The following is a 144179-nucleotide window of genomic DNA, read 5'->3' as shown; positions in this document are numbered from 1 at the left end:
GTCTTTTCTTTTCAACCCATACTAACAGGCCCTCTTCCCAACCCTCACCCCAACTTTAGGGGCTAAAGCTGTGCTGGTTCAGCAGATGGTATTTGGATGATCGTCCGGAAGCCAATTCTGAATCAGCCGCTAGATCACTTGTGTGGATGCTGCGGCAACAAAAGGCACATATTTTTAGCCTCTCATTATGGGTCAAAACAATCTTCATAGGACTTCACAGATGGCACAAGTGGTTAAGAACACCTTTGTCAGTGCAGGAGACATCAGAGACATGGGTTTGATCCCTTGGTAGGGAAGAACCCCTGGAGGAGGGCATGGCAACCCACTCCAGTATTCTTGCCTGGAGAATCCCAGGAACAGAGGAGCCTGGCAGGCTACAGTCCATGGGGTCGAATAGAGTCTGGCATGACTGAAGTGACTCAGCACACAGGCGCACACATGATCTTCACAGCAGGTAATATATTTTATCTTTGACATGTCTCTTTCCAGTCACTGCAGGAACTGCATACAGAAATATATATGGGAACTTCCTTGGGAGTCCAGTGGCTAAGACTTTCCACTCCCAATGCAGGGGCTTGGGTTCTATCCCTTGTCAGGAAATTAGATCCCACATGCAGCAACTAAGACCCAGAGCAGCTAAATAAATAAATGAATAAATAATAGTTTTACTATCTTTTTCTCTAACAAAAGAACTAAACTTTATGAACTTAACTCTATGAAAACACATCATAGTCTCATAAATGTTTCCTAGGTAAGAAACTATTAGCAAAAAACTCCGCATCTAAATAGGAAAAACAAGTTGTCCTTGGTTGGGTTCACAAGAAACAGCCCTTGACACAACAGTTCATGAACAAATGATTTACTAGGGAAACCCTTCCAGAAGAAACCAGTGAGGGAGTGGGGGAAGCGGGCCAGGAATGTGGAAGATGCTGAGCAAGGACCTGATTTCAGACGCTGCTTCTGCTCACACCCGATCCCCAGGGGAGCTCAGATACGGTCATTATTCCTCAGAGTTTGTCTCCGTCAAAGCAGGGAAGGTGAACTTTTGTACTCCAGTGCACAGAATCACTGCCTTTGGGCCAGTTTATGGGGATGTAATAAACTCTGCACACTGTTGGCTCTCTGGGCTTCAGCAGAGCAAACCCTTGGGAGTCTGAAACTCTCTGAAGAAAGTCCCAGGTGTGAGATGCTAGATCAGAAGCAGGCAGAAGTGGAGGAGGGACACACAGACCCTGGACAAAGCATCCTGCTTGGAACAGCATTCAGTTGGGAAATCTGACTGCCTGGGAAGTCAGCACATTCTCTAGAAGGAGATGTGGATTTGCATCCCAACTTCATTTACAAGACATGCAACCAAGTCCTGCTAGACTTTGGTTCTTTCCTTCATGAAGTGGGAACAGTATCTTCTGGGGGAGGAGTAAAAATTCGAGGTATTTTATTTGAAGAATTATTTTGATGACTATAATAGACAGGTACTCAATACTTGCATGTAAGTATGCTCAGTCACTCAATCATGTCCGACTCTTTACGACCCCATGGACTGTAGCTCGCCAGGCTCTTCTATCCATGGGATTTCCCAGGCTAGAATACTGGAATGGGTTGCCATTTCCTTCTCCAGGGGGTCTTCCCAACTCAGGAATCGAACTCACATCTCTTATGGCTCCTGCATTGGCAGGTGGATTCTTTACCACTGTGCCACCTGGGATGTTCAGGTGCTCAATAAATTGCTGTTGTTGTTCAGTCGCTAAGTTGTGCCCAACTCTCGGTGGCCCCATGGACCACAGCACACCAGGCTTTCCTGTCCTTCACTATCTCCCAGAATTTGCTCAAACTCATGTCTGTGGAGTCAGTGATACCATCCACCTATCTCATCTTCTGTCATCCCCTTCTCCAGCTGCCTTCAATCTTTCTCAGCATCAGACTCATTTTCAATGAGTCAGCTCTTTGCATCAGGTGGCCAAAGTATTCGAGCTTCAGCTTCAGCATCAGTCCTTCCAGTGAATATTCAGGGTTGATTTCCTTTAGGATTGATGGGTTTGATCTCCTTGCTGTCCAAGGGACTCTCAAGAGTCTCAATAAATCAGTTCAGTTCAGATCAGTTCAGTTCAGTTCAGTTCAGTCGCTCAGTCGTGTCCAACTCTTTGCGATCCCATGAATCACAGCACGCCAGGCCTCCCTGTCCATCACCAACTCCCGGAGTTCACTCAGACTCATGTCCATCGAGTCAGTGATGCCATCCAGCCATCTCATCCTCAGTCGTCCCCTTCTCCTCCTGCCCCCAGATGGTAGTTTTTAATTCTGATTTAATATAAAGGTAATTTTTAAAATGTGTTCAGCCCAGCTGGATCATATACACAAAAATGTCCATTCTCACATCATGAAATGAGCATAGATTATATAAAGAGATGATATATTTTTGACACTACTTTACCTCTATAGACTACATCTTCCCTTAGAGAGAGTCATCAGTCAGGAAATCAAAATAAGCTTCTTTTAAACATGCAAGCAGGAAGAAAATTTATTCTTGCTCACCGATGCTTTTTATTTTTACTTTTTATGATAAAAATCTTTGAACAGACACAGAAAGGGAGAAGAGAGCATACTGAACCCCTGGAGAGCACAATATACCTAGTTTCAAAAATTATCAACTCACAGCCAATCTTCTTTTATCTGTAGCCTACCATTCCCCTCCCTCCCACATTATTTTCAAGCAAATTCCAGATACTGTATACTTCAATATGTATCTCTGAAAGGTAAAGGCTCTTTCTGAATTTTATTTTTTAAATGAACACGCAGCACAATTGCCTTTCTGCGGTGTGTATGTTTCCATGAATTTTGATGCATGTGTAGATTCATGTAACCATTATTACAATCATGATACAGAATAGTCTCATTACCCCAGAAGGCTTTTTATCTACAACCGCAATCTTACCACCACTTCTTTAAAAACAGTAATAAACAATTTTTTTTAAAGATAAACATGATCTTATTTATCTATAATCAAGACACAACACTCTAATTCACAATGTCCCAGAAATGTTCATATCTAGGCGTTCAAATGTACCATGAACAGAACATGTTCTAAGCATCCTTCACCCTTCTCTCCAACAAGTGGTCCTATCCAACATGATCCTTTTGTGACAATTCACTCATTCTCTCCTGCATACAATTACATTCCTTCCCAACACAGATCTCTTTCTTGACAGATATTTCATATCTATCATAGATATTTCAGTTCTCCCAGTTACATAATTATCTACCTTACCATGATTAACTCTTTTATAGAACTTACCATGATTAACTCATTCATAAAAGAGTGGAGTTGTCAGTTTTTATTGAATGATACAGCTTTATTTGAAATAATTCAACTACATTTCTCAAGAAAATAGTTTAGAAACTAAGACCTGGAAGAGAGTTCAAAAACCGTTCACTGGAATCCCTTCATTTCATGGATGAGAAAAAGCAGCTCAGAGATATTTTAAAACTTACCCAAAGCACACATCTGATTAGGAGAGGGGCTGGAGCCAGAACAAGGCGTCCTGATATTGAGGGCTCTTTCTATTACACCATATTGGTGGCCATCCTTTTTCCTTCATTTCACTGTCACCTGGGTGTGGGTTTCTTTACCATTTGTACATCCATATGTCATTTAATGAAATGTCCAGAAAAGGCAAATCTATAGAGACCAAAAAACAAACTAGTGATTGCCAAGAACTGTGGGTAAGAATGAAGATTGACTGTAGACAGGCGCAAGGAATCTTCTGGGGGTGATGGGAATGTTCTAAAGCTGGATTGTCGTAGCGGTTGCACAACTCTGTAAATTAACTAGAATAGTATGCTTAACATGGGTGAATTTTATGGTGCTGAAATTAATTACACCTTAATACAGCTGTTTATTAAAAAAAAAACAGCTGCCTACGGATATTTAATTATCTCTTATACTTGGATGTCTGAAGTAGGTGATTCTCAGCTTCATCCAGCAGCTTCACGATGTCATCAGACTCATGCTTACTGTGCTTTAAGTTTGCTGGCCTGATCTCATTGGCCTCTGATCCTCATGCTCATTGTTTCATGGCCCCAAAACGGCTGCCACAGCTCTGGAAACAAATCCATATATACAGCAAGAAGAAAAAAGGTGTCTGTAAGTTCTTAGCTCCCACCAGTCTCTTTTATAAGAGGATGTCCCCCAGTAGACTCCTCCTGGTCTCTCACTGAGCAGAACCAGGTCACATGCCACCCCCATGTGCAAAAAGAGGCTGAATATATGAGCACAGTGCGAATGGAGTGGAGTTACCAGGACTGGCTTAGTGCTTGGGCTGGCCACACCGCCTTGCTGGACTAAAGTGGGGTTCTGTTGGCAAGAGTCAAGGGTGCAGGAGGTTGTGGTGGATATTGAGTGGGCAGCTAAAAGTGTCTCCACACGAGAAAACTAAAAATGTGCTAAATATGTTATTCTTTGTTCAGAGGTTTTACAGCATATGGGTTAAAAGCACAGACTCTGGAGAAAGTCTGCTAGGCTTCAATCCCAGCTTTACCTAACTCACTGCGTGAACTTAGGGGACCTCAGTAATCAGCCTGTTGACTCTGCTGTAAACTAGAGATAATAATAACACCTATTCAGAGTTATGTGAGAACTGAATGAGTTTACAGGTAGAACATTCTTAGAACAATGCCTGGTATATAATAAGCACTTTATTTGATGTTGTTATTTAATCACTAAGTCATGTCTAACTCTTCTGCAACTCTTTAGACAGTAACCCACCAGGCTCCTCTGTCCATGGGATTTTCCAAGAATATTGGAGTGGGTTGCTATTTCCTTTTTTAGGGGATCTTCATGACCGAGGATTGAGCCCACGTCTCCTGCACTGGCAAGCGGATTCTTTACCGCAGAGCCACCTGCAAAGCTAAGCACAGTATGAGTGGTATTATGTGTGCAAATGCATGTAAATGGCACCCCACTCCAGTACTCTTGCCTGGAAAATCCCATGGACGGAGGAGCCTGGTAGGCTGCAGTCCATGGGGTCGCTAAGAGTTGGACACGACTGAGTGACTTCACTTTGACTTTTCACTTTCATGCATTGGAGAAGGACATGGCAACCCACTCCAGTATTCTTGCCTAGAGAATCCCAGGGATGGGGGAGCCTGGTGGGCTGCTGTCTATGGGGTCACACAGAGTCAGACACAACTGAAGCAACTTAGCAGCAGCAGCAGCACATCTTTTATTCAACAAATATTTATTGACTATTTGATATGTGCCAGGCAGTGAGCTAGACACTTGGATAAAACAAGATAGATTGCTCCTGAACTTGCTGAGCTTGGGTTCTGATGAAAGAAATCTATAATAAATATCAATAAATGCATAAGATTTTAGATTGTGATAATGCTATGAAGGAAATAAACAGAGTGAGGAGATAGAGACTAGAAGAAACAATTATCTTAGAGCAAGAAGGAGCAACTGAGCTGAGATCTGACCGGTGAGAATGAGGAGTCATACGAACATCCAAGAGAAGAACTTTCCAGCTAGTAAGAACACTTAGTGCCAGGTTCTGGGGAAGGAAATAATTTAGCTTGTTCTAAACTGGTTCATAGACCCAACATGTCTAGGACAAGATGAGCAAGGGTGATGGAGCTTAGGTGAGGCTGAAGAAGAGGCCAGGGCCCAGACCACATAGTGCCTTGTAGGCAGTAGAAGGTTCTTGAGCTTTAGTCTCAGTGCAGTGAGAAACCATTAAAGACAGAAATGGTTGGTATAATGTGGTGTTTTTGTAAACTTTTTAAAAATTAAAATATAGTTGATTTACAATTAGGTGTACAGCAAAGTGATTCAGCATTTCAGATTCTTTTCCATCATAGGTTATTAAAAGATATTAAATAGAGTTCCCTGTGCTATACAGTAGGTCCTTGCTGGTTATCTGTTTGAGACATGTGCTGTGCTCAGTTGCTCAGTCGTGTCTGACTCTTTGTGACCCCATGGACTGTAGCCTGCCAGGCTCCTCCGTCCATGGGATTCTTGACTCCAGTCACAAATACTGGAGTAGGGTGTTATCTCCTTCTCCAGGGGATCCTCCTGACTTCAGGAATCAAACCTGTGTCTCTTGCATCTCCTGCATTTGCAGGCAGATTCTTTACGACTAGCACCACCTGGGAAGTTTTATACAGAGTACTGCATATCCCAGATTCCTCATTTACCCCTCTCCATGCCTCCCCACCCCCGCCCTGCCCTGTCTGGGTAACCATAAGCTTGTTTTCTCTGTCTGTGATAATGTGTTTGTTTTTAATCACTCCAGCTGCTTTGTGGGTTGAAGGGAGACAACAGTAGCCTCAGGGAGACCAGTTGTAAACAATGATGATAGATTGAATGAGGATAGTGGCAAAGAAAACAGAGAAAAGTCCAGGGAACTGTTTGTGTAATAAGAACCACGTGTTCCACCATTATGCTGCCTCAGTGGAGGATTTCAAACTGTTCCAGATTTTCTCACCTGGGTCAGGGGTCGCTGACTGCCCTCTCAACCCACCATCCCTCCTTGACATATCCAGAGACCCACTTCACCTCTAAGTACTGCTTCCGGATGGCCAACAAAGGTCCAGGGCTATTGAACAGGGAGGGAGTTGTCCGCTTGAGGAGGTCAGAGAAGAGGCAAGCATCACTGGCTGAAAGATGGATGTGTGCGTGCTGATCACTGACAACTGGGGAAGCTCAGAGAAGACGGCCGGATGCTGACTTGGAAACCCACTGGCGCTGGTGAGCAATGAGGCTTCCTCTGGAAGAGGATTGATGTTTCTCAGACTTACAATCTTCTGTCCTCATTATCCTTGCCCCTCCTCCTCTTTTTCAGGGAGCCTTTATTTTTCACTGTGAAAATAAAGTGAAAGTGCTAGTCTCTCAGCTGTGTTCAAGTCTTTGCGATCCCATCAGCTGTAGCCTGCCAGGCTCCTCTCTCCGTGGGATTCTCCAGGCAAGAATACTGGAGTGAGTAACTATGCCCTCCTCCAGGGGACCTTCCTGACCCAGGGATCGAACCTGAGTCTCCCAGATTCTTTACTGTGTGAGCCACCAGTGAAGGCCCCAGGCCCACAGTAGTGATAGGAAATTTGCTGCACAAAGAGGCATTGGAATCTCTGTTTTACAAGTAGATTTAATAACTAAGTATTTGCAATCTTGGTTTGCTGTTTCAGAAGTCGTTGAACCCTGTCTCTACCCAGGGCAGGGACAGGCTCTCAGGGGCAAATGGGGAAGAATTCCATACCATGGGGAAGGCTGCATTAATTCTTTCAAACAGTAAGCAGACAAATATATACACATATGATAGGATGATGGCTAGAGCTTCTCTTTTCTTTTTAATATCTATTTATTTATTTTTGGCTGTGACGGCTCTCACTTGCAGCACACAGGATCTTTCACTGTGGTGCCCGGGCTCCAGAGCACATGGGCTCTGTAGTTATGGCCCAGGGGACCTCTAGTTGAGGCATGTGAACTCGGTAGCCCGACACATGGGATTTTAGTTCCCGGACTGGGGATCAAACCCAAGTCCCCTGCATTGGAAGGTGGATTCTTAACCACTGGACCAGGGAAATCCCAGGCCTGCTCTTATAAGTTCAGTTCAGTTCAGTTCAGTTCAGTTCAGTCGCTCAGTCGTGTCCGACTCTTTGTGACCCCATGAATCGCAGCACACTAAGCCTCCCTGTCCATCACCATCTCCCGGAGTTCACTCAGACTCACATCCATCGAGTCCGTGATGCCATCCAGCCATCTCATCCTCGGTCGTCCCCTTCTCTTCCTGGCCCCAATCCCGCCCAGCATCAGAGTCTTTTTCAATGAGTCAACTCTTCACATGAGGTGGCCAAAGTACTGGAGCTTCAGCTTTAGCATCATTCCTTCCAAAGAAATCCCAGGGCTGATCTCCTTCAGAATGGACTGGTTGGATCTCCTTGCAGTCCAAGGGACTCTCAAGAGTCTTCTCTAGACCACCACAGTTCAAAAGCATCAATTCTTCAGTACTCAGCCTTCTTCACAGTCCAACTCTCACATCCATACATGACCACAGGAAAAACCATAGCCTTGACTAGACGGACCTTAGTTGGCAAAGTAATGTCTCTGTTTTGAATATACTATCTAGGTTGGTCATAACTTTTCTTCCAAGGAGTAAGTGTCTTTTAATTTCATGGCTGCAGTCACCATCTGCAGTGATTTTGGAGCCCCAAAAATGAAGTCTGACACTGTTTCTACTGTTTCCCCATCTATTTACCATGAAGTGATGGGACCAGATGCCATGATCTCCGTTTTCTGAATGTTGAGCTTTAAGCCAACTTTTTCGCTCTCCTCTTTAACTTTCAAGAGGCTTTTTAGCTCCTCTTCACTTTCTGCCATAAGGGTGGTGTCATCTGCATATCTGAGGTTATTAAAATTTCTCCTGGCAGTCTTGATTCCAGCTTGTGTTTCTTCCAATCCAGCGTTTCTCATGATGTACTCTGCATAGAAGTTGAATAAGCAGGGTGACAATATACAGCCTTGACGTACTCCTTTTCCTATTTGGAACCAGTCTGTTGTTCCATGTCCAGTTCTAACTGTTGCTTCCTGACCTGCATACAGATTTAAATTAGTTCCATTGCTGTAGTCTGAAATCTTTGGGATTAGGGAGGAAGTAGGAGTGTCTCTACACTCCCAAGAGGATGGTTTGGGTGGAGCTCCACAGGATTCAAAGATAAGGAAGAAAGCCACAGAATGGCTCCACCAACTGTAGCTAAAAAAAGACCCAAGCCAGTCCCACCCCTCTGCCAAAAAGGATGTCTGATAGCCATCTGGTAACCATGATGCTCCCTCCCCTTTTAGCATTAGAAGCTTTAATTAATCACCCAAGTTGCTCTTGATGTTATTTCTAATCAAGTTCCATGTGTGTAAATCTATTAATGGGAAAGGACAAGGGATCCCAGAGTGACTTACCTCTGCTGCTGCTGCTGCTGAGTCGCATCAGTCGTGTCCGACTCTGTCCGACCCCAGAGACGGCAGCCCCAAGGCTTCCCCGCCCCTGGGATTCTCCCGGCAAGAACACTGGAGTGGGGTGCTATTTTCTTCTCCAGTGCATGAAAGTGAAAAGTGACATGCTCAGTGGTGTCTGACCCTCAGCAACCCCATGGACTGCAGTCTACCAGGCTCCTCCGTCCATGGGATTTTCCAGGCAAGAGTGCTGGAGTGGGGTGCCATTGCCTCTGCTCCATACCAAATGGGTGATGCTAATCTAAATAATAGAGAGCAGACTTGTGGTTGTTGAAAGGATGGGAAGTGGGAGGGAAGAACTGGGAGTCTGGGATTAACAGATACAAACGATTATACATAGGATGGATAGAAAAAACAAACTCCTACTGTATAGCACAGGGAACGATATTCAATATCCTGTTAAAAGGCATAATGGAAAAGAATATATATATCTATACCTCTGAGTCACTTTGCTATACAGCAGAAATTAACACAATATAGAAAATCAACTATACTTCAATAAAAATGTTTTATTGGACAGCAAGGAGATCAAACCAGTCAATCCTCAAGTAATCAACCCTGAATATTCACTGGAAGAACTGATGCTGAAGCTGAAGCTCCAATACTTTGGCCACCTGATATGAAATGCCAACTCATTGGAAAAGACCCAATGCTGGGAAAGATTGAGGGCAGGAGGAGAAGGGGACAACAGAGGATGAGATGGTTGGATGGTATCACTGACTCGATGGAACTGAGTTTGAGCAAACTCCAGGAGATAGTGATGGACAGGGAAACCTGGTGTGCTGCAGTTCATGGGGTCACAAAGAGTTGGACACAACTTAGCGACTGCACAACAACAACAAAAAATGTTTTAAATGAAACAAATAAAAATAAATACAATCATAGCCTATAAGACTTTAATTTTACAGTGAGGCCCAGAGAATTTAGCTGACTCAAGTTGACACAAATAGCTGATGGCCCGAGAACCATCTTAGACTAAGAGGTTGTTGGGTGGAGTTTAATCGAACTGGCTTGACTCCAGCTGGGACGTCCTTCTCACCAGGTACTGGGAGCCTGAAAGTGAAAGTGCTAGTTGCTCAGTTGTGTCTCACTCTTTGTGACCCCATGGACTGCAGCCTGCCAGACTCCTCTGTCCATGGAATTCTCCAGGCAAGAATACTGGAGTGGGTTGCCATTCCCTTCTCCAGGGGATCATGGCAACCCAGGGATCAAACTCAGGTCTCCCGCAGTGCAGGCAGACTCTTTACTGTTCGAGCCACCGGGGATGAGAACTCCCATACCTGTTTATAATGCAAAATGACCTTTTGCTAAGTTGTGCTCATGGAGAACTGAACTTAAACTTAGTCTCATTGACTTAAAAAGTAGCAGGAGAGCCAAAGGGAAGAATTTGTAGAAGATATTAGAACAAGGACAGTTCTGTTACTTCCAAGTACTGTGTCTATAGTGACAGAAACTGTTGACAACAACGGGCAGCCAAGGAGAGGTCCAGCCAGCACTCCTGGGGCAATGATCTGGCCAGCCTGCCTCTCCAAGGCTCTGAGCCCTCTGAGGGGAATCTGGAAGACTGGTGCTGTGGAAACAGGACCTGAGGAAGCCAGCAGCCAAGACTGCCAGAGGGCCGCATTGGATACCTAACTTTCAGTTAGCACATGTGCCATGCTTAGTCGCTCAGTCCTGTCTAACTCTGCGACTGCATGGAGCCTGCCCGGCTCCTTTGTCCATGGGGATTCTCCAGGCAAGAATACGGGTGTGGATAGCAGTTCTCTTCTCCAGGGGATCTTCCCAACCCAGGGATTGAACCCAGGTCTCCCTCATTGCAGGCAAATTCTTTACCGTCTGAGCCACCAGGGGAAGCCCAAGAATACTGGAGTGGGTAGCCTCTCCCTTTTCCAGGGCTGGGTAGCCTACCCCTTCTCCAGGGGAACTTCTTGACCCAGGTTCCAACTGGGGTCTCCTGCATTGCAGGTGGATTCTTTACCGTCTAAGCCACCAGGATCAGTTAGTATATATAAAGGAACAAAAGGTGAAGGAAGTAATTAGGTGTGTATTTGCAGAGCTGAGCTGCATATAAAAACCTTACAGATTCACATAGTGGTAGCTGTGGCCTGAGACAGCATGGTCTGGTTCTCAGGAAACTGTTCTCCAGAAAGGTACAGTCGAAGTTTTGACAGTAACTTCATCCTAGGAGATGGGCCCTGGTGAGTCTGGAATCCAGGATGGGTCAGATTCTGTGCGGACAGGCCCTGTTCAGCTTCTTCTACTGGTCATTGTGGTTCAAATGAAGGTAGAGGCAGCCTTCAGGAGAAAAGGGCAAGAAAAGATATTGGAGGGGACTTCCCTACTGGGAAGGCTTCCCTTGGTGGGAGTTCACTGGTGGTCCAGTGGCTAAGACTCTGTGCTCCCAATGCAGGTGGCCCAAGTTTGATCACTTGTCAGGAAATTAGCTACCACTTGCTGTAACTAAAGATCCCACATGCTGCAATGGAGATCAAAGATCTTGCATGCTGCAATGAAGACTCTGTGCAGCTAAATAAATAATTAAAATAAAATAAGAAAAAAAATGTTGGAGAAGGAAACAAATAGCCTGGAGATAAAATACGGCTTTATTAGCAAGAGACAGGCCCAGCTTTTTGAGGGGGAAGATAGAAGTGTTTTTGCAATTTGGAGAGCAATACCTGGGTGCTTGCTTCATATGTCAGGAGCTGTGCTGAAGCACTGGGGTGTACTGGGCTCCTGAGGTTAGTAAGGTGAACAAAGCAGAGGTCCCCCCTTCCACTGGCCCACACTCTACTCTGAACACGTGTGTCTGAGGCATACTTTCTCCTCTGTATCAACTGGTTCTACTCATCCTACTGCAATCGTCAACAGTCTGGGGCCTTCCACAGTCCCGAAAGGAAGAGGGGGAAGCTGTGATGGCAAATTATGGAATATTATAAGGCTGTCAAAAAAAACTTTGCTCAACTCTCTTTTTTTAAAAAATTTGATTATTTTATTACATTTCACAACTAATTTAGCACTGAGAGTTCACCATGGTGTCACAAGATTCAAAGTTTGGTGTTATTGAAACATGCTATTAGATGTGTTTAAGTGATTATATCAGATGATGAGAACTATCTCCTGGGAAAATATTTTAGGTCAATGGTTGTCTTTTTTAATTTTTAAAAAATTTATTTATTTTTAATTGGAAGATGATTGCTTCACAATATTGTGCTCGTTTCTGTCATATTCAGCTTACCTTTCTTGAGGCCAGATTATCCTAACATCAAAACCAGACAAAGACATCACAAGAAAAGAGTTGTCAGTGACCATACTTTGTTAAACGGTCCTATTCATTTCCTGTTTACTTGGCTTTTCTTTGCAGAGTTTTATCTTGGAATCAGTTCAGTTTAGTCGCTTAGTCGTGTCTGACTCTTTGCAACCCCATGAATCGCAGCACGCCAGGCCTCCCTGTCCATCACCAACTCCCAGAGTTCACTCAGACTCATGTCCATCGAGTCAGTGATGCCATCCAGCCATCTCATCCTTGGTCGTCCCCTTCTCTTCCTGCCCCCAATCCCGCCCATCATCAGAGTCTTTTCCAATGAGTCAACTCTTCGCATGAGGTGGCCAAAGTACTGGAGTTTTAGCTTTAGCATCATTCCTTCCAAAGAAATCCCAGGGTGGATCTCCTTCAGAATGGACTGGTTGGATCTCCTTGCAGTCCAAGGGACTCTCAAGAGTCTTCTCCAACACCACAGTTCAAAAGCATCAATTCTTTGGTGCTCAGCCTTCTTCACAATCCAACTCTCACATCCATACATGACCACAGGAAAAACCATAGCCTTGACTAGATGGATCTTAATCAGCAAAGTAATGTCTCTGTTTTTGAATATACTCTCTAGGTTGGTCATCACTTTACTTCCAAGGAGTAAGCGTCTTTTAATTTCATGGCTGCAGTCACCATCTGCAGTGATTTTGGAGCCCCAGAAAATAAAGTCTGACACTGTTTCCACTGTTTCTCCATCTATTTCCCATGAAGTGATGGGACCGGATACCATGATCTTAGTTTTCTGAATGTTGAGCTTTAAGCCAACTTTTTCACTCTCCTCTTTCACTTTCATCAGGAGGCTTTTGAGTTCCTCTTCACTTTCTGCCATAAGGGTGTGTCATCTGCATATCTGAGGTTACTGATATTTCTCCCAGCAATCTTGGTTCCAGCTTGTGTTTCTTCCAGTCCAGTGTTTCTCATGATGTACTCTGCACAGAAGTTAAATAAGCAGGGTGACAATATACAGCCTTGACGTACTCCTTTTCCTATAATTTTAGAGATCTAGAATCCATGTTTGTGTTAGTTAACATGGCCTTCAATGCCACTTTATTTAACAAATACTTATTCATCACTACCATGCATGAGGTTTACCGAAGGTGTCTACAAGAGTCTTCAGCACATTGTGTGAAAACCATCTGCATGTGAGTCTGAGCCCCACTCCACAAGGCCGCATTCATGTCTCAGGCCTGTGTCTCCAACACCTCACACGGGCCATCCCCATAGGATTAGACACTCAGTACATATTTGGAGACTGTATGTCAAAATGTGGAACACCTTTACTAGGAGGCTGAGCCAACAAAGGTGCCAATAGAGTGATGGGGAATGGGTGATAAATTCAAGATTTAGGTGGTGGGGGTTTGGGGGTGGAACAGCAGTAATGAGAAAGAAGCCTGGGAAGTGGGATAGGGTCAGATTGCAGTGAGACTGAAAGCCCATGCTAAAGAGATGGAATCTAGTTTTGTATCCAAGGGGAAAACTGAAGGGTTTGGGGATCAATAAAAGATCATTTTCATTTCAGTTTTTAAAAAGAAAATTCTTGTAAAGCCCATATGTGTATCAGTTAGGGGGCTTTCCATTGAGAGTAACAGAAAACCTGATTCTCGTGAACATTAAAAAAAAGGGAATTCAGTGGTTTATACGGCTGAAAATTCCAGAGGTAGGGCAGATTACAGGCACACTTTCATTAGACCCCAGTTTTATTTCCCTATGATTATCTTGGCCTTGTCCTCCTCCATGTGCTGGCATCATTATCAAACTAGTTTATCTTTATGCTTGCAAGACTGCTGCTACTAAGGCTAGTTGCTATTTCTCCCAGCATTTAGTGAAAAGTCCAAAGTTTCACTCTGATTAGACCAATACAGTTCTCATTCTTGCATAAGTGAATTCATGATGCAGAGCCAGAGAAACAGAATTAAACTGATGCCCTAGGACAACTGAGGCCACCCTCATGGCCAAGAGTGGATCAATCCATCCGAACTTCATGGCTGCGTCTCAGTAGGAGAGTGATGTTTGGAAAGCTGAGAAGGCAACCAACAATGTTCACTACAATATGACAAAATAAATGTCTAATTATGAGGACAGAATTTATGCAAAAGAAGACAGCAAGGAAGAATTTGCTTTACTTTATTAAAATGATCAAAAATAGAACGATGTTGGCACAAAGAATGCAGAAATAAATCCAAATTGGCTTTAAAATTAGTCCCATGACAAATGCTGCAATTTGATGGCAGCTTGTTTAATGAAAAGTATTGATATAATTATCAATTGAACTGGAAAGAGATCAAGTTAGATCCCTGGACATTGCAACATAAGTAAGAAATTCCAAGCATATCAGAAAGCCAACAGTAAGAAACAAAACAGTAAAAGCATTAGAAAAAAATTGGAAGGAGAAAATTCAATCAGCCACCAATGGCCAGTGATATAATCAATCACATCTATGTAATGAAGCTTAAAGAACAGTGTTCAGAAGCTCCATTTTCCTTCCCATACATCTTACTCTATGTGTCTCTTCCCTACGGCTATTCCTGAATTATATCCATCCCTGGTGGCTCACGGACCGGTTCAAAATTGGGAAAGGAGTATGTCAAGGCTGCATATTGTTATCCTGCTTATTTAACTTATATGCAGAGTACATATATGAAATGCCAGGCTGGATGAAGCACAAGCTGGAATCAAGATTGCCAGGAGAAATATCAACCTCAGATATGCAGATGACACCACCCTAATGGCAGAAAGTGAAGAGGAACTAAAGAGCCTCTTAATGAGAAAGAGGAGAGTGAAAAATCTGGCTTAAAACTCAACAATCAAAAATCTAAGATCATGGCATCTGGTCCCATCACTTCATGGCAAATAGATGGAGAAACAATGGAAACAGTGACAGACTTTATTTTCTTGGGCTCCAAAATCACTGCAGACAGTGACGGCAACCATGAAATTAAGATGCTTGCTCCTTGGAAGAAAAGTTATGATAAACCCAGACAGCATTTTAAGAAGTAGAGACACCACTTTGCCAACCGAGGTCCATCTAGTCAAAGCTATGGTTTTTCCAGTAGTCATGTATGGATGTGAGAGTTGAACCATAAAAAAGGCAGAGCACAAAAAAAATTGATGCTTTTGAACTGTGGTGCTAGAGAAGACTTTTGAGAGTCTCTTGGACAGCAAGGAGATCAAACCAGTCAATCCTAAAGGAAATCAACCCTGAATATTCGTTGGAAGGACTGATGCTGAAGCTCAAGCTCCAACACTTTGGCTACCTGATTCGGAGAGCTGAATCATTGGAAAAGATCCTGATGCTGGGAAAGATTGAGGGAGGAGGAGAAAGGGATGACAGAGGATGAGAAGGTTGGATGGCATCATCAACTCAATGGACATGAGCTTGAGCAAATTCAGATATAGTGAAGGACAGAGAGGCCTGGCTAGCTGCAATCTATGGGGTCGCAGAGTCGAACATGACTGAGGGACTGAACAACAACAATTGTTGGCTCAGATGGTGAAGAATATCCCTGCAATGTGGAAGACCTGGGTTCATTCTCTGGGTTAGGAAGATCTCCTGGAGCAAGGAATGGCTACCCACTCCAGTATCTTTGCCTGGAGAATCCTGTGGACAGAGAAGCCTGCGAGTCCATGGGGTTACAAATAATCAGACACAACTAATGCTTTCACTTTTTCATGATAACCAGTAATCTAGTAAGTAAACTCTTCTCCTAAGTTCAATGAGCAGCTCTAGCAAATTAACTGAACCTGAGGCAGGGGTCACTGGAATCTCCAATCTATAGTTTATTGGTCAGAAGCACTGATAATAACCTGGACTTGAGGTGGGCATCTGAAGTGGGGAGGGAGGACTTTCTTTTTTTTTTAATTAATTGTTATTAGTTTAGTTTCTTTACAATGTTGTGTTAGTTTCTGCTTATAGTAGAGTGAATCAGTTATATGTATGCATATATCCCCTCTCATTTTGGATTTCCTTCCCATTTAGGTCACCACAGAGTATTGAGTAAAATTCCCTCTGCTATACAGTAGGTTCTTAATTAATCATCTATTTTATACATAGTATCAATCATGTATATATGTCAGTCCCAATCTCCCAATTCATCTACACCCTTTCCTCCGTTGGTGTGTCCCCTGTACTCTCAATACTCTTCAGCACTATCACTTTTGATACCAGACATATGGGTTTTCCACACATTAAATAGTCCTCTGACACCAGTCTTATTAACTCTATTCTTACTCCTTGGAAGGAAAGTTATGACCAACCTAGACAGCATATTCAAAAGCAGACATTACTTTGTCAACAAAGGTCCGTCTAATCAAGGCTATGGTTTTTCCAACAGTCATGTATGGATATGAGAATTGGACTATAAAGAAAGCTGAGCGCTGAAGAATTGATGCTTTTGAACTGTAGTGTTGGAGAAGACTCTTGAGAGTCCCTTGGACTGCAAGGAGATCCAATCAGTCCATGCTAAAGGAAATCAGTCCTGGGTGTTCATTGGAAGGACTGATGTTGAGGCTGAAACTTCAATATTTTGGCTACCTGATGAGAAGAGCTGACTCATTTGAAAAGACCCTGATGCTGGGAAAGATTGAAGGCAAGAGGAGAAGGGGATGGCAGAGAATGAGATGGTTAGATGGCCTCACTGACTCAAAGGACATGAGTCTGGGTAAACTCCAGGAGTTGGTGATGGACAGGGAGGCCTGGCGTGCTGTGGTTCATGGAGCAAAAAGTCGGACACGACTCAGTGACTGAACTGAACTGAACTGAAAGATATACCTGGAGGTAGTGTTAGATCTCACACGTTAAGGGTTTAGTTCCACAAGAAAGTCCCCTCTCCATCTCTCTACAAATGACCCAGTTTGTAGAGACATGGATAGACCTAGAGACTATTATACAGAATAAAGTAAGTCAGAAAGAGAAAAGCAAATATTCTATATTACTATGTATATGTGGAATCTAGAAAAATAATATAGATCTTATTTGCCAGGCAAAAGCATAGATACAGACATAGAGATCAAACATGGACACCAACAGGGAAAGGGGGATGGATGAATTGGGAGATTGGGATTGACTTATATACACAATTGATACTATGTATAAAATAGATGATTAATTAAGAAATATTGCTACGACGGCAATATCCCCTCAACTGATCTATAGGTTCAATGCAATTGCTATTAAAATAGTGGCTGGGTGCAAGCTGAGAATCATTTTTACATATTTAAAATTTAAGCTAATTTTTATTTTAGATTGGAATGTGGTTGATTTACAATGCTGTATTGATCTTGGGTGTGCACCAAGATGGTTCAGTTGTACATATGTGCTTGCATGCTTAGTCACTTCAGTTGTGTCTGACTCTTTGCAACCCTATGAACTATAGGCCCCCCGAGGCTCCTCTGTCCATATGATTATCTCTGGAAGAATACTGGAGTGGGTTGCCAGTTCCTCCTCCAGGGGATCTTCCCGATCCAGAGATCGAACCCATGTTCCTCCATTGCAAGTGGATTCTTTATCACTGAACCACCTGGGAAGCCCATACATATACATGTATCTATTCTTTTTCGGTTTCTTTTCTCATATAGGTTATTTATGAATATTAATAGGAACACTGAGTGGTTTTTACAATTTTTTCAGCTTTATTATTACTTATTTTTGGATCTTTTTTAAAAACAAAAATTGTAGAGGGAGGTCCAAGAGGGAGGGGACATATGTGTATCTATAGCTGATTCATGTTGATGTATGGCAGAAACTACCACAATATTGTAAAGCAACTATTCTCCACTTCAGTTCAGTTCAGTTCAGTCTCTCAGTCATATCCGACTCTTTGTAACCCCATGAATCGCAGCACACTAAGCCTCCCTGTCCATCACCAACTCCCGGAGTTCACTCAAACTCACGTCCATCAAGTCGGTGATGCCATCCAGCCATCTCATCCTCTCTCATCCTCTTCTCCTCCTGCCCTCAATCCCTCCCAGCATCAGAGTCTTTTCCAACGAGTCAACTCTTCGCATGAGGTGGCCCAAGTACTGGAGTTTTAGCTTTAGCATCATTCCTTCCAAAGAACACCCAGGACTAATCTCCTTTAGAATGGATTGGTTGGATCTCCTCACAGTCCAAGGGACTCTCAAGAGTCTTCTCCAACAGCACAGTTCAAAAGCATCAATTCTTCGGTGCTCAGCTTTCTTCACAGTCCAACTCTCACATCCATACATGACCGCAGGAAAAACCATAGCCTTGACTAGATGGATCTTTGTTGGCAAAGTAATGTTTCTGCTTTTGAATATGCTGTCTAGGTTGGTCATAAATTTCCTTCCAAGGAGTAAATGTCTTTTAATTTCATGGCTGCAATCACCATCTGCAGTGATTTTGGAGCCAAAAAATAAAGTCTGACACTGTTTCCCCATCTATTTGCTATGAAATGAAGTGATGGGACCAGATGCCAAGATCTTCATTTTCTGAATGTTGAGCTTTAAGCCAACTTTTTCACTCTCCTCTTTCACTTTCATCAAGAGGCTTTTGAGTTCCTCTTCACTTTCTGTCATAAGGGTGGTGTCATCTGCATATCTGAGGTTATTGATATTTCTCCCAGCAATCTTGATTCCAGCTTGTACTTCTTCCAGCCCAGTGTTTCTCATGATGTACTCTGCATAGAAGTTAAATAAGCAGGGTGACAATATACAGCCTTGACGTACTCCTTTTCCTATTTGGAAGCAGTCTGTTGTTCCATGTTTCAATTAACAGTAAATAATAAATGTTTAAAACATTGTGCATATTTAATGTGAAGTATGTCCACATTGATAGATGAAGAGAACGAGCCATTTGAGAGGGAGAGGTTAGATACCCTTAAGAAAGTCTTGGAAGTAGAATAAAGAATAGCCAATGGTAGAGCTAGGCTTGGAAATAAAGTGAAGAATTTCCTTTTTAAGAGAAAATGACAAGGAGAAGAATTATAGAAAATAAAAAGATGTTTTTTGGTGGAGAGAAGTTGAACCTCCATCCCAGGGATGAAATTTTAAATACTTAACGATGACGGCAGGGTGGACCTCAAGTGTCCAGACACCACATGGAAGCCCTCTCCTCCATCTGCGTCAGCTCTTTAGTTACTGGGCAAAGCGAGGTCTCAGGGTGGAGGCCGGGGCAGCAGCCAAGGCAAGAACAGATCGCTGGGGCTGAAGCAACATCTCCTAGTTGGAAATCTAAAAGACTGAATACAAGTGATCAAAACCAGTCACTCGTGACAAAAAGAATATCGTACCATCGTATGATGAATATTTAGCTCTGTGACTGAGGAAGGGTTTTTTGGTTTGTTTTTTTAATCAAATAAATAATGGATGCCTTTCACAAACACAATGTGTGTTGGCAAATGGTCTAAAGAGAGAGGATGAATTGAAATAAAAATTGTTCACACTCTTTTGGCTGATTCTCTCATAGTGAAGGACAGTCTCATAGTTCAAATGGGGGAAATGGGGTGAATTTCAGGACGCAAAATCTGGTGTTTATTTGAGGTTCTTCCTCTGAACACCAGCCACAGACATTTTTGCAACTCCGCCTTCCCACTGGTGGAGGACAGCAAGATGATAATACCTCGCACTCTAGAGAATACAGGAACGTGCTCGGGGATTCCCAGATCACGGCTGCCAAGCGCGTGGTATGGAAACCATCGCCAAGGTAATCACGTCATCCTCAGCCACACGTTGATCTCCCTTCACTTGTCTGCATTTCAGAAATGTTTCTCCCTCCTTACTCCAAAGCATTGCGGTCCTCTAGCACAAGATATGCTGGCCTGAGGGCTGCTGGACTGGTAGAACAGGACCCAAAGAATTAATTTTTTAAAAAATATTTATTTTGCTGCATTGGGTCTTAGTTGGCGTGTACAGGCTTCTCTCTAGTTGTTGCGCCCAAATCTTAGTTCCCCCACAGCATGTGGGATTTCAGTTCCCCAACCAAGAGTTGACCTCGTCCCCTGCACTGGGGGAAAGGGGGGTTTTCTTAACCACTGGACCAATAAGAAAATCTCCTGAAGAGTTAATTGGTCCCTGATCTAGGGCATGCTGTATGTGGCCATAGCCTTTTCAAAACCCAGACTTTCCTGACTAAAAGGGACCTTTTATCGAACCCCAGGTCCCTCGAAGAGGAAACCACAGCGAAGGTTAAACCAACATTTAGATCCATTTGGATCTTTTAATCCAGTATCCTTAATTCTTTCTTGTTGGAAAGCTTAACTATAATTTATTATACATGAAGGGAATTTCTTGACACATATCAGTTATTTGTAATTCAGATAAGATGGCCACTTGAGACATTCCCAGAGGTTTTAAGACATAATAGGGAACACATTATATTTGAATACATAGCTGAAATATTGACCCAGTGGGACTCATGGTATAATCAGAAAACAGCCTGATACCCTTCTATCATGCCTGCTGAAACCTGCTCTGTCTGGGGCTAGTTGTTTTCCTGCCCCTTGTATAAATTAATGTGTAGGTCTGGTAACTTTGGGGTCACTCTCAATTAAAAAATAAATTTAAGGAAAAAGTCTCTGAAAAAGACAAATAATCATATGATATCACTCATATGTAGAACCTTTAAAAAATGATATAAAAAGACTTACTTATAAAACACAAAGAGACTCACAAACATAGAGAACAATCTCATGGTCACCAAAGGGGAAAGAGGGAGGAGAGGGATAAATTAGGAGTTTGGGATAAACATATACACACTGCTAAATATAACATAGATAACCAACAAGGATTACTGCATAGCACAGGGAACCATATTCATTAACTTATAACAACCTACAATGGAAAAGAATCTGGAAAATATTCATAAATATGTATAACTGAATTATTCTGCTGTACACCTGAAACATTGTAAATCAACCATGAGTGAGTGAGTGAAAGTCGCTCAGTCGTGTCCATCTCTTTGTGACCCCATGGACTATACAGTCCATGGAATTCTCCAGACCTGAATACTGGAGTGGGTAGCCGTTCCCTTCTCCAGGGGTCTTCCCAACCCAGGGATCGAACCCAGGTCTCCCACATTGCAAGCAGATTCTTTACCAGGTGAGCCACAAGGAAAGCCCAAGAATACTGGAGTGGGTAGCCTATCCCTTCTCCAACAGACCTTCCCGACCCAGGAATTGAACCAGGGTCTCCTGCAGGCGGATCCTTTACAAACTGAGCTATCAGGGAAAACAACCATGCTGCTGCTGGAAACCAACCATACTTCAATTAAAAAAACACACAAAACAAAAGGCCTCTCATTACTTATAGCCAAAAATAGGCTTATACCAGGACTTCCCTGGTGGTCCAGTGGTTAAGAATTTGCCTTCCAATGCAGAGAATGCAGGTTCTATCCCTGGTCGGGGAACTAAGTTCTGGGATCCATGTGGCACAACTAGGGAGTCCCGTGTGCTATAACTAAGATCCGAGGCAGCCAAATGAATACATATATTTTTTAAAAAGTCATTAGCTGCTAAAACAGATTGCATATGTTGTTTTAAAAAATAGTCTTATAACAGTAATTAATATGTCTGATATAGAGTAATGATAAAAACCCCACATTTTTTGTGGCCAAGGGGAGTAATGGTAGGCTCTATCTCTATTTCTCAAGCCTGGTTTCTCCCCTTCCTGCACCGGAGGGAGGCTGTCTGACTCCTCCAGGAGGAAAGCGGGGAAGAGAGAGAGCTAAGGAGGCAGAAAGCTGGCTCCAGGTGGGCAGAGCTTCCTCTGGACGCGGAGGTGACACTGCCTCTCATTCGTGCTTTCATGCGTTTGTGAGAACCAGACTCACCACCACCACCCTACTGGGCAGCCTCTCACCACTCATATCCTTGGCACGGGCAAGTTCATTTCGCTTCTGACTGGCTGCCTGAGATTCTTTCGCCTGGGCTGTGAACTTCCGGAGGCAAACCTCTAGCTTCTTTCTGCTGAGGTCTCTTTGCCCTTCCAGGCAGTCCTCTTGATCAAAGTCAAGCCCACACTGTCTGTCTCACTATCTTAGACTTATCTTCCGTGGGTGTAAATTACTTCCCCTACCAGAGTCCCTAACCTGTGTTCAGGCCACTTTTGCCAACGCTGGCCCTTTAGATTTCTCAGGCATGAGCCAGACAATGGTCCATGGCGTTCCCCAAATTGCAGGCATCACACCTCAAGCTCTCAGTTCCTCTCATCAGACTCAAGGTGAGAGAAGAGCCCTCTTCGTCCTCCCGCTGGCAGCTGCACAGGAGGGCTGCTTTGGACACTTAACAACTCCTTCCACAGAAACCCTTCTTCAGCAGCTTCCACCTCAACCCTTTTATACCTTCAAGGTGAGTGAGAACTTAAGGGAACACTCCTTCTAAGCCCTACTTGGTGGTTCTGCACCTTGTCTGGAATGTGAGAATGGTTGGCAACTATTATTTGGGGCCACTGTCAAAGTGGAAACAATAGCTTGCATTTAACATCCTGTCACCCAATGTTTTCTCATTTGCTTTCCAATTACCCCATGAGATTTTCTTTAATAGGTTGTTTTTGTTGTTCAGTCTCTTAGTCGTGTCCGACTCTTTGTGACCCATGGACTGAAGCTTCCCTGTCCTTCACTAGCTCCTGGAGTTTGCCCAAACTCATATCCATTGAGTCAACGATGCCATCCAACCATCTCATCCTCTGTTGCCCCGTTCTCCTCTTGCCCTCAATCTTTCCCAGCATCAGGGTCTTTTCCAATGAGTCAAGTCTTCCTATCTGGTGGCCAAAATAGATGTTGGTAAAGATCAAATACCATTTCGATGAACTTTGTATGGTGGTGTTTTTCACCAAAGATGACCTGAATGATCAGCGGCCAAATAAGGCTTGGCAATGATTTTGTTATACAGAGATTATTATTATAACAAGATTCACTGCAATTGAACCAGCAGCAGGATTCCCAGAATCCTGGGAGTGTTATTTATGAGTTGTGCTTCTCAAGTCTGTTTTGCCAACTGAATAAAGAAAATGATCTGAATCTTAAACAACAGTAAATTGGCTGATGAGAGAAAGGAAATGAGAATATAGAATTTTTTTTTTCCCCTAAATGTTCTGTAGTGGTTTCAGTTAGATAACAAGTTCTCTTATATCTGGAAAGTCACCACCCTACTCAGATGTAGGATGCCTGTGCTGTGAGTCAGGTCAGCGGACTGATAGAGCACCACGGGGTCAGAATCACAGGTGCCATGTGGTGGCCCTGGGATACGATCCTGTCCCTGAGTACCAATCACCATCTTACTCACCAAGTTTATGCCGGCCTCTAATTCCTGGGTCTTAAGCCCTGTTTGCTCTGTTGTCAACAGATTGTGTTAGAATACAGGACGGGACTACCCTGGTGGTACAGTGGATATGAATCTGCTTACCAATGCAGGAGGCACAAGTTTGGTCCCTGGTCTGGGAAGATTCCACGTGCCGCGGGCAACTAAAGCCTGTGTGCCATAACTCCTGAGCCCTCAGACTGCAGCTGCTGAAGTCCATGAGCCTAGAGCCTGCGCTCTGCCCAGAAGCCACCACAATGAGAAGCCTGTGTGAGGCAACAGCGTAGCTCCTGCTCACTGCAACCAGAAAAAGCACGCTCATAGCAACAAAGACCCAGCACAACCAAAATACATAAATAAAAATAAAATTAACTAATTAACAACTAAAGAAACTTTAAAAAAAAAAAAGGAATACAGGCTGGATTTTTTTTTTTTCCCCTAGCTGCACTGGGTCTTTGTTGTGGCATGTGACCTTCTCTTGCGTGGAGCATGGGCTTAATTGCCATGAGGCAACATGGGATTTTGGTTCCCCAACCAGGGATCAAACTCACGTTCTCTGAATTGGAAGGCAGATTCTTAACCACTGGACCAGAAGTCCCAAGAATGGATCTTTAAATACATTTTTTAAAAAGAGGACCAGCTCCAAGATAGATTTTTACTCGTATACCCACAGATGATTTAATATATCTAGATTATATTGAGTACATTGTGGATGAATTTTTCACAAGTGAGATACCAAGACCAATAAAAGAAAGATCAAAGCATGGATAAACTTCTATTTTGTTTGTCTTCGGTTCTCTTGAAGCTTCACTAGAACTCTCGTGACATTAATGGAATCTGCTTATAACAACCAACTCTCCTTCATAGCCAGCATCTTAACATAATATTTCAGCTGTCAATATCCCAGTCTGGAAGGTAATTTATTCCACTCGTTGAGTTAACATTTGGATGGACGTTTTAGAGATGAAACTGGCAATGATTTAGTGCTGCTGACAAATGGCACTGAGCCTGATGCCACAAATTCAAGTTTGTTTCTTAAGCACAAGTGGGCCTGGCTTTAAGTGAAAATGAAAATGTTCAAATAACTTTAACGTAGTGCAAGGGTTCTCAATCCTTCCATAAAGACAAAGAAAAGTCAGGACATTTTACAAATAGGGAATGCTTCAAAGAAAGGCAATAACTTAGTCTTGGGCATGTCAGAATCGCCTTTGGCTCTTTTTAAAAAACATAGCCTTGCTGAGTTTGCTCTTCTCTGTTCAACATTCCCCAACCCAGGTTCACACTTAGGGGGGAGTCTGAGGTAGATCAAGTGTTTCTGTTTCCACTGGTGATTCAAATGTGCAGACAGTGTTGAAAGGGACCACTAACTGTTTGGATGAATTCAGAAGTTTTCAAAGAAGGGACTGGAATCAAGTGTAACTAGAAGGTTCCTTCAGTTATCCCAGAGAGAAATGATTGGCATTAGGAGAGATGAAATTGGGGGAAGGTCCACCCTTCAGAGCTGGGGTTCATTTAGGAACTGGCCTCACGCCATTCTGAACTCTCGAAAGAGATCACTGAGGAGATGATGAAAGCTACAATCACTCTCCTCAGAAAAATGGGCAGACTAACCCTTACAAAATGCAGCAGAGGACTTCAAGTTTTTGGTTTGGCTGTTTTAACCAGATGTTTTAACCTTGCTGCTGCTGCTGCTGCTGCTAAGTCGCTTCAGTCCTGTCCGACTCTGTGCAACCCCATAGACGGCAGCCCACCAGGCTCCCCCGTCCCTGGGATTTTCCAGGCAGGAGTACTGGAGTGGGGTGCCATTGCCTTAAGGGAAGGAAAGAGAAGAGGCCAAGTTCCTGGCCTCAAGAAGCTCACAGTTTAGTAGCCAGGAGAAACCAGCAAAAACAAATCAATACACGGATAATGGTGTGTTGTCAGTGAGTAGTATATCATGGGTGAACGAACAGTTCTGGAAGGTTGAATTGGAGGATTTGAACTATGTGCTTTGAGAGGCAGCAGAGAAGAGGCAGGTGTGGTAGGGAACGCCTGGGGAGACCCCCTCCCCCCGCAAAAGAACGGAGGTCAGCCTACGGCAGGTTAATAAAGAGGGTTCTCTTGTGGGAGCACCGGAAGGATGCCTTTGGAAGAGAAGTTAACCCGTGGGCGTGTGATAAAAATAGTTGATCCACGCCGCTGCCAGAGGTCACCGACATGGTGCCCTGATAGGCTGCGATCCCGGGTGGGGAAAGCTATTCAAATACCGATGAAGACAGTTTTCAAAGAGATGAGACTCTGGGAGGAAGACAGCAAGCTGTCGCTGGGAGGACGGCCTTGGAGTGCCGCTCATCGCCAGGGTCAGAAGTTGGCCCTGTGTTTGTTCTTCCCGATGAAAGGAAACCGCGGGAGAGCGCCGAGCGGCGGCGAACTGCATTCAGCCGATGGGCACGAAAATGAATTTTAGCTGCTCTGTGCAAAAGCCCTAGGTGTGTGGACCGAAGGGAGCCGGCCAGAAGGTTACAACAGGTCAGGAATAAATAACCGCCAGGCGGAGAATCCCAGATTCCGTCCTTCCTTTTGTTGGGTGAGCGGCGAGCGCCAGGCGATCGCGTCCACAAAGGCGAAAGAAGCGGTCCCACCGGCGCCGCTCGGCTCCAGCCCCGGGTAACCACGCGGGGCCCCGCGGGGTGGTGGAGGTCTGAGACCCCGGGGTGGGGAGAGGCGGGCTGAGGTGGAGGGAGTCTCTCCCGGTGGCCTGGCAGCCGGGACCCCAGAATAAGTCGGGGGCGGGCCGCGGCGCGGCGCGGCGGGCGGGCGGGCAGATCCCACCCCTTCCTGAAGGAAGCGCCCTCCTCGCCGCGACTGCTGCTGCCGCCGCCGCAGGTCACGGCCCCGCCAGGCGACCGCGGCCTCGCCGCACCGGGAGCAGGTAGGCGCGGCGCCCCCTCCTCCGCGCGGGGCCGCCGGGCAGCCCGGGGTCATCGTGCTCGCCTCCGCGCCCAGCCCCGAGGCGGAGACCCCGGGGGCGGCGGGCGCCGCAGAGGAGCTCGGGCGGCGGGGTCCTCCCGGCCGCGGGGCCCTGCTCGGCTAAGCCCCCTCCCCGGAGCGCCTTGGGCGCGAGGCCGCCCCCCGACCCCCCGCGGGCGCACGCCCCGAGCGAGGCGCGGTGGCCGCCGGCGCTCCCGGTCCCCGCCGCCGCCGCCGCCGCAGTGCCGTCCCCCGGGCCCCGGCGCCGCCCGCCGGCTGCGGCTCGGGTCCGGTTCCTTTGACAGGTGTCCCCGCCCGCCGCCCCATCGGGTGCCCAGGCCTTCGGTGGTGGTCCGGGGCGCGCGGGTGGGAAGCGACCCCAAGTTCGGCCTCCCGGGTCTCCGCGCCGCGCGCCGTTCTTCACTTTCCCGTTCGCCGCGGCGGGCTGGCGCGGGGAGCCGGGCAGGGGCTCCAAGTTGCCTTGCCCTGTGCGCAGCCCTCCGCTCGAAAACCCACAGCCTCGCCGTCCTTCCCCGGGTGCGCCCTGAGAAAGAAATGGGATTTTCGGTTTCTCCGGCGAGACGCCGGTGAGTGGGTGACGACCGAGGCTCTGATCATTCGCTGCAATAAAAGAGTGATTAGCTGTGGATTATGGAGAGAGCCTTTGTGGAACGATTCTCTCCTCCTTAAACGAATCCAGCGGAGAACCAGCGGGTTTTTTTCCCATTCTAAATCCATATTCCTTTTCTCTACTCATCCCTCTCCTCCGTCCACCCCTAGCTCCACAGCACTTTATTATATTCCCGACACTTCCCCGATTTTTTTTTTTTTTTTTGGTCAGGTTTTTTTTTTTTTCCAACCAGGCTGTCTTTCCCGGTCGAGCCAGGATTGTGACTACAAATGTGAGAACACAGCCCAGTTGGGATGGAAACCCTTCTCCTGGAGTGAACCGGTTCCCACTTCCTGTGGGAGACCAGGAGAGGTCCTGTTAGGCAACCAAATATACTAATAATATGTTTTTTTTTTTAAGTTCTTGGATGAATTACAATAACACAGCCTAAACGGTAATATTAATTTCTGCTTCTCCGTTTCTGTGCTTGAATCAAAGGCAGGTTTTTTAATAATGCAGGGCTGTAACTCCATCCTGGGCTGCAGTTCATCAAAAGGATAGGCAAATGTGAATGTATAAACTCCATGGCAACAGTTAATAAGTTGACCTACTTAAAGTTTTCAAGGAAAAATTGTTAGTTTTCTTAATCATACAAAATATGATATTTGCAGATCAAAGAATTTTACAATTTCAGCTCTGGTGCATTAAATCCCAAACTTTTTCTTCTGTGTGTCCCAGAAACACCATGTTTCAAAGATTAACTATAGCTACCATCTCTTAATGAGCTAGAAATGTGAGTTTCATCTTCGAGGCATAAGCATAAGAATTTTAATGGTGGTTTTTATTTATACAGTATTTAATAAATATTTTGCAAGCTCCTAAAGTTGGAAGTTCATAAACTAGACATGGTAAATAAAAGGATAAAGAAGTTTTGCTAACAATAATGACAGTTGGTAGATGTTATGACATTGAACAAACATATTAAAGTATTTGGGAAACGCATGTTTATTATAACCTGCCATTTAGCTGAAGGCAATTTGTTTGGATTATTTAAATTGACCTTAAATTGTCTTTATAGCAGTTGCTTAACTCATGTATTTCTCATCAAATGCCTTTCACTAGTTGCTTTGTGGGGGAGATAGGTTACTCTGTGGAGTATTTTTTTTTTTTGGCATGAACATAGTAATGCCTTACATTTAGGCTTTGTTCTAGAACTACCATGGTCATGCTTACGATGACCTTGCAGGGTTTTCTTGTACTCACTTTATCTGCGTGTGATCATCAAGAGTGATGGCACCTGACTTGATACTCCGGTGTGCCTTTCTGCTTTGTTTTCCCTGTGACCTATGCGTACCTGTGCAGTACAGTGGCCAGATTAGCAGGGCAGCCTGGAGACATGAAGGACGAAAAGCTAGCTGGCCCCTGCAATCCTAGCCATTTGGTTTCAGCGTAATCTGGCCGCTTGGGATCAGTTCAGTAACTGACTAAGCAAGACAGACACTGACAAGATAATGCATGACCTCTGTTTTCCCCTTCAGGAGAAGAATCTACAACATTCAGAATCCACACTAGAGTGCTGATTAGGTGCTGTGAAGCTCAGATGATATATGAGCTAAAGTTCTCAACATGTGATGCAAAAAACAAATGTTACAGAATCTGAGTCTAAACTCATGAAAAGGCTAGAAACAGACCCATGTGTGTAATAAATATTTTCTTTATCCTAAGGGCATCCCTACTTGTTTTAACTATAAACTTTTATTCTGAGAGCTAATGGTGCCATGTATCTTTATGGTTTTATTTTTTTCCTTCATAATTTGCTCTTAGCACTAGCTCATAAATTAGTAGAACTTTAACAAGTTATTATTATCACCAAATATCATTTCCTGGCATGTATGAATTTTGCAAGATAACTTGTGGAAATGGAAAATCTTAATGCAAAGAGATATTTGGCCAATTGGAATGATACTTTGAAATAATAATGAAATCTTTGGCAGTAGCCTTCAGTCAACTTCACAGTATTTTAAGTCATGCCAGCACCATTAGGTAGCACTTGGAACTCTTTATGAAGGGAGAAATGAATAATTTTCTTTTTAACATCTGCGAATGGCCTTTCTCTAGATCAGTACTGTCCAATAAAACTTCCCACAATGATGGAAATGTTCTATAGTCTGCCCAACATGGTAGCCAAGAGCCCCATGTCGCTGTTGAATTCTTGAAATGTGTCTATTATAATTGAAGAACTGAATGTTAAAGTTTATTTCATTTAAATTAATTTGTGGCTACCATACTGGACCCTGCAGCTTTAAATTCTGCCCCCACCTCATTTCCTGCAGAGATAGTACTTAATGGCAATTACCCTTAATTAGAAGAAAGTAGAGATCAGCCTTAATAGAACCAGGAATTAAGACTTGACTCTAATCCTGTTGTTATGAAAAAATACTCACAGTTACCCCGAAGAAGGTGTGTCAAGCTGAAGTTCAACTCTATTCTAAAAGTAGTTTTTCTTTTTAAATTTCCATATGTCTACTGGCCACAAAAATAAGCATCACTCAGATTTGTTTAGATACTTGGCCCCATGTGTCTGAGTTCTTAAACTTGTTTTATTATTTGCTTATTTACCCATTATGGAATCATTCATTCTTAGAGTCACTTTCTATTCTTTTCAGTATTGCAAGGTGAAGGTTAAATAATTTTATTTATTGCTTTATTTTTGGCTGTGCTGCGTCTTCAATGTTTTGCGCTGGCTTTTCTCTAGTTGTGGAGAGTAGGGGTCTACTCTTGGGTGTGGGCTTCTCTTGTTGGGGAGCACGAACTCTAGGCATGGGGGCTTCAGTAGCTGCGGAACTGAGGTTCAGTAGTTGTGCCTACGGGCCTAATTGCTATGAAGCACGTGGAGTCTTTGAACCCCCATCCCCTGCATTGTCAGATGAACTACCATCCACTGCACTGTCAGGGAAGTCCAAGGGGAGGGGGATTTAGAGAGGCAGAAAGTTGCTGCCTCACCCAGCCTAGGCACCTGGAATACTTCTCCCCAGGCCAGAGCTCGAGGTCCTGGGTGCTCCCCTTCTCTGGAATAGCAATCAGTTATTTTAAAATGTGACACAAATGTTCATGCATAGAGATGGCGAATCCACCTGCCATGCAGGAGACGCGGGTTTGATCCCTGGATCGGGAAGATCTCCTGGAGGAGAGCATGGCAACCCACTCCAGTATTCTTGCCTGGAAAATCCCATGGGCAGAGGAGCCTGGCAGGCTACAGTCCAGGGGGTCACAGAGTCAGAAGAGACTGTGTGACTAAGAATGCACCAAATATAAAGTAAATTAACCCCCAATTTGTCCCTGCCCTTAAGGTCTTAACACTATAGGATAAAATTTCCCAAATTAGTGTCCATTCCACGAGAGGACAGAGATGCTCGAGTGAATTTAGGAACTGTTCCATATAATCCACCTCCTTTTTGGAGATTTTCAATGCACTACCTCATGTTAAGTTTTTAAGATGAGATGCCTATACTTATTTAACCTTTTTATTGTTGAGGTTTTTCAAAAAAATTTTCATATAGCACTTACCATAGTATTTTTCAAGCCACATGTTCTGAGTCTGATATAACAGGTTTGTATCAGCATTTAAAATATTTATTTATTTATTTGGTCAGGCCTTGGGCTTCCCTGGTGGCTCAGCTGGTAAAAAAAATCCGTCTGCAATTTGGAAGACCTGGGTTCAATCCCTGGTTTCAGAAGATCCCCTAGAGAAGGGAATGGCTATCCAAGACAGTATTCTGGCCTGAAGAATTCCTTGGACTGTAGGTTGCAAAGAGTCGGACATGACTGAGTGACTTTCAATTCACTTCACTTCCTGTCAGGTCTTAGTTTTGGGATACAGGATCTTCCCTTGTGGCTCAAAGGCTCTAGAGGACACAGGCTCAGTAGTTGCTGCGCTCGGGCTTAGTTGCTCCATGGTATGTGGGATCTTAGTTCTCTGACCAGGAGTCGAACTCACATCCCCTGTGTTGGAAGGCGGATTCTTAACCACTCAACCACCAGTGAATGAGATGGGATATATATTAGAATAGGAATTATCACTGTGCATCCCTCTTAGTGGGAGTTACTGGGGTTTGGTGAAGTGTTTGGTTTCCTCGTGTATGTAAGTGCAAGGCCATGAGACAATGGAGAGTAGTGGTCAAAAGCACTACAGAATCAAGGCCCCTGGGTTCCAATTCTGACTCTGTGTGCAGTAAGCACTGTGTAAACCTACTCATTGTTCACTGATTTATTTATTTTTGGCTGTACTGGGTCTTTGTTACTGCCAGTGGGCTTTCTCCAGTTGTGGCTACCAGGACCTACTCTTGGTTATGGCGCATGGTCTTCTCATTGCAGTAGCTTCTCGTGTTGTGGATCACGGACTCTTAAGCGTGGTCTCAGTAGATGTGATGCCCAGGTTTAGTTGCTCCTTGTCATATGGAATCTTCCACCATCAGGGATCAAACCCCTGTCCCTGCATTGCAGGATGGACTCTTAACCACTGCACCACCAGGGAAGCCTTGTGCATTTTATTATTAGGTAAATGTATGTATGTATACTGGATTGTGATGTAAAATACTGCCTCTGAAACTAGGCTTGAGACTCACTTTGGGAAACACCTGTCTAAGACAGGACTCCATGCGGAACGCTGAACCTGGGTGTCTGGTGACAGAGTCCATAAAGTTCAACTGTTTTGGCTCGCATGTTGCAATGCAGTAGGGAGAAACAGAGGCACGTCTGCAGACTTGTGAGACTCCAACATTGTACAGCATTGTACAAGCCTGGAAACGAGCTGACGGCAGTTGTTTTCTGTGTAAGACGAGGCCTGATGAGTGAGAGGGGAGTCGTACATTTTGGCTGGAAGAGAACTCACTGCTGCCAGCCTGTGGCCTCTAAAGTTGAATGCTCTTTAATGGACAGGCAGTCTGGGGCCCAAAGAAACCCAGACGTCCCAGAAGCTGAGGACTCAGTCTTCTTTCCCTCCTGATCACTTCCTCACTTCTACACACTACTTTGTAGCAAATAGTCACAACAGGTCTAAATATGTCCGTCCCATACACCCCCGACTTTTTTACTTGATTCTAAATTAATTCTTTTTCAAAATCACTTTCTGCCTGTAAGTGCTTCATGACCTATTTTTCAATATAATAAAAGGAGAACAATGTTGCTTTAAGAATTTCATATAAAAGGAGATGTCCTAAAACTGAGGCTAGGAATCTCCTTGTACCCTTCCTTGGCTCCAGAACAATCTGAAAAGTAAAACTAATTTCGCTTTAGAAGCAGAGTTCAGTTTTTCTTAAAGGTCGAACTAAATATGAGCAATCACTTGTTCATAGACTTTGTCAGGTCGAATAGAAAAGGCAACAGCTTGTCATCATGGTTACTTTTCTTCTTTAAAAACTACAGAGGCTGTGTCTAACATCCTAAAAACCCATAAGATACGCAGATTTTTTTCAGGGCTTCAGAACTGTCCATCTTTGAGGACAGTGATGCAGGCTCTATCTTTGGAATGCAAAGGAATGAGATGAAGTGTCTTTGAGAAGACACTGAAAGTCATGTAATATTTTTAGGCTAATGTAGACAAAGCTTAAGAAGTAATTGTGATTAACTATGGCAGTAGTGGAAATTAGCCTGTAGTTTAATTGGTGTTATTTAACTCTGAAGTAATTATAATGAATTATAATGGCTTTCAACTAAATGTAAACATAAATGTCTCCAAAAATAGCATAGCCTTAGCATTCATCAAGCATTTCATGTATTAACAAAGTAGATGTCTTCCTGATGACTTAGCTGCCAAAGAGATATTTTAAATGGTAATAACTGGAAGTTTTGAAACATAAATTAAAACTGACTGTACATAGCTAAAATGAGTGTTGTATTTTTTTTAACTGGGCTGGTTAATAAAATAGTGTTCAAATGATTTTTCATTCTATCGATTCATGAGTGAAAGGTGTTAATTAAGAGGTGCTGATACCATAGTAAAGCAAACCAAATAGAAATATGAATTTTTTCTTTTTTTTACTGAACTTGGAGTGTTTTGTTTGTGAATTATACTTAGAATTATGAAATGTAATTGTTCTGGAATTTCAATGGCAATCTATCTCCTGGAATTTGTAAGTTCTACTTTTCACTAAAATTTAAAGTATATTTACATAGAAACAATAGTATCTAAATTGTGTCAACTGTTATAACAGGAGTATTAACTTATGGATGACAGTTTTTCTTCTTTGTGGTATTATGTTCCCACATAGCCTAGACTTTAAAATTATGTCATTTTGAAAAATTTGCTGGTCTTGTCAACGACAGCACAGTGTTTACAAGAATCATATTTATCTCCCTATAATTTTTGCAGCTAATAGAATTGTTCTTGAGAAAGCTGATTATCTTTTCTGTGACATTTTGATTGGTGTTTTTCCATTTTAATTTTAGCTATATGTGACAGAAAAATTGACTCTATGAAAATTCCATAAAAATTCTATTTTGTATACCAAAATTTTCATTGTATGAATAAGAAAAATATCAAATAAACAACCTAGTCTACCATCTAAAAGAATTAGAAAAACAAGAACCAACAAAATTTTGATTGTATATGTATGCATGTAAGAATAAAGACAAAAATTTTCCAGTAAACTGATTTGGGGAAAAAATACCACTGTGATCAAATAGCGGCACACTGTGTGTGTGTGTGTGTGTGTGTGTGTGTGTGTGTGTGTGTGTGTGTGTGTGTGTGTGTGTGTGTGTGTGTGTGTGTTTAAAGATCAGGCCATGTGAGTGTTCACTCACTGAGCCATAAATTTTGGCAATTCAGAAATGGTATTCTTTATTAGTTACTGGGCCTTATTTGTGAAATCCTTAGAATGGTCCCTGGCCCAGACTACCATTTTTTTTTTTCACTGTTCAGTTCAGTTCAGTCGCTCAGTCATGTCTGACTCTTTGCAACCCCGTGAATTGCACCACACCAGGCCTCCCGGTCCATCACCAACTCCCGGAGTTCACTCAGACTCACGTCCATCGAGTCAGTGATGCCATCCAGCCGTCTCATCCTCCGTTGTCCCCTTCTCCTCCTGCCCCCAATCCCTTCCATCAGAGTCTTTTCCAATGAGTCAACTCTTTGCATGAGGTGGCCACAGTACTGGAGTTTCAGCTTTAGCATCATTCCTTCCAAAGAAATCCCAGGGTTGATCTCCTTTAGAACGGACTGGTTGGATCTCCTTGCAGTCCAAGGGACTCTCAAGAGTCTTCTCCAACACTACACTTCAAAAGCATCAATTCTTCGGCACTCAGCCTTCTTCACAGTCCAACTCTCACATCCATACATGACCGCTGGAAAAACCACAGCCTTGGCTAGATGGATGTTAGTCGGCAAAGTAATGTTACTTCCCCCTTATTTATAATATAGGTTTTCTAACTAATGTCATCACATGGAAAATTAAAGAGGATTGTTCTGGATGATAACTGCTCCCCTCTTGAGCATCTAAGAGCTAGAAAAAGCCTTTGGAAGTCACAGAATTCATTTCTTAGAGTCTTGGCATGACCACAGTCATCACAGAGAGGTGATGTGTAGATTTTGCATGTGTGCATACTCAGTTGCTCAGCGATTCTGACTCTTTGTGACCCTATGGACTGTAGGCCGCCAGGCTTCTCTGTCCTTGGGATTCTCCAGGCAAGAATACTGGAGTGGATTGCCAAGCCCTTCTGCAGAGGATCTTTGCAACACAGGAATGGAACCCGCAACTTTTATGTCTCCTGCATCGGCAGGCGGATTCTTTACCACTGAGCACCAGGGGAGCCCTTGTGTAGACTCTATTCTACTTTTAATCTGTGAATATTTTACATTAGTTCTTGACACACTGTTTATCCAGGGTGACTTAAGAGCACTCCAGCATAGAAGCCAGGCTCGCTTCCATTCCATATGACTCGTTTGCTTGCTTGTTGCTTATTTATCATCTTTTTCCAATTAAATCATTGTGTGTAGAAATTACTATGCAAATATTTTTGGTATCCCACTGAGCTGTCTGAGAACAGGAGTTAGCAAATTGCACTATTTTGAAAATAGCCACACCCATTGGTTATGAATTACCTGTGACTACTTCTGCACTTCCTCTACAGAGTTAAGTAGCAACTGAAACAGAATCCATCTGGCCCATAAAGCAGAAAATCTCTACTCCTTGGCCCTTTCATTTGATACTCCAAGACTTGTTCATTTGATACTCTTCCTATGGGATTCTGGAAGAAAAGATGAAAAAAAATAGCTTCTTACAAATTATATATAATGAATTCCTTTCTGTAGGGGCAAATTTCACAGCTGCATGACTGAATGAATGACATCGTTCTTCTCTCTTCCTGTTTCACTGTCAGTGGCTGCGAAAGAAGGTGTTATCAGCATACACTTAGATGTCAAGTTGACTTGTGTAACCTTAAATAAGCGACTTAATCCTTTTAAAATCATTGTTTCCTCATGTACAAAGTGGGGATAAGTACGGTACCTGCTGTTGGGAGACAGTTCTTGCGTCCCGTGCATTTCGACAGGACTTACAAAGTGAGGCACTGACTGCCCTTTTGGTCTAGATTGTCTTTACAAGGATGTTTATGTAGTAAACATTCTTGATGGTTGAATACTGTTGCCCTCAGAAGTGCAGAGCAGGCTTGCTAATATTCAGTATAATGGATTTGAGTTCTTGCAGCTCAGAGTTCCTCTCCAGTAAAGCTACTCACTGCATATGCAGGTGTTATGGCCCTCTTTGAATGCCCTGGGAATTGGAGCTGGGGAATTAGTGCAAGGAAATGCTGGTGCTTTAGCTACTGCTATTGCTATGGATGCTAAAGTCCTTTGTCTCCCCCCCGGGAGTCTTGTGTCTTCTGCTAACCTCTGCAAGTAAAATCTCAGCCCTTTCACAGTTCTTGGACAACTGTTCTATGGAGTTATTATGAGAATTGAACAATGAATATAGAACATTTAACACAGTGCCTGGCATATAGTAAGTGCCCAGTAAATGTTAGCTATTATTATCCAGCTGGCAGTGTGAAATTCAGTCCCAGTTTTGTGTGGAGCACTTATGTTTTAAGGTAGTAGTTTTTCAAAATACTGGCCACCAAAGCTATGAGAACAGTTCAGTTCAGTTCAGTCTCTCAGTCATGTCCAACTCTGTGACCCCATGAATCGCAGCATGCCAGGCCTCCCTGTCCATCACCAACTCCCGGAGTCCACTCAAACTCACGTCCATCGAGTCAGTGATGCCATCCAGCCATCTCATCCTCTGTCATCCCCTTTTCCTCCTGCCCCCAGTCCTTCCCAGCATCAGAGTCTTTTCCAATGAGTCAACTCTTCACATGAGGTGGCCAAAGTACTGGAGTTTCAGTTAAGTAGGTTTATTTTTTTTTAATAAAACAGAAAATAGAAAATAATAGAATAATAAAGTATCCAAGTGCAAAATATGTAGAAGTATAAATATTGATTTGTAAAACTTTTAATTTCTGTTATATATGTATATATCTGTATACAAGATTATGATGTGAAATATGTATTTTTTACTGTCACTTTCAGTCAAAAAAGTTGGAAAGCCATTGCTGCCCTAATACATAGGTGGAACTGTCCAGAAAAACTTTTGTTCAAGAGAGCATAGAACTTCTTTCTTTGTTCTTATTCTTGGAAAGGGGTGGACTTCCCTGGTGGTCCAGTGATTAATCCTCCACACTTCCACTGCAGGGGCCATGGGCTTCACCCCTAGTCCAGGAACTAAGTGCCCACAGGCCACATAGTGTGGCCAAAAAAAGAAAAAAAGGAAAGAAAATAGATAAAGGGCCACTGTCACTCATCTGAAAAGGAATGACCAGCGATTCAGTGTGTTCACACTCAGCCTATTGTGTGGCTCATTTTGCCCATGATTAGCAGAAGATGAATATAACCACATAGATCATTTTCTGAAGAAAGGAATATTTTTGTATCAGCATTTTCCAACAGAACTTTCTACAGTAATGGAAATGCTATGTTTCTGAACTATCCAGTACAGCAGCCACTAGCAATTGAGCACTTGACTGTGCAGCCGAGGAGCTGGACTTTTAATTAGAGCAATTTCAAATTTGTGTTAATTTAAATTTAAGTAGTCATGTGTGGTTATTGGATAGCCTAGTTTTAGTTTGAACACCCAACGGTGGCCTTCTCCAGCACAGCTAACTGTATAAATTTGGCTTGTGTTAAGTCCTGAGGTGCAGCACCCTCCTCTTGGGTTAGTCAAAAGACCACTGACCGTTGCCCATGGCTGCTTTGGGCAGACAGTGGGGTGAAGAAGCTCTTGGTGAACTGCTACCTTGGACAGCGCCACAAGCCAGGGGAAAATGGCAAAGAGCCAGAGGGTAATGGTTCTCAACTCTGGCTGTGCAATAGAATCATCTGAAAATCTGTAAAAATGCAGGCCGCACCCCAGGTCTGTTAAAGCAGACATTTTTACAAGGCTCACCAGGTGTTCTATCATACTCTTTCACTTGGGAAGCATCACAGATGAGCAAGGCAACCCATAGTATCACAGGGATGCCCAGAATCAGATAGAGAGGGGAACAGATGCATGAAAGACAGTGGAACTCCATCTCACCTTAAACAGAAAGGCTCCAGCTTACTTTTAGTGTTGGAAGTTGAGCTGTTTTCCCACCTGGATGCCCTGGCAACAAGGGCCCTCTTGTTCAGTGGTATCAAAGTATGAATTTGTGTGTGGCCGAGTTGAACTTCAAAGGAGGAAAAAGTACAGGCTTTTATTGACCAACTCACATGGCCAGTACTTTCCATTTGTATATTTGGCCCTCGTGTATGGAGTTCCTACTGAGTGTATGAGATTTTCTATCCTTGTTCAGTCTAGTGGGGGAGACCAACAGGTAAACAGTTATCATACAGGAGGGTAAGCACAGTAATAGAAGAATTATAGGGTGCCTTGAGAGCACCCAAGAGGAGACATCAGTGAGGGCTTCCCGGAGGAGGTGACACCAAACTGAGTCTTGGAGAATCAGAAGTAGTCACAAGAAGAGGAGATGGAGAAAAAAGAGCAGATAGAGTTTGGGAGCAGAGTTTGGCCAACATTTTCTGTCCCTTTAGGACTGAATACCATAAGATTGCTTCCTCCTGGCAGAAACCCTACCTGCTGTTTTAGCAAACCTCACGGGATATCCTTATCCTAACTGGCCTTTATCATTTATTTGTTAATAAGTGTGACTTATGGAGGCATTACTGTGTGCAGATATGACCTAAGTGCTGGTGAGGATGCAGTGAACAAAGCAGACAGCATTCCTGCCCTCAGGGAGCTTTATATGCTAATGGAGCAAGCTAGCTGGAAGTAAACAAGGAAATGGTATAGTATATGGCTGACGTGGTAGAGAGAAGAAATCAAACATGGTGAGGAACTTGGGGATTCTGGAGACTGTGCTCTGAGAACCAGAAGTCACATCACATTTCTCTATGAACTTAGTAGCAGCTTGCTCACTCGCTCTGTCTCTCTCTCTCTATGTATATATATATATACACACACACATATATATATGTAGAACCTATTGCTCAGTTGTATCTGACTCTTTGCAACCCCATAGACTGTGTAGCCTACCAGGCTCCTCCATCCATGGGTTTTTCCAGACAAGCGTACTGGAGTGGGTTGTCATTTCCTTCTCATATATATATATATATATATATGTATGTATATATATATATATGTATGTATATGTATATATTTGGCTGCACTGGGCCTTAGCTGTGGTATTAGAGATCTTTAGTTTTGGCATGGGGGATCTAGTTCTCAGACCAGGGCTTGAACCCAGGCCCCCTGCTCTACAGCATCTTAGCCATCGGGGAAGTCCGTTAGTAACAGTTCTTACCACTTTTCGGAGACTGGATTTGGGTTCCATAGTCATTTTCCCTCCTTTGCTCAAGCCTGGCCATCCACCTGTGTCCATAACCCTATGTGCTTCTGCAGGACCGTAACTTGTGCCAACACAAACCTCTCAAACCCACCTGCCCCCCCCCCCGCCACCATGCGTCATGTCTTATATTTTCACTGTCTCTTAGCATCAGCTCTTCTGTCCTCTGTTGATTTCCCTCCCTCGTGCTTTTCCTCTTTGCCCCTGGGTGAGTAAAGTTCTCGACCTTTTGGCTGATTGCTCTGTCACCCTCTTCCAGGGGTCACTGAATGAAAAGCCTTGTTATCCTCGACTTTGAGGCTAAATGTGGTCAATCACCTTTCACTGTTTCTCACCGCTACTCTCCATCCAGCTTCCAGTCACTTTCGTTTGTTGCCTGAAAAACTGAATACCTGGTCTTCCCGAACCTCCCTTTCCTGACTGGTCATAACCCTTGGGGACAGCACCATCCCAGGTGATCTAATTGTGAATCTGGCCTCAAAATCACTAGACCTGCTCAGTGAGTTCTCTGAGAACCTCAGCTACTCACTCCCAACCCTCCATCCAGATCCTTGTCCAGCTGGTAGTTTTTCACCTTCAGGAATTTTAACCTCAGTGTCTTATTTCTGAACATAGCCATGTATCCTTCCAACTCTTTCACGCCCTACTTCTCTACGTCTTTATCTTCATTAAGATGTCATCTCTTGACTTCTTCAGTTACCCAGACTTTTCTCTACACGTGCAAATATATTTGTGGTGGTGGTTTAGCCGCTAAGTCATGTCTGGCTCTTGCGACCCCATGGACAGTAGCCTGCCAGGCTCTTCTGTCCATGGGATTCTCTAGGCAGGAATACTGGAGTGGGTTGCCATTTCCTTCTCCAGGGGGTCTTCCCAACCCAGGAATCGAACCCAAATATATATTTTTGTACTCATCTTCATTTCCTTTCCTCAAGAGATGTGGTCCATTTTGACTCATGTTTAAGGTTGGCCCAATACTTGAACCCTGAATGCCATCTTTTCATGCTGTCTTTGTGGGGGTTTTTTGTTGTTGCTGTTGTTTCACTTTTGTTTTGTTTTTTTTTAATAAGCATGGTCTTTTTAAAAAAATTTATTTGGCTGTGCCAGGTCTTAGTTGTGGCACACAGGCTCCTAGTTGAGGCTGCAGGATCTAGTTCCTTGACCAGGGACAAACCTATGCCCCCTCGCACTGGGGGTGGGGAGTCTTAACCGCTGGACCCCCGGGGGAGTCCCCTCATGGTTTCTTTGGAACTTTTGCTCTATTAATATTCCTCTCTCTTCTGTGGTCTTGCATCTTTCTAAACTCTTTACTGGCTCCTTCCCATTGGCTATCGCGGCTCCTTCCTATCAACCAAGACTTTGCAGGTTTCATCCATCTTAAAAAGTAATTCTCCTGGGTTAAGTAAATTAAGGTAGATCTCTACACTAGAATTCAAGGCAGGAGGAGAAGGAAATGACAGAGGACGAGACGGTTGGATGGCATCACCGATTCAATGGACATGAGCTTGAGCAAGCTCTGGGAGATGGTGAAGGACAGGGAAGCCTGGTGTGCTGCAGTCCATGGGGCTGCAAAGAGTCAGATACAACTGAGCGACTGAACAACATTAGAATACTATAGAGTTATCTGAAATATGTATAGCGGTGTGTGTATATATATATATATATATATGTATCTCACATGGAAAGGCGATCACAGAAAAATGAGTGAAAAAAGTATTAAAATAGCTTTATTGAGTGAATTTCTTTTTCACATTTTATTTATTTTTCTTTTGTGTGGTTAAAAAAACCAGATAACATAAAATTTACCATCTTAATTATTTTTAATTCTACCCTGGTGGCTCAGAGGGTAAAGCGCCTGCCCGCAATGCAGGAGACCTGGGTTCGATCCCTGGGTCGGGAAGTTCCCCTGAAGAAGGAGATGGCAACCCACTCCAGTATCCTTGCCTGGAGAATCCCATGGATGGAAGAGCCTGGTGGGCTACAGTCCATGGGGTCTCAAAGAGTCGGACACGATTGAGTGAGCTCACTTCACTTCACTTGACTTCACTTCAGGAGTGTTAAGTATATTCACATAGGTATAGCCAAATCTCCAAAATCTTACCATCTCACAAAATTGAAACTCTACCCATTAAACAACTGCTGACTTTCTCCCCCTCCTCCCCCAGGCGACTGTCACACCATCTACTTATGCCTCTATGAATTTGACTACTCCAGGTATTCATATAAGTGGAGTTGTACAGCATTTGTCTTTTTCTGATTGGCTTATTTCACTTAGCACAATGTTGTGATGGTTTATCTGTGTTGTAGCATGTCAGAATTTTCCCTTTTTTCTTTTTTAAGGTTTTTTTTTTGACTTGGACCATTTTTTTTAAGACTATATTGAATTTATTACAGTATTGCTTCAGTTTTATGTTTTGTTCTTTTGTCCACGGAAGCCTGTGGAATCTTAGCTCCCTAACCTGGGATCAAACCTGCACCCCCTGCATTGAAAGCTGAAGTCTCAACCACTGGACCACTAGGAAAGTCCCAGAACTTTCTTTCTTTTTAAGGCTAAATAATATTTCATTGTATGTATGTGTGTGTGTATGTTAGTCACCCAGTCGTATCCAACTCTTTGCAACCTCATGGACTGTAACCCACCAGGCTTTTCTTCCATGGGATTTCCCAGGCAAGAATACTGGAGTGGGTAGCTATTCCCTTCTCCAGGGGATCTTGCTGACCCAGGGATCAAACCTAGGTCTCCTGAATTGCAGGCAGATCCTCTACTGTCTGAGCCACCAGGGAAGTCCACCACACTTTAAATGATTTCATTTTTAAAGAACAATGTATGTTAGTATAGGTAAATACGGGCTTCCCGGGTAGCTCAGCTGCTAAAGAATCCACCTGCTGTGCAGGAGACCCCGGTTTGATTCCTGGGTCAGGAAGTTCCCTTGGTGAAGGGATAGGCTACCCACTCCAGTATTCTTGGGCTTCCCTGGTGGCTCAGACTGTAAAGAATCCGTCTGTAATGCAGGCTCCACTGAAGGATCCTTCAACATTTACAACAGGGAAGTGTGCTCACTGCAAATACTTTAAAAGGTACAAATCAGGAAAAGGTACACATCAGCTCACCGTAGCCGTCCCCGCCATGCCAGGTGCTGCCCTCCTCCCAGCATCTCATTCACCACTCACAGCCTGACCCATTCTGCTCTGAGCACCACGGAACTCTGCTTCCTGTGCCCACAGTGGTAGGATGACCTGCACGGGCCACCACAGCTGCATGGGAACTCCCTGCATTCCTGGAGACATAGCTCAGGGCCATTTCCTCCTCACCTGCCCTCCCTTGCCCTCAGTGCAGAGTCAGCTTCCTCCCTTCAGAGCTCCCTAATCCCTGTACCCATCTGTCACTGCACTTGTTTCCTGGTTGTCTGTAGGCCGCCTGGGGGTGGGGACTGTGCCTACATCTTTGTATCTGCAGGCCATAGCACGGACCCTGAGCAATGATGCTGGGCAGCTTGGGGAGCCACTGGTTGTTCAGAGGGGCTGGCTCCCTGGCTGCTCAGAAATGAGGCTGGAAGACTCCCTCAAGGCCCTTCATGCTACTATACCCTTCGTGAACAGTGCAGAAGACATAGGAATTGTGGGTTCAATCCCTGAGTCGGGAAGATCCCCTGGAGAAGAAAGTGGCAACCCACTCCAGTATTCTTGCCTGGGAAATCCCATGAATAGAGGAGGCCGGTGGGTTACAGTCCATGGATTCGGAAAAGAGTCAGACACGACTTTTAGCAACTAAACAAACAACAACAAAAATAGATATTAAAATTATTGAAATGCACTGCATTTATGTCTTACTGATATTGGTCTCCTGTTGTCTTGGACTCATAACACACATTTGATAAATACCTGTTGTTTTTCAGTCGCCCAGTCATGTCTGACTCTGCAACCCCATGAACTGCAGCACACCAGGCCTCCCTGTCCCTCACCATCTCCCGAAGTTTGCCCAAGTTCATGTCAATTGCATCAGTGATGCCATCCAGCCATCTCATCCTCTGATGCCCTCTTCTTCTGCCCTCAATCTTTCCCAGCATCAGGAACTTTTCCAATGATTTGGCTGTTTGCATCAGATGACCAAAATACTGGACTTCAGCATCAGTCCTTCCAACAAGTATTCAGGGATGATCTCCCTTAAGATTGACTGGTTTGATCTCCTTGCTGTCCAAGGGACTTTCAGGGGTCTTCTCCAGTATCACAAGGACAAATACCTATTAACCTCCTTAATAAGCCTAGTAGCTCCCTGTGATCAAACTTCTCTTCCTTAAATTTGGCTACTTTGAGAGGCTGGGAGGGGGATTATTTAGGGGCCTGGGAAGCCATTATTATCACCCTCCAAGTCATGTGATCGTGACTAGCTGCCTACACCGCATGTATAATTGATCCCAGTCAGGACCCTTTTGAGAAAAAACAAAGAAGTAAAAAGATCTACTACTGGCATGGCTTGAGTGCAGTGTTTAAACATCCCATGTGTAAAAGCAGCTAATGAATCCCTGCTGTACTTGCTGTTGCCAGTTACTCCTGGGCCAAGAGGGGCTTAAAGTCTTATTGTGTAATGTTCACTCTGAAAGCTGTAATGGGCCAAGTTTTGTGAAACAGATTTTGCAGGCTGGTACAGTTAGGTCATTTGGGACAATTCTCTTACATATGAAAGAAAGGTTCTAGGCCTCCTTTCAGTTCAGTTCAGTTCAGTCACTCAGTCGTGTCCAACTATTTGTGACCTCATGAATCACAGCATGCCAGGCCTCCCTGTTCATCACCAACTTCCGGAGTTCACTCAAACTCACGTCCATCTAGTTGGTGATGCCATCCAGCCATTTCATCCTCTGTCGTCCCCTTCTCCTCCTGCCTCCAATCCCTCCCAGTATCAGAGTTTTTTCCAATGAATCAACTCTTCGCATGAGATGGCCAAAGTACTGGAGCTTCAGCTTTAGTATCATTCCTTCCAAAGAACACCCAGGACGGATCTCCTTTAGAATGGACTGGTTGGATCTCCTTGCAGTCCAAGGGACTCTCAAGAGTCTTCTCCAACATCACAGTTCAAAAGCATCAATTCTTCAGCGCTCAGCTTTCTTCACAGTCCAACTCTCACACCCATACATGACCACAGGAAAAACCATAGCCTTGGCTAGACAGACCTTAGTCGGCAAAGTAATGTCTCTGCTTTTCAACATACTATCTAGGTTGGTCATAACTTTCCTTCCAAGGAGTAAACGTCTTTTAATTTCATGGCTGCAGTCACCATCTGCAGTGATTTTGGAGCCCCCAAAAACAAAGTCTGACACTGTTTCCACTGTTTCCCCATCTATTTGCCATGAAGTGATGGAACCAGATGCCATGATCTTTGTTTTCTGAATGTTGAGCTTTAAGCCAACTTTTTCACTCTCCTCTTTCACTTTCATCAAGAGGCTTTTGAATTCCTCTTCACTTTCTGCCATAAGAGTGGTATCATCTGCATATCTGAGGTTATTGATATTTCTCCCAGCAATCTTGATTCCAGCTTGTGCTTCTCGCAGCCCAGCGTTTCTCATGATGTACTCTGCATAGAAGTTAAATAAGCAGGGTGACAATATACAGCCTTGACGTACTCCTTTTCCTATTTGAAACCAGTCTGTTGTTCCATGTCCAGTTCTAACTGTTGCTTCCTGACCTGCATACAGGTTTCTCAAGAGGCAGGTCAGGTGGTCTGGAATTCTCATCTCTTTCAGAATTTTAGGGGGCATTAAAAGAAGAGAAGGGAAAATGAAAAATAGTTATAATTACTGTGGAACTGAATCTTTTGGGGCCCTCTTTAGCTTCGCAGACCACAAGAATTTATCTTGATTTTTCTTGAGAAAAGTGGCCCAATGTAAGTGATTCACCCAAAGTATCTGAAATATGTTTAGGCAAAATGTTTGATGACAGGACAATTAATGTTGACATGCTAGGTTTTCCAGCTGTTGAAACGATTTGTAAATTGGCATAGGTGGTCTGTGCTGTTTGCATCAGAATCACAATAGCTGGGTTTAATGTTTCCTTCTTACCAAGATCAGGCTTTTTTTTAATAAAAGTTGAGTTAGACTAGATTGTCCTGGTTATGATATTGTTGTTTTGTTTTCTTTTGTTTTTGCCCAATAGGCCAGCAAAGGAAGTAACACCATTACCTGGAGTAAGTATTAGACTCAGAGATGTGATGTCAGCATTTAAGCCCTGGCCTGACCACTCTCTAGCTGGCTGTGTGCTTGGATAAGATATTTAATTTATGGGAGCTTAGAGTTTCTGTTGTTCATCAGGAAAACGTGGATTGTCTGTCAGTTTTGCTTACTAGACTGTAAACTTCTTCAGAGTAGGGGTGGTATGGTTCATCCATCATTGGAAACTCAGTGTGTGGTATGAGGCCTGGTGAGTAAGAACTCTATAAATATTTTTCAAACAAATCAGATTTGTCTTACTTATTTCATAGGTTGTTTGAAAGAGCAAGTAGGATGAGCAGCAGTATAGTGTAGTGTTAAGAGCACAGTCCCCGGGCCCCAGTTCTGGCTCCAGGAAGGAGCAGTAACTCTCCTCTGGGCATCTGTGAAAGTGGATGATGCTACCTGCTTCCAAGGGTTGTAATCAATGTGCCTGAACAACATAAGTGCTATATATGTACCAGCTATTGATATAACATGTGAATGGCCTTTGCAAAGTGCTGCTCACATAAACGTACTTATTTGCTGAAGTCTTAACCAAGTGTTGGACACACTGTAAAATACTTGTATTTTACACTAAAGAAAGTACTGGGTCTTTCTTTACCTTAACTGAATTAGTGGGAATCGTAGAGCAAGGCAGGGCTACTATTGCTATTATGGGACTCATAAGTCTCTAGTTCTTGACTTTTATAATGCATGAGACTTTGACTATTTCCGTATATCAGCATTTCTTCATTATTAAACCATGGATAGGCAATAGAATTTAGAGCCAGAACCCTGAAATCACTGAAGTACAGAGTTGGAATTCAGTACTTATTATGGACAGATCAGTTTGTGGTTTATTTTTGGCTCCTCGATGATTTAGTCTGATTTTTAAAAAAAAATAAGTTTAACACAGGTGGCTCATTTCATAAAGAATTTCACAGGCACTGAAGACACGGAGCAGTTTTGTGTCTGCACAACTGCGAACCTTATGCCTGCTACCGCCTGAGCCCTAGAAAGGTCAGTTCACCTTTCTGTACTCACTTAAAGGTACTACTTATTTGATAATGTCTTACCAAGTGTCAGGGGCTTCCCAGGTGGCTCAGTGGTAAAGAATCCACCTGCCAGTGTGGGACACACAGGAGACTCGGGTTTGATCCCTGGGTTGGAAAGATCCTCTGGAAAAGAAATGACAACCCACGCCAGTATTTTTACCTGGGTAATCCCATAGAGCTGGGTGGGCTACAGTCCATGGAGTCACATGACATGACTGAGAATGCATGCATGCCTACCAAGCGTTGGACACACTGTGAAATACTAGTGCTGGATCTTTCCTTATCTTAACTGAGTTAGTGGTCATTCCATTGCACAGTTTCTAAAGCCCACTTAGGGTGTCTTTCACCTGGACCCTTTTAGTGACACCCATGACCACTGGATGCAACGTATAAGTTCAGAGAAAGCCTGACCTGGGGCTGCCCCGGCCTGGCACTGCTGCCTGCTCTGTGTTCCATTGTCAGCTTTGTGGGAAATGAGTGAAAGTGAAAGTCACTCAGTCGTGTCCGACTCTTTGTAACCCCATGGACTGTATGTAGCCCACCAGGCTCCACTGTCCATGGAATTCTCCAGGCAAGAATACTGGAGTGGGTTGCCATTTTCTACTCCAGGGGATCTTCCCAACCCAGGGACTGAACCCAGGTCCCCCACACTGCAGGCCAATTCTTTACCGTCTGAGCCACCAGGGAAGGGCTATGTATAAATAACTGGTCAATTCCTAGGCAATAGAGATTTTTAAGATGATGTTAAATAATACTGATTTCTTATGTGCAAACACTGCAGTAGTTTCCACCTTGGTTTCTCTGCCTCTTGGCCACTAGAGTCTCCTTTACACAGTGCTGTCTGCCTCATCTCCCCATTATTTCATTCTTGTCAGGTCTCCCCAGGCCAAGAATGCTCTTGAGACAGTATCTTACTGTAGGATTAAATCCAAGCTCCCTGTGTTGCCTTTCAAGGCCATACATAATCTGAGCCCATTTTATCTACTCATGTTTTACTTCCAGTTCCTCTCTAATGTAGAATTTTACTTCCCACACACTGGGGTCTAATCTTCTTTTTCCTGGTAGTTCAGACAGTAAAGAATCTGTCTGCAATGTAGGAGACCCGGGTTCCATCCCTGGGTTGGGAAGATCCCCTGCAGAAGTGATGGCAACCCACTCCAGTATTTTTGCCTGGAGAATCCCATGGACAGAGGAGCCTTGTGGGCTACAGTCGATGAGGCCGCAAGGAGTCAGACACAACTGAGCAATTAACACTTTCTTTCACGTTCACTTGTGGTCTTTTGTTTTCAAGGTCCCCACACTGAAATGCCCTCTCTGTCCCTTCTATTTACACTTAAATAGCTTTTAAAATTTTTATTTTGTTTTTATTTTTTATTTTGGCCATACCACTTGTCACTCGGGATCTTAGTTCCCTGACTAGGGATCGAACTAATGCCCCCTGCAGTGGAAGTGAGCAGTCTTAACCACTGGACCACCAGGGAAGGCCTGACATGTGCCTGTAGCTTTAAGGCCCTCTCCCCACCTTTTCCCTAAACCCTGTCTCCTCCTGAACATTGATTGGCATCTCCTGTATTTTTGCATTTGATTATATTTAATTTAGAGCTTTCTTAGGTACCATTTTGAAATTAGTATCTTCTCATAATGACTCAGATGTTAACTTGATAATACTAAAATTATTGTAAGCTTACCTGTTAGGCATTCAGGAAAATTGTACCTGTTTTATATGTAGTATAAGTTTTTTAAAAATGTAACCTTTTCCTCTTGGCAGCTGTAATTCCACCCCACTGCTCATAAATAAAGCCCTGGAGTCCAGGCCATATGCAGTAAAACAAAATAATATTGTAGAGCAAGGCAGGACTGCTATTGCTATTATGGGACTCATAAGTCTCTAGTTCTTGACTTTTATAATACATGAGACTTTGGCTGTTTCAGTACATCAACATTTATTCACTATTCAGCCATGGACAGGTGATAGAATAAAGAGCCAGAACCCTGAAACCACTTAAATACATAGTGGGAGTTCAATAATTGTTATGGACAGATTGGTCTGTGGTTTATTTGGGGCCCTTCAATGATTTAGTCTGGTCTGTATGTGTCAGTTTACCTTTCCATACTAATTTAGTAGATCTGCTAAAATATTAGACTTTTATTAAACTTAAGACATAATGTGTTGGGAAGATCCACTGGAGAAGGAAATGGCAACCCGCTCCGGTGTTCTCACCTGGGAAATGCCATGGACAGAGGAACCTAGTAGGCTACAGTCCATGGGGTCAGAAAGAATTGGACACAACTGAGTGACTGAGCGCCATGCACCACCATACTGAAATAAAATTTTATTGCTGGAGTGCAAACATACTACATACATTGTGAGAATCAACTTCATCTTCTGTCCTTTCTCCCTCCTTTTTCTTTTCTTTCAATTTTTCTTTTCTTTCAATCAATGGGCATCTGAAATGCAGATAGCGTTGGAGCTCTGTGCATAAAACATGGCCTTCTCCTGCTAAGAGATCACAGCCCAGCACTGGAAACCTATGTGAACAACGGTGGTCTAATGATGAGATTGGATTAAACAAGGGTAAATAGTTTCATTCGAAAACTGGGTAAATACAGAGAGAGAAGGCCAAGCTTAGAAAGTATATAAACATAGTTAATCATACTTACTAATTTTCTAGTGTGTGCCAAGCTCTGTGCTAGGTCATAGTTATGTTACCATTAATATATCCTCCTGACAAATATTTGAGTTGGATATATTAATCTACTTTTCAAAAACAAGTAAATTGAAGCAAACTGTGAAAGAGGCATAGCTATAATTCAAATATAGCCCAGTCTTTTATTATACCAGCCTGTCTTTATGCCAGTATAAAAATAAAGTTTGATATGTAAATAAAAATGTTTTGTTGGATACTTCAAAATAACCACAAAGCTTTGCAGAGGTTGGCATTTCCCTAGAGGAAATTAGCCAGGATAAAAGGGGATAAAGTATAAAAGATATAATGCACACAGGGAAAAAAAAAATCTTTAAAGAAAATGTCCTTCAGTTTTGAAACCTCCCGAGTAATGAATGGTAATATCTTCTCTATTAATTTGACACTAAAAGAGCAAGTAGAGATGTTGAATGATTATTTTGTGAATCTTCAAATAAAACTTTCTTTAGGCTTATTAAGTAGATTGCAAAAGGGGACTTAGACACAGTTTTTATATATAGCTGTGTATTTCAGCAATTATTCTGGATGAACATTAAAAACACTGTCAAATTCCAAATTAATCCCCTTGAATTTTTTTCTATTGAATTCTTCGATATCTCTAAATTAATTTGGTGAGAGTGACTTTCTTCACAGCATTCTAATTAACTCTCCAGAAGCGTTTATTCAAGCTTTTCTGTCTCTCAGAATTTTGTGAGTTTTTTTCATGTACATTTCTCATTACAGATAGTTCTAGATAGTTTATGGGTTTTGTTGCTATTGTAAACCTGTTATGTTTCTGTTTCTTTACTGTATAATAAAAAACTGTTTGAATTTTCATCTTTTATCCAACCCTTTATATGAATGCTCATTAATTCAAATAGTATTTTAATCAATTCTCTGGCCTTATTGTTGCAGATAATTCCATTTCTACATTTCTTATAATGAAGCCCCTTATTTCTGTTTCTTTTTTGAGGAATTGGTAAAACCTGCCCAAACAGTGTTGATAGTTGTTTTTTCAAAAAAACAATTCAACCGAGTAAAATTTAAAGATCTTACTGGCTTTATTTAATGATTCTTGAATTGGGCATCATCCCATTTAGGAGATAGAAAGGAGTTCCAAGAAGCTGTACAAAATGGAAGACTTTCATAGGCAGAAGGAGGCAGGACACAAAATTTCTTCTAGCACAGGGTCGATTGTTTCAGGCAATGTCCCCTTCTTTGGGGAGAAGACAGGGGTCTGTCAAGCAGCTTACTGTGCTAGTACTAACCAAGTAATTCCAGACTGACTGGTTAAAGGTTATATCCTGGGAGAGGTTGAAATAGCAGCCAGCTTTGGTATTAACTCTTGGTTTAGTGATGTGGGCTTAGTAAAAGAGACTCCATTTTGGGACTGTTGTCTCTTTTTTTAACATCGTTATCATTCATCGTTATCATCGTTATCCTAGTTTTAATAGGAAAGCTTCCTTTTCATGCCAAAAAGATAATATTGGCTGTTGGCTTATGAAAGATACCCATTGTAAAATCCTTCTAACCCTAGTTTTCCTTGCAAGGAGTGAGCACTGAATGTGGTCAGCCTTTTCAACGTCCTCGTAGGGTTAATCTTATTTGACTCAATAGTGTACTGCATTATCTTCATAATAATAACTATTTATTTCCTGAGATAAACTCTCCTAGGGCATGATTTGCTTTTCTTTTACTTTATTGTTGACTTTATGTGCTATTTTCTATTTAGGACTTTTTACTCATGTTGTTCATCATTGTTATTCAAAAAATAAGTATGTGTATTATATACAGTTGTATTTGGGAATGACATTGTACATATGCTTTTGTATCCTGAATTTTACACTTGAATACAATAGCATTTTCCTATGGCATTAGAAGTTCTTCAAAACATATTTCAATGGCTGCACAATATGTTATGGTTTATCATAACTTCCTTAATCTTCCTATTTTTTTCATTGCTGTAAGTTTTTGCTAATTTTGGACTGCTACAAACTGTGGGAGATAGTGAAGGACAAAGAAGCCCATTGGGCTACAGTCCATGGGATCACAAAGAGTTAAACAACCTAGCGGCTGAACAGCAAAAGCATAAGTCATGCAAAGATGAGCATCTTTATGTGTAAACATTTGTTCTTACTGCTGATTGTTTCTGTAGTGTACTCATTTCCAAAGGCTACCGCTACAAATTATACAAAGCGATTCATGGGGTCGCAAAGAGTCGACACGACTGAGCGACTGAACTGAAATGAACTGAAGACTTAGCAGTAGCAGCAGCAGCAGCAGCAGCACTAGCTTAACTAGGGCTTTTCAGGTGACGCTAGTGGTAAAGCACTTGCTTGCCAATACAGGTTTGATGTAAGAGGCATGCGTTGGATCCCTGCATTGGGAAAATCCCCTGGAGGAGGGCATGCAACCCACTTCAGTATTCTTGCTTGGAGAATCCCACGGACAGAGGAGGCTGGCGAGCTATACTCCATAGGGTTGCAAAGAGTTGGACTGAGCATGCCCGCACAGTAGCTTAATCCAGCTACTGAGAAGTTTATTTTATCATAGTTCTAGAGACCAGAAATTCAAAACCAAGGTGTTGGCAGGGCCATGCTCCCTTTGAAGGCTCTAGAGGGAGAATTATTCCTGGCTTCTTCCAATTTCTGGCACCTCCTGGCGTTCCTCGTGGTATCATCGCTCCAGTCTCTACCTGTCTTCACATGGCCTTCTCAATGTATGTCTCTGTGTCCCCTCCTTTTCTTATAAGAACATCAGTCACTGAATATAAGCCATATCTTAAATCTATGATGATTTCTTTCTTTTTTTAATTTTTGGATCATATGGTAGCTTTATTTTCAATTTTTTGAGAAATATCCATAATTGTTTTCCATAGTGATTGCATCAGTTACCTTCCCATCAACAAGGTACATGGATTCTTTTTTCTCCGACACTCCAACATTTGTTATTTCTTATCTTTTTGATGATGGCCATTCTAACGAGCATAAGGTGAAATCTCATTGTGTATTTTGATTTGCATTTCCCTAATAATTAGCATGTTGAACAATTTTGCATTTACCTGTTGGCCATCAGTATGTATTCAAGATGATTTGTTTTTAAGATGCTTTGTTAATTATACCTGCACAGGGCCTGTTTTTAAATAAGGTATCATTCAGAGGTAACGAGGGGTAGGACTTGGGCTTCTCTTACTTGAGAGGGACAATATTTAACCCACTACACTGTTTTTGAGTAGAAATATGAACGTAAAAAACAAGTATTAAAGTATCCCTTGATACTTATTACCAAATTGTTTTCCAAAATGGGTAAGATGGCCTGGTTCATCAGCATTGTAGAGTACTCATTTACCTACAGCTTCACCCAAGTATTACCATTGAAAAAAAACCTGTTTTTGGATTGGGTACAAATGGAAACTGATTTTTAAAAGTTCGTTTCATGAATTGTTCATAAATTTGACAAAATTCTGTGTACTTAACATGGAAATTTCTTTATCTGTTAAAAAAAATTTTTTTTGGCCAAGTGGCACAACCAGAGATTGAATCTGTGTCCCCTGCATTGGAAGCACAAATCTTAACCACTGGACCACCAGAGAAATACCTCTGTAAAATCTTTTGTAATGTCTTTGCCCATTTTTATTTTAATGCATTTGCTGTTTTCTTATTTATACAGTCATTATAAATGAAGAACATTATCCTTTGGTTGCGCTGCTTATAAATATTTCCCCAGTTGTCAGTCAGTTCAGTCACTCAGTCATGTCTGACTCTTTGTGACCAACCTCACAGATTGTACCATGCCAGGCCTCCCTGTCCATCACCAACGCCCAGAGCTTGCTCAAATTAATGTCCATAGAGTCAGTGATACCATCCAACCATCTCATCCTCTGTCATCCTCTTCTCCTCCCGCCTTCAATCTTTCCCAGCATCAGGGTCTTTTCCAATGAGTCAGTTCTTTGCATCAGGTGGCCAAAGCATTGGAGCTTCAGCTTCAGCATCAGTCCTTCCAATGAATATTCAGGACTGATTTCCTTTAGGATGGACTGGTTGGATCTCCTTGCAGTCCAAGGGACTCTCAGAGTCTTCTCCAACACCATAGTTCAAAAGCATCAATTCTTTGGCTCTCAGCTTTCTTTATAGTCCAACTCTCACATCCATACATGACCACTGGAAAAAGCATAGCCTTGAATAGACAGACCTTTGTTGGCAAAATAATGCCTCTGCTTTTTAATATGCTGTCTAGGTTGGTCGTAGTTTTTCCTTCAAGGAGCAAGTGTCTTTTAATTTCATGGCTATAGTCATCATCTGCAGTGATTTTGGAGCCCAAGAAAATAAAGTCTCTCACTGTTTCCATTGCTTCCCCATCTGTTTGCCATGAAATGATGGGACCAGATGCCATGATCTTAGTTTTCTGAATGTTGAATTTTAAGCCAACATTTTCACTCTCCTCTTTCACTTTCATCAAGAGGCTCTTTAGTTTTTCTTTGCTTTCTGCCATAAGGGTGGTGTCATCCGCATATCTGAGGTTATTGAGATTTCTCCCTGCGATCTTGATTCCAGCTTGTGCTTCCTCCAGCCCAGCGTTTCTCATGATGTACCCTGCATATAAGTTGAATAAGCAGGGTGACAATATACAGCCTTGACATACTCCTTTCCCTATCTGAGGTGTACTATATTGTAAATTTTTAAAATTTCATGTTTTCCTGGTGCCTCAACATTCCACAGACAGGCTGTGGGCACCCTGCCTGAATGACCAAGTCAGTGTGATAGGCTGGTGGTGCCACAAGCTCCCCTCTGACCCTCCCCTGACTGTGACCTTGTGACCTTCAAACACACCAATGAGATCCACTGGCGCCTTTGCCGTGTGCACTTTCCCCGAGCCCCTGTGAAGGCACTGCCCGTGGGGCCTCATTGTCTCGGCTGCCACCTGCCTGGTTGAGCCGTTCCCTGGGCGCTCCTCCCGCGTGGTCCCCTCCATGTCCCGCCGCATTGCCCTCTTCTAGGACTCCTGCATTTGATCAAGCTCTTTCACTTTCATACCCCTCCCCGTGGTGGTATTCCATGTCCTTGTCAAACTGATCCTTCATAAACAAACAAAAAAAAACACCCCAACAACAGTTTAAGTAATGTTATGACTCCTTGCAACACAATTGGCGTGGAGGATGGGATGATCTAAGCCAGGGATGGAAAGCCCCACGGAGATGCCCCGGGATGGCTCTGGCTGATGAATGGGCTGTGGCACCTGGGCTCAGGCATCTGGAAGGCTCTGTGTCTTGGCATTCAGGCACCACCTAGACTCCAAGAATCTCCACGCTAAAGTGCAGACCGTGCCCCGAGCCCAGTAGAACGTCCCAGGATCTCGTTTCCCAGTCGCAAGCCTCACAGGAGAAGGCTGGTCATCTTGGGGCTGCAGGTAAGCAGAGCCGCTGGGCAGCTAGCCTGTCATTTTGCCTGCATCCTGGTGGTTGTTGTCCAGTTGCTGTCTTGTCTGACTCATTGTGACCCCATGAACTACAGCAGGCCAGGCTTCCCCATCCTTTACTATCTCCCTGAGTTTGCTCAAACTCACGTCTATTGAGTCAGTGATGCCTTCCAACCATCTTATCCTTTTTTGCCCGCTTCTTCTCTTGCCCTCAGTCTTTCCAGAAATAGGGTCTTTTCCAAAGAGTAAGCTTTTTGCATCAGGTGGCCAAAGTGCTTGAGCTTGAGCTTCAGCATCGGTCCTTCCAATGAATAGTCAGGGTTGATTTCCTTTAGGACTGACTGGTTTGACCTCCTTGCTGTCCAAGGGACTCTCAAGAGTCCTCTCCAGTGCCACAGTTGGAAAGCATCAATTCTGCGCTAGCCTCCTTTATTGTCCAACTCTCACATCCATAGGTGACTACTGGAAAAACCATAGCTTTGACTAGACGGAGCTCGGACTAATTAGGGAAGGGCTGTGCTGTACTCTGTCATGTTTGACTCTTTGCGACCCCATAGACTGTAGTCTGCCAGTCTCCTCCATGAGATTTTCCAGTCAAGGATACTGGAGTGGGCTGCCATTTCCTTCTACTAACCGTATCTTGGTTAAGGCACTGTGAAGTGGTGCCAAGGGCTGAGAGTCAGTGCCCACAGCCGAGGGGTCACTGTGTCCCATGGTATTGGCTCATGACCCTGTCCACACTGCCCTTGTGGCTTTGAGTGACACCAGGAGTACCCCTCCCTTCTCATTTGGTGTTGGGAGACCCCCCCCACAGTGTCAGCCATGAGGTCCTATAAGGATCCGCCCTGCTGGGGATGGCAATCCCATCTGCAGCATCCCTCTTTCAGCCCCCAAGCCCATAGAGTATCAGGGATCCCGTTTATGCAGACAGGTGGCCCAAGTGGAAAAAAAAAGGGCTGTGGGGTGTGTAGGGGGAGGGGAGGAGCACTTTAATCCTACCTCCCCCCAAATACCTGAGGCTGTTGCTCAGTTTGCCTGAGATCTCTGGGTCTACTTAAGTGCTACTGACACGCTAGTAGTCTCCTTAGAATTAAATTGGCACAAAACAAAGAAGTTGAGGCTGCTCCAGATCTCCTGCTTATAGACCCCAACCCCTCTGGAGGGAGGTAGATGGGAACTCCCACCCCAAGAGAGGACATCTCCCACCCCCTTCCTCACAGCTGCAGTCACTGGAGACCACCAGGAATTTGTCCAAAGACAGAGGGGGGAAAAATATCTGCTGGGAGATACAAAACACTCAAAAAGATTTTAACAAAACAGCAAAAAAAAAAAAAAGAGGGAACAAAAAAATGCGCTGATTATCCTGTGGTTGGTTGGGGGCAGGAGGGGAAGGAGGTCCCAGAGAGCGGCTTCTGCCTGGAATTAAGCCGGTCCTTCCTCTTCTCCCTTCCCCTTTATCACGACTGAAGACCGGTGCTAGCAGGAAGCTAAATAAATAAAGTGTTGGGTAGACAAACTGCCACTTTTGGTGGCTGCAAGCCCAAGGGAAAAGGAAGGAAGGGAGGAAACGAGGGAGGGAGGGAGGGAGGAGCTGCAAACCTTATCAACCCAGCAAAAACCAGAGGCAGCGAGCATCATCCTAGTCCAAGAGTACTTACTGATAAACCAACAGTGACAACAAAGAACTAAGTAGAGGAAAAATAAATCACAGCCTCCTCCAAGGACATGCACAGGACACGCATTATAGTGTATGTTAATAACTAAACATCATCTCGTCCTCTTTGGATTCTGATGACAACATACCTCTCATTTATGAATTTTGCTTACAAATTGAAATCTACAGGCACTCCTACTGGTGTCTTCAAAAACTCCTTCACTATAGAGGCTTTGGCAGCCTCTTTTCATGCCTCCAGATCACTTAATATAATGGCCATTGGCTGCCCCAGGGCTTCTGATGTGAGAAACTGCCCCCCTTGGTCTCCTGCTATACACCATTAAAACAAGTGATGGCTACTTACTGAGCTTTCCTGAAAACAGAGGCTCTCACAGACCTCGAGCCTGTGACCCTCCATACCCAGCTGTCCCTACTGCTTTGTATGTGTGCGTTAGTTGCTCAATCATGTCCGACTCTTTGCAACCCCGTGGACTGTAGCCCACCAGGCTCCTCTCTCCATGGGATTCTCTGGGCAAGAATATTGGAGTGGGTAGCCATTTCCTTCTCAGGGGATCTTCCCAACCCAGGAATCAAACCTGGGTCACCTGCATTGCAGGCAGATTCTTTACCATCTGAGCCACTGTGAGTGCTTCTGCTTGGATCCTAAGCATGCCACAAGCTTAGCACGGCTCCCAAGGCCTCCTTAAGACAAGATGGAGCCCCACTTGGGCCCTTTGGTGTATTCCACCTAGAGAATGGGGTGGTTTCCCTATACCTCTGTCCCTTGCCAGATGCCAGGGAACTGGAGGTCACCCGCAGACCACCTGGCTACCTGGAAGGTGTCTTTGGATTAACTGAGGGGAGAGCAGTGGGAGTTCATGTGCTGTACAGGCAGCACTTCTCGCTTCAGACAGGATGGAGTTCAGTGGGATGCTGCTCCTTTCCAGACTGTTCTGAGCCAGATTGTCCCCAATAAAGGAGGGGCCCCAAGCAACAGCATACTCAGCCACACTCCAGGGGGTCATCTCGCTGTCTGGAAACCCAGCCCAACAATGGCTCCACCTCATATTTATTACAAACTATTGGGCTATAGCCTAAAAATTATCCCCTTCAGGGTAAAATAGTTTAGAAATCTCTTGCCTCACTGATAACCCAGAATATAAACCACGACTACACAGGTCTCTGCATATACTAAGAGGCTTCCCAGGTGGCACTAGTGGTAAAGAACCCGCCTGCCAATGCAAGAGAGGAAGATCCCCTGAAGGAGGGCATGCAACCCACTCCAGTGTTCTCACCTGGAGAATGGAGAATCCCATGGATAGAGGAGCCTGGTGGGCTACAGTCCATAGGGAAGCAAAGAGTCTGATGTGACTGAAGTGACTTAGCACACGCACACACTGCGTATACTAAGGCCACAATACAAGGCTTTGCCAGGACACTCCTTGCCTTCAGAGTTACAGACGTTACTGGCAGTAACCAAGATGCACATTTTCACATTTCAAAATTCGCACCGTGGGACACTTGGAAAACTAGCTGAGAGGTCCTGTTTTTTGGCTGTCGGATCCTAGCTGTGGCACATGGGATCTTCATTGCATCATGTGGGATCTTTTCAGTACGATACACAGACTCTTTGCTTGTGGAGCACAGGCTCAGTAGTTGCAACTTGCCAGCCTAGTTGCCCCGCTGCACGAGGGATGTTAGTTCCCTGACCAGGGATCGAACTCAAGTCCCCTGCATTGCAAGGAAGATTCCTTACCACTGGACCATCAAGGAAGTCTCCCATGGAACGTTAATGTCCCTGAGAGATTTCAAGTAACACAGTTTAATTGAGAGACATTTGGTCTCTCAAATGGGCTTGCCAGGTGGCAGGAGTGGTAAGGAATCTGCCTGCCAGTGCAGGAGACACAAGAGACACGAGTTTGATCCCTGGGTTGGGAAATGGCAACCCACTCTAGTAATCTTGCCTGGAAAATTCCAAGGACAGAGGACCCTGAGGGCCTGCAGCCCACAGGGTCACCAAGAGTTGACACGACTGAGCACTCAGCTTTTGGTCTCTCAAACAACCCCTTTTCAAATTCTAGTACAACCAATAGCAAACTCTCAAGTTCTCTATGTTGTCCCAGGCCTTAACTTATTTTTATAAAATTTCAATCTACCTCTCACCACTTAAGGCTAGAGGCCAGATCAAGGGCACATACTTTCCTAGGAGTCATTAACCACAGCTTATTCCACAGGCCAGGCCCCTGCTCGCCTGATATAGGACTCATTTGAACCAAAACTTTCACCAAAACTAAAATAGCCACACACCACTCTGTTGACTGTTGGTCTTATTACTGCTGTTCTAGGCATTTCCATTGGTTTACAGTCTGGAAGTTCTCAGCAACTCAAATGTGTACCCACTTGGAAAGGGTCCCCCCAGTCCCACATCCCAGACAACATTGTCCTGGCCCAGAGTCTCATGGTTGGAGATGACATTGCCCCAACCCAAGACCACAGCATTGAAGACAACTTCACCCTTGGTGTCTGAGATGTCTTCACATCTTACACTAAAACCTCCACCCCAGGGGTACCCACGGACCACCTCTGTGGCACAAAGTGGACATGGGACATTTTTTTTTCCTTCCTGAGCCTTTGGTCTGCTTAGCCCTCAATTCTAGTATACTCCTTGCGGTCTATTAAAATGTACACCCCTAAAAAAATAAATAAATAAAATAAAATAAAATGTACACCCCTTACCCCCACGGCTAAAGGACGAGATCGAGGTTACTAATATAAACGGAGAGACATCCTTAGTGGTCCAGCGATTGAGACTGTGCACTTCCAATGCAGACATTTGGGGTTTGATGCTGACTATGCCAAAGCCTTTGACTGTGTGGATCACAATAAACTGTGGAAAATTCTGAAAGAGATGGGAATACCAGACCACCTAACCTGCCTCTTGAGAAATCTGCATGCAGGTCAGGAAGCAACAGGTAGAACTGGACATGGAACAACAGACTGGTTCCAAATAGGAAAAGGAGTACGTCAAGGCTGTATATTGTCACCCTGCTTATTTAACTTCTATGCAGAGTACATCATGAGAAACGCTGGACTGGAAGAAACACAAGCTGGAATCAAGATTGCCGGGAGAAATACCAATAACCTCAGATATGCAGATGACACCACCCTTATGACAGAAAGTGAAGAGGAACTAAAAAGCCTCTTGATGAAAGTGAAAGAGGAGAGTGAAAAAGTTGGCTTAAAGCTCAACATTCAGAAAACTAAGATCATGGCATCCGGTCCCATCACTTCATGGGAAATAGATGGGGAAACAGTGAAAACAGTGTCAGACTTTATTTTTTGGGCTCCAAAATTACTGCAGATGGTGATTGCAGCCATGAAATTAAAAAACACTTACTCCTTGGAAGAAAAGTTATGACCAACCTAAATAGTATATTCAAAAGCAGAGACATTACTTTGCCGACTAAAGTCCGTCTAGTCAAGGCTATGGTTTTTCCTGCGGTCATGTATGGATGTGAGAGTTGGATTGTGAAGAAGGCTGAGTGCCGAAGAATTGATGCTTTTGAACTGTGGTGTTGGAGAAGACTCTTGAGAGTCCCTTGGACTGCAAGGAGATCCAACCAATCCATTCTGAAGGAGATCAGCCCTGGGATTTCTTTGGAAGGAATGATGCTAAAGCTGAAGCTCCAGTACTTTGGCCACCTCATGCGAAGAGTTGACTCATTGGAAAAGACTTTGATACTGGGAGGGATTGGGGGCAGGAGGAGAAGGGGATGACCGAGGATGAGATAGCTGGATGGTATCACGGACTCGATGGATGTGAGTCTGAGTGAACTCCGGGAGATGGTGATGGACAGGGAGGCCTGGCGTGCTGCGATTCATGGGGTCACAAAGAGTCGGACACGACTGAGCGACTGAACTGAACTGAACTGAACTGGGAAATAAGATCCCACAAACCAAGTGGCACAGCCAAAAAGAGAATCTTTGGATTTCCCTAGTAGTCCAGTGTTAAGACTCCATGCGTCCACAGCAGGGGACTCATGTTCAATCTCTGATCAGGGAAGTTCCAGGGCTGTGCTGTGCAGCCCCCTCCCAAAGAAAATTAAATTAAATTGATATAGACTGTTGCTTTCTCCAAGAGGCATTTGTCTCATGTCAGCCAGCCCTTTGACTTCCTGGGGAAAGGACCACCCACTCCTTGCAACCACAGTCTCTTGCCTCTTGCCTTCTTTCTCCAACCATGACCTTCTTTCCCCTCCCCATCGGTTAAACACAGTACGTTGTGCTCTAAATAGTGGCACCTTCAGGTATGATTGTGACCCAGACTCATAGGCACAGCACTTTATATATTTTTCCTGGTTGGCTCCCCCACCAACATTTTTCCTAAGGAAACCATACCCCAGGGTGCAATGGTTACACTAGAGTTTCCAAGTTCTTTACCCACTGGGTGTTTCTGGCTTCCGTCAACCCAAGGACAATATTGATTCCTATCCTGATAAGGTTTGTCTTCACCTCAGGAGCAGCTAGCCTTGGCACCAGTATAGGGGCTGTTCTCAAACAAAGTCAAGTCCTGACTGCCACCCAGCATCTTTCTATAGCCTTTTCAGATCGCTCAGAGGCCAGACAAAATACTGTCCCTTAGGCAACAAGCCCGTGAGTCCCTAACTCACATGGTAATAGATGACAGACTGGCTCTTGACTACTTACTAGCCAGGGATGGGTGTGTGCCTTTCTTCCCACCTGTTGTCTTAAATTAAGAACATGCAGATCAGAGACTTCCTTAGTGGTTCAGTGGTTAAGACTCCATGCGCCCAGTGCAGGGGTCTGGGTTCAATTCCCGGTCAGGCAACTAGATCCCACATGCCGAAACTAAAAGACCCCACATGCTGCAGCTAAGACCCAGCGCAGTGAAATAAATAAACAGCAATAAACAAATACTTTTAAAAGAAACATGCAAATCACAAGGAGGCACAGGCCACCCATACCAAGTTGACAGGTGACTTCCTCAGCATCTGAGCTGCCACGCTGGGAAGGTGAAAGCCTGGATTCTTTTGTTTGATGGTTCAGTTTCAGTACACTCACACAATGAAAGTAAAGTTACAAGCTTTGTTACTTACAGACCCCAGAAATGGGAGCGTACAATGAGCCAGGGGAAGGGCAGCCCTCCATAGTGGGGTGGTTGCGGGGAGCAGAATATAGCGAGCAGGGTAGCAAGCACCTTTTACCGTTAAGATGGTTGGGGCCAAGGTTACTAACTTTTCTGGGGGCTCAACTCTAAATGGTTATTTATTTTTTACTGTAGGATAATTGCTTTGCAATGTTGTATTGGTTTGTGCTGTACAGCAATGAGAATCAGTTGTAACTATATATATGTATTTTATATATATATATATATCCCCTCCCTCTTGAGCTTCCCTCACACCTTCCCCACATCCCACCCCTCTAGGTCATCACAGAGGGCTGGGCTGAGCTCCCTGAATTATATCACAGCTTCCCACTAGTTATCTGGGGCTTCCTTGGTAGCTCAAATGGTAAAGAATCTGCCTGCAGTGCAGGAGGCCAGTGGGTTGCCATTTCCTTCTCCAGGGGATCTTCCCGACCCAGGGATCAAACCCACATCTCCCTGCATTTACAGGTGGATTCTTTACCACTGAGCCACCTGCTGCTGCTGCTAAGTCGCTTCAGTCGTGTCCGACTCTGTGTAACCCCATAGACGGCAGCCCACCAGGCTCCTCCGTCCTTGGGATTTTCCAGGCAAGAACACTGGACTGGGTTGCCATTGCCTTCTCCAATGCATGAAAGTGAAAAGTGAAAGTGAAGTCTCTCAGTCGTGTCCGACTCGTAGCGACCCCATGGACTACAGCCTACCAGGCTCCTCAGCCCATGGGATTTTCCAGGCAAGAGTACTGGAGTGGGGTGCTGTTGCCTTCTCCGACTGAGCCACCTAGGAAGCCCCAAATGCCTACTATCAGAATATAAAATATGCTATAAAATGCCTGAGCAGCAACTCAAAATAGCTGTTTTCTCATCACACATAGTACTTCCTACTGTATGGCATTATTAACTCAGATACAGGCCAGACTACAAGGCATGGGCCAAGAGGTAAAGTTCTCTCATACCAGCATCTTCTAAAAGATTTCTTTAGAATCAGAGATGTTGTCCTGTTCTCTTCTTGGCTATTGCCAACAAAGTGACATGCCTGGTTGTGGGACTGGGTTCCACACTCTCATCATATACTGTCACCTATAGCAGAGTTAGCCTTCCACGGCCAAGTCAAGCTGTCCCACTCACTTTAACACCTCCACAGCCCAGGTGGCAAACGTCATCCAGCCTGCCTGGTATTGTCAGTGATGTTGCAGTGTCACAAGGCCGATTGTATACTACTATAAATTTATAAAACTTCATATTTTCCTACTGCCTCAACATCCACATAAACAGGCTATGAGCACCCCTGCCCAGGTGGCCAGGTTAGAAGTAGGCTGGTGCCTACCGCAAGTTTCTTTCTTCTTGTTTTCTTCTGATTTCATTTTGCTTCTTTTTAAAATTTTATTCATTTGCTTCATTTTTGGCTGTGCTGGGGTCTTCATTGCTGCAAGCATGCTTTCTCTAGTTGCGGCGAGTAGGGCTGGTCCCTGGTTGTGGTGTGCAGGCTTCTCATCGCGGTGGCCTCTCCTGTTGTAGAGCACGGGCTCTGGGTACATGGGCTTCAGTAGTTGTGGTGGGTGGGCTTACCTGTTCCTCGGTATGTGGAATCTCCCCGGAGCAGGGATTGAACCCGTGTCCCCTGCATTGCCAGGCGGATTCTTAACCGTTGAACCACCAGGGAAACTCTTTCCCCCGCTTTTGGCCTAGTGACATTCAAAAGCGCCAATGATACCCCTCATATCTTTCGCTTCTGCACACTCCCCTAGCCCCCAGTAAAGTCATCTGCCTAAGGTGCCCTCTTTCTTTCCCCCTCTCTGCTCCCTACCTGGCTTGACTGAACCCACTTACTGACTGCCGGCCCCCTTCTCCCTTGTAGTCCTCTGCCATGCCTCCCCCTTCTAGAACATGTGAATATAATCTGTCTCTTTCACTTTCAAACCCTTCCTTGTGGTGTTAAACCAGTTCACACCAGACTGATCATCAGCAAAAACCCATTTTAAGTCATAGTTATTCCTTACAACCCAGGTACCTGTGGCCTCCCCAACCAAGTCACTTCTTCTGCATGTAACATCGGATCTTTCCAAACAAAACCTCCAAAGTGGGTGGGAAAAAAAAAAAAAGCAGCAGTTTTCTGGTGATGTAATCATTTAACACACAGAAACAATTATACTTCTGTAACTTAATGCAGGAATTTCTCTTGGGACTGCTCTGTTCAGCTGATTTGTTTGTTGCTTCTTGCAAAAGGCCACATTATTTTTATTATTGAAATTTTTGATGTTTTTATGTGTACTTTTAAAGTTTGTAATACACTGTAACATATGTCAGGGCACCCCCTTCTTGTCTCTCATTCCAGATGAAGTTGAAATCTTCTTGAAGTTTTATGAAATTTGCATAAAACTGTGGTTGGTAAACTTTAATGTGTATTAGAATCACTTGGGGCTTGATAAGAAGATAATTTTCTTGAAATTACTTGAAATTACTACTCTTCTTGTTTTTCTTTTAAGTCTGGGCTCAGCCCAGGAATCTGAATTTTAATAAGCATCTGAGGGACTGTAAAGCAGTAATCCCTAGACCCCAGTTAAAGATGTACTGCTGGGAGTAATTTGCATGAAATTGACAGCTTTTTACTGTCTCTCCCTTTATTTGGGTCTTCTTTTTATCTTTTAGTCAAGTTTTCCCTCCGTATGTTACATCTTGCTCATTGTCAGTGGGTTTTTTTTTCCTATTATATTTTGTAATTGTTATTGCTAGTACACAGGAAAGCTGTTAATTTCTTAGATGTTTGCTTTTTATCCAGCCACTTTGCTGAGTCCTCTTGTTAAGCCTGATAGTTTTTCAGTTAAATCTTTTGTAAGGACAAGGGGAGAGTGAGATTGGTAAACCAGCCCAGCACCTGGGAACACTTGATTTTTGCTTCCTTCTTTACAGCATTAAATTTAGCATAAACTATTCTGTCTAGTTTATGTGTCTCTGCGTTGCCTAGAGTTTCTAGAACAATGCTAAATGAACACTCGTAGGTGGCGGTTTAGTCACAAAGTCACGTCCAGCTGGAGTGGGCTGCCATTTCTTTCGCCAGGGGATATTCCTGACCCAAGAATTGAACCCAGATCTCCTGTTGCAGAGAACTGAGCTACAAGGGAAGCCGAACACTCATAGGATTCACCCTTAATTTATTCCTGATTTTAAAGGGAATGTCTCTATTATGGCTTCGTGGTTAAGAACGGTTTTGGCCATTGCTCTTCTGTGTGTTAGTCGCTCAGCCGTGTCCGACTCTTTTCGACCCCATGAGGTTTAGCCTGCCAGGCTCCTCTTTCCATGGGATTCTCCAGGCAAGAATACTGGAGTGGGTTGCCATTTCCTTCTTCCTGACCCAGGAAGATCGAACCTGGGTCGATCCCTGGGTCTCCTGCACTGCAGGCAGACCCTTTACCATCTGAGCCACCAGGTTGCTGTTCTATGGACCTTTACAAAATCATGATAAGGAAATAGCCTTCTGTTCCTACTTTTCTTAAAGCTGCCTTTAAAAAAAGAAATGGGTATAGAATCTGTGGGAAGGAAAAAATTCTTTTTCCTTCTGTCCTACTAGGTTTCAGCTGAGGCCTGATAAAAAGGACTAACAAAAGACAAATGAACAAGAGAAAACCAACAAGTTTATTAGCATGTGCATCCTGCTTACACATGGGAGTGAGCAGAGATGAATAACTCACAAGGGTGGTTAGGATCTAGGGACCAATGAGCCAGACATCCTGGAGTGTGAAGTCAAGTGGCCTTGGGAAACATTCGTGCTGCTCTGCTTAGTTGCTCATGGGTAACCATCCCCTTCTCCAGGGGATCTTCCCACCACAGGGATTGGACCTGTTTCCTCTGCATCGGCACCCAGATTCTTTACTGTCTGAGCCACCAGGGAAGTGCAAGAAAGCATTAATATGAACAAAGCTAGTAGAGGTGATGGAATTCCAGCTAAGCTATTTCAAATCCTAAAAGATGATGCTATTAAAGTGCTGTACTTAGTATGTCAGGAAGTTTGGAAAACTCAGCAGTGGCAATGGGACTGGAAAAGGTCAGTTTTCATTCCAATCCCAAAGAAGGGCAATGCCGAAGAACATTCAAACTACCATACAGCTATGCTCATTTCACATGCTAGTAAGGTGATGCTCAAAATCTTTCAAGCTAGCAGTACGTGAACTAAGAGCTTCTGGATGTACAAGCTAGATTTCAAAGAGGCAGAGGAACCAGAGATCAAATTGCCAACATTTGCTGGGTCATGAACAAAGCAAGGGAGTTCCAGAAAAACTTCTGCTTCATTGACTGTGTGGATTACAACAAACTGTGGAAAATTCTTAGAGATAGGGAATACCAGACCACCTTACCAGTCTCCTGAGAAACCTGTATGCGGGTCAAGAAGCAACAGTTAGAAATGGACATGGAACAATGGACTGATTCCAAATTGGGACATATATCGTCATCCTGCTTATTTAACTTATATGCAGAGTACATCATGTGAAATGCCAGGCTAGATGAAGCACAAGCTGGAATTAAGATTGCCAGGAGAAATATCAATAACCTCAGATATGCAGATGACACCACCCTTATGGCAGAAAGCCAAGAAGAACTAATGAGCCTCTTGAATGTGAGAGAGGAGAGTGAAAAAGCTGGCTTAAAACACAGCATTCCAAAAACTAAGATCCCGTTCCCATCACTTCATGGCAAGTAGATGGGGAAACAGTGGAAACAGTGACAGATTTTATTTTGGGGGGCTCAAAAACCACTGCAGATGGTAATTGCAGCCTTGAAATTAAGACACTTGCTTCTTGGAAGAAAAGCTGTGACAAACTTAGACACCATATTAAGAAGCAGAGGCATCACTTTGCTGACAAAGGTCTGCATGGTCAAAGCTATGATTTTTCTAGTAGTCATGTACAAATGTGAGAACTGGACCATAAAGAAGGCTAAGCACCAGAGAAATGATACTTTTGAACGGTGGTGCTGGAGAAGACTGTTGAGAGTCCCTTGGATGGCAAGGAGATCCAATCAGTTAATCCTGAAGGAAATCAACCCTGAGTATTCATTGGAAGGACTGACTGATGCTGAAGCTGAAGCTCCAATACTTTGGCCGCTTGATGTGACAAGTCAATTCATTGGAAAAGACCCTGATGCTGGGAAAGATTGAAGGCAAAAGGAGAAAGGGGCTGGCAGAGGATGAGCTTGTTAGATAGCGTCACTCAATGGACATGAATCTGAGCAAACTGCAGAAGATAGTAAAGGACAGGGGATCCTGGCATGCTGCAGTCCATGGGAATCAGATGCAACTTAGCAACTGAACAAAAGCATTTTGTTGTACGTCAATTACACCTCAATTAAAAAAAAGAAGAATTTGGAATATATACCTAACTTCCAAGGGGAGGGGAGAAGGGGAACTTAGCAAAAGCAAATGACTCTGGCTGAATCGGCCCTTCCTTGGGAGAGCAGATGGTGTGACAACGCCTGACTTTTCTACTGTGCATAAAGAAGATTACAGTTGCTTCTGAAAGGATTTAGGACAATCAAGTTCTTTGGGAAATCCCTTAGGCAAATGAAGGATTTCAGGAACTCCAAAACCTTTACTTCACAATAGTTCTATGTCAAAGGGGTAGATTTGGGGGTGGCATATCCTGATCCCCTCAAATCTCACACAGTGCCTTTTTAGTGTCTATTTAAGTGATAATATTATTTTCTTTTTTTTTTTTAAAGAAAAAGGATCTTAATATAATTCCTAAGGCATCCCCACTCTTCTGAAATAATTCATATCTAGTTATAGCTTATTCTTTTCTTGCGCTCTGAATTTTATTCCTTACAAAAGCAATCTCTCCAACTGTGAGAATTTTCATTGCCTGGCACAACTACAGTTGTCAAGACCAAGGTTTAAAAGCAGATTGCAGTAAAAAAATAAATAAAAGAGCTGGGGGTTAAAAAAAAAAGGGAGACTGAAGCAAGGCACCAACTTCAGTTTTGAATATGGAGCCAAATTCAAAGGGAAAGTTCTAGGTGGTAACCTCTTCTAACACAAACCAGATTTGTTGATGCTAAAACCTGTGTTGATAAACCTTTCTCCTGATTCACATTCTTTGTGTGTGTTTGTGAGTATGCTCAGTCATGTCCAACTGTTTGCAGCCCCGTGGACTGTAGCCCGCCAGGCTCCTCTGTCCGTGGAGTTTCCCAGGCAAGAATACTGGAGTGGGTTGCCCTTGCCTTCTCCAAGGGATCTTCCTGATCCAAGGATCAAATCTGTGTCTCCTGCATTGGCAAGTGGATTCTTTACCACTGCGCCATCTAATTGATCAGAAAACATTTCTGTGGTTTCCTGATTCATTGAGAAACTGAGTGTGCTTTGGACTTGGAGTCTCCTTTGTTTCTATAAATTTAGCTGAATACTTCTTAAACTGTGGTCATTTGAGAAGATTATCAGAATACTTACTGGCATGTTTTGGGGTGGTTCCCTAATGGCCAATCTGATTGGGAAGATGGAGCTAAAGAGATCTTTCTGGTCCACTCAGGAGACTCACACACAAGATCCAGGGACAGAAATGATTATTGTCTTTTCTTTTTCTCCTTTTTTTTTTTTTGGTATAAGGGCATAAACTGTGGATATGTGGAAAAATGAAGAATTAATAATTTTTGGTAAAGAATTATAAAATGTCATCAATTCAAAACTGAGAGTTGATGTCTTTTGTTTTTATTCAGAAATGAAATTGGTCTATAGTTTTTCTTGGAGATAATGTTTTTGGTATCAAAAATACCCAATTTTCAAAAAGCTTTGAGTAGCTTCTCATAGTTTTCATGTTCTGATATAATATATTCAGCTTTAAAATTGGATTTTTCTTAAAATTTTGCAACTGTTAAAGGGATAATATTCAGAAAAAAGGAAAAATTTGACTCACACAGATAGAAAAATGAACATGTGTTATGGACTTTATTATATCCCTGCCTTGTTATAAAGGGGGCTTCCATGATGGTGCAGGTGGTAAAGCATCTACCTGCAATGCAGGAGACCTGGGTTTGATCCCTGGGTCAGGAAGATCCCCTGGAGAAGGAAATGGCAACTCACTCCAGTATTCTTGCCTGGAAAATTCCATGGACAGAGGAGCTTGGTGGGCTACAGTCCATGGGGTCGCAAAGAGTCGGACACAACTGAGCGACTTCAGTCACTCACTCACTCACACTCAGTAGTCAGGGAGGGAGCCAGGCAGATGTATTATAACCAGTTCAAAGTGAACTTTTTCAAATGGACACATTTACAGATCAATACTGAATATTGAAATGAATGTACTGAATATTGAATGAATATTCAATATTGAAATGAATGTATAAATGTACAAATGAAAACACAAAGTGTTTTTTCACAGATAAGAGGGGAATCAGTTGAGCTTCTACCAGACACAACAGAATATGCATGTCGTCGATAAGAATTATTTTGTGTTACTCTTAATTACCTATAATTTATGATTATAAAATAGCTTTCATAGAATCAGATAACCCGGAAGGCCATCCTTTAGATGATACAGTTTTCCACTGAGCACAACTTTTTTCCTACAGAAGTGACACATTAGTAAAGCTAAAGAAATATGTTTATTCAACAAAAGTTTTAATTTCTATCCAGTGTCAATTTCTTTCTTTTTGTTATTATAAATTTATTTATTTTAATTGGAGGCTAATTGCTTTACAATATTGTATTGGTTTTGCCATACATCAACATGAATCTGCCACGGGTGTACATGTGTTCCCCATCCTGAACCCCCCTCCTACCTCCCTCCCTGTACCATCCCTTGAGGTCATCCCAGTGCACCACCCCCAAGCATCCTGTATCATGTATCGAACCTGGACTGGCGATTCATTTCATATATGATATTATACATGTTTCAATGCCATTCTCCCAAATCATCCCACCCTCGTCCTCTCCCACAGAGTCCAAAAGACTGTTCTATACATCTGTGTCTCTTTTGCTGTCTCGCATACAGGGTTATCGTTACCATCTTTCTAAATTCCATATATATGTGTTAGTATACTGTATTGGTGTTTTTCTTTCTGGCTTACTTCACTCTGTATAATAGACTCCAGTTTCATCCACCTCATTAGAACTGATTCAAATGTATTCTTGTTAATGGCTGAGTAATACTCCATTGTGTATATGTACCACAGCTTTCTTATCTATTCATCTGCTGATGGACATCTACGTTGCTTCCATGTCCTGGCTATTATAAACAGTGCTGCAATGAACATTGGGGTACACGTGTCTCTTTCAATTTTGGTTTCCTCAGTGTGTATGCCCAGCAGTGAGATTGCTGGGTCATAAGGCAGTTCTATTTCCAGTTTTTTAAGGAATCTCCACACTGTTCTCCATAGTGGCTGTACTAGTTCTTTCTAAATTTAACCCATTTGGATTGCCTACATTTAGATTCAGTTTTAGAAATTCGTGTATTTCCAGAATATAGTCCATTTCATTGAGATTTTCAAATGTATTAGTTTTCAATTGCTTACGGTATTTTCTTCTCTATCTTCTAGAATTTTCTTTTAAATTATTTTTGAAGTCCTATGATTCAAGTATCAAAAATTATGAATTTATATAGTGATGTATATCTTTCCTATATGTTCATGCATGCGTGCTAAGTGGCTTCAGTCATGTCCTACTCTGTGTGACTCTGTGGACTGTAACCTGCCAGGGTCCTCTGTCCATAAAATTTTCCAGACAAGAATACTGGAGTGGGTTGCCATTTCCTTCTCCTGGGGATCCTTCTGACCCAGGGATCGAACCCGAATCTCCTATGTCTCCTGCATTGGCAGGCAGGTTCTTTACCACTAGTGCCACCTGGGAAGCCCTCTCATCTATGTCCTGTATCTGCCTAATTCCCACTCCTCCCAACAACTACTATTTGTTTTATATATGGTGTGTGTATATAAAACTATACACACATATATATACCCAGTATACAGTGGGAAAAAAGACACACAACCGAGAGCTATGAGTTCAGTTCTATTGGGGGTAAACTGACAGCCTCTTTAATAGGTCCAAGGACCTGCTCTGCAGAGGTGGGGGTGGTGTGAGGTCAGCATATATATGACTTTGGCAAAGGGGGTATGTGCAGTCAAGCACACATTTTGGCGGAGACTTCCTGCTAGTCACAAGGAGCAGATGTCACCATTAATGATTTTAGTGCTTTTCTACGTGTGAGAAGGTGAAAGAATTTGGGTTCATAAAATTTTCTTCTGAAAATATCAAACCCTCCAAAGGCCTGTTCTGCCAGTTTCCCCCAGAACACAGAATGACCTGATCTCTGCCCTGAATTCCTTTTAGGATGTGTTGGAGGACAGAGCCTGAACTGCTTAATAGAGCTATAGGTTGCAGAGCCTGGTGGGAAGTGATACTCTTTAGTTGGTAACATCAGTCAATGTAAATACATATTGTAGACATTTTCCAGCAGTAGTTTTGCATATTTTTATTCTTAAGATATTTGATTTATTTAATTTTCTGTGAGGGAGGTAGTGGTGGTTTAAGAACCAGCTCTTGGATTTTTCTTTGTGCTAATTTGCTCTTTTTTTTTTATAATGCGTTGATTGTTGCTTTTAGCTTTGTTATAATTCTCCCTCTTAGTTTCCTTATATTTGTCTTTTTTCCCCTAAATTCATGAAGAGACTGCTTCTTTTATTCTTTCTATGGTTTGTTATTATAATGAAAATATTTAAGGTCACCCATTTATTCCTGAGTATAACCTGACCTGCACCTTGCTACATACAATATTTGACAAAGTCATAAAGATTATGCCAGTATGCATTATCATCAGCACTAATTCTTGTCATTTTTATTAAAATGTTTCTGACTTAAGAAGCAAGCATGTTATCTCATTGTCTTAATTATACTCCTCTTTTATGTTCTCCACTGGCTTCTTATTCTCAGCTTATATAATCCACTGTGCTGATCTTACCATAGTTCCCATCCCAAAAGATCTTTGATTCTGGCTTTTCTTGGAACTATTGCTCCATCTGTCTACTTAGAGCCAAACCTCTTGAAACAGTCCTCCCCACCCCACTCTTTTCTCAACCCAATTGCACTCTAGCTTCTGAGCCATGCTCTGAATACCATTCATGCCAGCATCATCAATGATTTCTGAACTGTCAGATCCAATGATCTCATCTTGTTTCTGGTCTTGGCTGAGCTCTCAAAACATTTGATGTTGTTGGCCATCTTTTCTAACAATATATTCTTTCTTCCTTAGGCTCAACCTCCGTGACTGTTTTCTCAGCCTCTCTTTCTCCGTGTGTGCGTGCTCAGTTGCTTCAGTCATGTCTGACTCTTTTCAACTGTGGACTGTAGCCCACCGAGCTCCTCTGTCCATGGAATTCTCCAGGCAAGAATACTGGGGTGGGTTTCCATGCCCTCCTCCAGGGGATTTTCCCCACCCATGGATCGAACTCATGTCTCATGCGTCTCCTGCATGGAAGGCAGATTCTTTACCCACTGAGCAACCTTCCCTTCCTCCCTTGCCTCTAAACATGAGTGTTCTGCAACCTTTTTTCCATAAAATAAAATTCATATTTTATAGCAAGACAAGAAAAATTTAAACATGAAACATTTTGTCTGCCTTTTGGCCTCCTCTCTTTCCCCTACCATACCTTGTATATCTGCATTATACAAGAACCAAACCTCCCCCATTGGCAGAAATACCCGTTCAACCATAAACAGCAACCTTTTCCCAGCATCAACAAGACAACTCCTTAAAACATAACATTCCTTCTTGAACTTTTAAGAGACCACAATGATGCTTAGATCTGGATTGTGCAAACTGTCAATATGTCATCTAATGTTCAGCTTTCTGTCTCAGAAAACTTCCATAACCGTGTTTTGACTTGTAAGGGGTGGAACAGTTCTGGGAACTTTCTGAGATGCTGTTCCCAGATTTTAACCCTCAAATTAAAATTTTCATTTCTTTTCGATAGACCAGCTAATTTTCTGTCAACTCTTCTCATCCTACGCTGTCTGAATTACTGCAGTGGCTGCCTTGGCTTGAACTTTGAATCTTGACTTGAACCTGTGTGGACCTGACTCCCAAACCTCTTGTCTTTAACTTCACCCTCTGTTCTGAGCTGTGTGTTTCTTTTCTGAATGTCCCAAAGGCCTCTTAAGATGCAGCTTTTCCATATTATCATACTTGTTCATTTCCTTGGGCATTTTGATTTTCCTTCAGCTGCTCTTGTCTGATTCACTTTGCTGTACACCAGAAACTAACACAACATTGTAAAGCAATTACACTCCAATACAACAACAACAACAAAAACCCTTTTCCTGGCTTCTGCAACACACTCTCCCTTGTCCTCCTGTCTAGCTGATGACTCACACTTTGTCCTCGCCTCCTGATGTGCCCGGGTCCTGTCTTTGGCCCTGCTGAGCTCTCCCTCTGCTCTGCCCTCTTCCCACTCCCTCCCCGCTCGCTCATCCCCTGCCCTCATCCACACTCTCCTTAAGTGATGTCTCCCCCGTCTCCAGGAGGCTTAACTCCCAAATCAATATGTCCAGACTGCCTGCTTTCCTGAACGCCAGGCCTGTATCATCTCCTGCCTTCCTAAAACTCTGCTTTCATCCCTCAGAGACTCCATAAAACTTGACGTGTCCAAGATAATGGGCCAAGAGGGCAAAGAAAGTAGAAATAGTAAGAGAAATGGGAGAACAGAAGAAGGAGGGTCTTGGGAAGGAAAAAATTGTCAATGAATTTTTATGCCTCTCCCGCTTTGCCCCTGCTGTGTTGGGGATGCTCACCACCCCACCCACTTTTCCGCACTAGAGCCGTGTTTTCAGTGTCTAGGCTCCCAGCCAGCATCACCTGGGAGCTTGTTAGAAATACAGATTCTCAGGCCCCACACCAGGCCTACTGAATCAGACACTCAGAGGTCAGGTCCAAAAATCTATGTTTTGTGTTTGAATAAGATCCCCAGGGACTTCCCTGGTGTTCCAGTGGCTAAGACTCTGTGTTCCCAGTGCAGGGGGCCTGGGTTCAATTCCTGGTCAGGGAACTAGATCTCACGTGGTGCAACTAAAGATCCCGCATGCTGCAACTAAGACCCAGTGCAGCCAGTAAGTAAGTAAATAAGTAAATATATTTTTAAAAAATAAGCTCTCCAGGAGATTCTGAGGCCTGCTAAGGTTTGAAAATCCCTGACCTAGTGAATGTCCTATTCATCCTTCATAGCCCAGCATCAGTGTTACCTCATCTGCAGAGCCCTCCCCAATCCTCTTAGACAAAATTAATTACTTCCTTCTCTGTTTTCCCATAGTACTTTATCCATGCCAATTATATAGCACTTATTCTATTTTAGTTAGCTTTTTAAGAATCCTTCCTCTTCAACAGATTATAAGGTCCAGGGTTACTATTGATCTTCATATTTCAAGCATGAGGCATGGTGCCTGGTATGAAGTAGACATGTTACTTGATCACAAATTACTTTTATTCATTCTGCCCTCCATGACATCCTGTCACTCCCTTCTTACCCATTCTTTTTCTTCCCTCCTTGCCTTGAACCTGGCTTCTGGGTATGAATAAATCATTACAGTGAGATCTTACTGTTTAAAAGCAATGTTCTCATTGGATTCAAGGGTTTAACCCATTCATATCTATCAGCTGGAGTTCAAAGAGAGCAGAACCACAGATAGATATACATAGGGGGGGGTGTGTGTGTGAGTGTGTATGTGTGTTTGGATAATTGTTACAGGGATTTGAGCTCATACGTGTATAAGCTAATTAAACTAACTGTGCAAAGCTACTGTCTTCACTTGCATGCTGGAACTTGAGCCCATTTGGGCCAACATTTGGGAAGGGAGAGAGAGCTATAAAGGGAGTGTGTGGGGAAAGTGAAGGAAAACCAGACCCCACAAGTGCACGGTGGAACTCATGAGCATGAACTTGAACCTAAGGACAGACTGGAACAGGACAGTTCCGCCTCAGACCTTGATGATATGGATATCCCATGTGTGTAGCAAGTGCCGCCGCCATGGAGCTGAACACACTCCCAACCCAGCAGTTGGAGGCGCTAAAGGAGAATCCGGGAAAGGGGGGCAGCTTTGGCCAGTGGATGCCCCTCACTGAAGAGAAGGCCAGCAGATAAACAACCTCAGGTGGGAGCTGTAAGAGCACCTGCCTCAGGGACTGCCCTGGTGGTCCAGTGGTTAAGATTTCCCACCCATAGTACAAGGGACATGGGTTCACCTCCTAGCATGGAACTAAGATCCTATATGCCACACAGCGGGGCCAAAAATGAAAAAAAAAAAAAAAAAACACAACACCTGCCCTGATCTTCTGAGAGTGAAAATAAAATGCCTCTGTGCTTCTAAAAGTACTTCAAGATAAACTTTTTTTAAATGGCTGCTCTTTCACTTTTGCCTCCAAATCTCATGTGAAAATATGCCCTTGTGCCCCATTCTCACCAAGAACAGACCAGGAAGGAAATTCGGGAAAACTTAGTTTAGGCTAGCAAGCTGACACCTTATAAAGTCACCGCAGTATCCATGAGTCTGATTCTGAAACTGTTGTTATTGTTGTTCAGTTGCTAAATCATGTCTGACTCTTTGCTGACCCCATGGACTGCAGCACGACAGGCTTCCCTGTCTTTCACCATCACCCGGAGCTTGCTCAAACTTATGTCCATCGAGTCGGGGATGCCATCCAACCATCTCATCCTCTGTCACCTCCTTCTCTTCCTGCCCTCTATTTTTCCCAGCATCAGAGTCTTTTCCAGTAAGTCAGCTCTTCATATCAGGTGGCCGAAGTACTGGAGCTTCAGCTTCAGCATCAGTCCTTCCAGTGAATATTCAGGACCAATTTCCTTTAGGATTCACTGGTTTGATATCCTTACTGTCCAAGGGACTCTCAAGAGTCTTCTCCAACACCACAGTTTGAAAGCATCAATTCTTCAGTGCTCAGCCTTCTTTATGGTCCAACTCTCACGTCCATACATGACTACTGGAAAAACCATAGCTTTGACTATACAGACCTTTGTTAGCAAGGTGATGTCTCTGCTTTTTAATATGCTGTCTAGGTTGGTCATAGCTTTTCTTCCAAAGAGCAAGCATCTTTTAATTCCATGGCTGCAGTCAGTGTCTACAGTGATTTTGGAGCCCAGGAAAAATAAAGTCTGTTGCTGTTTCCATTATTTCCCTGTCATTTGCCTTGAAGTGATGGGACCAGATGCCATGATCTTAGTTTTCTGAATGTTGAGTTTTAAGCCAGCGTTTTCACTCTCCTCTTTCACATTCATCAAGAGGCTCTTTCATTCCTCTTCGCTTTCTGCCATAAATGTGGTGTCATCTACAAACCTGAGGTTATTGATATTCCTCCCAGCATGCTTGATTCCATGCTTGATTCCTGCCCAGCCTTTCACATGATGTACTCTGCATGATTCTGAAATACCTGAGATTTACTCTCCGAACTGAAAACTCTGCCATATTGGCAATATTTTGCAAGAAAAACCACACTGTGAGCTGGATTGTAAAGGAAAACCCTGCTTAGATTGGCTGGCAGTGGAACTGGTCCCAGAAAGATGGATAAGAATTACATAGGGGAAGATGAGGACGTCCCAGGGGAGACAAATCATGATTCTTAACACAAGCTCCTCAGTCACCAGTGAAAGGCGTAATTATGCTGAGGACATTATCTTTATTGAGGAAGGCCAGATTTTAGAAAGATTATCAGTAAAAGTTAAAACAAAGCCATCTAAATTTAATTCATTAGAATATCCTTTACGCGTTATAGTTTAGTGAGGTTTTTTATTACTGCTGCTGCTGCTAAGTCGCTTTAGTCGTGTCCGACTCTGTGCGACCGCATAGACAGCAGCCCACCAGGCTCCCCTGTCCCTGGGATTCTCCAGGCAAGAACACTGGAGTGGGTTGCCATTTCCTTCTCCAATGCATGAAAGTGAAAAGTGAAAGTGAAGTCACTCAGTCGTGTTGGACTGCAACCTACCAGGCTCCTCCGTCCATGGGATTTTCCAGGCAAGAGTACTGGAGTGGGGTGCCATTGCCTTCTCCGAATACTAGTGAGTGTAATAAAGGATAATAGAGTTTAGTAGAATATAGTGGGTGAGAGCTTGGACTCCTCACTTAATAGCCCTGTGACTTGAAGCAAGATATTATACTTTTGTAAGCCTTTGTGTTCTCATTTGTAAATTGGCACTAATAATGGTGCCAGTTACCTCACAGAGCTGTTGTGAGGACTTAATAAGAGAATGCATGTCAAGTACTTGGTTGGCAGAATATTAGGCATGTAGTATGTTAACTGCTGCCAATATCTCATTGTCATTGTTGGTGCTGTTATTACCGATACTGCTATTGTTTCTTTAAGAAATACTTTCCAGGCAGGCTGATTTCAAAGATTCAGTGATACATTTGATCTCAGCAGACAAGATCATTATTGTCAGAAGAAATTTGTTCTTGTTATTTTTATCTTTCCTTTGGATTTAAACGTTGTTGCCTTTGTCTCTTCAGCTCAACCCCAAAATTCATCTCTCTGCTTTCCTGTAAACCTTCTCTTTCCTTTGCCTAAGTCATGGGCTTTGCAACCTTTTTCTACAACCTGCTCTACAAAGCCTTGGGCAAGAATGGTTTGAAAGCCCAAAGCGCAGCAGTTAATATGGCTTGAGCCCCAGCCTCCTGGCCTGTTCGTGACTTAGGTGTCCATGTGCACACCCCCCATAGTTGGTGACTTGACCCACTCTCAGGTGCTAGCAGAAAGGAATAAGATGAGGTTAAAGCTATTGAAGGGCAATGCTCTGTGGCAACCTGAATGGGAAGGAAATCCAAGGAAGAGGGTATTTACATATATGTGTGGCTGACTCACTTTGCTGTACAGCAGAAACTAACATAACATTGTAAAGCAACTATACTCCAATTAAGAAATTTAAAAAAACTAAAAATTAAACAAAAATAAAGCAGTCGTAGGTCTTCCCTGAAGCAGAGTGTAGAGATTTGTTCTGTGAAGCTGTGGAGAAATAGACTAATGTCTGCCCACAGCCATGGGTTTCAATTTACAACCATAATTAGAAACTGTTAAGCCTTTTTCTGCCTGAGAGAAAGACCTGCATATGTCTTTATCTTTGTTAAACAATAAAAAACAACAAACAAAATATTATCCTTTAATTAAAGAGCTATCCTAACCTCTTTCTTTACTTGATCATCATTGAGTTTTCATAAATCTTTATCTCCTGCAAATCTTCAGTCTCATCTGCTCCCTCCACCATCCACCCACCCCCCTCCCACCACCCCGCACCATCTTTAATTAGATTTCCTGGTTTGTGACCATTTTAACTGGAGAAAAATCACTGCAGTGGAATTTGAAATACAGTCCCTTCTGGTTTTATTACTTAGTTTCAGTATCAGTTCAGTTCAATTCAATCCAGTCGCTCAGTTGTGTCTAACTCTCTGTGACCCCATGGACCGCAGCACACCAGGCTTCCCTGTCCATCACCAACTTCCAGAGCTTGCTCAAACTCATGTCCACAGAGTCAGTGATGCCATCCAACCATCTCATCCTCTGTCATCCCCTTCTCCTCCTGCCTTCAATCTTTCCCAGCATCAGGGTCTTTTCCAGTGAATCAGTGCTTTGCATCAAGTGGCCAAAGTATTGGAGTTTTTGGCTTTAGCATCAGTCCTTCCAGTGAACACCCAGGACTGATCTCCTTTAGGATGGACTGGTTGGATCTCTTTGCAGTCCAAGGGACTCTCAAGAGTCTTCTCCAACACCATAGTTCAAAAGCATCAATTCTTCAGCGTTCAGCTTTCTTTATAGTCCAACTCTCACATCCATACATGACTACTGGAAAAACCATAGCTTTGACAAGATGGACCTTTGTTGGCAAAGTAATGTCTTTGCTTTTTAATATGCTATCTAGGTTGGTCACAGTCTTTCTTCCAAGGAGGATGTTTCTTTTAATTTCATGGCTGCAGTTACCATCTGCAGTGATTTTGGAGCCCAAGAAAATAAAGTCTGTCACTGTTTCTACTGTTTCGCCATCTTTTTGCCATGAAGTGATGGGACCGGATGACATGATTTTAGTTTTCTGAATATTGAGTTTTAAGCTAACTCAGTATTGATTGGATCCCCAGAATGTATTTTCATTTATATACTTCTCCTTTAAAACAAAATCTATGGATCCTTTCAAAGAAATCATTTTTTTCTTCTTAAAAAAAAAATCATGTCTTTTCTAAGCCCAAATTGATTTGATTCCAATTACAAAAAATTCCCTCAGTAGAATAAAGGTTTCCAAGTCCTTGAAAGGTGTATTTTGCAGACCCTATCTCAGCTGTTTCCAAGAATGAAATGCCTCAAGCATTCTTTCTGCTTTCACCTTCCACCTTCAGAATATTTCTCGAACTTCCCTCGTGGTCCAGTGGTTAAGAATTTGCCTGCCAGTGCAGGGGACATAGGTTCAATCCCTGGTCTGGGAAGATCTCATATGCTGTGAGGCTACTCAGCCTACACTCTGGATCCCATGCTCCACAATGAGAAGCCCTCACACTGCAACTAGAGAAAACCTGCGCACAACAATGAAGACCCAACACAGCCAAAAATTTTATTAAAAAGTATCTTGAATTCATGCATTTCACCATGCCCCAACTGCTACTGCTTTGGTTCAAGATATCTGTGTCTCCAGAACAAGCTCTAGGAGTTGGTGATGGACAGGGAAGACTTCCATGCTGCAGTCTGTGGGGTTCCAAAGAATCGGACACGACTGACCGATTGAACTGAACTGATCTGTGTCTCTCTTGGAGAGACAAGTACAAGAGCTTTCGGCTCCCCCAGTACCACAGCCATACTGAAATCCTCTTTGGTGGTAAAACAAATTCATTTTCTAATCGTGTTTCCATGGCTTTGTTCCTCTGCCCAGGATTCCCTTTCAGCTTTGTCTGCCTGGTGAATTCCTTCCAGGCCATCTTAAATGTCACCTTCTCTATTCACCTCTCCCTAGCTTCCTCAGGGGGATTAGGCATGCCTGACTTTGGGCTTGTAGAGCTTGTTTGTATTATGAAAGCTATGACATTTGCATGTCTAATTATCTGACGCTGTCCCACTCCTCCTCTAGACACCTTGATAACAGAATCCTTGCCTTCTTCATAAATATACCCAGGGAAGGCACTTGGTAAATACTTGTTGAGCAAATGAAAACAAAATCTCCTTTAAAAAAAAAAAAACACTCCTTTTTTTTTAGGTTGGTATATAAATAGGAAAGAATAAAGGAGACAATTGCTTATATATTTTTCTGAAGAAACTAGAGAAAGCTGCAAGTAACTTGTTTGCAATTTAAAAGAAATGGGTTATTCTTTCACAGTCAGAGGATAAAAAGCAGAGCTCCCAAGATATACTTCACTCTTTTTAGAAATGGTTAATACCTGCCTAAATATACAATGAATGTCTTTGTAGAAAGAAAAAAACAGATTTTGTTTTTGTTCAAAAAAGATCAAAGAGTAAAATAGTACATCTGAGATAATCTTAGTTTCTGTGACCCGATTTTGAATTATGGTCATGTTTTTAGGTGTTGTGTTTCAATAAAGTAGGTTATTTTGACCCTACCCACTCTTTGCTCTCTTTAAAAAAAAATTTATTTGTTTGGCTGCACCGGTCTTAGCTGGTGTATGCAGGATCTTCGATTTTCATTACGGCGTGCAGGGTCTTTAGTTGCTGCCTGTGGGATCTAGTTCCCTGACCAGGGATTGAACCCAGGCCCCTGCATTGGGAGCTTGAAGTCTTAGCTTCTGGATGTGAGAAACACGCTCACCAGCCCAAACTCAAAGAATGGACTTGGAGACATGTGGTGCAGCGAGAAACGAGGCTTTAATGACGGTGTTGCAAGGTCAGGTGTCTGATGGGCAGGCACACCCACAGCAGTTCCACAGAGCGTCTTATCCCTAGCACACAGGTCCCTCCCCCAGTTCCTCAATGGCTGAGTTCTATGGGGTGAACGAATCTTGCCAGACGTTGCATAAGTTTGTTCCCTCCCTCTTTATGGGCTGCCCCCTGCCTGACATCCTGTTTCCCCTTTCCTGCTCACCTATTCTCCTTCTTATGTTTTGAATTCACCAATAGAATGAACCCACGCCAAAATCTTACGCATCCCTCCTTTCCTTTCTTTGCCCGGACTTTCCAGTTTTGTAAGCCATATGGCTATCGGCTATTACATCAGCATTCTGTCACTCAAAGCTAGCTATTCTTGAAAATGAACCACTTTAAGTTTTTTTATTTCTTATGTGGACCACCAGGGAAGTCCTTCCTGCCACACTGTCATCATCATATAGAATGCTCAGGACCCTACAGTTGGCTATCTGATGCCTCTCAGGACAGTACACGCTTTGATTTCATGCACTGAGATGTCAGATTTTCTTTGCACCCCAAATAAACCTAGAGGTACCTCTTTATCTTTGTAAATCCATCATTTAATGCAACAGGAAGTAAAAGTTTATGTGCTGTGACCCCCACTAACTTTCAGAATATATTATGGGTTGTTTTGTTGGTGCTTACTTCCATTATGTCAGAACCATTTCTAGAATATTCGATGGTTTGATTTCTCCATATTGTTTCATTTGGTCAGTTATGGACTTTGGTAACAAGGACAGGGTATGCCTCACAATTCTTTTTTTTTTTTTTAATCTTTATTGAATTTGTTACAATATTCAGTTCAATTCAGTTCAGTTGCTCAGTTCTGTCCGACTCTTTGTGACCCCAGGAACTGCAGCATGTCAGGCCTCCCTGTCCATCACCAACTCCCGGAGCCTACCCAAACTCCTGTCCATTGAGTCAGTGATGCCATCCAACTATTTCATCCTCTGTCAGCCCCTTCTCCTCCTGCCCTCAATCTTCCCCAGCAACAGGATCTTTTCAAATGAGTCAGCCTTTCACATGAGGTGGCCAAAATATTGGAGTTTCAGCTTCAACATCAGTCCTTCCAATGAATGCTCAGAACTGATCTCCTTTAGGATAGACTGGTTGGATCTCCTTGCAGTCCAAGGGACTCTCAAGAGTCTTCTCCAACACCACAGTTCAAAAGCATCAATTCTTCGGCGCTCAGATTTCTTTATAGTCCAACTCTCACATCCATACATGACTACTGGAAAAGTTACAATATTACTTCTGTTTTATGTTTGGAGTTTTTGACCCCAAGGCATATGGGATCTTAGCTCCCCAACCAGGGACCCAATCTGCACCCCCTACATTGGAAGGCGAAGTCTTAACCACTGGACCGCCAGGGAAGTCCCTAGCTCACCATTCTTAACCAGACAACTCCCAAGGCAGAGAAGTGTGATTAGAAATGGGAATAGCAGCCCTTCCTACAACCTTCGAGCCTTTTTCCCATGTAAGTGTGAAAACAAATAACTACACTTTAAGGAATAACCTGATCACTGTTACACACAAGTTGAAAACAAAGATCTATACCTATACTACAGTAAAAGTGCTTCATGCTGAATATAGTGATCAAGACCATGGTGGAGAGGGAGGCATTTGAGCTGGGTCTTGATGGGGCATAGAACTGCAAGATGTTGGAAGGAAAAGGAAGGTTATCAAGCATATGTTTCGGGAGAATACTGCGGACAAATAGCACACGTCATCCTCCTAAACCACTGTTGGAAAGATCCCTTAGAGAAGAGAATGGCTACCCAGTATTCTTGCCTGGAGAATCCTATGGACAGAGGAGCCTGGTGGGCAAGAGTCCTGGGGTCTCAAAGACTGACATGATTGAGTGACTAATGCTTTCACTTACCGTATTATTGCTAATAGAGGACCTGCCAGTGCCTCCCCATTACCCAAGAATGTAGTCCCCTCCCAAGTGTGCCTTCCAGCCCATACAGCCTGGCTGCAGACCCTCCGGGACCACATTTCCCACCTCTCTGTTCCTCAGCCCCACTGCCTCACATGTTCTTCTCCACAAATATTTTCTGTCCTTTTTAGACAATTTACCTTGCTTGATAACCTTTTTTTCCTTCCAGCATATTGCAGTCCTATGCCCCATCAAGACCCAGCTCAAATGCCTCCCTCTCCATCATAGTCTTGATCGCTATCATCAGCATGAAGCACTTTTTCTGTAGTATGGGTATAGATCTTTGTTTTCAACTTGTGTGTAGCAGTGATCAGGTTATTCCTTAGAGTGTAGTTATTTGTTTTCACACTTACATTTCTTGGGCCAAGGCTTCTGCTTTTGTTTGCCTTAAAAAATTTTTGTATTTCCCATTTCCTAGCAGAGTGCCTTTCATTGACTCTTTACCAAGTATTCACCCTACCATGGGCCAGGCCTTGTTCTTGGCACTGGGGATGAAGCCAGAAATAAAATATAAAAATTCCTATCCTCATGTTTGGGGTTAGTAGATACAAACTATGACATATGGAATGAATGGGTAAAAGGTCTTATTGTACAACACAGGAAACTATATTCAATGTCCTGGGATAAATCATAATGGAAAAGAATATTTTAAAAAGAATATATATATATAATATATGTAGAGCATATATGTACATAGAACGTACATATATCTGAGTCACTTTGCTGTACTGCAGAAATTAACACAACGTTGTAAATCAACTATGCTACTGTTTAAAAAAAAACATCCAGGCCAAAAAGAAAAAAAAACCTACCCTCATGGAGCTTATATTTAGCCAAAGAAGAAAGTCTGTTAATAAAATAGATAAATTATCACTCTGGGTTCTGTTGAGAAAAATAGAGCAAGGTGATTCAGGGAATTCTGGAGGTGAGGCATGAGGGTAATTTAAAATGGGTTTTCAGGGAGGCAGTAAAAAATCCGCCAGCAATACAGGAAACCAAGGTTCAATTTCTGGGTCGGGAAGATCCCCTGGAGGACAAAATAGCAGCCCACTCCAGTATTCTTCCCGGGAGAATCCCATGGACAGAGGAGCCTGGCGGGCTACAATCCAGGCTACTCTCACAAAGAATCAGACAGGACTGAGTGACTAACACTTGCATTTTTTCACTTTCACTTTCTCCCCAAGGAGGTCCCATTTGGGTGAAGATTTATGGGGGTAAGAGGGCGATCATGTCCATTTCTGGGGAGTAGCGCAGGAAATGCTGAAGGTATCCAAGGTTCACCTGGAGGCTGGCGTGTCTGGAGCCAGGAGAAAGACATGGACAAAGTCAGAGCAGAGTGAGCATTCAGGGTAGGGGCTGGTGTTTACCCTGAGCAGGAGTTGAGCTAAACAGTGATCTGATCTATGTTTTAAAATGACCAGACCACTGTGGAAAGAAGTGGCTAGGTTTCGGATCAGGATTTCCTGGCACACTGAGTGTAGTTCAGTTCAGTTCAGTCGCTCAGTCGTGTCTGACTCTTTGTGACCCCATGAATCGCAGCACACGAGGCCTCCCTGTCCATCACCAACTCCCAGAGTTCACTCAAACTCACATCCATCGAGTCAGTGATGCCATCCAGCCATCTCATCCTCTGTTGTCCCCTTCTCCTGCCCCCAATCCCTCCCAGCATCAGAGTCTTTTCCAATGAATCAACTCTTTGCATGAGGTGGCCAAAGTACTGGAGTTTCAGCTTTAGCATCATTCCTTCCAAAGAACCCCCAGGACTGATAAAATAGTCCTTCATCTCCTTTAGGATGGACTGGTTGGATCTCCTTGCAGTCCAAGGGACTCTCAAGAGCCTTCTCCAACACCGCAGTTCAAAAGCATCAATTCTTCGGCGCTCAGCTTTCTTTACAGAGTGTAGGGTGGGTGAGAAATTGTGCCGTTGAAGGAGACCCTGAGGATTTTGCCTGAGAATCAGAAAGGGTGGAGCCACCGATAATGAGGAGTGGAGACCACAGGTTTGGGGGAACAAGGTCAGGAGGACATCTGTGTCTACTGATGTATAAAGCTGCCCACAATATATTAAGTAAAAAAATTTCACACTTAGACGTATGGGGGTGGGGAGCCTGGGAAAACATATGTTTAAGTGCCACCAATTAACTGTTTAGGGCATGGCATTATTGGGGACTTCACCTTCTATTTTTCATGTGCATATAATCCACAAATCCAGTGATATGAGGAGCATAAAATGCATGACGTGGCCCTCCCTCAGTGCATGTGAGAAGGCGAACAGCAAAGATGGATAAGGTAGGGCCATCAGACCAAGGTCTAAGCTCTCAACTTTGCAGGTTTCCTTCATCATTCACCAGAAAGTGCTCAAACTCTGGAAGGCAACTCACATTAACAAATTCATAAGACGTTTCTAAATCAGAATAGAAATGTATGCACAATGGGGTGAAAGTGGCATTAATTGTTTGCTTAGGAAAATTCTTTCTTGTAACTCCATTCAGAATACCATATTCTAAGCCAAAATGTGACTTGGTAAATATAGATTTAGAACAATGGAAGTGAGGATATTTCTATCAAAAAAGACTACTTTGGCAAATTGCTATTTTTTTCTGTCAAGTTGTTTCTCCCCGGAAAACTAATCACTTTTAGAATCAAAGAAACTTTGACATACTGAGACATACTGAGAATTCTAATGGTTCAAGTTGCTCAGTTAAAGAATCTGTCCTTAATTTACACCGGGCAAGGAACAATTCAAGATGTTAAGGGACATATAACTGATTTGAAAATGTGAATAATATGCTAGAAATTAGTTATATAAAGAGAGAATAGATTGTCTATTTGCTGATGAGCTGTTTCTAAAAGAGAACTATTTTTTTCCACTTGTTTTTTCTAAGGGGGCCAAGTGCTGCAGAACCTTTAAAGGAGAATTTTGCAGATACCATAGCAAAAGGAAAAGTAACACAGGCAAGTGTTACTCACATCCTGAAAGACAGAACAGTACTTATCCAGACACTGAGCAGCCAAACCACAGTTGGGAAGAGACTTGGTCTACGTATGGTAAAGGGAACTGTCCAAAGTTCAGGCGGGGCAAAAACAGAAGTAAAACCAATGAATCACTGAAGCAGTCACTAGTATGTTTATTGTGCACACACCACAAAAATATAGTTTGCAAGACAAGAGCACACAAACCAAGACTTGGAATGAGACTCCGAAGTATATTGTTATTAATATAAAGTAGCTTATACAGTGTGGAGGCAGTGATTGTTTATTCTTCACAGTGTTTCATGACAATATTAACATTTCCTTAAATGAAAGAAATTGGTTCATGATGATCTCATATCAATTTAGGGAAACAGTTTTAGTTTTACTTACGGTTTCCAGAGGCATAAGCAAGAAGTGACCCAGATCAAGTTAGCGTCATTCATCTTGCAAAATGTGGTAAATCAATCTTCGCTTTTATAACTAAACAGGTTTTGTCCGCTCAAGGAATTTTCAAGTCTAGTTTCCGTTTGTGTTTGATTTTAACAATTACCTGCTTTGTTCTTTCTCTCAGCAAGCTCAGAGTCTGAGCAACCTGTCTAGCAACTTGTATGCCACAGAATGTGAGCAACTTGTATAGCACAGAGTATGAGCAAATTGGTAACTTTTGATTACCAGTCTTGGTGTAGCCAGGCTGAAGATTCACTGAATCTTTGATTCACATATTCACTGAATGCAATAGTCATCAGGATTGAGGGTCCTGTAATTGCTGTTACCAACAGTTGCATCAACATCATAGACCTGGGAGGTCAGATCGTTGTGTTCCTCAAGTTGTCTAATCCTGATGGATATCACTGATGTGTGTGTGGCTGCTGAAAGGTATTTAAAACCCTTCAGAGTATACAACACACTAGAAAGGTTAATATAATGACTATAAGGAGGTTAGTAGCCAAGGATTGAAAAATTCCCCAGAGCAGAGGTTTTCAGAGGCCAAGATTCACCAATGAAACAACTCGAATGGGTTATAATCAGATTCAGACTTTACCTTTCTAAGTCACTCTACCTTTTTTGACTGATTCACATAGCCCAACATAATGTATGAGCAATCACATATTCTCTTGACTACGTAGAACAGGATGAATGTGAGGGTGTTTTATTTCAGGAGGGAGTGTTACAGGTGAGTCTTCACCTAAATTGGGTGTCTGTGTAATGTGAACTGTCAGGTAATTTAATAAGAAGTGTTTCTATGGAAACAGAAAGAAAACCAAGAGTAATAGTTTCAGCAAATTATATATTCAGTTTTAAAATTTGGAGAACAGCTAGTTGAGAATATTTCTAGGTTTGAGTTCAAAGCATCCTTAGCAGATGGAATGAGGGTGGCAGTCTCAGTTGGATGGATTTCCTGGTTTGCAGTTTGACTATATATATATGTTAATTGATGGATAATTACAATATTGTGATGGCCTCTGCCATACATCAACATGAATCAGCCCATAGACATACATTTGTCCCCTCCCTCCTGAACCCCCCTCCTACTTCCCTCCCCACCTGATCCTTCCAGGTTGTTACAGAGTACTAACTTTGGGTTCCCTGTGTCATACATCAAGCAGTTTGACTATCTTTGATGAAGTCGTCAGCTGTTCTGTTGAACTTTCTTGAGTGGCCCACACAGCAACAGGCCGGAAGGTTGTCCATGTGAAATTTACTGTGCTGATGTCTCTGAAGTTTAAAGTCAATAACACAGCCCCCAAGACAGCAAACTGGACCAGAATCTGAGAATGGGTGTGCTAGAGTTTTCTACTGAGATACAATTTTTATAGTTACCCATTTTTGCCAAAGATATTTACAGCAAAACTAATTTGTTTGTTAAAACAAAAGGTCTAGTCTTAATATTCATATCAATGTAGTAACAATAGTAATTCTATGCATATTCTCAAATATAACATTTTAGCCTAAGTTTTATTGATTAAAGTCAACCTTAGTTCTTTAACACTATTTGGTAATAAGGAATCTCAGATTAAATTTTTAAAGTTTCTTTAGGATAAGAAACCAAGCTAAGAACTTGTCTAATTGTGTCCTACTACAAGAAGAAAAGATTCTTATTGGACTTATATAAACACATATATTGTCATGAAAAATAAAAAAAATTTAATAAAGGTTTCTGAATTCTGGAGGGATTGGATAGAAAAAAATGTTTTAACTTTTGTTTATAGAAGTATGCTTTATCAAACAGATATGAGTATAAATAGCTTTTTTAAGAAAAGAGAAAAAGGGTCCTTTAAATCTGGAAAATAAAACATTAAAGAACCAACAGTATTTTAAATGAAGTCATAAAAATTATAATCATCTTCATCACTTCATTCAGTCTCCTGTAATTAATTTTTGTTTTGCTTCATCTTGGGTTTGAAGCTTTATGATTCTATCAGTTTTCCATTAAACTTCAGAAATTCTTGCTCAGTTCAGTAGTATGATCTTGAAGTTATCAGAAACCTGTATTCTAAAGTTCTTGCCAGCATCTTTTCCATGAATCTGTTTGCAGATTCATTTTGCTATAGGCGATTGTAAATGTTTTCAGAGAAGAATGGAGCATAAAAAGGCTTAAAAATAACCATCGTTCAGGATCTCGTGCGGGAAAGTTCACCTGAATGATACAATTGAGAAACAAATTGTTATTTTTATGATATACAGTATTATAAAATAATAACTGGAATTATGACTGAGAGCATTGTACCAGGACATATCAGATTTTTAGGAATTTTGTGTAATTTCTGGAGCACTTATATAGCCATGTAAATGTAATCTAAGATGTAATCTAAAACAACATTACTTTTTATTTTACCGTGTTTCCCATGCAACTTAACATATCAAATAAGCCTAAATAAATTAACATTTTTCTTTTATAAGGAGAGAGAGAGTATCTCTTGGGATCTTCCATGGGCCCTCTGGAAAATCCCAAAGTTAGTTTAAGGTCAAAAAGACAACTCAGAATTTGATTTGGGGAAGTTTGTCCAAAATGTCAAAAGGTTTAAAACACTTGAACAAACAGGATTACAGGTCACTGTAAACAATACCTAGTTATCTATTCAACCACAGTGACAAAGGATTTCACAGAATAATCGAGGAAGTTATATAGTTGTAGAAAACCTTAGCTCTTTTAATAGCGAGAACTCAGTTTTCTTAATCAAAAATGTGACGAAGACAATGTGAAGCCCCAGAAATTATTTTGATAAAACATAGAATCCTTGTTTTCTAGGCAGGTTACTTTAAGGATAAGAAGCTTATTAGGAGCAGACCAATGGTCTAATACAATTTTGTCCTTTTAGCAGATGAAAGGATATTACGTTTTAGTTTTACATAAGGACATTACTTATTAAAGATTATTTTTAAAACCTTTATAATAAGTCCATTCAATTTCACCCAGCTTTCACTTCACAGCATAAAATTCCTTTCTACAAACCTGTGACTTTCTATATTCCTTTAGCTTTTGTCTTATTCGTTTCCTTTCTTACTCTGGAACAAGTAGTTACTTTATTTTAGACACCTTTACCCTCTTTTTCCTTAACAAAAACTCATTTTATATTCCTTGCATACTCTGCATTTAAAAATACCTCCCATTTTCTTCCCATATTTTGTATGGAAAGTTGTTTCCCTTCATCTATTGTTTCTTATAGTTTTATCCTACATATTAATTATAAAATTTAACCTTTAGTAGCTTTTGCCTTCCAGTGCAGGCTAGGAAAGAGGTACTTATCAATTGTCTATCACATGTTAGCATCCTGTGGGGGATTAGCTTCCCAGGTGGCTCAGTGGTAAAGAACATGCCTGACAATGCAGGAGACAGTCAGTCAGTCAGTTCAGTCTCTCAGTCGTGTCCAGATCTTTGCGACCCCATGAATCGCAGCACACCAGGCCTCCCTGTCCATCACCAACTCCAGGAGTTCACTCAGACTCACGTCCATCGAGTCAGTGATCCCATCCAGCCATCTCATCCTCTGTCGTCCCCTTCTCCTCCTGCCCCTAATCCCTCCCAGCATCAGAGTCTTTTCCAATGAGTCAACTCTTTGCATGAGGTGGCCAAAGTACTGGAGCTTCAGCTTTAGCATCATTCCTTCCAAAGAACACCCAGGACCGATCTCCTTTAGAATGGAGGGAACAGTAAGAGACACCAGTTCAATCCCTGATTTGGGAATGATTTGGGAAGATCCCCTGGAGGCGGAAATGGCAACCTGCTCCAGTAATCCCAGGAACACAAGACCCTGGCAGGCTACAGTCCTTGGGGTCACGAAGAGTCAGACGTGACTGAGCGTCTGAGCACCACCATCAGGAGTTTAGCCAATTTATAAATGTATAATTATGCAAACTTGTACTTTTTAAAGATATGTTTTTTATAGTCTAACTTTTACTGTGGTAAAAGACATTTATTGATAGACCCAATTATCTTTAGTCTGTCTGTAAAAATTAAAAAGCCAAAAGTAGATGAACATGTTTAATGAGCAATGTCTCAGTATATTATCTTATTTGGAAATAATCTAGATATTCAATGAATATCTATTATGTAGTTTAACTTAGTATAAACTTTTATCTTGTTTATTTAAATTACTTGTTTTTAACAATCATTCTTAGTTGTTAGACATCAAACAACTAAACGTCCTCTTATTTTTCTTATTGACAAATTTTATAACATAGAGATAGCATGAGCTTATGTGACAGAGCAAACCCAGGTAGGAAAAATTGTATGTTTTTATTACATTTAATGTCAACAACTCTGAAGACACGTCTGTTTTTATTGAACCAATAAACTTAAACTACATTTTTTCCAAAGTATTCTTTTATTAAATTTTTTTTAGTTTTATACAATTTTTAAAACTTACTTTCCATTTACAGTTATTACAAAATGTTGACTGCATGCCCCAAGTTGTACCATACGTTCTTGTAGCCTCTCTTATACCTAATTGTTTGGACTTCCCACTTCTTCACCCTGATGTTGCCCCTCCCCCGTGCACGGGTAACTGCTAATTTGTTCTATCTCTGAGACTCCTTTTTTTTGTTGTTGTTATATTCACTGTAACAGTTCAGTACAACTATTTTTGATGTTTTTTTAGATTCCACTTATAAGTGATATAATATAGCATTTGTCTTTATCTGACTTATTTCAGTTAGCATAATGTCCTCTAAGTCCATCCATGGTGCTACAGTTGGTAATATTTCACTTTTTATAGCTGAGTAGTATTCCATTGTATATGTACACCACATCTTCTTTACCCGTTCATCTGTTGAGGGACAGACACTCTGCTTGCTTCTGTATCTCAGCTATTATAAATCATGTTGCTGTGAACATTGGGGTGCATGTATCTTTGAACTAGTGTCTTTGGTTTTTTCTGATATATAGCCCAGGGGTGGAATTGCTGTGTTATATGGTAGCTCTATTTCTAGTTTTTTGAGAAATCGCCATACTGTTTTCCACAGTGGATGCAATAATGTACATTCCCATCAATGAGTCCACTGGGTTCCCTTTTCTCTACATCGTCACCGACATTTGTTACTTGTGTTCTTTTTGACGATAGTCATTTTGACAGGTGTGAGGTGATATCTCATTATGATTTTGAATTTCCCTGTTAATTAGTGATGTTGAGCATCCTTTCGTGTGTCTGTTGGTCATCTGCATTTCTTCTTTGGAAAAATGTCTACTCAGTTCTATGCCCATTTTGTAATCAGATTGTTTGCTTTTTTATGTAGAGTTGTATGAACTATTTATACATGTTGAATATTAATCCCCTTTCAGTCATATCACTTGCAAATATTTTTCCCCTTCAGTAGGTTGTCTTTTCTTTTGTCAATAGCTCACATTACTATGCAAAAGTTTTTAAGTTTTATTAGGTCTCTTTTTTTTTCTTTTATTTCCTTTACTTTAGGAGATGGATCCAAAAAGAAAATATTGCTGTGATTTATGTCAAAAAGTGCTCTGCCTATGTTTTCTTCTAGGAGTTGAATTAGCTTCCATTTATCAAAGATTATCCCATATCATGTTAGCCTGAAAAACATTTGGGTTAGATTTTATATTCTGAGAAGTTTAGGAAAATTTAATTTATATAAACATTACTTTTCTGTAACTCAACTAAATATAACTCTTTTTAAAATATCACACAAAAATAATATACATGGACACACACATAAACATAGACAGACATGAATACAGATCTTTTAGCCTTCATTTAAAATTTTTAGCTATATCTCAGATACAAAACTCAAAAGAAAAACTTGATCCAAACTGTGTTTCTGGGAGGTGGACTAAGTTAAGATAACCTGCTGCTAAGTCACTTCAGTCGTGTCCGACTCTGTGCGACCCCATAGACGGCAGCCCACCAGGCTCCCCCGTCCCTGGGATTCTCCCAGCAAGAACACTGGAGTGGGGTGCCATTGCCTTCTCCAAAGATAGCCTGCTTAGATGGACAAAGTCTTCTTTTGCAAAAGGTTTCTGGGGCATCCTGTAAGGATTCTTTTAGAGAAGATACTTTTGGGGTCATCTTGTCTTTTAGATGCTTCTTCATGCCAGTCAAAGAATGCATTCCATTGTCCCTGAGAAGTTTGGAACTTTCTCTTTGCAAGAGTGTCTCTTAAGGTGGACTTGTCTAAATTGAAATTTCTCCATAGTGGCCACTATCATTCTAAATCATCTGAAAGTTCACTCATTTTCCCGGAAAGGCGCAAGATCCTGATCCATAGTGGGCGTACATATAAAAGAGGAAGTCTTCAAAGGGAGAAGGAGATTCAGATCAGGTGGAACTTTCCTGAAACAAATAATCTATGCGGAGCCCAGGAATCCTACTGCTGCCTAAACCCCGGGGGAATCACAGGTTTCTGCCCCTCCGAGTCAGACTTCTAAAGAAGCTTACACATACAGAAACAGAAAGCAATAGTGCGCAGTCAAGCTGGAGAACTCAGAGAGAAGAGCTCAGATCCGAGAGACCTACCCCTGAGACTGCAGGGTCCGTGAGAAAGGAGCAGACACAGTGGGCTCCCTGGGTCCCGGCACCTGTTGCTCATCGACCTCAAAGTCATTGGGGATCTTCTCTGGATTCTACTTTGGATGCTGTGAACTGTCAAAAGTTTAGGAAAAAAGCAGAAGTAAAACCAGTGAATCACTGAAGTAGTTGTATTAGTTTAAGTTTATTGTGCACATACCAAAAATAAAGAGTTTGCAAGACAGGAGCCCTCAAACCAAAACATGGAACAAGGTTCAGAGGCATATTGTTATAAAGCAACTTACACAGTGTGATGTGTGTGCTCAGTGGTGTCTGACTCTTTGGGACCCTGTGGATTGTAGCCGCCCAGGCTCCCCTGTCCATGGGATTTCCCAGGCAAAAATACTGGGGTGGGTTGCATTTCCTCCTCCAGGGAATCTTCCTGACCCAGGGATTGAACCTGAGTCCTCTGCACCTTCTGCACTGGCAGTTGGATTCTTTACCACCATGACCCTGGGAAGCCCAACTTATATATAGTATTGGCTGTTTATTCTTCACAGTGGTTGTTTACAGTATTAGAATTTTCTTAAATGAAAGGGAACTGGTTAGTGATGACCTCATTATCAGTTTCAGAGAAGGATTGAAGTTTCAGTTTTGAGTTTCCCACTGGCAGAAGCGTGAAGTAACTCAGGTCACATTAGCCTTGCTTGTCTTGCAAAACACACCAAATTAAGTTCTGCTTGTGTAACTAAACTGATTTTGCTCAGGGCATTTTCAAGTATGGTCCCATTTGTGTTTGACTTTAACAAAAGCAAAAGGAAGCACTTGGGAGGGATGGTGTGAGTGTCATAGGGGGTGATTCCCCTCCTCCACCGTGCCCCTCCCTCTCACTCTCAGGAAATGGATAGCATGCAGGATACATCTGACCCATCTTCACAGAGAAGTAGAGATGGACCATAGAAGGGAGCTGGCATCTGAGCTGGGAAGGGGACAGCTGGGAGAGCACTGGAAAAGTAACCCAGGACCCAAGCCAAAGCATCCTTGGTGTGGCGAAGGACATTGGTGCCTTTGGAGAGCCACCAAAGGGCACTACTAGCCATTGGGCCCAGCATACTGTGCAAGTTAGGTAATTTGAATTTTGTTTGTTTGTTTGTTTGTTTGTTTGTTTTGGCCGCCCAGCCTGTGGAATCCTAGTTCCCTGGCCAGGGACTGGACTACCAGGGAAGTCCCTCTTGAGCAGTTTAGAGTTCCAGTTTCACGCCAGTCATTACTTTCTGAGAGCTGGGAAGCAGACCAGTCTCTTAGCAGATGCTTCTAGCTTCTAGGCTAGCAGATGCTTCCAGCCTTCTAGGGAGGGCTCAGGTGGCTCAGGTGGCTCAGGCGGTAAAGCGTCTGCCTGAAATGCGGGAGACCCGGGTTCAATCCCTGGGTCGGAAAGATCCAGGGAGAAGGAAATGGTAACCCACTCCAATATTCTTGCCTAGAAAATTCCATGGATTGAGGAGCCTGGTGGGCTACAGTCCACGGGGTTGCAAAGAGTCAGACATGACTGAGCGACTTCACTTTGCTTCGCTTCTAGGTTGTATGGATTGTGTACAGATTGTACGGTTGGACAGATGTGTTACTCCTCTAAATGCTAAAGTCATTGTTCACTATGGAGCCACCTTTGTTGGTGATTTTCCTAGTTTTGCTCTGAATTCTGTGATCATGCCCCTTAAGTATACCCTGTAGCCTTCTGAATGTGAAAGTGTTAGCCACTCAGCTGAGTCTGACTCTTTGCGACCCCGTGGACTGTAGGCCGCCAGGTTCCTCTGTCTGTGGAATTTTCCAGGCAAGAATGCTGAGGTGGGTTGCCCTTCCCTTCTCCAGGGGATCTTCCCAACTTGGGGATCGAACCCAGTTCTCTCGCATTGCAGGCGGATTCTTTACCATCTGAGCCAACAGGGTAGCCTTCTAAGTGCTTAAAATTAACAGAGGATGAGATGGTTGGATGGCATCACCGACTCAATGGATATCTGAGTAAACTCCGGGAGTTGGTGATGGACAGGGAGGCCTGGCAAGCTGCGGTCCATGGGGTCGCAAAGAGTTGGACACGATGGAGTGACTGAACTGAACTGAACTGAACTGAACTGATAATTTTATTTATTTATTTATTTTTGGCTGCACTGGGTCTTCATTGCTGCACGGGCTTTCCTCTAACTGGGGCAAGCAGGGGCTACACTTCGTTGTAGCGTGCAGGCTTATTGTGGTGGCTTCTCTTGTCGTGGAGGACTGGCTCTGGGGCACATGGGTTTCAGTAGTTGCAGCATGTGGGCTCACTAGTCACGGCTCCCATGCTTTAGAGCTCGGGCTCAATAGTTGTGGCAAACAGGCTTAATTGCTCAGAGGCATGTGGGATCTTCCTGGACCAGGGATTGAACCCCTACCTCTTGCATCAGCAGACGGATTCTTTACCACTGAGCCACCGAGAAGCCCCAAGGTTGATGATTTTTGAGGTCTACTCCAGGTTGTTTTTTGTGCAAGGGGACTGTATGAAATGAGAAACTGCCTTAGGTCACCGTTCACACAGTGTGTGTGTAACACCAGCTGGCTGTGGGAGACTAGGCATCAGGCAAGTTAACGACATTTTATAAGTCCTTGGTTTCACTGATTTTTATTCTGGTGATGTAGCGGTTCTGAGTGTTCAAGGGAGTTCAGGTTCTGAGTTGTTGATTAGTTCTTCTGGCCTTGAGAAAGATGCAGGATGATATATGACCTTTACTGGTGCCTGTCTGAACTCTGCAAAGCAACCTCTGGTCTCAGATATTTTATGTTGTTGTTTTTTTTTTTTTGTCCTTCCAAAGAAATCATCAGCATAATTTCTAAGAGACTGTTTGAAGGATTTTTGTACAAGGTCATACCCTGCTCCACTGAGAGAACATTAAAAGCCTATCTTCCTTTCTCTTTCAGGCTCCTCACTGAATTCCTAAGCAGTCACTGTTAAGCTGGAATAAATCTGCATTTCTACTTTCTTTTTCTCAACCACAAATGGGTGGGCTCTAGCAACAGTAAGACAGCAATTTATAAAAATGGGCTTCCAGTTATTGAGCTCTTGCCATATATTTATCAAAGAGCCTGATGTGGATTAACTTCCTTAATTATCTTGGCAGCAGTAGGAAGGAGGTACTATTATGATCCCATTCTATAGATGAGAAAATCAAGGCTTAGATAGGTTAAGGGATTTGCACAGCATCACCCAGCAACTCCCTGGAGAAGGAAGAGGCTACCCACTCCAGTATTCTTGCTTGGAGAATTCCACGGAGAGAGGAGCCTGGTGGGCTACAGTCCATGGGGTTGCAATGAGTCGGACATGACTGAGCAACTATCCCTCACTCACCCAGCAACTCAGTGGCAGAGCCTAGATTTAAAACCAGAGTCTCCGGATCAGGGACACATTCTCAGGAATCCAGCTCAGTTCTGTGTCCCCACTGTAATGGACAGTGGAAGAAGGACCATTTTGACCATCACTTTTGGCCTTATTCTATGAGCAGCTTGTTTGTTGGATGAAGAGATCCAAGCGCCATGCTTAGGACTTGACGATTATGTGCAGTAGTAACCTAGCATTTCTTAGCCATAGCATCCTACCGCAAGCCACATAAGATTCTCCCTGCATTTCCTTCTCAGATCTTGAACTTCCTGAACTTACCTATCTTCCTGGATTTCTTTTATGCTCTGGTTTGTTTCACGTCTGTTTCAGGCCTGAGGCGTTGGTGTCAGAGCCTGGCAAGAGAGTGCCAGCATCGTGAGGAGTCGTTTGTTTTGGGTTCTTGGAGCTGCGACTTTGGGTTAGAAAGGCTTGTTACGATGCTATTTCAAAGCTCTGAATCAGGGACTTCCCACCACAAGGATTTCATTTTCAGTTAGCCTGTGATCAGACTGCTTTATAGTTTTTTTTCTTTATGTGTTTGTTTTTTGCCTTAGGGACCAAAAGACTTATAAAATAATTGCATGTGGCGAAAAGTCTAGAGAAGATTCTTTAGAACTGGTGAATCACAAATGTTAAAAGTAATCACTTCATTGTCATCTATAAAATTAATAATGTTACCCAACCTTTATTATACCTCCCAGGATGTCCTGAGGATTCATTTGATTTCAGATCTATAAAGTACAACTAACTCTTTAGGAAAAACATATGTTTTGAGTATTTGTAAGGTCTTCTAAAAAAAAATTATGTATAACATCAATCACTGCTAAGTGAGGAAGCCGTTCCTTGGCCTTAATTATTTCCTATACTTAGAGAAAACACCTGGTCACTTGGAGCTCTTGGGTATCAGGGCAAGTTCTGTTAAATTATCATCACCTCAGAATCCATGTGCTTCTCCAGGAGCTCTGAACAGTCACTTCATTATTTTTATGGGAAATAATGGCAGGTATCAGATAAGATATTTGGGCTGGGGTTAACAGAGTATCTGAATGTATTAGCTATAGTAAAAGATTCAGCTGCTGTTAAAAGAAACCCAGCAATAATGTGCCTTAAAAATGAAGGTCTGTTTCCTCATGTATCAGTCCCTGGCAGGTGTCCCACATCAGTGGGAGAGGAGGCTTTCATGACAAGCCATGCTCAACATAACTTCTTACTTCTGATCATCCCCGGCTCAGCCCACGGGAAATGAGTGTTTGAAAGGTGTGCACTGGGCCAGGAAGTGGCACACACTCCTCTATTCACATTCCATTAGCAGGAGTTTCATCCGGTGGATAATTCCCAGTGCAGAGCAGGCTGGGCAGCCAAACGCCTAGTTCTTCTAACTCGATGGAAGTAAGGGAGAATGGATTTTCATAGACAGCTAGTCTTTTTAAAATTTTTATTGAAATATAGTTGATTTACAATGCTGTGTTAGTTACCTTTGTACAGCAGAGTGATACAGATATATATATATATATATAGTGTGTGTGTGTGTGTGTGTGTGTGTGTGTGTGTATTCTTTGTTAGATTCTTTCCCATTGTAGGTTATTTCAAGATATTAAATATAGTTCCTTATGCTTTACAGCTATGGCCCTGATGGCTCAGACGATAGTCTGCCTGCAATGCAGGAGACCCGGGTTCGTTACCTGGGTTGGGAAGATCCCCTGGAGAAGGGAATGGCAACCCACTCCAGTATTCTTGCCTGGAGAATCCCATGGACAGAGGAGCCTGGTGGGCCACAGTCCATGGGGCCGCAAAGAGTCGGACATGACTGAGCAACTAACACTTACTTATATGCTATACAATAGGTCCTTGTTGGTTATCTATTAATATTTTATATACAGTAATATGTATTTGTTATTCCCAAACTCCTAATTTATTCCCGCCTCCGCCAACATTTCCCCTTTGGTAACCATAAGTTTGTTTTCTATGTCTGTGAGTCTCTTTCTGTTTTGTAAATAATTTCATTTGTATCATTTTTTTAAATGTTTAACTTTTAACTTTATATTATAGTTGATTAACAATGTGTTAGTGCCAGGTGTACAGCAGAGTGATTCAATTATACATGTACATGTATCTATTCTTTTTCAATTTTTTTCTCCCATTTAGGTTGATAATATTGAGCAGAATTCCCTGTGCTATACAGTAGGTCCTGGTTGGTTATCCATTTTAAATATAGCAGTGTGTACATATCCATCCCAAACTCCCAATCTATCCCTCTCTCCCATCCTTCCCCCTGGTAGCCATAAGTTCATTCTCTAAGTCTGTGAGTCTGTCTCTGTTTCGTAAATAAATTCATTTGTATCATTTATTTAAATTCCACTTATACGTGATGTCATCTATTTGTCTTTCTCTGTCTGACTTCCTTCACATAGTAGGATCATCTCCAAGTCCATCTGTATCGCTGCAAATGGCATTTCATTCTCTTTCATGGATGAGATAATATTCCGTTATGTATATATACCACATTCCCTTTATACATCCCTCTGTTGACGGACACCTAGGTTGATGGCTAAAGCCTTGCCACAGTCAGTCCCTCTGGCCACCAAGTATCATGAATACCCTCTTTCCAACACATAGAACCCAGCTGCTTCATCCCAAGGGAGACAGACAAGAGCCCACACAGTAGACATACCTGCTCAAACTCCATGGTCTCTGGGGAATGCACAGTCGCTTCCATCAGGTTTGGATATGGTTCTAATGACCTGGCAACCTGTGAACTCAAGTACACTCATACTCACACTTGATATACAATGACGGAACAGAGGTTAGAAAACCTCAGTTGGAACTCCCATTTGAAAAAGAGGAGAAAGAAATGCACATAGCAGCCCCTGGCCCATAGCAATGCTGGTACCATGGAGCAGGTGGTGGGCAAGACCCCTGCCCTAGCAGAGGAGGGGGTTCCCTGATTAGGCCCTGGCTCTCTTCTTCAGGAGGACCCTCTTGTCCATGGCTCTGTGTGTCCTTTGGCCTCGTCTTTGAGGGAGGGGAGGCTCTTCCTATTCAGTTTCCCCTTTAGCCACATCTGAAGCAAGCTTTAGAGACATGCCCTTGTTAGTGGCTCTGCTATTTTCTCTACACACTGACAGCCAGAGGTCTCAGCACAGCAGTCAAAGTTTTATTGGCGTGGCTGTAGTACCTTTGCAAATACAAATCCCTCTGAGACTCAGCTGGCTTGTGATGTATTAACTTCTTGGCAGTTCATAGACCAGAAGTCTCTTCGCAAATCCTTTCCAAGCCCTGGGTCTTGAGCCTTATTTCTCTACTTCTTTGCCTCCCACACTGAAATCAGTGGCAGTTCTATGCAGGCCTCTGGAACAGTAGACTTCAGGAGAAAGGCAGCATGCATTTTCTCATCTCTAATCTCCTGATGTCTGAGATAGAGAAGCCATTGGCATTTCCCACCTGTCAGTTCAGTTCAGTTCAGTCACTCAGTCATGTCTGACTCTTTGCGACCCCATGGACTGAGGCACACCAGGCCTCCCTGTTCATCACCAACTCCCAGAGCCTACTCAAACTCAAGTCCACTGAGTCAGTGATGCCATCCAGCCATCTCATCCTCTGTCGTCCCCTTCTCCTCCTCAATCTTTCCCAGCATCAGGGTCTTTTCCAATGAGCCAGCTCTTCGCAACAGGTAGCCAAAGTATGGGAGTTTCCACTTCAATATCAGTCCTTCCAATGAATACCCAGGACTGATCTCCTTTAGGATGGACTGGTTGGATCTCCTTGCAGTCCACGGGACTCTCAAGAGTCTCCTCCAACACCACAGTTTGAAAGCATCAATTCTTCAGCACTTAGCTTTCTTTATGGTCTAACTCTCACATCCATACATGACCACTGGAAAAACCATAGCCTTGACTAGATGGACCTTTGTTGGCAAAGTAATGTCTCTGCTTTTTAATATGCTGTCTAGGTTAGTCATAACTTTCCTTCCAAGGAACAAGCGTCTTTTAATTTTATGGCTGCAATCACCATCAGACATATCAGATGATTTTTGTTTTCTTTTTCTCTTCTAAAGAATCAAGGGACTTTCTTGGCACAGACCAAATTTTGGAAGGCAATTTTCTTGTATCTGTTCTTTTTTTCTGAACAGTTTTATCTAATTATCTTATTTTATTTCTATTGACGTATAGTAGATTCACAATGCCATGTTAATTTCAGGTGTACAGCACCTGAAAATGATTCAGTTATTACAAAATATTGAATATGGTTTCTCATGTGATACAGTAGGACCTTGTAATTTATCCATTTTACATATAGTAACATGCACGTGTTAACCCCAGTCTCCTAACTGATCCCTCTCCCATCCTCCTTTGATGACCGTAAGTTTGTTTTCTATGTCTATGAGTCTCTTTATGTTTTGTAAATAAGTTCACCTGTATCTCTTTCTTTAGATTCCACATATAAGTGGTATCATATGATATTTGTCTTTGTCTGGCTTACTTCACTTAGTATGGTAATCACTCGGTACATCTGTATGGCTACAAATGGCATTTTTATGGCTGAGTAATATTCCATTATATCTATGGACCACATCTTTATCCATTTGTCTGTCAATGGACATTTAGGCTGTTTCCATGTCTTGGCCATTTGCCTAGCTATAATGAAAGAAGGGAGGATAGATTTTGATGCTATACCAACCTATAGTAATAAAACAATAAAGACTTCATTGATTCACATTACAAAAAATTTGGAAGCTGGTGATAGCTAGAATTTAGTGCAGTGTCTCAATTGCCGGGAGCCAGCATGGAGAATCCCACCCATGACAAAGGTCATGAGGAAGAGGCCTGACGGGCAAAGGCGAGATCAGGCCTCGAGGGGCCCCCCTTCTCAAGCATCTACCCCAAAACCAAAATCTGTCTGTTTTTTCATGACTTTCACCAACTCCTCTGACATTAACAGGGGGCTATCCCTGACCACCTTTCTCTGAAAAAAATCAACTTAGGGCTCTAGCTAATAAATCTCCTGGGCATGAAAAGAGTGTTTCAATTCAAACCCTCTGTTAGCATTCTAGTTTACTTGGCAGGTTTATCCAGACTCTTGCAACATTGTTGAGCCAATGCTTGCTGCCAAGTTCTCACATCCCTTATCCATTGTGTTCCTGGGAGTGCATATGGTCAGGATGTAGAAATAACAAGCAGTAGCTTTAGCATTAGCAACATTAGACTTTGAGTTAATACGTTCTTTCTTTGCTGTAACCCACTAAATCTTTGCTCCATAAAAATGTAACTCTGTACTTTAAGGGTGATGCAGGCTAAGAATTTAAGAAAAAACACTTTAAGGGAAAATTATTGTTCTGGCTGACCAACCTTTATCAAAAAGAGGTCATAAAATATCAACAGGCCTCTGGGCCAGAAGATAATGTACAAAAAATGAGACTCTTGCAGGAAGGAACCTGGTATCGATAAAAGTTAATACTGATGGAATGTTGAGTTGACTCTACATTTTTTACCTTGCTGTATGTACAACTCAGGGTATAAAAGCCCTCTCTGAAAATAAAGTAACGGGCCTTGCTCACTGAAGCTTGGTCACCCCGTGTCATTCTTTCCTTATCGCTTTCTCTGTCTTTCTTCATTCGCCGACCTCGTCCATCCTGAGGATTTCCCTGGACTCTGCTGAGGCTGGACCTCGACACTCAATGATACTATCAAGGGGTCAGTTCTTTCCATCTGCTGCTCTGCCATCCTCAGTATGTTGGCTTTGGCTCGTTGTATTTGTGGTCTCATGGTTACATGATGGATGCCGTAGCACTGGGTATCATACTTTCACAACAGCATCGCAAATGAGAAACGAGGAGAGTGGGCAGAAAAGAGACTTTCTGTTATCAGGGATGCAAATCCTTCCCATTTGCATCTCATTGGCTAGGTGCAAGGGAGTCTGGAAATATAGGAAAATGAGATACCTATGATGGGCTTAGACTGGTCATGACTTAGACCCTTGGGTTGAACACATTGGTGTCCTGAGTAGAACTAGATTCTGTTAGCTAAGACAACGCCGAGAAATGACTATTGGGTTGGCATTTATATCTGCCACACATGGGGAATATTTTTAATATTATTGAAGATATAAATGGCCTCTGAGGAGGTTCTTGGCATAGAAACTCTAAGAGGATATTGTTGAATTGAAATACTGGAAGAAGAGACTTCCTTCTGGGATTATTCCGTGAATGACGTGAGGTCAGTATGTTCCATCTACTTCTGAGAAAAAGAATCATTTGGGCCACAGACATAAAAGGATCCTTATAAGTCATCTGTCAATTGAATGAAAGTGATTGACTATCTTTTTTAATATTTCTTTATTAATATTTATTTAGGCTGCACTGGGTCTTCATTGCAGCTTGCAGGATCTTCACTGTGGCATGCAGAGTCTTAGTCGCAGCTTGCAAGATCTAGTCCCCCACCCAGCTGTCAAACCCGGGCCCCCTGCATTGGGATCTTGGAATCTTACCCACTGGACCACTAGGGTAGTCCCAAAGTGATTGATTTTTGAAATCAAGAGTACATTGGGGAAAAAAAAACAATCACCATTGGTTCGATATCGAAATTATCCTATTCTTTTGGAGATGGTAATATTTCACAGATTTCCCTTTTTAACTAATATATTGTTTCTTTCCAGTGCTCAGAGAAATTATTTTGGAAATTGACCTCATAGCCTGAATAGTATTGTTTATATCTCTATGATTGGAGGAAGTCGTGTATTTTTAGAGTGACACCAGGTCACTCAAGCTATCATGCGTTCCCAGATTTAGAATATTGAAAGCAGAATTTTAACCACCAGCATATTGAGTTTGTTGTTTTGCAGATGTCTGTCTATGCTGGCTTATATCTGAGACTCTGTAAACATTTTAAAGACAAAACAAAACAAATAGTCCTTGTCATTACAATTTATAATTGTAAGTTAATTACGAAATAACACAAACCCTCCACATTTGTCTACGACACATGTGAAAAATAACTCAAGATTCCCTGAAGGTTAAAAAAAAATCGAAGATGCGCTGGGTTCATAGACCCTGTGACATTCCTGGTCATTAGTAGTGACTTGTTAATCTTTCTTGCTCCATGCCAGCTGGCCCTAAGAGCAGAATGAAAAAATTGCTTTGGCAGAGAGCTTACTTCCTGATAAATTACAAAATTTAAAAAAAAAAAAAAGATAACTGAAGACCCCGAATATCACTTGCAGTAGTATGTAGTTAAGACATTGAAAAGACATCAGATGCTAGGCACTGCTATCAGAGCTTTAGATGTATTTCAATCCTCATAAAAACCCGATGAAGTGGGTACCATTACTGTACCCACTTTACTTAGGAAAAAACTGAGACACAGGGGACTGAACAACTGAATTCACACAACCACTGTAATACATGGCAGAGCTGGGATTCCAGGCTCTGGTAACCTGGCTCCCAAGTCCATGAATTATAGCTGCATCTCTCCACTAACCTCTGTTTTATAAAATCCTTCTAATTTATAACAAGAAAATTGTTTCCAGCTCCAGAAGATATTATCTTAACTTTTGAGACATTTCACTGTCATAAGTAGTTTCTCATTAGGTAAAATTATAAAATCCATAAATGAAGATGATCTAGTAGGCTTTACTTTTTCCCAATTTTACCACCACTTGAAAGAGCAGAAGGCTTGTCTTCAAAGGTTATCATGGTAACAGTACACTATAGTCTTTGACTTGAGTAGCTTCAGTAGATAATACTTTATGAGTCATCTGTTTGGAATTTGATGATAAAAAATATGAATATACGACCATTATCAAGACCCCCTCTTCAGATCACGTTTACATAGTTGGAGGCTTGGGTGCCAAGCTAATTTGGGCTTAAGGTAACGTTTTATTTGCTTCCCTGAGACTGTAAATGTTCAAGTGACCAGATGTTCCTTGAGCATTAAAGCTAGAAGACTTAGGACTTCCACGGAGGTCCAGTGATTAAGACTGTGCGCTGCCAATGCAGGGGGAAAGGGTTTGATTTCTGGTCAGGGAATTAAGAGGGCCTCCCAGGTGGCTCTGTGGTAAAGAATCTGCCTGCCAATTCAGGAAACTCAGGAGACGTGGATTCGATCCATGGGTGGGGAAGATCCTCTGGAGAAGGAAATGGCAACCCACTCCAGTATTCTTGCCTGGAAAAATCCCACTGACAGAGGAGCCTGGCGGGCTGCAGTCCACTGGGGCGCAGAGTTGGACATGACTGAGCACACACACAGGGAACTAAGATCCTGTATCCTGCATGCCATGGCACAGCCAGAAGATTTTTAAAAAGCTATCAGATTTACGGAGGAATAAAAGTGGCAATGGCAGAGCCGCTGCAGGCGTTTGACAGTTCATTTTTCTCTCTGAGGAAGAGGGAGAGCTTCAGGGGACCAGGGAGCAGATTGAAGTGTTCAGCCTCTGACTCCAAGTGTTCGACAGTCCCCGCTGTGCAGTCCCTCCTACCACAGACACCACGAAAGACAGTGAAGACTGCTCAGACTCGTGTGCTAGTCGCTCAGTTCCATCTGAATCTTTGCAACCCCTCTGACTGCAGCCCACCAGGCTCCTCTGTCCATGGGATTCTCCAGGCAAGAATACTGGAGTGGGTAGCCATCCCCTTCTCCTGGGATCTTCCTAACCCGGGGATCAAACCCAGGTCTCCCACATTGCAGGCAGATTCTTTGCTGTCTGAGCCACTAGGGAAGCCTCAGACTTGAGCAATTGCTATTTACCGAAAGAAACAAACACTCAGTAGAAATGTACAGAGGATTAGCAGTACTGGCACGCGAGGAGGATTTGACCGTCTGGATAACAGCTTTGCAAATCATTGACACCATTTGGAGGAGAATCTTCCAAAGTTAAAGTTAAGTTGCTCAGTCGTGTCCAACTCTTTGCAACCCCGTGGACTGTAGCCTACCAGGCTCCTCCATCCATGAGATTCTCCAGGCAAGAATACTGGAGTGGGTTGCCATTTCCTTCTCCAAAGTTAAAGTTAAGTCGAGGAATTGCTATTTACTGAAAGAAACAAACACCCAGTAGAAATGTACAGAGGATTAACAGTACTGGCACATGAGGAGGATTTGACCGTCTGGATAACAGCTTTGCAAATCATTTGGATAAAGGACACCATTTGGAGGAGAATCTCCCAAACCGAGTCTAAATGCCAGAACCCTTTTGAGAAGGTTTACGCAATTCTGGTTCTTTTCTTCCTTTTGTCAGAAATGTATTGGGTGACGTTGTTCCAGATATAGTTTACTATTTGGGACATGGGAGCAATTATCCTGTTTTTTCCTGTGAGATATTATTGGAAGATTAATACCAATGGAGTAAATATTACATTAAATAGAAACATAATTCAGAATGCAAAGATAAAGCTATCTTAGAAGTATGGCGTAGTCCTTCCTTCTTCCCCTCTTATCTTTAAAAAGGCAAAAAAAAAAAAAAGTGGCCTCCTAGCTGGTAGGTACCACACTAATACAACTCAGGGAAAGAGTGGAACTTGTCCTTACTAGGAAATGTAAGTAAACTTTCTGTGATGCTTGCTTCTGTGACTGGAAGCACTGGGCCAGTTTATTTTAATGGTGTCAGGAAAGATGAGAAAAAGAGAACCACCTCTCAGGTAACACTGAGGCAGTGAAGAGAGTTGATTGAATAGACCTATCCATTTTTTTTCTTTGAAAGATATTTGCAGTCAATATCTGAACTTACCAAGTCAGAACAGCTTATAAAACCAAACCAGGAGCCATCCTGGTTGTCCAATGGCGAAGACTCTGGGCTCCCAGTGCAAGGGGCCCGGGTTCCATCCCTGGTCAGGGAACTAGATCCCACGTGCCACAGCTAAAGATCCCATGTGCCGCAAGTAAGACCCGGTGCAGCCAAATAAAGAAATATTTTTTTAAAGAAATCAAACTTTCATCTCTTGGCACATCCAGGAATCCTCTTCCAGCACAGAAAGAATAGAGCACATCAGTGTTTTTTCTATTGCAGTTTCTTTTGGTCACATTATCAGCTAGGTATGGGCTAAGGAAAGACAGGTTATTTTGGACAAAATGGGGCTTACAACAGAGTCCCGTTCTTTGGGTGTGTATAACACAGGCCCTTGGGATTATAGAGTGGAGGTGACAAATAGGTTCAAGGGGTTAGATCTCATAGACAGAGTGCCTGAAGAACTCCTGACAGGCACTATAGGTAATTACCTCCTGATATGACAGGAGGTTTGTAATACTGTACAGGAGGCAGTGACCAAAACCATCCCAAAGAAAAAGAAACACAAGAAGGCAAAATAGTTGTCTGAGGAGGCTTTACAAATAGCTGAGGAAAGAAGAGAAGAGAAAGGCAAAGGAGAAAAGGAAAGATATATCCATCTGAATGCAGAGTTCCCAAAGAATAGCAAGGAAAGATAAGAAGGCCTTCCTAAATGAACAATGAACAGAAATAAAAGAAAAATATAGAATAGGAAAGACCAGATATCTCTTCAAGAAAACTGGAGTTATCAAGGGAACATTTCTTGCAAGAATGGGCATGATAAAAGACAGAAAAAGTAAGGACCTAACAGAAGCAGAAGAGATTAAGAAGTGGCAAGAATACACAGAAGAACTAAACAAGAAAGGTCTTAATGACCTGGATAACCACAATGGTGTGGTCACTCACCTAGAACCAGACATCCTAGAGTGTGAGGCCAAGTGGGCCTTAGGAAGCATTACTATAAACAAAGCTAGTGGAGGTGATAGAATTCCAACTGAGCTGTTTCAAATCCTAAAAGATGATGCTGTTAAAGTGCTGCACTCAATATGTCAGCAAATTTGGAAAACTCAGCAGTGGCCACTGCTGAGACTGGAAAAAGTCAGTTTTCATTCCAACCCCCGAAAAGGGCAATGCCAAAGAATGTTCAAACTACCAGTTGTGCTAATTTCACATGTTAGTAAGGTGATGCTCAAAGTCCTTTAAGTTAGGCTTCACAGTATGTGAACTCAGAACTTCCAGATGTGCAAGCTGGTTTCAAAGAGGCAGAGGAGCCAGAGATCAAATTGCCAACATTCACTGGCTCATGGAGAAAGCAAGGGCATTCTAGAAAAATGGCTACTTCTTCTTCACTGACTATGCTAAGGCCTTTGACTGTGTGGATTACAACAAACTGTGGAAAATTCTTAAAAGAGATGGGAATACCAGACCACCTTACCTGCTTCCTGAGAAACCTGTATGTGGGTATCTTGTGCTTAGTCACTCAGTCATGTCTGGCTCTTTGCACCCCATGGACTATCAAGCAACAGTTAGAACTGGACATGGAGCAACTGACTGGTTCAAAATTGGGAAAGGAGTATGACAAGGCTGTATATTGTCACCCTGCTTATTTACCTTCTGTGCAAAATACATCATGTGAAATCCTGGGCTGGATGAGTCACAAACTGGAATCAGGATTATTGGGAGAAATATCAACAATCTCAGATATGCAGGTAGTACCACTCTAACGGCAGAAAGTGAAGAGGAACTAAAGAACCTCTTGATCAGAGTGAAAGAGGCATGAGAAAAGGCTGGCTTGAAACTCAACATTAAAAAAACTAAGATCATGGCATCTGGTCCCATCATTTCATGGCAAATAGAAGGGGAAAAAGTGGAAAAAGTGACAAATTTTCTTTCCTTGCGCTCCAAAATCACTGCAGCCAGTGACTGCAGCCATGAAATTTAAAGATGCTTGCTCCTTGTAAGGAAAGCTGTGACAAACCAAGACAGTGATTAAAAAGCAGAGGCGTCACTTTGCTGACAAAGGTCCATGTAGTCAAGGATGTGAGGGCTGGACCATAAGGCAATACTGAGCATCAAGGAAGGATTGATGCTTTCAAATTGTGGTGCTGGAGAAGATTCTTGAGGGTTCCTTGGACTGCAAGGAGATCAAACCTATCAATCCTAAAAGAAAACAATCCTGAATATTTATTGGAAGGACTGATGCTGAGGCTAAAAGTCCAGTACTTTGGCCACCTGATGCGAAGAGCCAACTCATTGGAAAAGATCCTGATGCTGGGAAAGATTGAAGGGGCCAGCAGAGGGTGAGATGGTTAGATAGAATCACCAACTCAATGGGCATGAGTTTGAGCAAACTCCAGGAGATGGTGGAGGACAGAGGAGCCTGGTGTGCTACAGTCCATGGGGTCACAAAGAATCAGACAGGACTTAGTGACTGAACAACAGCATAGTTGTTCAGTTACCAGGTTCAGTTACCACAGTTGTTCTCTAACCAGGGAAAGAGAAAGAAGGAAAAGGATCAAGATATGTGAGATGGGGCATTGGTAGATTAACAAAACCAGAAAGTGTTAGTTGCTCAGTTGCATCCTACTCTTTGCAATCCCATGAACTGTAGTAGCCAGGTTCCTCTGTCCATGGAATTCTCCAGGCAAGAATACCATAGTGGGTAGCCATTTCCTTCTCCAGGGAATCTTCCCCACCCAGCAATTGAACCCAAATCTCCAGCACTGCAGGCAGATTCTTTACCATCTGAGTCACCACAAAACTGAAGCTGGTCCTAAAAGAGCTTTTTACTTTGATCTTCTGGCCTCCATGTTAACTCAAAAGTGGGTAAGGAGGTGAAGGAAGTAAGGGAGCTTCCGCTATTTACACACATACACCTCATCGTTGTCCTTAAGCTCATACTCATCAATTGCCAAAGAACCTAGTGACGTTAGGATATATTATGGATGAGTAGATGTTCTTCATTGTAAGAATCTTCTTTACGACGTATTACTAGGTCAGACTGATTTAGCTCATCACCTATTTCCTGACTCCTATCAAAGTGATTTTGGCAGTCTAATCTAATTGAATAAGACAGTAAAGATCCATAGTTTTAAAGACATAACCAGATCACAGATTTCAATCTAAAACTATACATCTTTCAGAAAAAACTTCAGAAGGAGATCTTCTATATTAAGCACTAAACAGAGAGTTCTTAGGCTTGACATTGGAATGATTATCCACACAAGGAAAACTTGGTAAGTTAGAATTTATCAAAATTGAGAAAGACTCTCTTTTAAATACATGGTCCTGGATATTTACATGCAAAAAAAAGATGAAGTTATCTTGTACCGCATACAGAAATTAAATCAAGATATAGCAAAGATTTGAATAGGCAGAGATAAAACCATAAAACTTTTAGAATAAAGCATAAGGAGAAGGTCTCATGACACTGGATTTGACAGTGGTTTCTTGGATGGAACACCAAAACCACAGGCAACAACAGTAACAAAATAGATAAACTGGACTTCATGAAAATTTAAAACTTCTGTGCATCAAAGGTCACTATCAATAAAGTAAAAAGGCAGCTCACATAATGGGAGAAAATTTTGTGAGTCATATATCTGATAAGGGATTAATATTTATATATATAAAGAACTCCTACAACTCAACAATTTAAAAAAAAATTTAAATGTGCAGAAGACATGAATAGACTTTTCCCCAAAGAAATATAAATGACCAGTAAGCAAATGAAAAGATGCTCAACATCACTAATCATTCAGTTCAGTTCAGTTCAATTGCTCAGTCGTGTCTGACTCTTTGTGACCCCATGAATTGCAGCACGCCAGGCCTCCCTGTTCATCACCAACTCTTGGAGTTCACTCAGACTCACGTCCATCGAGTCAGTGATGCCATCCAGCCATCTCATCCTCGGTCGTCCTCTTCTCCTCCTGCCTCCAATCCCTCCCAGCATCAGGGTCTTTTCCAATGAGTCAACTGTTCGCATGAGGTGGCCAAAGTATTGGAGTTTCTGCCTTATCATCAGTCCTTCCAATGAACACCCAGGACTCGTCTCCTTTAGGATGAACTGGTTGGATCTCCTTGCAGTCTAAGGGACTCTCAAGAGTCTTCTCCAACACCACAGTTCAAAAGCATCAATTCTTCAGCGTTCAGCTTTCTTAACAGTCCAACTCTCACGTCCATACATGAATACTGGAAAAACCATAGCCTTGACTAAACGGACCTTTGTTGGCAAAGTAATATCTCTGCTTTTGAATATGCTATCTAGGTTGGTCATAATTTTCCTTCCAAGGAGTAAGCGTCTTTTAATTTCATGGCTGCAGTCACCATCTGCAGTGATTTTGGAGCCCCCAAAATTAAAGTCTGACACTGTTTCCACTGTTTCCCCATCTATTTGCCATGAAGTGATGGGACCAGATGCCATGATCTTCGTTTTCTGAATGTTGAGCTTTAAGCCAACTTTTTCACTCTCCTCTTTCACTTTCATCAAGAGGCTTTTTAGTTCCTCTTCACTTTCTGTCATAAGGGTGGTGTCATCTGCATATCTGAGGTTATTGATATTTCTCCCGGCAGTCTTGATTCCAGCTTGTGTTTCTTCCAGTCCAGCATTTCTCATGATGTACTCTGCATAGAAGTTAAATAAGCAGGGTGACAATATACAGCCTTGACGTACTCCTTTTCCTATTTGAAACCAGTCTGTTGTTCCATGTCCAGTTCTAACTGTTGCTTCCTGACCTGCGTATAGGTTTCTCAAGAGGCAGGTTAGGTGGTCTGGTATTCCGATCTCTTTCAGAATTTTCCACAGTTTATTGTGATCCACACAGTCAAAGGCTTTGGCATAGTCAATAAAGCAGAAATAGATGTTTTTCTGGAACTCTCTTGCTTTTTCAGTGATCTAGCGGATATTGGCAATTTGATCTCTGGTTCCTCTGCCTTTTCTAAAACCAGCTTGAACATCAGGAAGTTCATGGTTCATATATTGCTGAAGCCTGGCTTGGAGAATTTTGCGCACTACTTTACTAGCGTGAGATGAGTGCAATTTGCGATAGTTTGAGCATTCTTTGGCATTGCCTTTCTTTGGGATTGGAATGAAAACTGATCATTAGGGAGATGCAAATCAAACCCACAGTTAGATACCACCTCACACCCATTTGGAGAAGGAAACGGCAACCCACTCCAGTATTCTGGCCTGGAGATTCCATAAACTGTGTAGTCCATGGGGTCGCAAAGAGTCGGACATGACTGAGCAACATTCACTTCACTTCACACCCTTTAGGTTGGCTACTATCAAGAAATCAGAAAATAGCCAGAGTTGGTGAGGATATGGAGAAATTGGAACTCTTGTGTATCACTGGTGTGGGTGTAAAATGGTGTGGCCGTCATGAGGGGTCCTCAAAAAATTAAACATAGAATTACCATGTGACCAATTTCATTCCTAGGTATATACCCCAAAGAACTGAAAACAGGGACATGAGTTTGTTTAGATGTAATATATAGCAGCATCATTCACAGCAGCCAAAAAGTGGAAGCAACCCACGTGTCCATTGATAGATGAATGGGCAAGCGAAACAGGTGTGTGTATATACATCCAATGGTGTGTTATTCAGCCTTAAAGAGAAATGAAGCTCTGATACGCACCACATCAGGGATGAACGTTAAGGACTTTATACTAAATGAAGTAAGCCAGACACAAAAGGATGAATATTGTATGGTTTCACTCACATGAGGTAGCTAGACTAGTAAAAATCATAGAAATAGAAAGTACAATGGTGGGCAACAGGGGCTGGGGCAGGAGGAAAGAGGGTTATTGTTTAATAGGTATATAGTTGCAGTTTGGAAAGATGAAAAAATTGTGGAGATGAGTAGTGGTGATGGTTACATAACAATATGAAGGTACTTAAAAAGTTCTGGAGATGAATAGTGGTGATGGTTACATAATGATATGAAGGTACTTGATGCCATTGAATCGTACACTTACAATGATTAAAATAGTAAAAAAAAATTAGTGTTATGTATATTTTACCATACATACATAAAAAAACTTAAAATAATTCTTTAATAAGAGACTTTGTTTAAGAGAACAGAGATGCTACAGGCTTGAAGATTTCCAAACCATGTATCCTCCCAAAAAAGATTAGTATCTAGAATATATGAAGATATCTCAAACTGTTTTTTTTTTTCTCTCAACTGTTAAAAAAAAAAGAAATCCAAATTGAAAATGGGTAAAAAGAATAGACATTTCACTGAAGAGGGCATACAGATGGCAAACAAGCACAGGGAAAGATATTCAACATCACTAGCACCAGGGAAATGCAAATTAAAACTACATGAATTATCAAATATATAACTATCAGAATGGCTAACATAACAAATAGTGACAGCACTGGCTAACACCAATTATTTAATGATAACACCAGATAGTGATATCACCAGTACTGATGATGATAGGAAGACCTTGGATCAATCATACATTGTTGGTAAGAATATAATATGGTACAGCTGCTCTGGAAACAGTTTGACCAAGTCCTTAAAAACTAAACATGTAGGACTTCCCTGGTAATACAGTGAATAAGAATCCAGCTGCCAATGCAGGGGACATAGGTTCGATCCCTGGTCCGGGAAGATCCCATTTGCTGCAGAGCAACTAAGCCCGTGCACCACAGCTACTGAGCTTGTGCTCTGGAGCCTCTGTTCTGCAACTACTGAAGCCCGTGTGCCTAGATCCTGTGCTCTGAAACAAGAGAAGCCACCACACCACAACTAGAGAGTAGCCCTCATTCGCTAAAACTAGACAAAAGTCTGAGCATAGCCACAAAAACCCAGCACAACCAAAAATAAAATTAAGATAAATATATTATTTTTAAGAAAGAACTAAATGCTTATTAGCTTTGTACAGTGGCAGTTTTGTAGGCAATGAGGTTTATCCAAAGTGTGATTATTGCTAATTGAAAGCTTTTCCCAATACCCCACTGTGATGACTTGAAATATAGTCTGCAATGGCAATTTCTGACACACTCTATGGAGACCGAGTTAAAAAAAAAAAAAAAGGCTAGATATGTATTATCAAATGACCCAGCAATTGCAATCTTGGGTGTTTATTCCAGACAAATAAAAACTTATGTTCACACAAAAACCTGTAGACTAATGTTCATAGCTTCTTGATTTGCAATGGCCAAAAACTTGAAATAAACCAGGTATCTTGTAGGGGTGAATAAACACACTTAGTCCATCCATACCAGGGAATACTATCCAATAATAAAAGGTACCAAACTACTGATCAACACAAACCTTAGATGGTCTCCAGGGAATTATGCTGAGTTAAAAAACAAACAAACAAACAAAAAAAAACTCAGTCCTAAAGGCTCCATTCCACATGATCCCATTTGTATAATTTTCTTGAAATGATAAAATTATAGAATTGGAGAACAGATTATTGAGTGCTGGAGATCACTAAGAAGGATGTGGAGGAGAGAAGTGGGTGTGGCTATAAAAGGGTGGCACTAGGGGTCTTTGAGGTGATGAAACTGTCTGCCCCGTGCCTCGACTGTAGTGGTAGCCATATGAATCTACGCATGTGAAACTGCATAGACTAAAGACACAGAGTAAAAAAAGCTGGCTTGAAACTCAACATTCAAAAAATTAAGATCATGGCATCTGGTCCTATCACTTCATGGCAAATAGATTGGGAAAAAGTGGAAACGGTGACAGACTTTATTTTGGGGGGTTCCAAAATCACTGCAGATGGTGACTGCAGCCATGAAATTAAAAGACGCTTGCTCCTTGGAAGAAAAGCTATGCCAAACCTTGGCAGTATGTTAAAAACAAAGATATCACTTTACTAACAAAGGTCCATCTAGTCAAAGCTATAGTTTTTCCAGTAGTTATGTATGGATGTGAGAGTTGGACCATAAAGAAGGCTGAGTGCCGAAGAACTGATGCTTTCGAACTGTGGTCCTGGAGAAGACTTGAGCATCCCTTGGACAGAAAAGAGATCAAACTAGTCAATCTTAAAGGAAATCAACCCTGAATATTCATTGGAAGGACTGATGCTGTAGCTGAAGCTCCAATACTTTGGCTACCTGATGTGAAGAGCCAACTCACTGGAAGAGACCCTGATGCTGGGAAGGAATGAAGGCAGGGGGAGAATGGGATGACAAAAGATGAGATGATTGGATGGCATCACCGACTCAGTGGACAAGAGTTTGGGCAAACTCTGGGAGATGGTGAAGGACAGGGAAGCCTGGCGTGCTGCAGTCTATGGCGTCACAAAGATTCAGACACAACTGAGTGACTGAACAGCAACAAAATACACATACACAGAAAGGAGAGCATGTAAAGCTCATGGAATCTGAATAAAGTGAAGCATTGTATCAGTGTCAGTATCTTGGTGTTGATATTGTACTGTGGTTATACAGGACGGGGATAAAGAGTGAAGGATATACAGGATCACTCTATTCTTTCTTACAACTGCCCATGGACTTGGAATTTTCTAAAACAGACAAAAAAATAACCAAAGTAAACATTATGAAGAAGCACAAAGTAGATCCATTAGAAGCAAGTAAAACAATTATCCATAAACTTATTCTTATCACCTCCCAAGGCATCTCTTTGGTTAAAAAAGGGAAATTTTCATTTCTTGTTAGACAAAGGATACAGTCTGGTTTTTTCCTAATTTGAACATAAGGTTTTCTTGTGAGAATTAAGCTAGTAAAGTTCAGGAGAGTAGCCATTAGCCACCTTAACTGCTTCCAAAACAAAATAAGAAAAGCAACGCATAACTAAAGATAGCCAAAGAGTAAACACTTAGAAAGGTGGGCCTTCAATATATATGCAAGGAAAAGGTGTTAACTAACTTTTGAAAAGTCCTCTGAAGAAAGAAACTATTACTACCAGGAAGGGTGTCTGTATTGTTCTAGAAAAGCATGAGCCCAGAGCAGAAAGCATTAACCCGTCCTCACCCCAGCCCTGGAGGGAGAGTACTTTGTCCTTATAGGAGTATTGGCCTGCTTGGCAGGTAGAGTTGACGGAGATGCCACTAACAGAACATGCATTATGTATGAGGTACTTTACCTGCCTTGTCATTAATCCTCCGAACAACCCTACAAAATAGTTATCTCCATAATGAAACTAAGGCTTAAGAGATGAGATAACTTAGGACTTCCCTGATGGTCCAGTGGTTAAAACATCACTTTCCAATGCAGTGGGCACGAGTTCGATCCCTGGTTGGGAAAAACCAAGGTCCTGCGTGCCTCGGAGTATGACCAAAATTTTAAAAAGAGAGAGTCATGTATACTATCATGTAAGAAACAAATCGCCAGTCTATGTTCGATACAGGATACAGGATGCTTGGGGCTGGTGCACGGGGATGATCCAGAGAGATGATATGGGGTGGGAGGTGGGAGGGGAGTTCAGGATTGGGAACTCATGTACACCCGTGGCTGATTCATGTCAATGTATGGCAAAACCAATACAGTATTGTAAAACAAAATAAAGTAAAAAATAAATAAATAATAAAAAATAAATAAAATTTAAAAAAAATAAAAAGAGAGAGTCGGAAAAACTTGCTAGAGATCACACAGCTACAAGATGCCAGGCCTGGGCTTCGCTCCCCTGCCTGCCATGCCATCTCCTGCCCACCACACTGCAGTGAGTGCGCGAAGCTGCCGTGCTTGATGCCATGGTCCTGGAATCGTCTAGTTAACTCTCCTCTCTCTTCTCGCTTGCAAGTTTTGCTTTCTCATATAGATGTTCTTAAAAGGGGATCCAGTGCGAGTGTTTGTCCTTTTGGCAGTTGAGTTTCTCACTGTACATGAATCGGTTGACATTGTGATTTTGTCACCAGTCCATTTTAACAGTGGTTAATAGGCATGCGTTCTTCTATGGCTGATAATTCTGGGTATACTGGAGAATTCTGTTACTGTAAAAATACAAGATACTGAACTTGGGTTAACTTCCAAGGTATTCCACCACCCTGTGGGGTGTCAGAATTCAGTCTTCAAGATGGAGATATGGTATTACTGATTTAAGTAACTGTCCCAGGCTTACAGCATCAGTTATTGGCAAAGCTAAGGTTGAGAAATAGGTCTCCTACCCATTACTCTGGTATAACCATTTCAGCTCTACTTATCCTGATGGAGCACCCTATTTCAGGGGCAGATCCAGAAAAATTGGTTTACATGCTCAGTTAACGTCCTTATTTTCTGTACTCCCTCTGCATTTTGAGTACTGGCGGAGTTATTTTTGTTAGCGTTATTTGTAGCTTTATAATGAGCCCACAATATTCTGTACATAAATTAATGAATGGATACTGAAAACTATTGTGAATGTTTAAAACGTTCATCATTTTTCATATTATATTAACTGGATAGCTATGCACCACTGGCTCATAGAACAGCTTTTATATATTACACAGACTACTACCTATAAATAGCTGTATTCATTAGCGTATTTCCACCACCTGTTATAGTACCTGTCACAAGTAGGTTGTCAACAGTTATGAACGGGTTTGGATTGGATTCGATTGAATTAAATTGATTGAAAGTGGCTCTAACGTGTTTCAACTTCTAGATTCTGTAATTTATTTAACACCCCTACTCAGACAGATGTTTAGACCACAGCATGATTGTTCACTGACACAGTGTTAGGCCAGTCGTCTGTGCCTTAGTGTGAAAGACGCACCTAATCAGGTAGGTCAGTTCTGAGAACTAGGATCTTCCTGAGTCCTCGCAGGTTAGCAGCCTGGAAGGGATGTCTGTCTTCTCTCTCTCGGAAGAGCCAGGGAATCTCAGCACATGAAAGCAGGTATCATGAAGGTATCAGAAATGTGGCAGCACTGGTTCAACCCCAGTAAGTAACTTTTTGTGGTTAATTATAAAACCCAAAATATTAATAATGAGCAGTGATATTTCCTTGTGAAAGTGTTAGTTGCTCAGTCGTGTCCGACCCTTTGCAACCCCGTGGACTATAGCCAGCCAGTCTCCTCTGTCCTTGGGAATTCCCAGGCAAGAATACTAGAGTGGGTAGCCATTACCCTCTCCAGGGGATCTTCCCAGCCCAGGGATTGAACCTGGGTCTCCCACATTGCAGGCAGATTCCTTACTGTCTGAGCCATCCACTCTTACTCCTGGGCCATGAGACTTTTAGTTGTCATCATGTCTTCTATACAGTGTTGCTAAAGCAGGCAAGATGATGGTGGTGGAAATGTCCATTACCTTCTACCAGTTCAAACAAGAGACCTGCATTCAGAGCTTTTAGCTCCCTGTGAACATCCCTCTTTGCCAAACAAAAATAATAGCCACTGTTAGAGGTGCATTTAATCACATTATCCTGTTTGTCAGGTCACCTGTGGAGGTCATTTTAGTTTCTTGGAACAAGCTTTCTTTTTTGCCTTAAGGATTGTTGGCATCCAGTGTCTCAAATCAATTTTGTCTGATAGATTTGGGCAAAGAAGGAAACTGATAATTAGTTCCTTCTTTCTGTTCTATACCAATAACTTTTCACAGATATATCTGAAGCTTCTGGTTTTCATTTCATTTTTGTGGAGAATGTTTTGTTCACATATTTTTCCTTTAAAATACAATATCCAAAATGCCTGACATCTGTATTTTTGTTGTTGTTGTGTTGGTTGAAGCAAATTTAAAGTTATCCACAACACATTGTTTTCTAAAGCATTCATCTTCAAAGTCTTCTAAGATGGTTGCTCAATAACATGTCATGAGGAAAGTCCAGATTTGCAAAGCATTTGTCATTTCTTTCTGTGCAGGTGATTTGTTTAGTAGCCATTTCTCACACTCTTGTCTGCCAAGTTGTAGACATGTGGATGCCAGGTCCATAGCTCTATAAATCCATAAATGTTAATAATAGTGCTAGGACTTACTGGTGGTCCGGTGGTTGAGACTCTGCACTTCTGATGCAGAGGGCATGGGTTTGATCCCTGGTCGGGGAACTAAGATCCCACATGCCATGCAGCCAATAAATAAATAAAAAGATGATGAATGTAGATAGTTTCAAAATGTCATATTATTAGAAAACTATGTTAGGGACTTCCCTGGTCATCCAGTGGCTAAGACCCCACACTCTCCGTGCAGAGGGTCAGGGTTCAATCCCTGCTCAGGGAACTCAACCCCACCTTCCGCAGCTAAGTGTTTGCATAACTCAACTAAAGATTCCACATGCTGCAAGGAAGATCAAAGATCATACATGCCACAACTAAGATCTAGCACAGACAAATAAATCCATAAACATTTTTAAAAAGAAAACTATATTAAGTAATATTAACAGCACTAAAAGTAGGTTGTATGCCTTTGGTATCTGGATTTTCTCCTGAAAGTCCTAATCCAAACTCTTTGGTCCTTTCTTGAATACACTGATGCTTGTATAAGGATGCACATCTTTAGGAGAAAGTTTCCATCAATTCTCAACTAAAATTCTGGAATATTTAAGGTAATGATAGAAAACATGTTACTTGCTCAAGGGATTTCCTCCTGTGTAGTTGACAGTAATGATACTCATGTGAATCTTTGTTTCATAAAATATGCTTTTGTTTTCTTCATTAAAGTAAGCTTCCTTTCTATCTTGAAAGAGTGAGATCAAGTTTTACCTTAGTTATTAACACTTGTTTGTTTTATTTCAGGGGTACAGGCCTCAGGCATGGATGGGAAGAAATGCAGTGTATGGATGTTTTTACCTCTTGTTTTTACCTTGTTTACGTCTGCTGGATTGTGGATAGTGTGAGTATTCTCTTATTTAAGGACTCAGGTGTAATGTAGATTAAAAAAGTAAAGTCTTGACAGTACAGCCCCCGTTTTTTGTGTCTGCAGGCTCCACACCCTCAGAGTCAACCAACTCCTAATCAAAAATATTCAGGAAAAAAAAAATTCCAGAAAGTTGCAAAAAGCAAAACTTGAATTTGCTGCTCACTGGCAACTACTTATATGGCATTTTACTTTATTTTTACAACTATTGTATTAAGTGTCATCAATAACTTAGAAATGAAAGTATACAAGAGGATGTGCAGAGAGTACGGGTGACCCTTGACCAACAGTAGTTTGAACTGTGAGGGTCCACTTATACGTGGATTTTTTTTTCAATAAATACTACAGTACTATGTGGTCCATGGTTGGTTGAGTTCGAGGATGTGGAGGTGACTGTGTGAGAATCCACAGATTCTGGTATCCACTGCTCATCCTGGAACCAGTCCCCGGCAAATGCAGATGGACAACTGTCTATGTCATATTCTCATGAATGTATCTGTAAATACTTTAAAATAATGTTTGCTAACTCAGCCTTCCTGAAGTCCCCGTTTCCCTTTCTTTATTCTATCACCCAAAGTAAATAATAAGTATGAGTAATAAATTATGCAGAGCATATATTGAATACTGGTGATATGGACTCATTATTTGCAAGATTTGCTAATTTGACGCTAACCTGCTACAGATTCGGGCTTCCCAGCTGATGCAGTGGTAAAAAATCTGCCTGCCCATGCAGGAGACTCAAGAAATGAGGGTTCAGTCCCAGGTCAAGGAGATTCCCTGGAGAAGGAAATGGCAACCCTCTCCAGTATTCTTGCCTGGAAAATTTCATGGACAGAGGAGCCTGGTGCACTACAATCCATGGAGTCACAAAGAGTCAGACTCAGCTGAGCACACACACATACGTATATTCAAACATTTGCTTGTTTAACAGTCATTGAGTATAAGGACGTCCTTATACTCAATGACTGTTAAACAAGCAAATATGATTTAATGTGGTTAGTCCAGTAATATTGGGAATCAGATAATTCTTTTTTTTAATTTGTTTTATAAAGTTTATTGTTTTTTCTTCCTAGATACTTCATAGCTGTGGAAGATGACAAAATTTTCCCATTAAATTCAGCTGAAAGGTAAAGTTTATCTCTGGGTAACTCTTTGTTCATCAGTAGATTTAGCAAACCTTTGCCACTGGTAAAGTTAAACTATGCAAAAGTAACTGTGTGTTAACCTGAGCTTCTGGGTTTTTTCTGTCATCCAGGAAACCTGGTGTGAAGCATGCACCATATATAAGGTAACTTGATAATTCTCTTCTGATCTGCTGTATCTTAGGCAATGTTGGCAGAATGTATTAGTTCTGACTGTTAGGATAAAGTAGCCTAGACTGGGTGGCTTATAAACATCAGAAACTTATTTCTCACATCTCTGCAGGCTGGAAGTCTAAGATCAGGGTGCCAGCATGGTCAAGGGTCTGACGAGAACCCTCTGCCGGATTTCAGACTCTGTCTTCTCATTGTGTCCACACACGGCAGAAAGAGGACTAGAAAGCTCTCTGGGGCCCTTTTATAAGGGCGCTAATCCCATTCACTGGGGCTCTACTTTCATCACTTAATCACCTCCCAAAGGCCCCACCTCCTAATACCATCACGTGGGAGGTTAGGATTTCAACATATGAATTTTGAGGGGACATAGACATTCAGTCCCTTCCAAAGTCATAGATTATACTATAGAAATAATAAAACATTTCATATTTTTCAAGCATTGCAGGTGATGAACCTCCTGCAAGCTGTGTGTTTAGTCAAGTTGTCAACATGGCAGCATTCCTAGGTAAGAAGAGCATGAAGAATGCTTTACGTGCTTTGGGATATTTCTTTTTTATTTTAAAGTCTCCAAAAACTCATATCAAAAGTATGGTGGGCTTAGTTGATAATTTAGTGTCATATCATGTCAGTATGCTAAAGTGGGCTTTTTTTTGTTTTGAGGGTCATTTTTTTTCATAAATCCCTTTACATTCACCTGCTTACCTTCCATTTTCTTTTCCCTTTACCATCTTCAATCATTACAGCAAATTCTTGACTATTTCTCTTGCTGCATGAAATAATATATTTCATGTGCCATAAAATCCTGCATGAGACTATAATATTGTACAATATGTTTTCTTTAAAAAGAATGCTTTATGTAGTCTTTCACTGGCAAGCATGAAAAATGCATAGGGTCTGAGATAAATATTGATGTGTATAGACATCATCTTTCAGTCTAAAGATTGGCATTATCATTAGGATTATGCCCTCCCCTGTTCCTATACACATATCAAGCTGGCAAATGGGAACACAGGTTTATAAAAAACAGACAGAAACCTTTTGTACTCATGTCCGGCCCTAATTCCCTTTTCCTTCAGGGACTAAAGTTCTCATTTAATATCCTGTCCTCTTTGTTCTGTGAGTGCTTCTCTCCGGGGGCTGTGGGAACCAGCCATACTCTCTGTCTTCCTCCAAATCAGCCTTGTTGTTCAGTCGCTCAGCTGTGTCCGACTCTTTGCGACCCCATGGACTGCAGCACACCAGGCTTCCCTGTCCTTCACCATCTCCCAGAGTTTGTTCAAACTCATGTCCATCGAGTGATGCCATCACCGACTGCATCAGGGTCTTTTCCAAGGAGTTGGCTCTTCGCCTCAGGCAGCCAAAGTATTGGAGCTTCAGCTTCAGCATTAGTCCTTCCAATGAATATTCAGTGTTGATTTCCTTTAGGATTGACTGGTTTAATCTCCTTGCAGTCCAAGGGACTCTCAGGAGTCTTCTCCAGCACCACAGTTCAAATTGCGGAGCTCATTTCATCCAGGCCAAGGACTCCTCTGTGTCTTTCAACAGGCTGGGACTTCCCTGGTGGTCCAGTGGCTAAAGACTCCATGCTTTCTATGCAGAGGGCATGGGTTTGATCCTGGGTCTGAAAGTTAAGATCCCACATGCCGTGCAGTGCGCCCAAAAAAAAGAAAGAAAGGTCAACCAATTATCACCATTGGCATTTTGTTGGGTCCAGTCAGTGATAGCTAAATCCTTCAACAGCAGTTTTCTGGACATGGTCCTTTTGGATACTGAAACTTCCACTCCAAGTGAGAGCTAATGATGATGTTATTACTGAGGGAGTGTTTGACCTTTGTAGCACCTGTCCCCCAAAGAGGTGGCCTGTTGGTTCATTGATTTATAACTTTCCTACCCCCAAAATTTTCTACTGGCTCTTACATGTTTCTTTTAAATTTTTGCTATAGGAAAAGGGAAGACCTATAAAATTCCCTGGAAAATCAAGAGAGATGGTTGGTCCAACCTGCACCACAAGCAGAATCTCAGTTGGTTCAGAAGGCAGAGAAACATGGGGAATGTTCCCTTGAGCCCCCAGGGGAAACGCTAGCCAGCCTGGTTTTGTCCTCACTGCCTTCAGTCTCCATGTTAGTCATTCAGTTGTGTCCAGTTCTTTGAGACCCCATGGACTGTAACCAGCCAGGTTCTTCTGTCCATGGTTTTTTCCAGGCAAGAATACTAGAGTGGGTTGCCATTCCCTTCTCCAAGGGATCTTTGCGACCCAAGGATCGAACCCGTGTCTCCTGCACAGGAACTCAGTACTCACTCTTTTTTCCTATTCTTCATACCATCCTTCTGAAAAGATGTAATAAATGTACTCATGCTAAGGTGTAAATGACCTCTAAGGAGATATTTGCATCTAATAGAACACAAAGTCCCAAGAGTGACTCTGGGCTCACAGGGTCAGAGACCTTTCCCAATCCGTCAGCAATCACACCACATAGGCAGGTTGGTACCAACTCATACCATCATCCCCACGGAGCACAGCAATAACAGTAATTAATGACAGTCCCTTAATATTCCAGGCACAATGCTAAGTGCTTTGCAAACATTACCTCTTTTAATCGCAATACACTGGAGACTTCCCTTACGAGGAAATGTCACAGGATGTCTGTCCTCTATGGGGCTTTAAAGAAACCAGTGAACATGTTAGAAGCCACAGATTACCCTTTGTATTCTTAAGACAAATTGATATGTCCCAATAGTCCTTAGCGCAACATCTAAAATATGCCGGTTTTCCCAGCTCACAAATTTATCCCTTTACAAAGCTGATGGTAAACTTGTTATAAAAGCAGTTCCAAAAACACAGTCATGAAAACAAGTTCCCCTCTTGCAGATGACATCTGTCAGCATCTGATTCTCCAATCCTCCCCTGCTCCATCAAGAAGCAATTAAGTTTTTACTGGCTTTTGCTCTAAGGTATTGCAGCGTCCGGTGTTTATTATATTTCATCACTTTTAGTGCCATCTGGTAGACACAAAACTGAGTAAGATTAGTGTTCAGTGAGAGCGAACCATCTATTATTTACTTATCTGGGAGGGAAAAAGAATCCTTTTCCGAATAATTCTTGCTTTGCACTGTGGCTGGTTTTGTCTCCCCAGGCCTGTCCCTTTTAGATCTCAGAGTATCGTTTCAGATGACGTAACTGACTATAAGAAACAGCCCGCATCCTGTGTGCTTACTCAGTTGTGTCTGACTCTTTGTGACCCCATGGACTGTAGCCTGCCAGACTGTTCTGTCCATGGGATTTTCTAGGCACGAATACTGGAGTGGGTGGCCATTTCCTCCTCCAGCAGGTCTTCCTAACCCAGGGACCCAACCTGTGACTCTCGTGTCTCCTGCAGGGTAGGCAGATTCTTTACTACTGAGGCATGGAAGAAGCCCTAAGAAACAACAAAGACCTCATATAAATCACTGCTTGTTGGCAGCCATATAGATTATAATTTACAAACGAGTTGGGGTGGTATTTATTAAAATCAGTTAGCAAAAATCTTGTGTTTTTTTTTGATGGACTAAGCAAAGATCCAATAAATGCTCAGTGATTTTCTTTACAGAATTATTCATATTTTTTGCCCTAAATCTGCACTTTTGTGATCTAAGACACATTTCTTTTTTTTTTAATTACTTATTTTAATTGGAGGCTAATTACTTTACAATATTGTAGTGGTTTTCGCCATGCATTGACATGAATCAGCCATGGGTGTACATGTGTTCCCCATCCTGAACCCCCCTCCCACCTCCTTCCCCATCCCATCCCTCAGGGTCATCCCAGTGCACCAGCCCTGAGCACCCTGTCTCATGCATCGAACCTGGACTGGTGATATATTTCACATATGATAATATACATGTTTCAATGCTACTCTCTCAAATCATCCCACCCTCGCCTTCTCCCACAGAGTTCTTTACATCTGCATCTCTTTTGCTGTAAGACACACTTCTTAATAGAAATATTTCTTCCCTGGAGAGGTTGTGAGGATAAAGTTATTAGCTGAATGATTTTGGTCACCTAACACTAGCCTCTCTCCCTCCTTCAGCCAAAACATATTGATTGTTATGTTTTACTGCTGTGATAAATAGGTATTCAGTTCAGTTCAGTTCAGTTGCTCAGTCGTGTCCGACTCTTTGCGACCCCATGAATCGCAGCACGCCAGGCTTCCCTGTCCATCACCAGCTCCCGGAGTTCACTCAGACTCATGTCCATCAAGTCAGTGATGCCATCCAGCCATCTCATCCTCTGTTGTCCCCTTTTCCTCCTGCCCCCAATCCCTCCCAGTATCAAAGTCTTTTCCAATGAGTCAACTCTTCGCATGAGATGGCCAAAGTACTGGAGTTACAGCTTTAGCATCATTCCCTCCAAAGAAATCCCAGGGCTGATCTCCTTCAGAATGGGCTGGTTGGATCTCCTTGCAGTCCAAAGGACTCTCAAGAGTCTTCTCCAACAGCACAGTTCAAAAGCATCAATTCTTTGGCGCTCAGCTTTCTTCACAGTCCAACTCTCACATCCATACATGACCACTGGAAAAACCATAGCCTTGACTAGATGGACCTTTGTTGGCAAAGTAGTGTCTCTGCTTTTGAATATGCTATCTAGGTTGGTCATAACTTTTCTTCCAAGGAGTAAGCATCTTTTAATTTCATGGCTGCAGTCACCATCTGCAGTGATTCTGGAGCCCAAGAAGATAAAGTCTGACACTGTTTCCCCTGTTTCCCCATCTATTTGCTATGAAGTGATGGGACCAGGTGCCATGATCTTCATTTTCTGAATGTTGAGCTTTAAGCCAACTTTTTCACTCTCCTCTTTAATTTTCATCAAGAGGCTTTTTAGTTCCTCTTCACTTTCTGCCATAAGGGTGGTGTCATCTGCATATCTGAGGTTACTGATATTTCTCCCCGCAATCTTGATTCCAGTTTGTGCTTCTTCCAGCCCAGCATTTCTCATGATGTACCCTGCATAGAAGTTAAATAATAAGCAGGGTGACAATATACAGCCTTGATGTGCTCCTTTTCCTATTTGGAACCAGTCTGTTGTTCTATGTCCAGTTCTAACTGTTGCTTCCTGACCTGCATACAGGTTTCTTAAGAGGCAGGTCAGGTGGTCTAGTATTCCCATCTCCTTTAGAATTTTCCACAGTTTATTGTGATCCACACAGTCAAAGGCTTTGGCATAGTCAATAAAGCAGAAATAGATGTTTTTCTGGAACTCTCTTGCTTTTTCCATGATTCAGCGGATGTTGGCAATTTGATCTCCGGTTTCTCTGCCTTTTCTAAAACCAGCTTGAACATCTGGAAGTTCACGGTTCACATATTGCTGAAGCCTGGCTTGGAGAATTTTGAGCATTACTTTACTAGCATGTAAGCTGAATCCAACTGTGCAGCAGTTTGAGCATTCTTTGGCATTGCCTTTCTTTGGGATTGGAATGAAAACTGACCTTTTCCAGTCCTGTGGCCACTGCTGAGTTTTCCAAATTTGTTGGCATATTGAGTGCAGCACTTTCACAGCATCATCTTTCAGGATTTGAAATAGCTCTACTGGAATTCCATCACCTCCACTAGCTTTGTTCGTAGAGATGCTTTCTAAGGCCCACTTGACTTCACATTCCAGGATGTCTGGCTCTAGATGAGTGATCACACCATCGTGATTATCTTGGTCATGAAGATCTTTTTTGTACAGTTCTTCTGTGTATTCTTGCCATCTCTTCTTAATATCTTCTGCTTCTGTTAGTTCCATACCATTTCTGTCCTTTATTGAGCCCATCTTTGCATGAAATGTTCCATTGGTATCTCTAATTTTCTTGAAGAGATCTCTAGTCTTTCCCATTGTGTTGTTTGTCTCTATTTCTTTGCATTGACTGGTGAGGAAGGCTTTCTTATCTCTTCTTGCTATTCTTTGGAACTCTGCATTCAGATGCTTATATCTTTCCTTTTCTCCTTTGCTTTTCGCTTCTCTTCTTTTCACAGCTATTTGTAAGGCCTCCCCAGACAGCCATTTTGCTTTTTTGCATTTCTTTTCCATGGGGATGGTCTTGATCTCTGTCTCCTGTACAGTGTCACGAACCTCAGTCCATAGTTCATCAGGCACTCTATCTATCAGATCTAGGCCCTTAAATCTATTTCTCACTTCCACTGTATAATCATAAGGGATTTGATTTAGGTCATACCTGAATGGTCTAGCAGTTTTCCCTACTTTCTTCAATTTAAGTCTGAATTTGGCAATAAGGAGTTCATAATCTGAGCCACAGTCAGCTCCTGGTCTTATTTTTGCTGACTGTATAGAGCTTCTCCATCTTTGCCTGCAAAGAATATAATCAGTCTGATTTCGGTGTTGACCATTTTGTGATGTCCATGTGTAGAGTCTTCTCTTGTGTTGTGGGAAGAGGGTGTTTGCTATGACCAGTGCATTCTCTTTGCAAAATTCTATTAGTCTTTGCCCTGCTTCATTCCGTATTCCAAGGCCAAATTTGCCTGTTATTCCAGGTGTTTCTTGACTTCCTACTTTTGCATTCCAGTGCCCTATAATGAAAAAGACATCTGTTTTGGGTGTTAGTTCTAAAAGGTCTTGTAGGTCTTCATAGAACCATTCAGCTTCTTCAGCGTTACTGGTTGGGGCATAGACTTGGATTACTGTGATATTGAATGGTTTGCCTTGGAAATGAACAGAGATCATCCTGTCATTTTTGAGACTGCATCCAAGTACTGCATTTTGGACTCTTTTGTTGACCATGATGGCTACTCCATTTCTTCTAAGGGATTCCTGCCCACAGTAGTAGATATAATGGTCATCTGAGTTAAATTCACCCATTCCAGTCCATTTTAGTTTGCTGATTCCTAAAATGTCGATGTTCACTCTTGCCATCTCCTGTTTGACCACTTCCAATTTGCCTTGATTCATGGACCTGACATTCCAGGTTCCTATGCAACATTGTTCTTTACAGCATTGGACCTTGCTTCTATCACCAGTCACATCCACAGCTGGGTATTGTTTTTGCTATGGCTCCATCCCTTCATTCTCTCTGGAGTTATTTCTCCACTGATCTCCAGTAGCATATTGGGCACCTACCGACCTGGGGAGTTCCTCTTTCAGTATCCTATCATTTTGCCTCTTCATACTGTTCATGGGGTTCTCAAGGCAAGAATACTGAAGTGGTTTGCCATTCCTAGAGCACAAATTCTATCAATAAATAGGTATTATTGATGCTAAACAAAATGAAGAAGAATTTGGCCAGGCACCAGTCTACCACTGCAGTGAAGTGCTGCTATTTTGAGTTTGAACTTGAAGAACCCTATCAGCTTCAACATAAAAAATTTAACAAAGAAAATAAGCGATTACTCTCTAATATTTGTATTTTTTAACAGAAAGATAAATTAAAAAGAGCATCTCTATAGCAAAGAACTGTTGTAAGTATCAAAAACCACAGATGGGTGGATTTTTTAAATCTTTTCTAAAACTGTAAGTAAAATTGTAAAAGTTTAAGGAAACTTTAAAAAGATCTGTTGAGCAGAATGTTAATGTGGTAAAAATTGGTTTGCATATATAAAGATAGCTTTGAAATTGCCCTACTGCCCAGAAGACCCTTTCAAGAAGCTATAATTAAATCACTACTTGGTTGTAAGTGGACTTCATAACAGAGAGTCTGAATCTGCCTCCATTTAAACCTCTTAATAAAATTTTTAACAGACTAGAAACTTTATTATTTCCACAACCATAAAATTTCAACTAGATCTTATTTTAAAAGGAAAGTGTGCCTTGTCTCAGTTGATTTTTTTTTTAAGATTTATTTATGTATTGGTTGTGCTGGGTCTTTGTTGCTGCTCTGGCTTTTTCTCTAGTTGCAGTGAGCAGGGGCTACTCTCTCGTGTGTGTAGGATTCTCATCGCAGTGGCTTCTTTTGTTACAGAGCACAAATTCTAGGTCCACGGTCTTCAGGAGCTGCAGTACGTAGGCGCAGTAGTTATGACACAGAGGCTCAGTTGCCCCATGGCATGTGGGATCTTCTCAGACCAGGGATCAAACTGGTATTCCTTGCATGGAAGGAGTATTCTTAACCATTGGACCACCAGGGAAGCCCTCAGCTGATTTATAATGGAGTTAATAGGTGAAAAGGGCAAAATGTGGTGTTTGGAATGCAATTCTGGAAGTTTTGGGTTGATTCCTGTCTTCAGGAAGATTTCTGCTTCCTGCTTAATTTCATTATCTATTCTTGATGAAATGATTTACCATCCAGATTACAAAAGAGAAGGCTAGAATAACTGGAGCCGGGGGAATGGTGCACGTCTGAAGTTCACTGGCGAGAAATGAGTAACATAAAGAGTGGCAGTGACTGTGTCCCTGGGGGTACAGTGGCACCAACTACCTGGCTGGCCAACATGAAGAGCCATTTTGGTGTTTGCCTCAGCAGTGAGTCAGGGCTTCGGCCAGAGTTCCAGCACCATCCTAGCCCTCCAAACTGAATGACAGCCAGAGAGTTCCCAGAGTCATACCCGCCACTAGTCATTTTTAAAAGCACATTTGAAATGTATTTCAAATACATTTTGTCATATTTGCCTTGGTATTTTGTCATTCAGTTCAGTTCAGTCGCTCAGTCGCTCAGTCGTGTCCGACTCTTTGCGACCATCTCATCCTCTGTCATCACATTCCCCTCTTGCCTTCAATCTTTCCCAGCATCAGGGTCTTTTCCAATGAGTCAGTTCTTCACATCAGGTGGCCAAAGTATTGGAGTTTCAGCTTCAGCATCAGTCCTTCCAGTGAACACCCAGGACTGATCTCCTTTAGGATTGATTTTGTCATTATGCCCTGACTAATATCCACACACAGGTAACCAGCAAGTGTCTCCCGGATGGCCTGTGCGGAGATTTCTGGTCTAAATCTAATGGCTTCCTTTTCTGAAGATCACTTTGTGTTGAGGCGCTTGTAGTGAATTTCTCCTCTCCCCACTTCTTCCTCCTATTTCCATCCCCAAAGTAATAGAAATTTTTTCATCTCCTAATGTGGACAGAGGAGCTACAGTCCATGAGATCACAAAAGAGTCGAACACGACTTTGCGACTAAACAAGGGTAACTGTTGTCACTGTTAATAGACTTCTGAAAATATTGCCCTGTAGCTCCCAACTGGATCTCTCAAACCATTAGGTTGGAAAACTATTATCAACTCAAGTATAATCTATTAATCTGATGATGAATCGTGGGCTAAATATAAATATACTAAAAGCTAAATCAGAGCCAAACAGTTTACGATTTCATAAATTATGGTTTATTTCTATTTTGCTTCCAAAATCCAAATATTATCCAAGCTGTATACCACTCTTTCACCAAAGGTACTTGGAACTGAAAGTCAATTCGATGAACTAACTTCGTAGCTTGAAACTGTTAAATTCGGCAGACTTGAGAAATGCAAATTTGTGGATGGTTTCTTATTAATGGCTACTTGAGTCTGAGTGAACTCCTGGAGTTGGTGATGGACAGGGAGGCCTGGCGTGCTTGGCTGCAATCCATGGGGTCACAAAGAGTCGGACACGACTGAGCAACTGAACTGACCTGAACTGAACTGAATATTGGCCAGTAATCAAGATAGACTTTTAGCAAATAACTACCTACTGAATTGCTGTATAAATAGGATAATTCCTGAATTCCTAATCATCTTCCCTGCTAAACCTTAATGTCAAAATAAATTGCCTTAGGAAGTAAAGTGAAGTGAAGTCGCTCAGTCGTGTCTGACTCTTTGCGACCCCCTAGACTGTAGCCTACCAGGCTCCTCTGTCCATGGGATTTTCCAGGCAATAGTACTGGAGTGGATTGCCATTTCCTTCTCCAGACCTTAATGTCAAAATAAATTGCCTTAGGAAGTAGTAACTGCCTTTCCTTATATTAGCTATAACATATTAATTGTAAGTGCTTTTTAAAAATCACTTGTAAACTAGGCTCTCCCAACTTCTTGTATAAATATGAAAATATCCCTGCAGTAAGCAATTAATAAAAGGGGATTCTTAGATTAATGGCTTGAGTATGGACTAGCCTCAAAGTCACTATTAGAAGTCAGATTTGAAATCTAAATAACTTCCTTCATCTCTCTTCAGATTCTCTGATGACAATTTGGTTGAAAAGAGTGGGCTTTTAAAATGAGTAATTAACATCATTTGGAAGAACTGAGCTTTCTTAATATAATCACAGTATGATTTTTAATATATACCAAACCCCCAAATCTGCTCTGTTAAAATACAGATTCCATGATTTTCTTACTGCCAGTGCCCTAATTTGGATGAACTATCTTTGTCCTTTGACAATGAACACCCACAGGTAGAATCAGAGGAGAGGGGGAGTAAACTAGTAACGAAGGGATTTCTATACTTGCTTTATCTTCCTTCCCATGCCCAGGAATGATTTCTGGCACAGGCACCAGCAGATTTGTCTAGACTGATAACCACGTCTTCTTCCCCATTTTTTCTTGCCCTGTCTGTCCTAACACTGTTCTCAATTAAAGGGTGATTGAATCAGTGAATTCTTGTGCCATGGGCCGACTCTCTGCATCTGATTTGTCGTATGCCAAGCCTCTGCAATGCTCTCCTAAGCCAGTCTGTCTTGTGCTGACCTTGTTTTTGAAAACTCTGGGAAAAACACTATTACCAGTCTATCATCTTGCCTCACCCAAGTAACATGTAACACTGCTGCTTCAGTTCCTCTCTGCTTTCCCCAGGTTAGCTAGAATAAAACATCTCAATAATCAGAAACATTGCCTGCAGGTTTTCTTTTAAAAATGGTCGTTTCAGAGATTTTAAAATGTACAATGGCAAGTTTACTTTTGCACATTGTGGCTTTAGAATGCCATTTCCTAGTCTGGCTGTGTGATTTCAATTTTTCAATTATAACATTTTGTTTTATTCCCAGCTCTTGTGGTAGCTGTTCTGCGCTTCATACAACTGAAACCAAAGGTTTTAAATCCGTGGCTGAATATTAGTGGCTTGGTGGCTCTCTGTCTGGCTTCCTTTGGAATGACCTTACTTGGTAATTTTCAGGTACTTCATTTGGCCTTTTTCATCTCCATCTCATGCTTCACCTATATGATTATCACAGCCAGTGAGGTATAGTCACTATGTGGCCTATAAACTTCTCCATGGACTTTTAAACATTCTACAGTGGTTCCTAATATGCACAGGTTCTCCAGCAGTCAGCCTGTCTGATCATTGAGCCCCACCTCAGTCAGTTCAGTCGCTCAATCATGTCCAACTCTTTGCAAGCCCATGGACCGCAGCATGCCAGGCTTCCCTTGTCCATACATGGGAAAGTCCTCACTGTACCTCAGACATATAGCACAGCTGCTGGGAAATGCAGCTACTAAAATAGCTGTGTATTTTCTACAAGGGCTTTCAAAGTACTGTATACTTTTTTCATAATAAATTGTAACCTAATCGATCTTTCTAGAAAACTAATAGGACCATTGCCTTTCTATAATTAAACATTGAACATCCTTATTGGATGAAAGCTTGCATTTCACATTAGCAGGCTCACGTGGGAGTTAGTTTGAAAATCCACAATTTCTTTAGAATATGACTTGTATAAAGATGTATTAACCCTAACTCTTCTTCCCAGAAGTATAAAAATGCCAGGTCATTTAGGGACTTTCCTGGTGGCTCAGGTGGTAAATAATCTGCCTGCAATGCAGGAGACTCAAGTTTGATCCCTAGAGGAGGGATTCCTGAAGGAGGAAATGGCAACCCACTCCAGTATTCTTCCCTGGAAAATCCCATGGACAGAGGCACCTGGCTGGCTACAGTCTACAGGATCGCAAAGAGGCGTACACGACTGAGTGACTGACACACACACCGAAGGTCATTTAAGCATAATTTCCCTTGTCAACACCATCACCCAACTCTTGACTTCATTTTTAAGTCATGGAGACCACTGCATTCTTACAGTGGTTGTCTGTTTTCCCTGCCTCCATTTCCTCCCCAGCATCCTCCAGCCCTGCTAAATACTGCTACTAGAAACCTCCTCCTTGCAATTAAACGCTGATCCTAAACTTCTCCCTTGTCTACTGAGTGAAATCCAAATGGTGAAGGCATTCCAGACACTCAGCACTCCAGTGAGCATTTCGTAATGTTCTCACTGAAAATAGGGTAGTGGGTTTTCTAAGACTGACTCTTGCCGTGAGTCCTCAGTGCTGATAATCCATTAAATTAGTATCTCATTCCCCTGGACATCCCCTGGTACAGTATTTTTTTTTTTTACTTAATGGGTCATCTGACAGACAGGCATGCAATCTCACCAGTTCCTCTAATTATCCAAGGTCTCATCAACCTCAATAATGAGAAAGCTGCATTCTTAGAACCTATTGCCTTGGACAGTGAATTATCAGGAGAATATTTGAGAGTTTATCTGTTGAGCTCCAAAATGTTAGGACACAGAGCATTTTTTATTGAGATTTTGGTGGGAATCTTCCTTCCACTTATGCTTCTGTGCTACAAGGGCTGGCATGTTGTAAAATGCTCAGTAACTATCATTTCTTTCAACTGGGTCTCGGATGGAAGTTACTGAGTAGCCATTTTGTCTTTCACTTAAGTTCCCTAAAGAATTCCATTGGTGGGGTTGTTTGATTGAACCACAAATATTCAAAACCATCAATGATGACACTACATGTTCTTCATAGAACATTTTCTGGAGTATCTACAGAGATTACACGGGAAACAAATAATGCAGTTGCCTGTACTCTTTTCGTAATTTTTTAAAATTTGACCCATGTAATTAAATATACCATCTATTTTTAAAATTAGATTTTTAAAATAAATAAACAGATTGTGTATAGCATGGAAAGCCAGTTTTCTAGAAGTAAAATTTGACTTGGGGAATCATTATTTAAAGTGTTTTAAAAATATGTGTTTTGACCTGTGGGCTGGTGGTTTTTTTCAAAGAAGAAAAAAATCCTACTGCACGACTGTATATTTTTTAAATCAGTGGACAATGATTTGAGCAGTTTACATCTCTGACTTCCAACTGAAACAACCCAAATGGGTCTCCTTTAACCTATTAACTGTATGAAGGTCTTGACCAGGAATCTTCAAACACTGTTGCCTTTTAACGGGTCTCCAGATATGGCGAAAGCTCATAAGTGCATTTTTCTTATTATAATGAGGGAGAAAAGGGAATTTCCTGGCAGTCCAGTAGTTAGAACTCCATGCTTCCCCTGCAGGGGGCACGGGTTCAACCCCATTAACAATAATTGGCTATATTACAGAAAATGGACAATTCTATAAGAATAGATAACAACCAGCATTGTTAGTTGTCCAGGCCAATGAAACCTTCACCTGCTTAGAATTGACCATGCTCAATCAGTAAATACACAGCCAGATTCTGTTCTCATTTCTTAATCTAGAGAACAGAGTTTGGGGTTTATGTCTGTAGAAACTTGACATTTCTCTTTTTATGGGTAACTTTCCTGTTTTTATTCTTTTACTTTTCTCCAAAGCTTTTCTGGAAACTAAATTCAAAAATTAAATTACCGCTGCCTGTTCATTCATTGGCTCATCTAAGCAAATGTTTTGAGGTTTGAGGGTACCAGTCATTTCCCTTCTTTCCCTCAGAGTTCAAACCAATGGAGAATAGACACAGAGAGCTAGTGGAGGGAAAGGATTTGGCTGTCTCTACAATCTGTTAGCCCACTCTTAGAACATCTCTCTACCTGTTTCGTTCTCCTTCATGTGTTCCATTGGCCTGTGTGTGTTTTCTGAATGGGCCTCCACAGGTCATTGTCTGTTCATCCCTTAGCTCACAAATGATGAAGAAATCCATAATGTCGGAACTTCCTTGACTTTTGGGTTTGGCACGTTGACCTGCTGGATTCAGGCGGCATTGACACTCAAAGTCAACATCAAGAATGAAGGACGGAAGGTTGGAATTCCACGAGTTATTCTCTCAGCGTCTATCACTCTCTGTGTGGTCCTCTGTATCCTTTGAGTGTGAAAAGGGTCTCTGCCAGTGAGATTAAAACACAGATGACTTGTCCTTGTGGAAGATGAGAACATTGCCATTCTCAGTTGCTTAGGATATACTGTCAGATCATCTCAGAATATTAGACAAAAACAAAAAGTAAAAGTAAAAACTGAAAACTCCCAGACCTACTTTTCATACCAAAGAGGAGATGGATAACTAAAAATAAAACAAGCGCTGCCTGCTCAAAACTGTTTCAATCTGTAGGAATGGTGTCATGCATTGCCCTTATCACAAATGGCGTAAGGCTTCCTTTTGTGAAATAGATAGAATGCATAATCCGAGAGAGAATTATGCTTAATTTCTTCCATCTTGACAATATTTTTTTCATTTGTGACTTTATCATGGCTCTGTTATTTCATTTAATTTATTAAACTGTAAAAATGAATTTCGAGAGACAAAAATACATTTCTATCTTTCAGAAAAACAAATAAGCTTTTCTGGAAAAGAAATTCAAGATCTAGATTACCATGGCATGCACTGTTATCCCAAACAAATAATTTTGAGATTTTGATATGCTATTTCCATTCCTCCCTTGGAGTTTGAACCAATGGAGAACAGTCACAAGGAGCCAAATGGGTGCCAAATAGGTGTGAAGAAATCAGCCTTTATTCCTAGTAAATTTGGAAAGGAGAATTGTGCAGGTCTCCTATCTCACATGTTAGAATTCAACTTATCCACCCAGTAACAAGTAGAGAAATCAGGGAAAGACAGAGAACAGCACTTCATTCAGTTGAACCCCAAATAGATTGCAGAGGGACTAGTCTAGGGTGGAGCACAGTGACCCCACCTACTATAGAAGAGTCCAGTGGAAGCAGGCCAGTTCCGAGCCCACCAATCAGATCAGTCAATCATTCCTAAGTGTTCCCTCCAATAGGTCCTCTGGAAACCGTGGAGAAGAAGGGAATAAGGTTCCTAGATGGCAAACTGTAAACTAACACTGTTACAGTCTTCATGAATAGCCAGTATTTACTGGGCACTTATAATGTGCTAGACATTATTCTAAGCAACTTTAAATATGTCTACACTTTTAATCCTCACTTAACAAGAATAGTAACAGAGGTTAGTTACCCAAGATCACACATGGAATGTGTCAGTTTGTTTTAAACTCAGGCTCAGGTTTTTTACTTAGAGTGGCTTTAAAATATGAAAACATTTAGTGTTCAAAGATGTTCTTTAGTTAGTGGATTATTTGGAAGTGTTTATTTCTTCTTCCTTTCCAAACTGCCATTCAGTCATTTGAGGGGTTTTCTGAAGTTCTATGGTCACATTAGATAAAGAACATCAAAGGACTTGAAATTCAAGCCAAAAAAGTTGTTTACTACTAGCAATCTGAGTAAACAAGTCAAAATTATTTTATGAGTAAACAGGTCAGAATTCTGCCAGTGTGAGATCTGAAGATGTATCCCTTCCCTGTTAAGTAATAATAGTATTGTTTCGGCAATATTTTGAACCCTCAGTCAGAAGAGTATGTAAGGGTTTTGAATTATTTTTAATTTTGAGCTTATACTAAACAATTCTGATCCATGTTATTTCTGAAGACTTGGAACGATTTCTTGGTTCCCTGATGAATGGATTCAAGTCTAGTCAGGAGAGCAAAGTTTAGCTGAAGTAGTTCTTACATACTTTTTTACTCTCTGAAAATTACCCAAGATTTTAAGTCTAAGTTCTGAAGGTAGAGCTAATTCTAAGGGGACGTTTCTGACTTTCTAAATAACTTTATTTAGTCCTTGACCTCTTAGCCTTTCACTAGAGCATTGATCCCCAACCTTTTTGTCACCAGGGACATTTCATAGAAGACAGTTTTTCCATGGACTGGGGTGGTGGAGGGGAGGCTGATGGTTTCAGGATGCTTCTCATCAGGAGTGCCAAACCTAGATGCTTTGGACAGGCAGTTCACAATAGGGTTCACGCTCTCATGAGAATCTAATGCCTCCGCTGATCTGTTAGGAGGTGGCGCTCAGGTATAATGAGAGCAATGGGGAGCAGCTGTAAACAAAGATGAAGCTTCGCTCCCTCGCCAGCCACTCACCTTCTGTTGTGCAGCCCCGTTCCTAACAGGCTATGGACCAGCAGCGGTCCATGACCTGGGGTTGCAAACTCCTACAATCAAAAATATTGTGAACCTTTCTTCTTCCAAGCGCCTACCTTTATGTATCCTGAAGTGTGTTTGTGTGTGTGTGTGTGTGTGTATGCATATACTTCATATATATTCAGGCATAGACATATCATCTGTTCCTTTGGTTTCTTAGTTGCCTATTTTTATTTGGGCACAAGTTTAAATACAACACCAGGAATGAAAGCAGCCTACATAATATTGTCTGAAAAACAATAATAAAAATTAGAGAGAGGAAGGAATGCCACTTAAACATTGTTAGTAGCATTGCAAAGACAAACACAGCTTATATGGATGTAGTTCACTCTTTGGTAAGTACACATTGCTCCATAGTCATTTGCAGTGTCTTTTAAAAATATAACATTATTTTTCTGGCCAAATAATTACTTTGGAATTATAAGTCTTTAGCTAGTCTCACAGTGTATTAGGTCGCCATGGAGAATACTGGTCAAATGCATGGGCAAGGAGTCAGAGTTCTTGTCTTTGAACCCCAGTTCCACCAGTTAACACGTGTGTTACCCATTTGGCCTCCATTTCCTTATATTAAGGGCTTCCTTGATGGCTCAATAGGTAAAGAATCTGCCTGCAATGCAGGAGACTTGGGTAGGAAATGGCAACACACTCCAGTATTCTTGCCTGGAAAATTCCATGGATGGAGGAGCCTGGCGAGCTACAGTCCATGGAGTTGCAAAGAGTCAGACGTGACTGAGCGATAAAAGGCTACAGTCCATGGGGTCTCAAAGAGTTGGATACAACTGAGCATGCACACGTGCCCCTGTACTCTCTAATTTTTTTAATCTACTTATTTTTAATTGACAATTAAATAATTAATTATAATTGCTTTCAACATTATGTTGGTTTCTGCCATACATCAACATGAATCAGCCATAGGTATACATATGTCTCCTCCCTCTTGAACCTCCCTCCCACCCCCTTGAGATTGTCACAGAGCCCCGGTTTGAGTTAACCTGAGCCATACAGCAAATTCCCACTGGCTGTTTCTTTTACACATGGTGGTGTAGATGTTTCCATGCTATCCTCTCCATTCATCCCACCCCCTCCTTCCGCTTCCCCTGCTGTGTCCGCCAAGTCTGTTCCCTATGTCTGCGTCTCCTCTGCTGCCCTGAAAATAGGTTCATCAGTCTGTGCTCCCTATTTTAAACAAACTGAAGATAATAGGATGTTGTGAGGATCAAGCTAGGTGCTCCATGAAAGCACCTAGAAGCATGTCTGGCACAAAGGAAGGGCAGCATGATGTATTATTTATGTAGATAGGGCTCAGCTGGCCCTGTCAAGTTCTTTGGCTCTTTTCTGTAACCTGTCTCTGCCCAGAGAAGAGCCCAGCCTTAACATGGCCGACAGAGGTACTTTCCTTGACCACTTCTCCCCAGACTTCATCCTCATGGCGCAAGGCATCCACATGTACGCCGCCAGGGTCCAGTGGGGCCTGGTCATGTGCTTCCTGTCTTACTTTGGCACCTTTGCTGTGGAGTTCCGGCATTATCGCTACGAGATTGTTTGCTCCGAATACCAGGAGAACTTCCTAAGCTTCTCAGAAAGCCTGTCTGAAGCTTCCGAATATCAAACCGACCAAGTGTAACCCTTCAGCTTTTCCTTGCTGGGGAGGTGGGTGTGGCAGCGAGGGAGGGGCCAGGACACACCCATAGGACTTGACACATAACCTCGTGACACACCACACACACACACACCCCCGCAGAAACACACATTCGTGGCCACATTTGCCAAATGAGCTTTTCAGGGCGAGTTATTTAACGAAAAAGCACAAGCCCTGTGTGTCGAAACACATGCTGTTACACTGAAAACATAACGCACGACAGAGCAAGAAGCTTGTGCATGATCACGTCTTTTCCCCTCTCTCCCAACACCCGCGTTCTTATTGTCCTCTTCACGTACTCCAGCCACCGTGATCACCCTACTTTGGGTAGGGCAGGCCAAATGTGACGTGGGAACAACGCCAACTCCCAACGTTGCCTTCAGATCCAAAGGGCTTGGAACCAGCTCATGAAGAAATTGTGAATCTGGCTCTTGAATGGACCAAGTATCATTTACTTGGACAGGCACTGTATAGAGATGTGACCCCTCGTAACCTGCAGACGATGTGGGATCAAGGATGGAACTTTCCCAAAGAAACTCCCTTCATCATCGTTCAGCAGTTGGCTGACCAGATTCGACGCTATAAGCTGTGAGAGGGAAGCCCACCACATGAGTTGGACTTCCTGTGACTGAGAAATATTTCCCAATGTGAATATCTGCAGGACCAAGGTCTGCCAGGCATGGAGAGATGGGGGCAGCCAGGGTGTGGTTTCGTTTTTGCTTCCATAGTACGCTATGTTTGGTTTCTATTTTCTACTTCATGATTTGCCTTTTTTTTTTTTTTCTGTAAGTAACTACCATGGGTCTTTCGAGGTCTCATGGATAAAGAGGGTGTAGACCAAATGCCAGAAATAAACTTGTTTGGGGTTCAACCATGATAAAGTGGGGGGGGCGGGGAAAGGTCACCTGTAGGCTCAATTTTATGTTTGAAGCTAAGAATATTCACAGAAAAGCACAAAGGTAAGAAAAAGAACTCCTTCTGGACATTTGTCAAAGACAGGAGTTTTAGAGCATCTTGTTGGAGGTTCACATAAGAGGGGAGTTTCTCAAATGTACCTATCGCTTAAATTTTGTATTAGGGTGGGGGAGGTTAAGGGCTTTTCATACTCAGAATTTGTAGGAGCCAATTAGAAGGGTACCCTCCCCCCAAAAAACAAATTGGTTCAGCTGGTCCCCTACAACCCAGCATGCAGTTTCCACCTGCAAAGAGTTTAGAACTCAAACTGTAGGCCTGGGCTTTATAGAGGCTGTGTTTCATAAAAATGAGCAGAATTCTAAATTCAAAATGTCTTGGAGTGGGCCAAGCTCACAGACGCTGTGAGTGCACTTTGTTTCAAGAAATCCCCAAATTCACTTCGCAGGGACTAGAGATTTCAAGGACTATAATGTGAACAATGTTTTTTAATTAAACACAAACTCTGAGCTTCTTGAGGAGGGGGTTCAATGACTTTTCACTTCTGTATTTATCCCCACTTCTTAGCACAGTGCCTGGCACACATTAGGTGCTCAACCAACGTCTGTTGACTAGAATTCCTGGTAATTTAGAGTAGGAAAAGGGTGTATCAGAGAAAGACTCAAAGATGAATGAGAGAGAAGATAACCGTTTCCTGCAAAATAGGAATGGAAGAAATCATGAGGCGGTGCAGGGAGAATGCCTCTAACAGCCAAGTAAAATGTGAGAAAAAGAGTGTTCTCCTATTAGAAAGGCATCTTACTGTAAATAGTCCAAGGTGACATTTGTTATTTTTGAATACTGCTTTGGAGAGTTTTTTTTTTCATTTTTATATTTTAAAAATTTTATCAAAGAACAAAGATCTATAAAGTTTTCTTTTACTCTACACAATCCAAGTTAAATAGCTTTTGGTGATGCACTGTACACTTTTTAAGAGTATATCTAATAGCACATTTTAACAATCAAGCAATGACTGGCATTATTCATTGAGATCTGATCGCTAAATAAAATTCTTTTATGCAGAATTGTGATTTTTTTTTTTTTGGCCTCTTCAAAGAACATTTCTTCTCTAATACTGAAGCATAGGTAAACCCAATGAGACATTATGTTGAAAATGAACTTCAGTGTTATACCGATAGCATATTTCTAGGGTGTTTGGGAACACTAACAACCAAGTCTCTGATTCTCCAGACACCAACTGGGTGTCCTACAATTCAGTTCAGTTCTGACACTACCCAAAGTTATTGTCAGACTCCACCAGCTTAAAGGCTCAGCCCCATAAAATTGCCCTCACTTCCTATGCTGGTCACAAGCGTCAGGTCCCCAGATTACCTTAGGTTCAACCTGGTAATAAAATTAGAGGGCTCCCACAACTCCCTACCCCTCCCTTCAGTGGTTTCCTGAGAACAGCTCACAGAACTTGGGAAGACAGTTTAATTCAATTTGCTGGTTTATCACAATAGATATCACTTGGGTTTTCCTGGTGGCACTGTGGATAGGAATCCGCCTATGAATGCAGGGGACACAAGTTCGATCCCTCGTCCAGGAAGATTCCACATGCCTCAGAGCAACTAAGCCTGTACGCCACAACTACTGAGCCTGTGTGCTGCAAGGACTGAAGCCTACATGCCTAGAGTCTGTGCTCTGCGACGTGAGAAGCCACTGCAACGAGAAGCCCGTGCATCACAACTTCAGGGTGGATCCCAGTCTCCCAGGTGCAGCAACAAAGACCCAGTGCTACCAAAGATAAAGAAACCATTAAAAAAAAAAAAAAAAGCTATAGCTTCAGAACAGCCAAGTGGAAGAGATGCAAAGGACAAGGAAAGCGAGGGACTCAGGGGCACGCCATCCTCCCAGGGTTCAATGTGCTCACCAACACAGAAGCTCTCTGAATCTCAACTGCTGAAGTGGGTATAGACCTTCCCCTCCAGCCCCCTCCCCAACCCCTGCCTGGAGGTCCGGCAGGAGATCTGGCCACTTGGTCTTCCTGGTGACCAGCTTCACCCTGAGGCCATCTAGAGGCCCCCACCCATAGTGATCTCAGGAGCATAAACTCAAGTGTGGCCAAAGGGGCTCATTATGAAAAACAAAAGCTCCCCCTATCACTTGGAAAATCCCAAGAGTTTTAGGAGCTCTTGGCAGGAACCAAAGACAAAGACCAAATAAAATTTTGTATCAGAGCACACAGACCCTTAAAGACCCAGATGACAGAACCTCCTAGGAGTTAAGGCCACAGTATTCATCTAGGACAAGACCAGGGAGCCTGCATTTGGAGTGAGCATTCTTAGAGGAGCTAATGCAGACGTCCCAGAGAACACAATAGGAAATACACTACACTGTGTTTCTGGTAATCAGCTAAGTCTCTTGAAAAGTACCCTTCTTGGTTAGGAGAGAAATATTTTAAAAACAACATTCAAGGTTCAATAGTTTTTGATTCAGTGGAGAACTGACAGTGAGGTTAAGTTGTGTTACCTGTGTTATTTATTGGATTTTCCTTGCACATGGTACGGAAAAGCAAAACTTGCATATCCTGAAATTTGCAATTTGCTAGTTATCGTGGAGACTGGTACATCACTGCTTATTTTTGTCCTTAGGCACTGTGTCAGGATGAATTAGGTTTTTGCCTTCCCAAAATAAAACTAACGAAACTAAAGTTTATTTCTCATGCTAGGTGTCTATCCTGGATGAGCAAGGAGGCTCTGCTCATCATTATGACTCAAATACTGGCTGATAGAGGTTTCCTCTATTTTTTCCCCTGGCCACAACTACGGACCATGTGGGATCTTAGTTTCTTGACCAGGGATCGAACTCAAGCCCTCCTGCTGTGGAATCGTGGCGGCTTAACCATGGGACTGCCAGGGAACTTCTAAGTCTTCAACTTGACATTGCTTCCATAGCTGCTGACAGCCAAGAAGATGTGGGAGACTGCTCACTGGTCTTAAAACCACTATGAAGGGACAAACATCACTTAGCTTACATTTCACTGGTGAGGGCAAATCCCCATAGCCAAGGGTGGCCCTCTGGCCGTGTGCCCAGAGTGGGAGAAGCCTCTGTGAACAACCTTGTACTTACTGCCACAAGATTCATATTTAGGTTTTTTAGGGGGGTTGGGGAGAAGGCAGTGGCACCCCACTCCAGTACTCTTGCCTGGAAAATCCCATGGATGGAGGAGCCTGGTGGGCTGCAGTCCATGGGATCACTAAGAGCCGGACACAACTGAGGGACTTCACTTTCACTTTTCACTTTTATGCACTGGAGAAGGAAATGGCAACCCACTCCGGTGTTCTTGCCTGGAGAATCCCAGGGACAGGGGAGCCTGGTGGGCTGTCGTCTATGGGGTCACACAGAGTTGGACACAACTGAAGCGACTTAGCAGCAGCAGCAGCAGCAGGGGGGGGGGGGTTGGAGGTGGGATGTTATTGATTTATTTTATTGAAATCTAATTGATTCACATTAAGTTTTAAAGACTTTTTGAGTTACTGTCCTTCCTTTGAAATGGGAGAAGAATTGTTAAAGAACTCATCACAGAGACTTCCCTAGGTGTCTAGTGGCTAAGACTTCGCGCTCCCAGTGCAGGGGGCCCAGGTTTGATCCCTGGTCAGGGAATGAGATGCCACACGCTGCAACTAAGAGTTTGCATGCCACAACTAAAGATCCCACATGCCACCACCAAGATGGAAGAGCTTGCATGCTGCAACTAAGACCCAGTGCAGCCAAAAAAAAGAAACTTATCATGATACAGAAATGGAGGAAGGAGGCCAACTGTGGGGTTGGTTAAACACCTATTACAAGTGTGAAGAACCATCCAAACAGCAGCTAAATGACAGAAGTGCAATTCCACCAAGTCTAAGGACTCTCAGCCACATTTAAAATGTGTCATGTCCTCCAAAGTAGTGAGAAGTTTGGAGAAAGAGAATTCCACATATGAAACAAGTTGATTTTCACATGGTATAGAAAAGCAAAACTTGCATATCCTGAAATTTGCAATTTGCTAGTTATCATGGCAACGATAACTAGTTCTCTATCTGTTCAGATTCCCTATTAACATTCCTCAAAGTGAGGGTTCCAAGAAACAGCAAACATCCATATCTGAAGCGCAAGGAAGGGAAGGTGAGTGAGAAGGTTAGGTCCGTCGCTGGAAAAGCAAAGATCTTCTCATGAGCATAAATATTGTTTTATTTCTCCTATCTTAAAAAGTAAACAGGGACTTTCCTGGTGGTCCAGTGGTTAAGAATCCACCTGCCAATGCAGGGGATATGAGTTCAATCCCTGGTCCAGGAAGATCCCACATGCTGCGGCGCAACTGAGCCCATAACCACAACTACTGAGCCTAGGTGCCCTAGAGCCACGCTCTGCAACAAGAGAAGCCACAGAGAGAAGCTGGTGCACCGAAACGAGAGGAGCCCCAGACGGCTGCAACTAGAGAAAGCCCCCAGGCAGCAATGAAGACCCCACTCAGTCATAAATAAATAAATTTTAAAGCAAACAAAGAAACAACAAAAGGTCCATATTTGCTGTTCCTAGCCCCTCTCCCACTTTTTTTTTAATTGAAATACAGTTGATTTACAATGTTGTGTTAATTTCTGCTGTACAGCAAAGTGACCTCAGTTATCCATATATATATATTTTCGCATATTCTTTTCCATTACAGTTTATCACAGGATACTGAATATAGTTCCCTGTGCTACACAGTAGGACCAGTGCTTTGCTGAACCCACGCCAATCACGCTCTTGCTTGTACCACTTCACTGGGTCTGCTTCCCTCAAGTGCTCCTTGTCATGCTGTAGACACAGTTCATTCTTTTAATAGTTTACGCAGCTTCACAACTGGATCACCCACACTTTCTTCATGTGGCTTCCAGAACATCACACTCTTAGTCTCCTTCCTGCTCCTCTCCACTCCTCAGACGCCTTTCCTGGGCTGCCTTCTCCCAGACATCCTAACGTCGGATGAGCATCCTAACCCAGGTTCCGTGGCTCGGGCCTTGAAACTGTTCCTTCTCGTCTATGCTCCTGCTGTTGGTGACTTCGTCCAGTCTTCCAGTTTGGACTGTTGCCATCTACTTACCTCTCGCAGCTTCTCCAGCCCAGACCTTTATCCTAAATGCCAGGCCCATATATTCAACTACCTTTGTGGCATCTCCCCTCAAGGGCACCTCAAGTTTAACAGTCCTGATCTGATCCCTTTAAAGTCATTCCTTCAGGCATATTCCCGTATAAGTTAAAGACAACTCATCTTTGTGTTGCCAGACTGAAACCTTGAAGTCATTCTTATTTCTTCCTTCTCTCACACCCACATCTGTCAGCAAATTCATTCAGCTTTATCTTCAAATTATAGTAGAGTTTATCCCCTGCTACCATCTGGTCCAAACCACTTCCATCTCTCCTGGATTTTTATAATAGCCTACAAAAACTAGTTTCTCTGCCTTTTCATTTGCTCCCTTCAGACCATCCTCAACACAGCATTCAAAATGATCTTAGATCATCACACTCCACTTAAAATCCTCCAACGGCTTCTCTTTTACTTAGACTAAAAGCCCAATTCACTGAAATGCCCTACAAAGGCCAGCAGGACCTACCTCGTCACCTTAAAAAAAAAATTATGTGGCTGCAAGCCAGGTCTTAGTTGCAGCACCTGGGATCTTTATTGCCACATGAGGGATTAGTTATGGCATGTCGGATCCAATTCCCTGACCAGGGATGGAACCCAGGCCCCCTGCATTGGGAGCGTGAAGTCTTAACTGCTAGACCACCAGGGAAGTCCTTGCCTCTCTACTTTTCATTCTCTCTGATCTAGTCCCTCTGACTCCATATGTTCCCCTAAGAGCCAGGCATGCTCTGACCTTAGGACCTTTGCATTTGTTAAAACCTCTGGCTTGGCAATCTTCCCCCAGATGTTTAAAACTCTCACCTTCTTCGCCTCCTCAAGTGTTACTTTCTCACCAGGGCCTCTCTGGCCTCTAGAATCCACTCCCTTCAATCCATTCCAGCACTGTCCCTCTTTTCAGCTTTACTTTGCTCCACAGCATTTTATAAAAAAACACGGTCCTATAATTATGAAAATGTTTCACATGCATAACACTAACACATTTTACTTATTTTATTATCGCATCCTCTCTACCCCTAAAAGGCAAGCCCCATGAGAGCAGGGATTTTTGCCTGCCACATACCTGGTTCCTAGAACAGTGCCTGGCACACAGTTAAGTGCTCAGCAAGTATTTTTTAAGAAAGTGGCCGTTAGCGACAATCCTGCCCCCTCTTTTAGTTTTATTTTCATTCTTCTTTTTCTTAATAATTAGTCTTGAAACAATGGTAACAGGGTCAGATTTCAGAGGATGCAATTGTTCCTCCA

General features: G+C 42.4%; 1 protein-coding gene and 1 non-coding gene across 4 annotated transcripts; both read left to right on the top strand.

The window, feature by feature from the left end:
• Positions 1-25810: 25810 nt before the first annotated feature.
• On the top strand, positions 25811-138852 carry TMEM150C (transmembrane protein 150C). 3 transcript variants are annotated; one of them, XM_069594557.1, is made up of 8 exons: positions 25811-26062; positions 117701-117797; positions 118895-118948; positions 119077-119109; positions 119575-119642; positions 130050-130177; positions 132924-133101; positions 136653-138852. In XM_069594557.1, the coding sequence occupies exons 2-8, from the start codon at positions 117718-117720 to the stop codon at positions 136859-136861; spliced, it is 750 nt and encodes a 249-aa protein (XP_069450658.1). In that variant the 5' UTR covers positions 25811-26062; positions 117701-117717; the 3' UTR covers positions 136862-138852. The 3 variants fall into 3 exon arrangements, with proteins under 3 accessions (XP_069450658.1, XP_069450657.1, XP_069450655.1); XM_069594556.1 differs by having other exon boundaries at positions 25821-26200; XM_069594554.1 differs by lacking the exon at positions 25811-26062 and adding an exon at positions 26372-26465.
• LOC138443041 (U4 spliceosomal RNA) lies at positions 111953-112093 on the top strand. Its single transcript, XR_011257968.1, has one exon. It is a non-coding gene; the product is annotated as a U4 spliceosomal RNA (small nuclear RNA).
• Positions 138853-144179: the final 5327 nt, after the last annotated feature.

The sequence above is a fragment of the Ovis canadensis genome, chromosome 6 (genome assembly GCF_042477335.2).
Source record: "Ovis canadensis isolate MfBH-ARS-UI-01 breed Bighorn chromosome 6, ARS-UI_OviCan_v2, whole genome shotgun sequence".
NCBI lineage: Eukaryota > Metazoa > Chordata > Mammalia > Artiodactyla > Bovidae > Ovis > Ovis canadensis.
This window is presented reverse-complemented; position numbering and strand designations above follow the sequence as displayed.

Excerpts from the sequence above, each read along its gene's own strand:
- TMEM150C (XM_069594557.1), top strand. The coding sequence starts at position 117,718 with ATGGATGGGAAGAAATGCAGTGTATGGATGTTTTTACCTCTTGTTTTT. Across the intron at positions 118,949-119,076 it reads CCATTAAATTCAGCTGAAAG|GAAACCTGGTGTGAAGCATG; the intron begins GTAAAGTTTATC and ends TCTGTCATCCAG. Across the intron at positions 119,110-119,574 it reads AAGCATGCACCATATATAAG|CATTGCAGGTGATGAACCTC; the intron begins GTAACTTGATAA and ends ATATTTTTCAAG.